The sequence below is a fragment of the Salvelinus fontinalis genome, chromosome 1 (assembly GCF_029448725.1).
Source record: "Salvelinus fontinalis isolate EN_2023a chromosome 1, ASM2944872v1, whole genome shotgun sequence".
Taxonomy (NCBI): Eukaryota; Metazoa; Chordata; class Actinopteri; order Salmoniformes; family Salmonidae; genus Salvelinus; species Salvelinus fontinalis.
Genome location: NC_074665.1, coordinates 90,839,608 through 90,968,446, shown reverse-complemented (window position 1 = coordinate 90,968,446; position 128,839 = coordinate 90,839,608). Strand labels below are relative to the sequence as shown.

Here is a 128,839-nt window from a genome sequence, read left to right as displayed (position 1 = left end):
GCGCTACAGAGGGTAGTGCGTATGACACAGTACATCACTGGGTCCGAGCTCCCTGCCGTCCAGGACCTGTCAGAGGAAGGCCCAAAAATTGTCATAGACTCCAGCCACCCAAGTCATAGACTGTTCTTTCTGCTACCGCATGGCAAGTCTGGGACAAAAAGGAACCTTAACAACTTCTACCCCCAAGCCATAAGACTGCTGAACAGTTCATCAAATGGCTACCGAGACTATTTCATTGACCCCGCTTATTTTATTATTATCTATAAAAAATTGCACTGACTTTGTTGCATAGGCTCAATGTACACTCGGTGGACTATAACCACACACCATTTACATTTACATTTAAGTCATTTAGCAGACGCTCTTATCCAGAGCGACTTACAAATTGGTGCATTCACCTTATGACATCCAGTGGAACAGCCACTTTACAATAGTGCATCAGATCTTTTAAGGGAGGGGGGGGGGGGGGGGGGCAGAAGGATTGCTTTATCCTAGGTATTCCTTGAAGAGGTGGGGTTTCAGGTGTCTCCGGAAGGTGGTGATTGACTCCGCTGTCCTGGCGTCGTGAGGGAGTTTGTTCCACCATTGGGGGGCCAGAGCAGCGAACAGTTTTGACTGGGCTGAGCGGGAACTGTACTTCCTCAGTGGTAGGGAGGCGAGCAGGCCAGAGGTGGATGAACGCAGTGCCCTTGTTTGGGTGTAGGGCCTGATCAGAGCCTGAAGGTACTGAGGTGCCGTTCCCCTCACAGCTCCGTAGGCAAGCACCATGGTCTTGTAGCGGATGCGAGCTTCAACTGGAAGCCAGTGGAGAGAGCGGAGGAGCGGGGTGACGTGAGAGAACTTGGGAAGGTTGAACACCAGACGGGCTGCGGCGTTCTGGATGAGTTGTAGGGGTTTAATGGCACAGGCAGGGAGCCCAGCCAGCAGCGAGTTGCAGTAATCCAGACGGGAGATGACAAGTGCCTGGATTAGGACCTGCGCCGCTTCCTGTGTGAGGCAGGGTCGTACTCTGCGGATGTTGTAGAGCATGAACCTACAGGAACGGGCCACCGCCTTGATGTTGGTGGAGAACGACAGGGTGTTGTCCAGGATCACGCCAAGGTTCTTAGCGCTCTGGGAGGAGGACACAATGGAGTTGTCAACCGTGATGGCGAGATCATGGAACGGACAGTCCTTCCCCGGGAGGAAGAGCAGCTCCGTCTTGCCGAGGTTCAGCTTGAGGTGGTGATCCGTCATCCACACTGATATGTCTGCCAGACATGCAGAGATGCGATTCGCCACCTGGTCATCAGAAGGGGGAAAGGAGAAGATTAATTGTGTGTCGTCTGCATAGCAATGATAGGAGAGACCATGTGAGGTTATGACAGAGCCAAGTGACTTGGTGTATAGCGAGAATAGGAGAGGGCCTAGAACAGAGCCCTGGGGGACACCAGTGGTGAGAGCGCGTGGTGAGGAGACAGATTCTCGCCACGCCACCTGGTAGGAGCGACCTGTCAGGTAGGACGCAATCCAAGCGTGGGCCGTGCCGGAGATGCCCAACTCGGAGAGGGTGGAGAGGAGGATCTGATGGTTCACAGTATCGAAGGCAGCCGATAGGTCTAGAAGGATGAGAGCAGAGGAGAGAGAGTTAGCTTTAGCAGTGCGGAGCGCCTCCGTGATACAGAGAAGAGCAGTCTCAGTTGAGTGACTAGTCTTGAAACCTGACTGATTTGGATCAAGAAGGTCATTCTGAGAGAGATAGCAGGAGAGCTGGCCAAGGACGGCACGTTCAAGAGTTTTGGAGAGAAAAGAAAGAAGGGATACTGGTCTGTAGTTGTTGACATCGGAGGGATCGAGTGTAGGTTTTTTCAGAAGGGGTGCAACTCTCGCTCTCTTGAAGACGGAAGGGACGTAGCCAGCGGTCAAGGATGAGTTGATGAGCGAGGTGAGGTAAGGTAGAAGGTCTCCGGAAATGGTCTGGAGAAGAGAGGAGGGGATAGGGTCAAGCGGGCAGGTTGTTGGGCGGCCGGCCGTCACAAGACGCGAGATTTCATCTGGAGAGAGAGGGGAGAAAGAGGTCAAAGCACAGGGTTGGGCAGTGTGAGCAGAACCAGCGGTGTCGTTTGACTTAGCGAACGAGGATCGGATGTCGTCGACCTTCTTTTCAAAATGGTTGACGAAGTCGTCTGCAGAGAGGGAGGAGGGGGGGGGAGGGGGAGGAGGATTCAGGAGGGAGGAGAAGGTGGCAAAGAGCTTCCTAGGGTTAGAGGCAGATGCTTGGAATTTAGAGTGGTAGAAAGTGGCTTTAGCAGCAGAGACAGAAGAGGAAAATGTAGAGAGGAGGGAGTGAAAGGATGCCAGGTCCGCAGGGAGGCGAGTTTTCCTCCATTTCCGCTCGGCTGCCCGGAGCCCTGTTCTGTGAGCTCGCAATGAGTCGTCGAGCCACGGAGCGGGAGGGGAGGACCGAGCCGGCCTGGAGGATAGGGGACATAGAGAGTCAAAGGATGCAGAAAGGGAGGAGAGGAGGGTTGAGGAGGCAGAATCAGGAGATAGGTTGGAGAAGGTTTGGGCAGAGGGAAGAGATGATAGGATGGAAGAGGAGAGAGTAGCGGGGGAGAGAGAGCGGAGGTTGGGACGGCGCGATACCATCCGAGTAGGGGCAGTGTGGGAAGTGTTGGATGAGAGCGAGAGGGAGAAGGATACAAGGTAGTGGTCGGAGACTTGGAGGGGAGTTGCAATGAGGTTAGTGGAAGAACAGCATCTAGTAAAGATGAGGTCAAGCGTATTGCCTGCCTTGTGAGTAGGGGGGGAAGGTGAGAGGGTGAGGTCAAAAGAGGAGAGGAGTGGAAAGAAGGAGGCAGAGAGGAATGAGTCAAAGGTAGACATGGGGAGGTTAAAGTCACCCAGAACTGTGAGAGGTGAGCCGTCCTCAGGAAAGGAGCTTATCAAGGCATCAAGCTCATTGATGAACTCTCCAAGGGAACCTGGAGGGCGATAAATGATAAGGATGTTAAGCTTGAAAGGGCTGGTAACTGTGACAGCATGGAATTCAAAGGAGGCGATAGACAGATGGGTAAGGGGAGAAAGAGAGAATGACCACTTGGGAGAGATGAGGATCCCGGTGCCACCACCCCGCTGGCCAGAAGGTCTCGGGGTGTGCGAGAACACGTGGGCAGACGAAGAGAGAGCAGTAGGAGTAGCAGTGTTATCTGTGGTGAGCCATGTTTCCGTCAGTGCCAGGAAGTCGAGGGACTGGAGGGACGCATAGGCTGAGATGAGCTCTGCCTTGTTGGCCGCAGATCGGCAGTTCCAGAGGCTACCGGAGACCTGGAACTCCACGTGGGTCGTGCGGGCTGGGACCACCAGGTTAGGGTGGGCGCGGCCACGCGGTGCGAAGCGTTTGTATGGTCTGTGCAGAGAGGAGAGAACAGGGATAGACAGACACATGGTTGACAGGCTACAGAAGAGGCTACGCTAATGCAAAGGAGATTAGAATGACAAGTGGGCTACACGTCTCGAATGTTCAGAAAGTTAAGCTTACGTTGCAAAACATAAGAATAAAATACAAGATCTTATTGACTAAAATGATATAGTACTGCTGGCTGGTGAAGTAGCCTGGCTAGCAGTGGCTACGTTGTTGAAAGTGAAGCTGGCTAGGTAACCTCGACAATTTCACTAAATTTCTCTAAACTACACAATTATCATGGATACAAGGACAGGAAAGACAACTAGCTAACACTACGCTAATCAAGTCGTTCCTATTGTAATGTAAGTTTCTACAGTGCTGCTATTCGGTAGAAGTTGGCTAGCTAGCAGTGTTGGCTAGGTAGGAGGACGGCAGCGCGGGAGGCGAAAAATAGCTGGCTAGCTAACCGATAATTACTCAAAGCTACACAATTATCTTAGATAGAAAGATAGCAAAGAAAACTAAGTAGCTAGCTAACACTACACAAGTCAAGTCGTTCCGTTGTAATGTAATCGTTTCTACAGTGCTGCTAATCGGTGGCTAGCTGGCTAGCTAGCAGGGTTGACTACGTTACGTTAGGGCGAGAATACCTGGCTAGCGAACCTCAGCGAACCTTGATAACTACACAATTATCACCGATACAAAGACGGCTATGTAGCCAGCTAAGTAGCTAGCTAAGATCGAACAAATACAAATCAAAGATAGCAAAGACAACTGTGTAGTCAGCCAACACTACACTGATCAAGTCGTTCCGTTGTAATGCACTCGTTTCTACAATGCTGCTATTCGGTGGCAAGCTGGCTAGCTAGCAGTGTTTGGCTACGTTGCGTTATGTTAGGGCGAAAATAGCTGGCTGGCGAACCTCAATAACTACACAATTATGTTTGATGCAAAGACGGCTATGTAGCTAGCTAAGATCAAACAAATCAAACCGTTGTACTGTAGTGAAAATGAAAATCAGACCGTTGTACTATAATGAAAAGTTTATACTACTATTCGGTAGACGGTGGACGTTTGCTAGCTACTGGGCAGATAGCAGTGTGGACTACGATAGACGACGGAATACGATAATTACGCAATTATCTTTTATACACAGACGGCTAAGTAGCTAGCTAAGAAGAAATTGCTAAGGTTAGACAAATTAAACCGTTGTACTATAATGAAATGTAATGAAAATGAAATGAAAATTTATACTACCTGCAGAGCGAATGCAAATGCGACCGCTCGCTCCAAACCGGATGACACTCCAACACACACACAAACATGAACAAACACACAAAACACATACACACATACATTCACATTCCTTCACACTCTTCTCACAACCAGATTGGTCAGACGGAAGGCACTCCTCAGTAGAAGGCACATGACAGCCCTCTTGGAGTTTGCCAAAAGTCACCTAAAGACTCTCAGACCATGAGAAGCAAGATTATCTTGTCTAATGAAACCAAGATTGAACTATTTGTCCTGAATGGCAAGCGTCACGTCTGGAGGAAACCTGGCTCCATCACTACGGTGAAGCATGGTGGTGGCAGTATCATGTTGTGGGGATGTTTTTCAGCAGCAGGGACTGGGAGACTAGTCAGGATCGAGGGAAAAGATGAACGGAGCAAAGTACAGAGAGATCCTTGATGAAAACCTGTTCCAGAGCGCTCAGGACCTCAGACTGGGGTGAAGGTTCACCTTCCAACAGGACAACAACCCTAAGCACACAGCCAAGACAATGCAGGAGTGGCTTCGGGACAAGTCTCTGAATGTCTTTGAGTAGCCCAGCCAGAGCACGGACTTGAACCCAATCGAACATCTCTGGAGAGACCTGAAAATAGCTGTTTAGCAACGCTCCCCATCCAGCCTGACAGAGCTTGAGAGAATCTGCAGAGAAGATTGGGAGAAACTCCCCAAATACAAGTGTGTCAAACTTGTAGCGTCATACCCAAGAAGACTTGAGGTTGTAATGGCTTCAAAAGGTGCTTCAACAAAGTTCCGAGTAAAGGGTCTGAATACTTATGTAAATGTGATATTTCCTTTTTGTGTAGATTGATCAGGGGAAAAAACTATTCATTACATTTTAAAATAAGGCTGTAAAGTAACAAAAATGTGAAAAAGTCAAGGAGTCTGAATACTTTCCAATTGCACTGTATCTTCGTTATTGTTATTTTCCTTTAGTTTCTATAGCAAATATTTCTTACTTACCTTTTTATAACTCTGCATTGTTGGTTAAGGTGTCGTAAGTAAGCATTTCACGAAAAGGTCTACAACTGTTGTATTCGGCGCATGTGACAAATAACATTTGAATTGATTATCTTTCTCTCTCTCATTGCATTCCTCCATCCTGATGGTAACGATGTGATTTGACCCACGGGCATCCGCGGGGCGGCATGGGGGCCGGGAAGGACCCTCCTATTGCCTCTCCTTTTTTAGGAAGGTAAAAAAGGCAGGGGGCACCCCCTGTATTGTGGTTGCATCTGGCATTAGTAATACAGCCCTGTGTAATGGTCTCTGTGGTATCTGGCCTCTTTCTCGACCAGTGAGCTGTGCAGCCTTGAAGCACTGCCCAGGCATTCTCATGCTAATACACAAATGGCTGACAGCAGATGGGAAACATTTGGTTCTTGTTCACTTGTAAAGTAATAATGTGCCTGTTATCATTATTTTACTTTCTGCTGTTCCGCTCTGTATTATAAAACAGAGAGACAGAAAGTTTGCAATGGAGGCCATCTTCCTAGGTGGCCTGACACAGAGAGAGGGATGAGTTTACGTGTGACTGTTGGGAAATGGAAAATCTAAGGAGAGTGATGGAGAGACAGTCCCAAATTTTTCTCAGGTTGACTCAGTGAAAAAAAAACACATTTTAGCTCCAGAACAAGGGTAAACCACAGTCATTTAATTATACTATAAGGAAAATGTTAACAATGACTTAATAAAACTGTGTGTGCGTGTGTGTGTCTGTGTGTGTTTTTGTTGAACTATCCTTGTGGGTACTAAAAATCCTCACAAGGATAGTTCAACATGTAACATTCGGATAAGTGGGGTAATTTTGTCGGTCCCCACAAGGTAAAATGCTATTTTAGGCTTAGGGGTTAGGTTTAGGGTTACAATTAGGGTTAAGGTTAGGTATAGGGTTAGGAGTTAGGGTTAGGTATCATTTTAGGGTTAGAGATGTGGGGTTAATGTTAGGCTTAGGGTTAAGGTCAGGGTTAGGTTAAGTGTTAAGGTTAGGGAAAACATGATTTTGGATGGGAATCAATTATTTGGTCCCCATGAGCATAGCAATATGCGTGGGTGCCCAATACGTGTGTGAAAGCCCATGAGATAAGGGAAATTGTACCCTCCCTACTGCGATTTTATTGGTTCCTGACATCACATAGGCTACCTTTGCTAAAAGTTTACGCAGACTAATTGGCTGAAGACATGACATTCTTCCTCTCTGATGTTTTGCAGAAGTTTGATACAACAACCACAATGTGGAGTAGACAGAGGTGCTGAAGTTGCCATTGCCTCGTCTTTTTGACCTGGCATTACGCATGGACATTTCATTTAAACAATAAACAAACATAGCCTGCATGTCACCTTTTAGTCGTGGCTAGGCTACTTATAATGCTGTTTTGTTAATAAAGGATTCGTTTTATGCGGGATTGCCAGCCTATATAAACAGCATTTGACCTGCCTATTCGACAGTTTTTGTTTTATGTTGACATAGATTTACACTATTATTTATTATAAGGAGAATAACAGCTCGAGCTCTGGGACACATGTGAGTGTTATTTTGGTGTGATGCGTGTGCGAGGTCTAATCCACTGCTGGATAAGGAGCGAGCTCCGGTAGCCTAAGAGCTGTCCTCTCTATTTCTTAATGGCAAGACCCAAGAATGTCTGGTTAGCATGGCTGTGGCTCCTGAACCGGCTACCCAAGGACCGTTATGGCTTTTAGAACAGTCTATTCGGACCCCCTGTCCGGAAGCATTTTCAAGAAATTCGTGGTCATGCTGTGTTCTCTCCTCACCTCCATGTACCTCCTCCACTGCCTCACGGATCACTGTAGCAGCATGCCCACTCCGGTGAAAGCCTCCAGCCAAGTCGTGGGCTTTTTCGCATCGGAACTACAAGACTTGAAGTCGCTGAGGAGGACAAGGCTGTTAAAGAAATGGACCACGGAGTCCAAGGCGCGCTTGAGCTACGAGAGCGCTGACGACACTAAACGGATCTCTGAGGACTCCCGGTTTGACGATACTGATAAGGGACAGGTTTTGTACGAACCGGGACCTCAGGTGGACAGCGATAGCGAGAACCGGGAATTGTCGCGTGATATACAGCTTTCTTTGGGTGACATCGTTTCTTCGAAGAGATTGTCACATCGGTTTAAAGTGAAGACGGGAAGTACTGGTAAACTCAGTCCGCTTGGGGAAGGGAGAAAGGAGCTGCCCCAGGCGCTGATCATCGGGGTGAAGAAAGGAGGGACGCGCGCGATACTCGAGTTCCTCCGCGTACACCCAGACATCAGAGCGGTGGGAGCCGAGCCGCACTTCTTCGACCGTAACTACGAGAAAGGACTGGAGTGGTACAGGTAAATGTAAAAAACAACAACATTAAATATAGGTGGAATAATAATACTTTTTATTATTATTATTATTATGAGTAGTAGTAGTATTATTAGTATTAGTAGTAATATTAAAAAGATTATGTGCAGCCTATGCCTTATGTATACTTTTCCCAAACTAACTGCTGAGTTAAATAGTGTTTGCTGAAAAGTTTACAAAGTTGTGCTTTTAAGCGCAACACCAGTGCCTCTCACTGGCAACACTTATTCACCATTGGAATAATTCAAATGGGCTAGGTTTTATAGCACGCTTCTTTGCTATTACTTTGTTGCATTTTCTATTTGAATTGCCTTTTATTCAAGTTTATAGTCATCTTTTGATTACTATATATATATATATATATATATATATATATATATATATATATATATATATGTGTAAATAAAGATATTTACTTATAAATCATGGACAACCTGGTGCTCTATAGTTCTACTTTATTCAGCTGTACAACCATTGTCAACGTTGTGGGAAAGCTCTAATCACACCAAAATATATCTTATAATTCACTACGGATTCATTCGATATTTTCTGTATCCTAAAATGGACACTGCATAATTATGACCTATAGACTAACGAGATGGTTGTCCTAGCCACTTATATATTGTTTACATGTTCATTTGTAACAGTAGTTTACATGCCTAAGTAGCCAATCTAAGCAATAAGTAAATATTTTATTAATTTATCAAAACTTATCTTGGTGAATTTCGTTAAACGAATCTACTGTCTGCTTAATGCCAGAGCTCTGCTATAATATCACCTTATAAAATGTATCAGAAAAAAAAATCCTAAAGAAATATATGACTATTAACATAAATTAGGACACTTTCCATATGAAATAAAGTAAATACATCCAATGTAAAATGTTTTACCTAATTGCTGTCTTGTAAAGAATATAATATAAAAAATATATATAAAAAAAATACAATAGAACATCTGTTTTTCATAGGCCTATTCAACATCACCAACAGTTGAATTGGGAGCTAAAAGTAAACATTTTCAATTTCAAGGATTATATGGAAAAGGCCCAGATTTAAGTAACAAGCAAAGTACCGCTTCCAAAGTGAGTAGCACTTTATTAAAGTGCTGATGGAGTCGGGTCAATGTCTGACCTGAAATAAATATTCTGAACAAACTCTAGATACACATAATTACACACAGACACTCGCTCCCCCCAATCCCCTCTCTTCTTTAAGATTTACCGTATTTTATCTCACTTCTCTCTCTATGTGTTAAATGGATTTGTGATCGATTTTTATCAGTAGCTTCATGTTCGTGTGTGTGTGTGTGTGTGTGTGTGTGTGTTCTCTCTCCAGGGGATAATGTCTCTCCCCTCTCACTGTGTGTGTGTGTGTAACGGGGCATTGCCGACACTGCAGCTCTGTTAGTAAGAAGGAGTAGGGTTGTGAGAAGGATTAGGGTTATAATGAAGAGTTACCTGAGTGTCTCCAGAGTTAAAAATCACCTTTTGATTGAGTTAACACCAAGCAGCTCACTTTAAAAGCCTGGAGAAACTTCTGCTCTCACCCGGGCCCTTCCCTCAAACTCCCCTTCCAGCCTTCGACCCCCTCTCATACATTAGCACTCCTACCCTCTCCCCACACACAGATACATCCCTCTTTGTGCCTCTCTGAGAGTGAATACTCTATCTTTTGGCCGTCACTCTTTCACACCCTTCTGTTTACCTATTCATTCATTGTGGGAGTGTATATACATGGAGTTTCCATCTTTTACGAGGAGGTGCCAAGATGCTATTGCATGGAATTGGGTCCATGGGCTCCAAGGAGAAACTGAAAAAACTCAACGTCAGGGCTGGTTACGCTTAATGCCTTCCATTAAAATGGGGAACGGGCCCTTATATTGAAATGGCCGGAGCAGAAGAAATAAAGAAGAGCTCCAACAACGTGACTGTCTAGTCAACCTGAGGGAGTGGATCTGCTGTGTGGAGGAACACTCCTGTCAACTCTGTTTCAAGGAGTCTGCGAGAGAGACCCTTTATTCATGGTCTTTGTGTGTGGACGCTTTTGATAGGAAGTACCAAAAAGCTATGGAAATGTTTTCCTTCTCTTTTTTTGTCTTTTGAACTGCTGAATGCAATGGCAACAAAAAAAAATCCACAGATTATATAACAGACAACCATTTGATGAATGTGTGCAAATGAATAAGAAATAAGGAAACAAATGGTCCAGCGCTATAAATTCATCCTACTTGTCAAGACACTTTTAATTCAACCTACTTGTCAAGACACTTTTAATTCATCCTACTTGTCAAGACACTGTTAGTTCATTCTACTTGTCAAGACACTGTTAGTTCATTCTACTTGTCAAGACACTGTTAATCCATGCTACTTGTCAAGACACTGTTAGTTCATTCTACTTGTCAAGACAATGTTAGTTTATGCTACTTGTTAATTCATTCTACTTGTTCAGACATTGTTAATTCCTGAAACTTGTCAAGCCATTGTTAATAAACAGACAACCATTTGATGAATGTGTGCAAATGAATAAGAAATAAGGAAACAAACGGTCCAGCGCTATTAATTCAACCTACTTGTCAAGAAACTGTTAATTCATCCTACTTGTCAAGAAACTGTTAATTCATCCTACTTGTCAAGAAACTGTTAATTCATCCTACTTGTCAAGAAACTGTTAATTCATCCTACTTGTCAAGAAACTGTTAATTCATCCTACTTGTCAAGAACCTGTTAATTCATCCTACTTGTCAAGACACTTTTAATTCATCCTACTTGTCAAGAAACTGTTAATTCATTCCACTTGTCAAGACACAGTAAATTAATTATACTTGTCAAGACAATGTCAATCATGTTACTCGTCAATACACTGTTAATTCAATCTACTTGTCAAGACACTGTTAATTCAATCTACTTGTCAGACACTGTTAATTCATACTACTTGTCAAGACAGAGACAATTAATTACACTTGTCAAGACACTGTTAATTCATGTTACTTATCAAGACATTGTTAATTCATAAGACTTATCAAGACACAGTGAATTAATTATACTTGTCAAGACACTGTTAATTCAATCTACTTGTCAAGACGCTGTTAATTCATACTACTTGTCAAGACAGAGTCAATTAATTACACTTGTCAAGGCACTGTTAATTCATGTTACTTATCAAGACACTGTTAAATAGTTCTACTTGTCAATACACTGTTAGTTCAATCTACTTGTCAAGACACTGTTAATTCAATCTACTTGTCAAGACACTGTTAATTCATACTACTTGTCAAGACAGAGTCAATTAATTACACTTGTCAAGGCACTGTTAATTCATGTTACTTATCAAGACACTGTTAAATAGTTCTACTTGTCAATACACTGTTAGTTCAAGCTACTTGTCAAGGCACTGTTAATTCAGTCTACTTGCCAATACACTATTAATTTATGCTACTTGTCAAGTTGGCCTCCCGGGTGGCGCAGTGGTCTAGGGCACTGCATCGCAGTGCTAGCTGCACCACCAGAGTCTCTGGGTTCGCGCCCAGGCTCGGTCGCAGCCGGCCGCAACCGGGAGGTCCGTGGGGCGACGCACAATTGGCATAGCGTCGTCCGGGTTAGGGAGGGTTTGGCCGGTAGGGATATCCTTGTCTCAGTATGTAAAATGTAATAAAATGTATGCACTCTACTGTAAGTCGCTCTGGATAAGAGCGTCTGCTAAATGACTAAAATGTAAAATGTAAGACACTTATTTCATTCTACTTGTCAAGGCACTGTTAATTCAGTCTACTTGCCAATACACTGTTATTTCATACTACTTGTCAAGACACTATTATTTCATTCTACTTGTCAAGACACTGCTAATTCATTATACTTGTCAAGACACTGTTAAATAATTATACTTGTCAAGGCACTGTTAATTCAGTTTACTTGCCAATACTTGTAATTCAATCTACTTGTACTGACACTGTTAATTCATGCTACTTGTCAAGACACTATTAATTTATGCTACTTGTCAAGACACTGTTATTTCATTCTACTTTTCAAGGCACTGTTAATTCAGTCTACTTGCCAATACTTGTAATTCAATCTACTTGTACTGACACTGTTAATTCATGCTACTTGTCAAGACACTATTAATTTATGCTACTTGTCAAGACACTGTTATTTCATTCTACTTTTCAAGGCACTGTTAATTCAGTCTACTTGCCAATACACTGTTAATTCATTCTACTTGTCAAGACACTGCTAATTCATTATACTTGTCAAGACACTGTTAAATTGGTCTACTTGGCAAGGTACTGTTAATTCAGTTTACTTGCTAATACTTTTAATTCAACCTACTTGTATTGACACTGTTAATTCATTCTACTTGTCAAGACACTATTCAGTTGTGCTACTTGTCAAGACACTGTTATTTAATTATACTTGTCAAGACACTGTTATTTCATCCTACTTGTCAAGACACTGTTATTTCATGCTACTTGTCAAGACACTGTTATTTCATCCTACTTGTCAAGACACTGTTATTTCATCCTACTTGTCAAGACACTGTTATTTCATTATACTTGTCAAGACACTGTTATTTCATCCTACTTGTCAAGACACTGTTATTTAATTATACTTGTCAAGACACTGTTATTTCATCCTACTTGTCAAGACACTGTTATTTCATCCTACTTGTCAAGACACTGTTATTTCATTCTACTTGTCAAGACACTATTACAGTTTTTTACAATCCCTTTGGCACTAATTTCAGAACCTTGTGATCATGTTTCAAAACTTTAGACACAAAACTCAAAACGGTCATCACTTGTAACACAGGCTGTCCAATGTTCAAAACATTGCATTGTGCATTCATATCTTTAAAGAAACGTTGCACTTGCAGAATCATAGGTTCAAATAACTCACTTATCATGAAATACCATAGGAACATTAATTTAGATCACCCACACACAAGATACCGATAGTTTCACTGTCTAGTTGTTCGTTCAATCTTTAAATAATGTAGGTCAAAATATGTGATATATGTTTCATTATGGCACTACACGTAAATACATCACTGTAAAAGGACTAGTAAAGAGAATACTACAGACACAGTGGAATCTTCGAACAAAATATGAAATGTATTGATGAAATACAATAACATCACTTAGGTTTCTTTGAATCAAAGCCAAAATAATATCCTCACAAAAATAAAAAAAATACAGTAAAACATCAACTGCAGTGTTCCTCACCTGGCTTACTGTAATAAGCAAAACAAAGGATTGATTACTGTACTTCTATATTTCCCTCAACCCTGTCTTGTGGATTTGGCCACAGGTTCTCATCCACATCACAATGGATGTTTTCATTAGCCAAACCTCTTGGGAAGAATCTTTGGGCATGGTGAATCCAGGCCTGACACTGGTTTGCCGTGATGTCATTGCATGCGTCATCCATGGCCTGGAGAACGGTGGCTTGTTTGTGTGGGCGCCTATCATATACCTTCCACTTCCATGGGGAGAAAAATTCCTCAATCGGGTTTTAGGAAAGGAGAGTATGGGGGTAAGTACAGGGTGGTAAGTTGTGGATGGGCCTGAAACTATGCTTGCACCATTTGAGCATGCTGGAACCTGACATTATCCCACACAATGACATAGGTCATGCCATCAGCTCTACAGACCTGATTTAGTCCATCAAGGAAGGTTACATTGGAACAGCGAATCATGTGGCTGCCTGCAACTCAATATATAGGGTATATAGAGTAGAGAGCTTTAGTTGTTGTTTGACCAAACATCAGAACGGGCAAGATGCGTAATCTAAGCAACTTTGACCATGGTATGATGGTTGATGCCACACATGGGGATTCCAGCATCTCAGAAACAGCTGCCTTCCTGGGATTTTAACACACTACAGTCTCTAGAGTTTACAGAGAATGGTGCGATAAACAAAACACATTCAGTGAGCGGCAGTTCTGTCGGCAAAAACACCTTGTTAATGAGAGAGGTCAGAGGAGAATGTCTGGACTCATTCAAGATAACAGAAAGGCCACAAATGCTCAAATAACAGCTGTGTAAAACAGTGGTGTGCAGAAGGGCATCTCTTAACGTACAACACCGTGAATAATTCAGGCTGTTGTGGAGGAAAAAGGGGGTCCTACCCAGTACTAGATAGGAGTACCTAATAATGTGGCCGGTGAGTGTACATGTAACAGTTGTAACTTTACGTCGTCCCCTCGCCCCGACACGGGCGCGAACCAGGGACCTTCTGCACACATCAACAACGGTTGCCCACGAAGCATCGTTACCCATCGCTCCACAAAGGCCGCGGCTCTTGCAGAGCAAGGGGCAACACTACTTAAGTCTCAGAGCAAGTGACGTAACTGATTGAAATGCTACTAGCGCGTACCCGCTAACTAGCTAGCCATTTCACATCCGTTACATACAGTAATGTCAAATCTGGAAACATGGTCTGGAAAGTGGTACATGGGACCATAGAAACAGTGTCTGATAAAGAATGATGATGAAATATTACATCCATAGATAATGTAGTCCAATTGGTTCATGTCCCACGGTAATTGGTGTCAATGGATCTCGTTATCCTGAAACTTTCATGATCTAAACATGGAATATTGTTTGTCAGTTTCCATAAAACTATGCATTAAGAGTAATTCAACAGGTACTTATCATTTTGAGCAGTTGTATTAATTGATAGTTAGATCCTTGTAATGAAATGAATAGACAGTCATCTCAGATGTAATGTCTGAATTGTATTTTGAAATGGTAATACTTTGATGTTAAGTTGTGTCATTTTGAACTGGTGATTTTAGTTCAATGAATAAATGATTTTAGCTTTATGTGTAATGTATCCAAGCAATTGGTAAAAGTGTTAGAGTTTAGAAAAATTAGCATTTTGATCATTGCTTGTGAATTTTTTGTCTAGAGTTTGGAAAATGACATCAAGGTTCTGAAATGAGTGCCAAAATGATTGTAAAAAACTGTAATTCACACTACTCGTCAATACACTCTTAATAATCCTACATCGTTTGTGTATTGTTTCACAATTCTAGACCATCTTTCTGTAACTGTTTTTGTTATAGAAAGATGGTCTCGGTGGTAGTGGGAACAAGGCCATGGTTTTCTATAGATAATCACTGTGGCCAATTTGCTGGATTTATGTGATTATTTTCATTACTGTGTGTGTGTGTGTGTGTGTGTGTGTGTGTGTGTGTGTGTGTGTGTGTGTGTGTGTGTGTGTGTGTGTGTGTGTGTGTGTGTGTGTGTGTTCAGTCACAGCAGCAGCAGGTATTGGGTTGATGGGATGAGGGACTTATGAGGGGCTGTGGTAGAGGAACACCTGGGGTAGGCTACAGGGGAGAGATACAGGGTTGGAGATAACAGTGGCTAGTCACATCTAGGAGGAGGGAAACATTTCCAAGCTGAACTATGTGTTCTATAACTAGTGTGCTCTAAGTCATTTGTAGCCAATGACTTCAGTGACTTGGAGTGACCTCGAGAGGCTAGACCCGTGTCACACAGAAAGAGAGAAACAGTGTGTGTGTGTGTGTGTGTGTGTGTGTGTGTGTGTGTGTGTGTGTGTGTGTGTGTGTGTGTGTGTGTGTGTGTGTGTGTGTGTGTGTGTGTGTGTGTGTGTGTGTGTGTGTGTGTGTGTGTGTGGCATCATCAACAACTAGCTGTCTGTATTCATCCTGCTTCCCCAGTGGAAACATAGACAGACGTATTGAAGCCCCCAAGTCCACAAGTAACGTTGTCATTGTTTGTGTAGGAGTTCCCAAGATATATTGTCATTATTTGCATCATATTTAACAGAAAATACATAGTATACTCCACCCCATAGTATACTCCATCCCATACATAGTATACTCCATCCCATAGTATACTCCATCCCATACACAGTATACTCCGTCCCATGGTATACTCCACCCCATACACAGTATACTCCATCCCATACACGGTATACTCCATCCCAGAATATACTCCATCCCATAGTATTCTCCATCCCATACATTGTAAACATCCCACAGTATACTCCATCCCATGCATACTATACTCCAGCATATAGTATACTCCATCACATAGTATAATACATTTCATATATAGTATACTCCATTTCATATATAGTATACTCCATCCCATAGTATACTCCATCCCTTAAACATTATACCCATCCTATAGTTTACTCCATCACATGATATACTCCATCTCATATATAGTATACTCCATTCCATAGTATACTCCATCCCATACATAGTATACTATATCCCATAATATACTCCATCACATGGTATACTCTATCCCATAGTTTACGCCATCAAAAAGTATACTTTATCCTGTTGTATACTCTATCCCGTATTAAACTATATTCCAGTGTATACAACTTCCCATACTTTGTATACTCCATCCCAATCTTAGTAAACTCCATCCATTCCTTAGTATTCTATATCCCATAGTATACTCCATGCCATAGTATACTCTATCCCATATAATTCTCTATTTCATATACAGTGGGGCAAAAAAGTATTTAGTCTGCCACCAATTGTGCAAGTTCCCCCAATTATAAAGACGAGAGGCCTGTAATTTTCATCATAGGTACACTTCAACTATGACAGACAAAATGAGAAAAAAAATCCAGAAAATCACATTGTAGGATTTTTAATGAATTTATTTGCAAATTATGGTGGAAAATAAGTATTTGGTCACCTACAAACAAGCAATATTTCTGGCTCTCACAGACCTGTAACATCTTCTTTAAGAGGCTCTTCTGTCCTCTACTCGTTACCTGTATTAATGGCACCTGTTTGTACTTGTTATCAGTATAAAAGACACCTGTCCACAACCTCAAACAGTCACACTCCAAACTCCACTATGGCCAAGACCAAAGAGCTGTCAAAGGACACCAGAAACAAAATTGTAGACCTGCACCAGGCTGGGAAGACTGAATCTGTAATAGGTAAGCAGCTTGGTTTGAAGAAATCAACTGTGGGAGCAATTATTAGGAAATGGAAGACATACAAGACCACTGATAATCTCCCTCGATCCGGGGCTCCACGCAAGATCTCACCCCGTGGAGTCAAAATGATCACAAGAACGGTGAGCAAAAAGCCCAGAACCACACGTGGGGACCTAGTGAATGACCTGCAGAGAGCTGGGACCAAGTAACAAAGCCTACCATCAGTAACACACTACGCCGCCAGGGACTCAAATCCTGCAGTGCCAGACGTGTCCCCCTGCTTAAGCCAATACATGTCCAGGCCCGTCTGAAGTTTGCTAGAGAGCATTTGGATGACCCAGAAGAAGATTGGGAGAATGTCATATGGTCAGATGAAATCAAAATATAACTTTTTGGTAAAAACTCAACTCGTCGTGTTTGGAGGACAAAGAATGCTGAGTTGCATCCAAAGAACACCATACCTACTGTGAAGCATGGGGGTGGAAACATCATGCTTTGGGGCTGTTTTTCTGCAAAGGGACCAGGACGACTGATCCGTGTAAAGGAAAGAATGAATGGGGCCATGTATCGTGAGATTTTGAGTGAAAACCTTCTTCCATCAGCAAGGGCATTGAAGATGAAACGTGGCTGGGTCTTTCAGCATGACAATGATCCCAAACACACCACCCGGGCAACGAAGGAGTGGCTTCGTAAGAAGCATTTCAAGGTCCTGGAGTGGCCTATCCAGTCTCCAGATCACAACCCCATAGAAAATCTTTGGAGGGAGTTGAAAGTGCGTGTTGCCCAGCAACAGCCCCAAAACATCACTGCTCTAGAGGACATCTGCATGGAGGAATGGGCCAAAATACCAGCAACAGTGTGTGAAAACCTTTTGAAGACTTACAGAAAACTTTCGACCTCCGTCATTGCCAACAAAGGGTATATAACAAAGTATTGAGATAAAGTTTTGTTATTGACCAAATACATATTTTCCACCATAATTTGCAAATAAATTCATTAAAAATCCTACAATGTGATTTTCTGGATTTTTTTTCCTCATTTTGTCTGTCATAGTTGAAGTGTACCTATGATGAAAATTACAGGCCTCTCTCATCTTTTCAAGTGGGAGAACTTGCACAATTGGCGGCTGACTAAATACTTTTTTGCCCCACTGTATATTATTTCTCCACGGCATACTTACTATACTCCATCCATACATAGAGTACTATATCCCATAAAATACTCTCATGTGGTATACTCTATCAAATAGTATACTCTATCCCATAGTATAATCCATCTCATACATTGTGCTCAATCCCATACTTAGTATACTGTATCCCATTGTATACTCTATCCCATAGTATACTCCATCTCATAGTATGCTCCATTCCATAGTTTACTCTATCCCATAGTATACTTCATCTCATACACAGTATACTCCATTTCATACTTAGTATACTCAATCCCATACATAGTATACTATATCCCATAATATACTCCATCACATGGTATACTCTATCCCATAGTATAATCCATCTCAAACAAAGCATACTCCATCCCATACTTAGTATACACCATCCAATACATAGTATACTCAAACCCATATTATACTCTATCCGATAGTATACTATATCCCATAGTATAATCCATTCCATTGTATACTCTCTCATACTTAGTATACTCAATCCCATACAAAGTATACTATATCCAATAATATACTCCATCCCACATGTAGTATACACCATCCCATAAATTGTATTCTCCATCCCATAGTATTGTCTTTCCCATAGTATACTCCATTCCATAGTATACTATATCACATAGTATACTCTATCTCATATTCTACTATATCCAATAGTATACTCAATCTCATGCATAGTATACTCCATCACATTCTTAGTGTACTCCATCCCATAAATAATATACTATATCTCATAAAATACTCCATCACATGGTATACTCTATAAAAATAGTATACTCTATCCCATAGTATACTCCATCCAATACTTAGTATACTCCATCCCATACATAGTAAACTATATCCCATAATATACTCCATCACATAGTATACTCTATCCCATATTATACTCCATCACATAGTATACTCCATCACATAGTATACTCTTTCCCATAATATACTCCTTCACATAGTACACTCTATCAAAAAAGTATTCTCCATCCCAAGGTACACTATATCCAATAGTAGAATCTACCACATACTATACGCTATCCGTAGTATACTCCATCAGCCAGTATACTCTATCACAAACTGCACTATATCACATAGTTTACTCTTTCCCATAGTTTACTCTATCACATTGTATACTCTATCCCATATTTAATCTATCCCATATTATATTCCATCAAAAATTATTCTATATCCCGTATTATACTCTATCCCATAGTATACGCTATCTTCTAAATAGTATACTCCAGCCCATACTAAGTATACTCCATCCTATACATAGTATACTCCATCATATGGTATACTCTTTCCCATAGTATACTCTGTCTCATAGTATTCTCAATTCCATAGTATACTCTATCCCACATTATTGTCCATCTAATACATAGTATACTTCATCTCATACTTGGCATCCTCCATCCGATAGTATACTCCATTCCATAGTATACTATATCCCATAGTATACTCTATCACATAGTATACTCCATTCCATAGTATAGTATATCCCATAGTATACTCCATTCCATAGTATAATCCATTCCACACTATACTCTATCCCATAGTATACTATATCCCATGGTAAACACCATCTCATACATAGTGTACTCCATCCCATACTTAGTATACTCTTTCCCAATAATAGTACACTATATCCCATAATATACTCCATCACATGGTATACTCTATCAAATAGTATACTCCATCCCATAGTATACTCCATCCCATAGTGTACTCCATCCCATAGTATACTCCACCCCGTAGTGTACTCCATCACATAGTATACTATATCACATTGTACACTCCGTCCCATACATATCAAACTCCATCCCATACATATTATACTACATCCCATACATAGTACACTCCATCCCATGTTATACTCCATCCCATATTATACTCCATCTCATACATAGAATACTCCGTTACATAGTATGCTCCATTAACATTTACGTCATTTAGCAGACGCTCTTATCCAGAGCGACTTACAAATTGGAAAGTTCATACATATTCATCCTGGTCCCCCCGTGGGGAATGAACCCACAACCCTGGCGTTGCAAGCGCCATGCTCTACCAACTGAGCCACACGGGACCATTAACACATTGTATACTCCATCCCATAGTATGCTGAGTATGGGATGTAGTGTATTATGTATGGGATGGAGTATACAATGTATGGGATGGAGTATACCATGGGGTAGAGTATACTATTAAGGTTTTGGAGTATATTATGTATATGATGTAGTGTACTATTTACAGTATGTAGTATACTATTTGTGGGATGAAATAAACTATGTGTGTGATGGAGTATAGTATGTATGGGAAGGAGTATACAACGTATGGGATGGAGTATACCTAGGGATGGAGTATACTATGTACGGGATAGAGTATACCATGGGGATATATTAAAGTAGTATACTCCATCCTATAAATAGTGTTCTCCATCCAATACTTAGTATACGCCATCCAATATATAGTGTGCTTCATCACATACATATTATAGTCCATCCCATAGTGTTCTCCATTCCATATATAATATACTCCATCCCATAGTACACGTCATCCCATACATTGTATTTTCCATCCCGAAATATGCTCTATTTAATACATAGTATACTCCAGCCCTTACTTAGTTTACTCCATCCCATATGTAGTATGCTCCATCCCATAGCATACTTCATCACATACATTGTATACTCCAACTCATACATAGTGTTCTCCATCCCATAGTTTACTCCATCCCACAGTATGCTACATCCAATAGTTTACTTCATCCCATAGAATAATCCATCCCATTTTATACTCCATCACATACATAGTATACTTCATCCGATAGAATACTCCATCACATATATAGTTTACTCCACCACATACATGGTATACTCCACCTCAAACTTAGTGTACTCCATCCCATAGTCCACTTCATCCCATACATTGTATACTCCATCCCGCAATATACTATATTTAATACATTAAATACTCCAGCCCTTACTTAGTATACTCCATCCCATATGTAGTATGCTCCATTCCATAGAATACTCCATCACATACATAGTATACTCCAACTCATACATAGTGTTCTACATCCAATAGTTTACTTCATCCCATAGAATAAGCCATCCCATTGTATACTCTGTCCCATATATAGTATACTCCATCCCATAGTATACTCCATCACATACATAGTATACTCCATCCCATAGTATACTCCATCACATACATAGCATACTCCAACTCAAACTTAGTGTACTCTGTCCTATCGTATACCCCATCCCATGGTTTAATCCATCCCATAGTATTCTCCATTCAATATTATACTCCATCACAAATTATACTCCATGCCATAGTATACTATATCCCATGAATAGTTTACTCTATCCCATATTGCACTCCATCCCATACATGAACTCAGCAAAAAATGAAATGTCCCTTTTTCAAGATAGCTCGAAAAAATCCAAATAACTTCACAGATCTTCATTTTAAAGGGTATAAACACTGTTTCCCATGCTTGTTCAATGAACCATAAACAATTAATGAACATGCACCTGTGGAACGGTCGTTAAGACACTAACAGTTTACTGACGGTAGGCAATTAAGGTCACATTTATGAAAACTTAGGACACTAAAGAGGCCTTTCTTCTGACTGAAAAACATCAAAAGAAAGATGCCCAGGGTCCATGCTCATCTGTGTGAACGTGTCTTAGGCATGCTGCAAGAAGGCATGAGGACTGTAGATGTGGCCAAGGCAATAAATTGCAAAGTCTGTACTGTGAGACGTCTAAGACAGCGCTACAGGGAGAAAGGACAGACAGCTGATCGTCCTCGCAGTGGCAGACCACGTGCAACAACACCTGCACAGAATCGGTACATCCGAACATCACACCTGCGGGACAGGTACAGGATGGCAACAACAACTGCCGAGTTACACCAGGAACGCACAATCCCTCCATCAGTGCTCAGACTGTCCGCAATAGGCTGAGAGAGGCTGGACTGAGGACTTGTAAGGCCTGTTGTAAGGCAGGTCCTCACCAGACATCACCGGCAATAACGTTGCCTTTGGTCACAAACCCACCGTCGCTAGACCAGACACACCAGACAGGACTTTGCAAAAAGTGCTCTTCACCGACGAGTCGCGGTTTTGTCTCACCGGGTGTGATGGTCGGATTCGCGTTTATCGTCGAAGGAATGAGCGTTACACCGAGGCTTGTACTCTGGAGCGGAATCGATTTGGAGATGAAGGGTTCGTCATGGTCTGGGGCGGTGTGTCACAGCATCATCGGACTGAGCTTGTTGACATTGCAGGCAATCTCAACGCTGTGCGTTACAGGGAAGACATCCTCCTTCCTCATGTGGTACCCTTCCTGCAGGCTCATCATTTCTTTTTTTGTTTAGTTTAGTATACTCCATCCAATATTTTACTCCATCCCAGAGTGTTCTCCATCCAATACACAGTATACTCCATCCCATAGTATACTCCATCCAATATTTTACTCCATCCCAGAGTGTTCTCGATCCAATACATAGCATACTCCATCCCATAATATACATCCCATAGTATACTCCATCCCATACATAGCATATTACATCCCATGCATAGTATACTTCCAGAAACCCATGTTTTTGTCTTTCCAAGTTTTATTAGTATTATTTTGGATTCAGTTGTTTGGATGAAAAGTTTGTTGTACCAAAAACAAGAAATTTATTTTTTGTAGTGCTACTCTGTTCTTCTGGCTGGCCCTGTCTCTGTAGTGGCCTGTGGTGAGAGGCCGTCAGATGTGGAGGTAGATGGAGCGAGTATCAAAGTATGTAATGCTGGTTTGGACTCCAAATGCCAGGCATACATTACAAGATCCAGATGTAAATATGTGGAATATTACTTTGTCTCCTCCCATGTATGAATTTTTTAAACATACATTTTTATAACTCTTTTGTGATTATCATACTTTCCTAGATCAGTCTAGTCATCAAGCCAAATAGCTTCACTGATGCTGTTCCATGTATGAAAAGTTGCACCAAGGAAATACATTTACTCAGTCGTCAGAGCTGTTGGTGAAAAGTGGTTTAAATTCCCAGCATTTTCTTTGAGCTCATATTTTGTCAAGGTTAGGTGTCAATTAAGTGGGTGGCAGAGTTGATAGTGTAGCCTTGTTTGTTGCTGTCAGACATCTCACTCGTCATTGGGCCTGTGAAGAGGTGGAATAGATTTGCGTACACTAGTCAGGCAGAAACCTGTTTGTCCCTTTCTGAACTTTAGATCACTTCAGTTAAACAGCTGTTGTTCTTGTTTTATAGGGTATGAGTTACAGTTCTTAGCATTATCTGTGCTAGGACTCAGATTACAAAATTAACAATTTGGTTTAGGCCTACAAACGTACAAGACCTGCAACTCTAAGCTGACTGTTTGAAATGTTATAGAGCTGAAGCAGTTTACTGAAGCAATATCCCAACATTAGACCTCTCTAGTCTTCGCTTACAAGTCTGCAACACTGTTCCACTGTAAGGCAATATGTGTAACTCCTAAATAGAACTATAGTGATTTACCGGTTCCCTTTCAGTCAATCAATCAATCAATCAATCACTCAATCAAATGTATTTGTAAAGCCCTTTTTACATCAGCAGATGTCACGAAGTGCTATACAGAAACCCAGCCTAAAACCCCAAACAGCAAGCAATGCAAATCTAGAAGCACGGTGGCTAGGAAAAACTCCCTAGCAAGGCAGGAACATAGGAAGAAACCTAGAGAGTAACTATGCTCTGAGGGGTGACCAGTCCTCTTCTGGCGGTGCCGGGTAGAGATTATAAGAGTACCTGGCCATTAAGGACATATCATTCTTCAAGATGTTCAAACGTTCATAGATGACCAGCAGGGTCAAATATTAATCACAGTGGTAGTGTAGAGATTGTCCATAGTCCATAGAGAGTGTCCATAGTCCATAGAGAGTGTCCATAGTCCATAGAGAGTGTCCATAGTCCATAGAGAGTGTCCATAGTCCATAGAGAGTGCCCATAGTCCACACTCTCACAGTGTAGAGAGTACAACAGGTCAGCACCTCAGGAGTAAATGTCTGTTGGCTTTTCATAGTTGAGTGTTCAGAGGTAGAGACAGCATGTGTGGTAGAGAGAGAGAGAGATGGAGGGGGACAGAGAGAGAGGGAGCGGGAGAGGGAGAGAGAAGGTTGAAAACATCAGGTCCGGGACATGGTAGCACATACATTGAACAGGTCAGGGTTCCATAGCCACAGGCAAAACAGCAGAAACTGGATCAGCAGCATGACCAGGTGGTCTGGGGACGGGGACAGCCAGGAGTCATCTGGCCAGGTAGTCCTGAGGCATGGTCCCAGGGCCTCCAGGGGGAGGAGGGGGAAGAGAGAGAGAGAGAGATGGGAGAACTAGAGGGAGCACACTTACGTTCACACAGGACACTAGATAAGGCAGGAGAATTTCACCAGATAGGACAGACTGACCTTATCCCACTACACACAGACTAAGTGTATGCTGAGATGGGGGGCGACACTGTGGCCCTGTCCGACAATACCACCAGACAGGGCCTTCCAGGCAGGGTATAACCCCACCCACTTTGCCAAAGCACAGCACCCACACCACTAAATGGATATAAGCAGACCAACAATTTACTACTCTGAGACAAGGCTGAGTATAGACCATGGAGTTCTCCTCCATCGCACGAGACCGAAGGGTGCTAAACCGGACAGGAAGATCATGTCAGTGACTCAACCCACTCAAGTTGAGTATAGCGAAGAAACCTGGCACCACATGATGCATCCATCCTAGGGAAGGCATGGAAGAGCACTAGTAAGCCAATGACTCAGCCTCCGTAATAAGGTCAGAGGCAGAGAATCCCAGTGGAGAGAGGAGAGCCGGCAAGGCAGAGACAGCAAGGGCAGTTTGTCACTCCAGGGCCTTGACATTCACCTACGCAGCCCTGGGCCAGACTGCACTCAATCATAGGACCTACTCATCATGACACAAGGCGAGACCCAAATGCAGACACAGGAGGCAGATGTTTGGAGTTTAAGATGTTTAATAAATCCAAAGGGAATAGGCAAGTGAATGGTCGTGGACAGGCAAAAGGTCATAAACAGATCAGAGTCCAGGAGCTACAGAGTGGCAGGCAGGCTCGAGGTCAGGGCAAACAGAATGGTCAGACAGGCGGGTACAGAGTCCAGAAACAGGCAAGGGTCAAAACCGGGAGGACTAGAAAAAGGAGAAAAGGCAAAGAAGGAAAACGGGAAAAAACGCTGGTAGGCTTAGACATACTAGACGAACTGGCACAGAGAGACAGGCAACACAGGGATAAATACACCTGGAGAGGGTGGAAACAATAACGAGGACAGGTGAAACAGATCAGGGTGTGACACTACTGAAGAGATGAGTCTTCAGTAAAGACTTAAAACCTCTTCTGGCTGCAGGGTGAATATTGAAAAAACTGGAAAATATGCGCACATTTTCAAACGGCCTCTTAAGAAATTTTTGATCTTACAATATGCATATATTTACTGCTATTGGATAGAAAACAGTCTATAGTTTCTAAAAACGTTTGAATTATTTCTCTAAGTTGAACAGAACTATTTTTACAGCCCATTTCCTATCCAGAATTGAGATTTCCAAATGCGATGTCTCTCTTTAAGACCTTGTCTATAAAAGGTCATGTCACTTAGGACCGTAGAAACACGTCACACGCCTTCATCTGGGTGTAATGCGGAAGTGAGAGAAAAAAGCAGTTGAATATCTCTTCCAGGGGCTGAACACAACATCTTGTAGTGAGACCTGCGCATTTTAATTTTTTTTCTGGGCGCGAGGTAGAACCTGGACTCGGCTCCTGGAACACACTCGTTAAAGGTGAATATGACCTCTGGCTGCGATATTATTTGATACATGTCACAAAATCATCCTAAAGTATGTTTTTTCAATATACTTTAATTATATTATTGCAATTTATTCTGGACTTTAGACGTGATGCTTTGGAAGAATTTTTTGAAGAAAGAGAGATTAGCGCCGCACGGCCATTGTGCTTGCTAACCCAAGAGGGAAATAGTTCGTTCTGGAACCCAACTAAAGACTGTACTGGACAATGAACCCCTTTACAACATTCTGATGGAATATCAACAAAGATAAGGACCCAATTTGGGATGCTTTTTCATATATCTGTCGAACTGTGCTATGCTAGCGTTTGACTAGAATTTACATTTACATTTAAGTCATTTAGCAGACGCTCTTATCCAGAGCGACTTACAAATTGGTGCGTTCACCTTATGACATCCAGTGGAACAGCCACTTTACAAACAGTGCATCTAAATCTTTTAAGGGGGGGGGTCAGAAGGATTACTTTATCCTATCCTAGGTATTCCTTAAAGAGGTGGGGTTTCAGGTGTCTCCGGAAGGTGGTGATTGACTCCGCTGTCCTGGCGTCGTGAGGGAGTTTGTTCCACCATTGGGGGGCCAGAGCAGCGAACAGTTTTGACTGGGCTGAGCGGGAACTGTACTTCCTCAGTGGTAGGGAGGCGAGCAGGCCAGAGGTGGATGAACGCAGTGCCCTTGTTTGGGTGTAGGGCCTGATCAGAGCCTGGAGGTACTGAAGTGCCGTTCCCCTCACAGCTCCGTAGGCAAGCACCATGGTCTTGTAGCGGATGCGAGCTTCAACTGGAAGCCAGTGGAGAGAGCGGAGGAGCGGGGTGACGTGAGAGAACTTGGGAAGGTTGAACACCAGACGGGCTGCGGCGTTCTGGATGAGTTGTAGGGGTTTAATGGCACAGGCAGGGAGCCCAGCCAACAGCGAGTTGCAGTAATCCAGACGGGAGATGACAAGTGCCTGGATTAGGACCTGCGCCGCTTCCTGTGTGAGGCAGGGTCGTACTCTGCGGATGTTGTAGAGCATGAACCTACAGGAACGGGCCACCGCCTTGATGTTAGTTGAGAATGACAGGGTGTTGTCCAGGATCACGCCAAGGTTCTTAGCGCTCTGGGAGGAGGACACAATGGAGTTGTCAACCGTGATGGCGAGATCATGGAACGGGCAGTCCTTCCCCGGGAGGAAGAGCAGCTCCGTCTTGCCGAGGTTCAGCTTGAGGTGGTGATCCGTCATCCACACTAATATGTCTGCCAGACATGCAGAGATGCGATTCGCCACCTGGTCATCAGAAGGGGGAAAGGAGAAGATTAATTGTGTGTCGTCTGCATAGCAATGATAGGAGAGACCATGTGAGGTTATGACAGAGCCAAGTGACTTGGTGTATAGCGAGAATAGGAGAGGGCCTAGAACAGAGCCCTGGGGGACACCAGTGGTGAGAGCGCGTGGTGAGGAGACAGATTCTCGCCACGCCACCTGGTAGGAGCGACCTGTCAGGTAGGACGCAATCCAAGCGTGGGCCGCGCCGGAGATGCCCAACTCGGAGAGGGTGGAGAGGAGGATCTGATGGTTCACAGTGTCGAAGGCAGCCGATAGGTCTAGAAGGATGAGAGCAGAGGAGAGAGAGTTAGCTTTAGCATTGCGGAGCGCCTCCGTGATACAGAGAAGAGCAGTCTCAGTTGAATGACTAGTCTTGAAACCTGACTGATTTGGATCAAGAAGGTCATTCTGAGAGAGATAGCAGGAGAGCTGGCCAAGGACGGCACGTTCAAGAGTTTTGGAGAGAAAAGAAAGAAGGGATACTGGTCTGTAGTTGTTGACATCGGAGGGATCGAGTGTAGGTTTTTTCAGAAGGGGTGCAACTCTCGCTCTCTTGAAGACGGGAGGGACGTAGCCAGCGGTCAGGGATGAGTTGATGAGCGAGGTGAGGTAAGGGAGAAGGTCTCCGGAAATGGTCTGGAGAAGAGAGGAGGGGATAGGGTCAAGCGGGCAGGTTGTTGGGCGGCCGGCCGTCACAAGACGCGAGATTTCATCTGGAGAGAGAGGGGAGAAAGAGGTCAGAGCACAGGGTAGGGCAGTGTGAGCAGAACCAGCGATGTCGTTTGACTTAGCAAACGGGGATCGGATGTCGTCGACCTTCTTTTCAAAATGATTGACGAAGTCATCTGCAGAGAGGGAGGAGGGGGGGGGAGGGGGAGGAGGATTCAGGAGGGAGGAGAAGGTGGCAAAGAGCTTCCTAGGGTTAGAGGCAGATACTTGGAATTTAGAGTGGTAGAAAGTGGCTTTAGCAGCAGAGACAGAAGAGGAAAATGTAGAGAGGAGGGAGTGAAAGGATGCCAGGTCCGCAGGGAGGCGAGTTTTCCTCCATTTCCGCTCGGCTGCCCGGAGCCCTGTTCTGTGAGCTCGCAATGAGTCGTCGAGCCACGGAGCGGGAGGGGAGGACCGAGCCGGCCTGGAGGATAGGGGACATAGAGAGTCAAAGGATGCAGAAAGGGAGGAGAGGAGGGTTGAGGAGGCAGAATCAGGAGATAGGTTGGAGAAGGTTTGAGCAGAGGGGAGAGATGATAGGATGGAAGAGGAGAGAGTAGCGGGGGAGAGAGAGCGAAGGTTGGGACGGCGCGATACCATCCGAGTAGGGGCAGTGTGGGAAGTGTTGGATGAGAGCGAGAGGGAAAAGGATACAAGGTAGTGGTCGGAGACTTGGAGGGGAGTTGCAATGTGGTTAGTGGAAGAACAGCATCTAGTAAAGATGAGGTCAAGCGTATTGCCTGCCTTGTGAGTAGGGGGGGAAGGTGAGAGGGTGAGGTCAAAAGAGGAGAGGAGTGGAAAAAAGGAGGCAGAGAGGAATGAGTCAAAGGTAGACGTGGGGAGGTTAAAGTCGCCCAGAACTGTGAGAGGTGAACCGTCCTCAGGAAAGGAGCTTATCAAGGCATCAAGCTCATTGATGAATCAATGCTGCCGTATGCTAGCTAATGTTGTAAGCTAATATAACGATATATTGTGTTTTCGCTGTAAAACACTTCAAAAATCGGAAATATTGGCTCTATTCACACGATCTTTGTCTTTCATTAGCTATCCACCATATGTTTTTCTGAAATGTTTTATGAGGTGTAATTAGTAGTTGACGTTGGTGTCTGTATTTTCTCTGGCTACTCCCGTGCGATTTCAGACTGTAGCTATGATGTAGCTATGATGGGAGCAGTAATGTAAAACTGATTTATAGCTAAAATATGCACATTTTATGAACAAAACATAGATTTATTGTGTAACATGTTATAGGACTGTCATCTGAGGTAGTTTTTTCTAGGTTGTTTAGGTTGGTTCTAGGTTAGTTAGGTTGGCTTGTGCATGCTACTTGAATCATACTTGTGCTGCTGCTACATGTCTGTCCACTTTTTTATTTGGTGGTGAGCTAACATAAATATATGTGGTGTTTTCTCTGTAAAACATTTAAAAAATCGGACATGTTGGCTGGATTGACAAGATGTTTATCTTTCAAATGCTGTATTGGACTTGTTAATAATGTGTGAAAGTTAAATATTTAAAAAAAAATGATTTTGAATTTCGCGCCCTGCAATAGAGCTGGATGTTGTCATAAGTGTACCGATATCGGGACAGCCCGCCTAACAGTTTAATGGTCGAGACAGAGTCTCCATCTCTCACATTGAATAGGTAGACCATTCCATAAAAAATGTTGCTCTACAGGAGGAAGCCCTGCCTCCAGCTGTTTGCTTAGAAATTCTAAGGACAATAAGGAGGCCTGCGTCTTGTGACCGTAGCACATGTGTAGGTATGTACGGCAGGACCGAATCAGAGAGATAAGAGTAGAAGACAGTCCATGTATTGCTTTGTAGGTTAGCAGGTAACCTTGAGATCATCCCCAGCCTTAACAGGAAGCCAGTGCAGAGCAGCTAGCACTGGAGTAATATGATCAAACGTTTTGGTTCTACTCAAGATTCTAGCAGCTGTATTCAGCTATAACTTAAGTTTATTTAGCGTAGACCATTGCAGTAGTATAATCTAAAAGTGGCAAGCATGGATTAGATTTTCTGCATAATGTTTTGACAAAAATATTCAAACTTTTGCAATGTTACGAAGAAGGAAAAAAGCTGCCCTTGAAATATTCTTGATTCGTTCATTTACATTTTACATGTTAGTCATTTAGCAGACACTCTTATCCAGAGCGACTTACAGTAGAGTGCATACATTTTATTACATTTTACATACTGAGACAAGGATATCCCTACCGGCCAAACCCTCCCTAACCCGGACGACGCTATGCCAATTGTGCGTCGCACCACGGACCTCCCGGTTGTGGCCGGCTGCGACAGAGCCTGGGCGCGATCCCAGCCCAGCCTGGGCACGAACCCAGAGACTCTGGTGGCGCAGCTAGCACTGCGATGCAGTGCCCTAGACCACTGCGCCACCCGGGAGACAGTTCATCAAAAGAGAGATCAGGGACCAGAGTAACGGTGCAACACAGTTTTATTTGAGACGACTGTATAAGCTACAAGATTAATTGTCAGATCAAACAGCAGATCCCTTTGTTTTTTGGGACCTAGAACTAGCATCTCCGTTTTGTCCGAGTTTAAAATTAGAACCTTGCCACCATCCACTTCCTTATGTCTGAAACACAGGCTTCCAGTGTAGGCAATTTTGGAGCTTCACCATGTTTCATCAACATTTCTGTCAACTTCGGTACAACATACTATGGGAAGTCACACTCTCGGTTGAAGGCCCTGTTGAAGGCCCTACAATCATGCCTGATTGGAAGCCCAGCTTTCCACAGGTGATAAGAGTGAGGCTCGGATTCATTTCTTCAATTATTCTGCTCTTAACCTCGTTGTGAACAGGAAAAAAATCTAGCTACTAAAACAAACAACTGGAACACGAGACTGTCTTATGTTGTTTCAACTAAAGTGGTTGAGTGTGCTCACTCCTTGGATGTTGTGTGCTGAAGTTTGTATAATTCTCATAAGTTTCCTAATCATGAAGAAATAGTTTTCTTTGGAATTGCTTGGCCTGGCTATATCGGAAAGTAAGATGGCTATAATGCGACCAAAACGACGAAGGGTAACAAGCCGGGTTCGGGTTCGTGACCATGCCACAATGATAGTCATGTTGTTGTCTTGTATGTCTCGGAGGTGGGGCCCTCTTCCCCAGGAGTGGAGACTTCACCCCTGGGTGTTTGTCCAGATATGGGAGAGGTGCGACAGGGCCGACGCAGATATTTCCGCAACACAAGAAAATGCAGAACATCGTCTATTTTTCTCGAATGAGGGACCAGAGTTCCCCGTTGGGAATGGACGCTCTGATGCACCAGTGTACTCAAACCTTCCTTTATGTGTTTCTGCCAGTGATTCTGATTCAGCACACGTTGGAGAGGGTGCACCCGGAGGACTTACCATTGATTATTGTGGCTCCCTGTTGTCCCAGGGAGCCTTTGTTCATGGAGATCATTCGCCTTTTAGGTGGGGATCCATGGCAACTTCAACTCCTAGGTGTAGGTTTGGCATGTGATGCCGGTGTTACCTAGAGGTGTTTGCGCCCATTCCATCAGGGGTCTGGCAGCATCTTGGGCTTTAAAGGGTTAACTGGAGGATATATTTGTGCCATTGCAAGTTGAGCATCACCACACAATTGTGTGAAACTTTATCACTTGGATGTCACTTCTCCCAGAATAGCACACAGTGTGCCTACGACTGGGAAAGGGGAAAGTCACTAGGCAGTGCCGTTTCCCGCAATACCCATTCTGCCATATCTGGCAGGGTCAGATAGCCCTTTCATTTAGTATCCGTTAGGGTTGGCTTGAGGCGTGATTATTTTTCCCCGTAGAATGTTTTACCAAAGTTGACTGACTGAAAGGGAACGTAATGTTAGGACTACAACTACTGTTCCCTGAAGGAGGGAAGAGTAGTTGTAGACCTGTTTGGCCCTGCGTCGTCTGTTCCTGGGTTCGGTGGAGAACATTATTAAATTGAAGGAATGAATCCGTGCCTCACGCTTATTACCCATGGAAGGCTGGGCTTCCAGCAAGGCGTGGATTTCATTGGCCTTGTCAGGCGTGATTATAGGTCCTTCAACCGAAGTTGCGAGAGTGTGACTCCCCATAGTATGTTGTACCTTGTTTCCCTCCTTCAGAGAACATCAGTTATAGTCATAGCGTTACTTTTTCAGGGCATGTCCGTAAATGTCAAAGTTATTTATTCTTCTTGAGCTCCCTCTGTGGCACTTCTCTTATAAATCAGTGTATCCACTTGATATGAGTCTGAATGAAAAGGACCCATGTCAGTCATTTCCCTCACTGCAATTAATACTTCCCTGCTCTGGTATTTCAGTTTTTCTGGCAACCCGAGGAGGATGGGAGTAAAGTGAAATCTTAGACCTATGATTTGGCATGGGAGAATAGTTGTGTTCAAGTCTCTGGCTGTGGTCCAAACACTTAAAAGACACACCCTCGTCCACTTACCCTAACCTTGTGCCCTTGGGGGAATCCCCATCACCATCTTGGAGGGTGGTCCAAATGATTAGTCAAGCAAGGGAAGTTTGCAACGTAAGCCCCTCGTCACTCGTTTTTAGTCGGCTTTGCGAGTGTACAATTATGTTCACGCCGAGACCTGAAACTCCCCATAATTCAATTTACGACTACTGTACATCCGCGAAGAACAGTCAGCGAAAACTTAAAAACAACATCAATGGAGAGGTCAACATACAAGTGTAAGTAAAAACAAATGCAAATAAGTTTGACATTTTGCTACTACGGAACAAGTAAATCTGTTTTTGTTAATATTAATCATTAATAATTATATATTTAATATAAGTAGACATGCACTCATAATTGAATGTAGCGCATATAAAGCAAGCCACCGGTGGCTGGAAACACAATCATTGTGGCATAAACAAGTTACACATTTCCGGCCAAGGGTGGTCCATTTAAAAATCATTCCTTCCTCCCTTTACCCTTACCCTGCAAGTGTTTACTTGTCAGCCGTCATGATACGTCATCAGAAGTGTCCATTTAATTTAAGGGCTGAGGGGATAGGGTGTGTCTTTTAAGTGTTTGGACCACAGTCTCTGAGAGCACTTGAGGCTACATGCAGGGTCTCTATGGTCTCTCCACTAAACAAACCGCTAAAGTAACGAAAACATTTATGCAAATGGAGATTTTCTTTAGCCAGAAAGCTGCAATATTTTTGCACATAGAGTTGAGCCAAAACCGTGTTATTTAGTCAGAGAGAAGGCCAGGTAAATGATGCGTGATACATACGTGTTATGGAATAAACTCTCCGCCTCGGTTTGATGGATCTCTCTCTCCCATCACACAGGCAACAGCTTTATCACAGGACAGGGAGCCATCCACCGTGTTTTCCATGAAATAGAAAAAAAGAGGTGGTGGGGAGAAGAGAGAGAGAGAAAGAGAGAGAGAGAGAGAAAGAGAGAGAGAGAGAGAAAGAGAGAAAGAGAGAGAGAGAGAGAACCCAGAGCTTTGGAAAGCCTGGCAACTAATAAAAAGAAGGAAGCCCTCAACTCTTGAGTGTTCTGTTTTCAGGTTTTACCATAATGACTTTGCCACTCTTCCAATGTGTCCAGCTATTTGGCACAGTTTTTGGAGTGCCTGTAAAAATTAACAGCAGATTTGGTCAGATGAATAATTACTTCTCAGGAGTAATTTCCTTACCTTTGATGAACTTCATCAGAATGCAGTCCTAGGAATCCCAGGTCCAGAATAAATGCTTAATTTGTTCGATAATGTCCGTTATTTATGTCCAATTAGCTACTTTGGTTAGGGCGTTTGGGAAACAATTCCAAAGTCACAAAGCGTGTCCACTATAATGTGACGAAATGTCCAAAAGTTCCGTAACAGTCAGTAGAAACATGTCAAACGATGTATTGAATCAATCTTAAGAATGTTGTTAACATACATCTTGAATAACGTTCCAACTGGAGAATTACATTGACTTCAGTTGAGAGATGGAACGGAGCTGCCTATCACGTGAACTCGCGTGGTCAAAGCATGGTCAGCTTGTGGCAGTGGTGACTAATTCCTGTCTCCTTTGGCCCCCCTTCACATTAGAGTCATCAGACTAGTTCTATTGACTGTTGACATCTAGTGGAAGCCGTAGGAAGTGAAAACTCATCTATATCTCGCTCTAATTTCAATGAGAGCTTGGTTGAAAATCTGCCACCCTCAGAAGAAATTCAAACAGGAAGTGGAACTTCTCAGGTTTTTGCCTGCCATATGAGTTCTGTTATACTCACAGACATAATTCAAACAGTTTTAGAAACTTCAGAGTGTTTTCTATCTAATACTACTAATAATATGCAAATATTAGCAACTATGACTGAGGAGCAGGTAGTTTACTCTGGGCACCTCTGTGCACCTTTCATCCAAGCTACTCAATACTGCCACTGCAGCCATAAGAAGTTAATAAGTTTGAACACTGGAATGTGAGATAATCTACACATTGATTAAGCTGATACAAATCCTAATTTTCTTGTCTCGTGAGCAGCTCCTCGCTGATTTGACGGATCTAAAGCAGTTACACCTCCAACACAAAAATAAGCTATGCAGGTGCTGGCTTTCGCCGGTTAACGATTGATCTGATTGAATCTAGGCCTTACTCAAAGACAGTCTGACTGTATTGTACATCCCTAGTGTGCTCGTACAGTAGATAGAGGTTATGCAGTGGGTGTCTGTCTGAGGAATAGAGGGTTTTCTCTCCATGCTCTAGCAGAGCGCCTGGCTGGCTCTCCACATGCCCCTCTGGAGCAGTAGAGGAAAAGGAAGTATGGTTTGGAGGTTTGGAGGCATTCTATTGCAACACGGACGGCTGCAGATAACACACACATGGCAAATGGGTCAGCATCCAGGCCTCTGAGCGAGCAAGGAGCCAGGGAGGCGGCAAGCACTAAAAGGAGAGTGTGTTGTTTTCATGTTTGAACAGATGAATAGGACCAGTGGAAGAGAAGAGAGCTACAACTTCACTGTAGAGGTAATTAAGGAGCTGTGGACTTCTTTTGATTTTCCCATGATGTCAAGCACAGAGGCACTGCATTTGAAGGTAGGCCTTGAAATACATCCACAGGTCACCTCCAATTGACTCAAATTATGTAATTTAGCCTATCAGAAGCTTCTAAAGCCATGACATCATTTTCTGGAATTTTCAGAGCTGTTTAAAGGCACAGTCAACTTAGTGTATGTAAACTTCTGACCCACTGGAATTGTGATACAGTGAATTATATGTGAAATAATCTGTCTATAAACAATTGTTGGAAAAATGACTTGTGTCATGCACAAAGTAGAAGTCCTAACCGACTTGCCAAAACTATAGTTTGTTAAAAAGACATTTGTGGAGTGGTTGAAAAACAAGTTTTAATGACTCCAACCTAAGTGTATGTAAACTTCCAACTTCAACTGTATATATACAGTATATACAAGTACCAATCAAAAGTTTGGACACACCTACTTATTCAAGGGTTTTTCTTTATGTTTACTATTTTCTACATTGTAGAATAATAGGGAAGACATCAAAACTATGAATTAACACATATGGAATCATGTGACCCAAAACACACCTACAGGCTGTGTAAGGGCTATATGACCAAGCAGGAGAGTGATGGAGTCAGATGACCTGGCCTCCACAATCATCCGACCTCAACCCAATTAAGATGGGCAAAGGGTGGCTACTTTGAACAATCACAAATATAAAATATATAAATAAAAAACACTTTTTGGTTGCTACATGATTCCATATGTCCATATGTGGTTTTGATGTCTTCGCTATTATTCTACAATGTAAAAGAGTAAAAATAAAGAAAAACCCTTCAATGAGTAGGTGTCTCCAAAATGTTAAATGTATTTTATATATATACATATACACTGCTCAAAAAAATAAAGGGAACACTTAAACAACACAATGTAACTCCAAGTCAATCACACTTCTGTGAAATCAAACTGTCCACTTTGGAAGCAACACTGATTGACAATAAATTTCACATGCTGGTGTGCAAATGGAATAGACAAAAGGTGGAAATTATAGGCAATTAGCAAGACACCCCCAATAAAGTAATGGTTCTGCAGGTGGTGACCACAGACCACTTCTCAGTTCCTATGCTTCCTGGCTGATGTTTTGATCACTTTTGAATGCTGGCGGTGCTCTCACTCTAGTGGTAGCATGAGACAGAGTCTACAACCCACACAAGTGGCTCAGGTAGTGCAGTTCATCCAGGATGGCACATCAATGCGAGCTGTGGCAAAAAGGTTTGCTGTGTCTGTCAGCATAGTGTCCAGAGCATGGAGGCGCTACCAGGAGACATGCCAGTACATCAGGAGACGTGGAGGAGGCCGTAGGAGGGCAACAACCCAGCAGCAGGACCGCTACCTCCGCCTTTGTGCAAGGAGGAGCACTACCAGAGCCCTGCAAAATGACCTCCAGCAGGCCACAAACGTGCATGTGTCTGCTCAAACGGTCAGAAACAGACTCCATGAGGGTGGTATGAGGGCCCGACGTCCACAGGTGGGGGTTGTGCTTACAGCCCAACACCGTGCAGGACGTTTGGCATTTGCCAGAGAACACCAAGATTGGCAAATTCGCCACTGGCGCCCTGTGCTCTTCACAGATGAAAGCAGGTTCACACTGAGCACATGAGCACATGTGACAGACATGACAGAGTCTGGAGATGCCGTGGAGAACGTTCTGCTGCCTGCAACATCCTCCAGCATGACCGGTTTGGCGGTGGGTCAGTCATGGTGTGGGGTGGCATTTCTTTGTGGGGCCGCACAGCCCTCCATGTGCTCGCCAGAGGTAGCCTGACTGCCATTAGGTACCGAGATGAAATCCTCAGACCCCTTGTGAGACCATATGCTGACACATGCACGTATATATATATATATATATATATATATATATATATATATATACGTATATATTATAATTGTTTTTATTTTTGGGGGGACCCCGCACCCCCTGCCGACCCACAGTTTGGGAACGACTGATAAGGGATTGATTAAAGTTTGGAATTGAAACAACACGTTTAGCTAATAGTTGAGTTGCTGTAGCTACATATACAATTCTAGCTAATGGTGGTATCTCTGAAATTCAGTTAACCCTGCACTACTATTAGAACCAGGTGTGCTTTTGATCCTCCTTGTTTTACTGAGTGATGTCTCGTTCACAATCGTCCAATGTGCAGAAGCCAAGTAAATAGAGTGGACTGTTGGTTAAGAAAGAGAACATGCAGGAGATTAGGGGTTGGCAGTGCTATCATAGCTGTCTGTTTGGCCAGAAAGCCAGCATATTTTCTAATATGGTGTGTGTCCCAAATTGCACCCGAATCCATATATAGTGCACTACTTTAGGCCAGGGCTCTTGTCAAAAGTAATGCCCTATGTTGGGAATATGGTGTAATGGAGCGAGAGAACGAGAAGAGGAAGGCGTTTTTATCTGGCCTGAAAGCCATTTCATAGAACAGAAGCACCATAGATTCATTACATTTGTGGTTTCTGAAAGACATACCTGGGTTTCTGTCAAGTAGAAACCCAGCTGTTCACAATATGTATTGTATTGGACTGAAATAAAATACATCTACATGTTTTAAGAGACAGTCAGTCATATTATAGCCTCCATAGGCAGACTTGTTGCCTCCCACACTGTATCAATGCTACGCCACTTTGCCTGGGGTCGGGTTTACGAGATGAGCTATGGAAAGCGTATTAGTACATTGGTAAACTGAGCTGTGTCAGTGAATGTTAGAGGTTCGTGTACAGGCCTATGTTTACTCTTGATCTCTCATACATTCATACACAGAATCACAACTGCTCGTTGCCTTATTTTAATCATTTGGAAGAAAATGATTCCCCAACAACTACCTAATACACACAAATGTATAAGGGGTGAATGAGAAAATGTACATATAAATATATGGATGAGCGATGGCCAACCTGCATAGGCAAGGTGCAATATATGTATAAAATACAGTATATACATTTCATATCAGAAACAGAAGATATGTAAACATTATTAAAGTGCCATTATTTAAAGTGGCATTGTTAAAGTGACTAGTGATCCATTTGTTAAAATGGCCAGTGATTGGGTCTCCATGTAGGCAGTTAGTCAGGATTTTGGGTGATAAGCCAAATTTCTTCAGCCTTCTGAGGTTGAAGAGGCGCTGTTGCGTGTGTGTGTGTGTGTGTGTGTGTGTGTGTGTGTGTGTGTGTGTGTGTGTGTGTGTGTGTGTGTGTGTGTGTGTGTGTGTGTGTGTGTGTGTGTGTGTGTGTGTGTGTGTGTGTGTGTGTGTGTGTGTGAGTGTGAGTGTGTTGTGTGTGACTGCATATGCACATGCGTGTGTGTGTGGTGATTCAGTGTCTCTCTGACTCCCAGGATGTGATTGATATGGCCACAGTGGGGCACGGGGAAGCCACCCAGTAATTCAATTAATTTTAACCTGAACACTTGTAATTGCTAATGTAACTAGCCTTGACTTTACATGAGGCTGATGCAAGGGGTGATTGCTGCTGCCACAAAGCATGTAGCTGTACCAGGACGGTGATAGAGACAAGGAACATCTTCAATGTTCCAGATATCCAGTTCCTGAACAAAATAGGTTCTTTCTGCAATGTAACAATAATTATTATTATTATTATACATTGAATTCGCATAGAGCTTTTCATTAGAGTTATCTCAGAGCTCTACTGAGAAAAAAGAAAGAACATACATTTAAAGTGTGATGTTGTCTGACTGCTTGGTCCTCGTGTCATAGGGCTCTGTCTCTCCTTTCTCCTAAAGATGAGCTATTGCATACTAATGAATGAAGCTGGGATCAGAGCAAGAGGCTTGGATAGGCTGTGATACTGCAGAGAAATGGAGAGAAGAAAATATGAGGGATAATTATAAAAATGGGGTATCTATACTCCGTCAGACACCATAAAAGGTATTTCATTTTTCCAATGATTGTCCAACTACTGTTTAAAGGCCTTGATTGTTTAATTATAACATTTGATTATTTAAATAGTATCACGTTTCAAGAGAAGAACCAGATGCAGACAGTGTCGAAGTACCAAAGTTTATTACAAGAACAGGGGGCAAGCAAAATGACATGTCAAGGACAGGCAGAGGTCAGTAATCCAGATCAGAGTCCATAAGGTACAGAACGGCAGGCAGCCTCGGGGTCAGGGCAGGCAGAGGTCAATAATCCAGGTTGGTGTGACAAGGTATAGAACGGCAGACAGGCTGAGGGTCAGGGCAGACAGAATTGAAACAGGAAACAGGAGACAAAGGGCTGTGAGACATGGGTTTGATCCTAGACACATGAAAAGTGGTTTGTGTACGGAGGGTACGAGGTAACAGAAGACAAACAGCAGAGGGGTTAATGATCTTGGAGATGGGGAAAGGGAAGAAAAACCGGCGGGAAAGTTTGCAGGACTCCACCCGGAGGGGCAGATCTTGGGTGGACAGCCATACCCTCTGCCCGAGACAATACCGGGGTTCGGTGGCGATCCGCTTGTCATCGATACCAGGATGTGTTCTTGAGAAGAGCTGACCAAGCTCTCTTCCAGGTACGACGACAGTGGCAGACAAATATCCGGGCCGGCTGTATGGGAGTCCATGGAGAGTCTTTGGCAGAAGGTAGCTTGGGGAGATTGGGCGGCTTCAGATAACCGGTCCACTACTGTCAGGATAGTGGTGTCGCCATCAGACGGGAGGAGACCCGTGACGAAGTCCAGGGATATGTGAGACAAGAGACAGTGAGGAACATCCAGAGGTTGAAGGAGACCAGCCGAAGCTTGCCGGGGAGTCTTGTTCTGCACACAGATTGTGCATGTGGCAACAAACGCGGAGCCCCGGTAGTCGATGCACGAGCACAGGGCTTTGTCCTTCTTCTCCACAAAGAAGTACCATACGCTGACAGGGAGGCAGAAGGACGGATGAACCCTGCAGCTAGGGATTCCTCAATGTATGTCTCCATAGCCTTTGTCTCCGGAGCCGTCAGAGAGTACAGTCGTCCCCGGGGCAGAGTGGTGCCTAGGAGAAGGTTGATCCCGCAGTCATATGGTTGGTGCGGCGGAAATGAAGTGGCCCTTACTGAACACCTCCCGAAGGTCCTGGTACTCTGCGGGAATGGTGGAGAGGTCCGGGGCAATTTCCGAGGACCCAGGAAGATCGTTCCCGGGGCAGGCTGCGCTGACTTCAGGCAATGAGCGTGGCAGATAGGGCTCCAGCCCATGATGGCACCGGCAGACCAGTCAAAAAGGGTATTGTGTCGCTGGAGCCAAGATAATCTCAATACCACGGGAACCTGAGGAGACTTAATAAGCAGGAATTTGATCATCTCGCTATGGTTCCCTGACACACGTAGGTTGATGGGGGTGGCATTGTGGGTGACTCGTGATTTATTGTGATTGTGATTTATTTCACCTTTATTTAACCAGGTAGGCAAATTGAGAACACGTTCTCATTTACAATTGCGACCTGGCCAAGATAAAGCAAAGCAGTTCGACACATACAACAACACATAGTTACACATGGAGTAAAACAAACATACAGTCAATAATACAGTGAAAAATAAGTCTATATACAATGTGAGCAAATGAGGTGAGATAAGGGAGGTGAAGGCAAACAAAATATATATATAAATAAATAAAAATATAAAAAAGGCCATGGTGGCGAAGTAAATACAATATAGCAAGGAAAAAAACACTGGAATGGTTGGTTTGCAGTGGAAGAAAGTGCAAAGTAGAGATAGAAATAATGGGGTGCAAAGGAGCAAATAAATAAATAAATACAGTAGGTAAAGAGGTATTTGTTTGGGCTAAATTATAGATGGGCTATGTACAGGTGCAGTAATCTATGAGCTGCTCTGACAGCTGGTGCTTAAAGCTAGTGAGGGAGATAAGTGTTTCCAGTTTCAGAGATTTTTGTAGTTCGTTCCAGTCATTGGTAGCAGAGAACTGGAAGGAGAGGCGGCCAAAGGAAGAATTGGTTTTGGGGGTGACCAGAGAGATATACCTGCTGGAGCGCGTGCTACAGGTAGGTGCTGCTATGGTGACCAGCGAGCTGAGATAAGGGGGGACTTTACCTAGCAGGGTCTTGTAGATGACCTGGAGCCAGTGGGTTTGGCGACGAGTATGAAGCGAGGGCCAGCCAACGAAAGTGTACAGGTCGCAGTGGTGGGTAGTATATGGGGCTTTGGTGACAAAACGGATGGCACTGTGATAGACTGCATCCAATTTATTGAGTAGGGTTTTGGAGGCTATTTTGTAAATGACATCACCGAAGTCGAGGATTTGTAGGATGGTCAGTTTTACATGGGTAAGTTTGGCAGCATGAGTGCGGAATAGGAAGCCAATTCTAGATTTAACTTTGGATTGGAGATGTTTGATGTAAGTCTGGTAGGAGAGTTTACAGTCTAACCAGACACCTAGGTATTTGTAGTTGTCCACATATTCTAAATCAGAGCCGTCCAGAGTAGTGATGTTGGACAGGCGGGCAGGTGCAGGCAGCGATCGGTTGAAAAGCATGCATTTAGTTTTACTTGTATTTAAGAGCGCCTGTCCAGTGCTCTAACAACCATGGGAATGGAGAGGGGCTGAGTCGGGATGCCCAGCTCGGACGCCAGGGTAGCATTGATAAAGCTCTCATCGGTCCCAGAGTCGATGAGTACCCGGAGAGATTTTGACTGGTTCCCCCACAGCAAGATGGCTTGAAAATGGGTGCGAGTAAGGGGAGAGGAAAAGTTCTCCATATGGCCCACCAGAGTACTGTCTCCTACTGGTGAGCCTGGTCTTTTAGTGGACAGGTGGCCACACAATTATCAGGAGCCTCGCAATACAGGTAACTCTTTGTGTGAAGTATAACCATTTGTCTGGGGACAAGGACAGGCAGAGATCAGATCAGAGTCCATAAGGTACAGAACAGCAGGGGTGAGGGCAGGCAGAATGGTCAAAACCGGGAAAACTAGAAAACAGGAACTAGAAAAAGACAGGAGCAAGGGGAAAAACGCTGGTAGGCTTGGTATAGCTGACCATGCTCATTCCTGATACATTTTAGACAAATATTACAGATTTGACCAAAATCTCTAGACACTTCTTTTAGGAATCACAGATTTGAGATAAATATTTTTTTTCAATCACAGAGGGCTATTCCAAGAAACTATATTAGATAATTTCTGTTAATATCCATTATTGTTTTTAGAATTTTGTCATTTAGAACACATGCCAACTTATGAAATGTTTTATTATTCTTTTGTTGTTCTTTTGTGTTCAACATCCATCATTTCCTGTCCCCTTGTGTCTTGACAACAAATGCTTTAACCTCTCTGGGATAGCGGGACGCTTGCGTCCCACCTGGCCAATAGCCAGGGAAAATGTAGAGCGCCAGATGCAAAAAAATTATATAAAATCAAACTTTCATTAAATCACACATATAAGATACCAAATTAAAGCTACACTCGTTGTGAATCCAGCCAACATGTCAGATTTCAAAAAGGCTTTTCGGCGAAAGCATAAGATGCTATTATCTGATGATAGCACAATGTCAACAAAGAGAGTGTAGCCTATTTCAACCATGCCGGCTCTACTCAAAACGCAGATATAAAATATAAAACATGCATTACCTTTGATGAGATTCTTTTGATGGCACTCCAATATGTTCCATAAACATCACAAATGGTCCTTTTGTTCGATTAATTCCGTCCATATATATCCAAATTGTCCATTTATTTGGCGCCGTTGTACCAAAAAAAAAACAGCTTCCAATAAGCGCAAAGTCACTACAAAATATATAAAAAATTACCTCTAAACTTTGCCAAAACATTTCAAAGTACTTTCAAAGTACGGGTCAATCTGTTTTCAATACAGGAGATCAACAAACTAACGCTACTTTTCTAGTCTTGCGCAACTCTCAAACAGTACACAAGTCGTTACTCTACTTCCTGGTGGCCTTCTTCTTCATTTTTTAAAATGAATAACCTCAACCTATTTCCCAAGACTGGTGACATCCAGTGGAAGCAGTAGGAACTGAGAATAGAGTGATTATAAATCTGGCCTGCCCATAAAAACTCATTGAAAAGACAGTGACTTAAAAAAAAAAGGTTAGTCCTCAGGGTTTTGCCTGCTACATAAATTCTGTTATACTTACAGATATGATTCAAACAGTTTTAGAAACTTCAGAGTGTTTTCTATCCATTCTACTAATAATATGCATATCTTATACTCTGGGGATGAGTAGAACGAAGTTGAAATTGGGCACGCTATTTATCCCTAAGTGAAAACTCTGCCCCCTATCCTAGAGAAGTTTTAAACCACCCCTGAAAATCCTTTGAATAATGTTGATCCTATTGTTTTGTGTAACGATGTACGTTGAGAGTCGGGAAGCAAGTTCAGGGAGTGAATACATTTAATAAATAAACAAACACAACAAAAAACACAAACAGCGCACCAACTTGACACAGATACAGAAACAATGACCACTGGGGAAGAAACCAAAGGGAGTGACACAAAGGGCAGGTAATCAAGGAGGTGATGGTGTCCAGGTGAGTGTCATTCTGCGCAGATGCGCGTAACGATGGTGATAGGTAAGCGCCATAACGAGCAGACTGGTGACCTAGAGGCTGGAGAGGGAGCACACATGACATTTTCAATGGAGGGTAAAACAATGGATCTAAGGTGCTGACTCCTAGAGACAGGAAGAGAGGGCGTTTTTATTAGCTGGTTTTTATGCATCGTCTTGACAATGGACACCTTGAGAACGGCAATTCATTCACGTTTGCAGTAAAATCATTGTTTTCTTACCCTCTTGTGTCCCATTCATTCCTTCGTCACACCTATCAACTCCGCCTATCAACTCCGCCTATCAACTCCAGTTGTCTCCTACGACCTTGAACAAGTTCAGCAGCAGTGGTAGTTCCTCTTTCTGAACTATGTTTCACCACCACCTCCTCCCCAAACACACCGCCATACATTATTCATTCAGCCAATTAGGTGACCTGCATTATTGGCAGCATTCCAGAGCTTAGAAGTTGCTGATGTTACAACGCCTGGATAGGTATTTTAAGTATCAGCTTAACACGTCATATGTTATAACAATCTGTCAGTCAATAATACAGTCGATGACGTGGCACTCAACCATTGGTTGTTGCATTGCCTCGCCTTAACTGTGGAGCGCGGCCCAATCACCAGATGCTGTAATCATCTCCACCACCCACTTCTACAGATCCTAGAAGTCCCCACTCAGGGGATACACTACGGTGAAGTTACCCCTAGACACTGATCTTGGGTGAGTTTGGCATTTTGCCCACTAATGGTTAAGGTTACAGTTGGGAGAGGGAAAGCTGATCCTGTCCTCTTGGTCTCTACTAGGATAAACCGTTTGACTGTGACAATCTGTGTCCCCACACATTTTCATTTACATCCACAGACTATTACTTCACTCATTATCATAATTGTATTATGTAAACTCATGTATGGTGTCATGGCCTCAAGGATCAAGTCATTTTAAGAGACAGACACAGTATGACCACACTGTTGATCTCTGATGAGTAAGTAGTAAAAGCAGTCCTCCCTTTGTCCTGAAGAGAGGGCTGACTATAGACCGACTAGTATCTAGGGCTGCTGCTCGATGTCTTAAAGATTTATGATCCCTCAAATCGCTCAGCAAAATTACTTCCTGCTTCCTGTTTCCTCCCTGTTGTTTACTGGACGTGCAGTCGGCACAGCGACCAGCCAGCAAGTCACCATCAGAAGGGATTTATTTTAATTTCCTTATCTGCTTAATTGATGTCCCCCAGGCCCCCCTGGCCCTGACAACGTTCATTTCATTGCACAAACAATTTACAGAAGTTTTTTAACACAAATGAGAGTGCAAGGCTCCCCACTGCTTATCCCATGTTGTTCCCACACATTGACGGCCTTGGTTGATCCTCACGGTTTCTCACGTCGACACATTCTTCACTGTTTCTTACATTATCTCTGTCTGAGCCAAGCAAGGCCTTGGCCTAGGGTCATTAATAACCAACTCCCTATCACAGAGGGCAGAATGTAAGGAGGGAAGGAATCTCATTATCTGTCTGTCTATTTATCTCTTAGATAAATATTTGTCTCTGACAGTAAACATAACGTATCCCTTTCTGGGGGATTTCAATGAATGAGGGAGGAAATGGTAAAAGAGTGCTACAAAAGATTTCCGTGTGCCACACAGCATAGCGTTACACTGTGTAAAAACACAATATGATGTTTCGTTCCAAATCTATGAATGTCTAATATGTTGGGAACTAAGTCAAATGAAAATTGAGTAACTGAATAAAAGCCAAGAAATCACTTGGCCGAGGTCAGAGATATTTATCTCACTTTGGTAACTGAGGAAACATTTTCTTACAGTGAAAAAAGTTTCTAAATCCAATTATTTAGCAATAACAAAATGGAAGACCAACGGAATCCATTTAATCAAATTGTTTTTTCACATTATTATCTTAAGTCATGAAGCAGAATTTTTCATAGCTGGTTATTACATTTACATTACAGTGTTTGGAGAGAGAGAAAGGTTATTATCTCCAGTGGGGGTCTTGGAAATGTAATTTTTTATATTTCTATATAAAAATGTGCTTCTAGTTGGACCTCCTTAAAGCAAAAATTCTTAGTTGCTATTCTTAGTTGCTATAATTTTAGCTGAAACTAAATCCAGGTAGTTTAACTGTTGTACCCCATCAGAACCCCAAATAGAAGCTTGTTTTGCTCCAATGTTTGTAAACAATGTACATTTAAACAAACAATTTATAGCCTCAAAACATGGTTAAAAATATAATGTTGATATCATGGATGGTCAGTCCTTGCATCCATAGCTCTGTTTATGATTTTGATAGTTGTTACATTTCTCCAGACCCATCATTCAGCTTTTTGCCCAAACAGAGGCTTGGTGACGGCTGCTTTGTTATTGTAGCAGTTACTCTGGGTGTATGCTTGATAGTGTGTTTGTATCGTGTCACACCTTATTGAGTTGTAAGTCAGCTTTGATGAACCAATCAGTGGGTGATTGAGAACTTTCACCATGAACTACAATCTCATTATGGGCGGTCCTCCTTGAGAAGCTCAGTATTGATTAGGTTGTAGAGATCCATCCCAACCATTGATTAGTTTGCCTGCTGAGATAGAGACAGTTGAATTTTGCGTTATTTTAGATGGTGACTGTGATGTCTCAGGAGTAGTGTCCCCCAAAGCATGATGCCTGCCATTGGGTTTTCACTTCCCCCTCCTCCCTGCCAGCGGTAATTTGCGGGCTAATGTGGGGGAACCCCCTCTCACACACACATTCACAAGCACGGACACACCACCCTACACCCCCTGCTTCATTGTGCATTGGGCTTGGCAGTTTATTTTTTTACCTTTTTCCTCCCCAATTTCATGGTATCCAATTGGTAGTTACAGTCTTGTCTCATCTCTGCAACTCCCGTACGGACTCGGCAGAGGCGAAGGTCAAGAGCCCTGCGTCCTCCAAAACACAACCCAACCGCACTGCTTCTTGACACAATGCCCACATAACCTGGGAGCCAGCCACACCAATGCGTGGGAGGAAACACCGTACACCTGGCGACCGTGTCAGCGTGCATGCGCCCGGCCCGCCACAGGAGTTGCTAGAGTACGATGGGACAAGGACATCCCTGCCGGCCAAACCCTCCCCTAACCCGGATGACGCTGGGCCAATTGTGTGCCGCCCCGTTGGTCTCCCGGTTGCGGCAGGCTGCGACAGAGCCTGGACTCAAACCAGGATCTCTAGTGGCACAGCTAGCACTGCGATACAGTGCCTTAGACCCCTGCGCCACTCAGGAGGCCATGGGCCAGGCTGTTTCTGACATACCATTCATTACATCATATTATTTTCCACTTAGCCAGCACTAGTGAATCATTCATTTTACTGCCCTGTTTATCTCTTATGTTTCTCCTCTCTTTCTCTTTCTCCTTTACTCTTCTGTCCAACTGGCTTCTACTTTAACCGAGGTCTGCTCTGCTCTGCCAAGGCTTAAACCCACCAGACTTTCCCTTTTGGATCTGCCATGTGGTAGTCCTGTTCATGTCTAACTCTCCTAGTGATCACCTCCTTGCACATTAGAGCAGAAAGTACCTTTAAACCATGCATTGAGACACTTACGGAAACGTCCCTAATGGAAAAACAACCTGCTTTCACATGACATTTCAACACGTATAGCCTCTAGCCCCAAGGTACTATCCTGAAGCACAAATTCCTTCTTCCAATAATGAATGTTTAGTATTTACTGTTTACATGTTGGAACACTAATGTAAATGCCAATGTGATTAATTTATCATGAATATTAATGGTACTATGCATTATGTTCTTGTACTCGTATTATTTTTGTACCATAGCCCATTATTATTTTCTTAAAACATTTTCTAATCACAGTTTTGATGGAGCATATTTATTAATGGGGGTATACTGTGTGGTATCGAATACGTCATTCAAGGCTGGCAGAGTATGACTAAATAACACTTCAAATATTCACACATTATCCCTCTCCAGAATCCTCCCTCAATGTTAATATGTTTTAGGACCATTACATCAATGTGAAAAAATAAATAAATGACACCGAATAAATGACACTGATTGATAATATGAATCATCAAGACATCGTTCCGATGCATCTTGAACACCTCATCTAGCATCGTGCTGGCAACATATAGGGAGCAGTGTGTGTATGTGTGTGTGTGCATCCATGCCTGTGCATGTGTGTTTGTGCGTGTGTGTTTGTGTGTGTGTGTGTGTGTGTGTGTGTGTGTGTGTGTGTGTGTGTGTGTGTGTGTGTGTGTGTGTGTGTGTGTGTGTGTGTGTGTGTGTGTGTGTGTGCACATATGATCACCTTCTCACCAGAGATCAGGGTGTATGTGGGCTGGGTTGGTCAGAATTAGGACATTGGTTACTAGCCAGATAATACAGGCAGACAGTTACAAGGGACTGAATATTATAAGGCCAAACATAAATACAGAGACCTGCTGGTAAATGACATGCAGATAACTGTTCATCTATAGCCTAGTAGTTCATGTTAAAGGACCTTGTCAATTTTCCTTACCATTTCTCTCTCTCTCTCTCTCTCTCTCTCTCTCTCTCTCTCTCTCTCTCTCTCTCTCTCTCTCTCTCTCTCTCTCTCTCTCTCTCTCTCTCTCTCTCTCTCTCTCTCTCTCTCTCTCTCTCTCTCTCTCTCTCTCTCTCTCTCTCTCTCTCTCTCTCTCTCTCTCTCTCTCTCTCTCTCTCTCTCTCTCTCTCTCTCTCTCTCTCTCTCTCTCTCTCTCTCTCTCTCTCTCTCTCTCTCTCTCTCTCTCTCTCTCTCTGGATCCAGTAAAGAGCCTCTCTGTTCATCTCCTTCCTTCTATCCCTCTTTCTCTCTCTCTGTCTCTCTCTCCGTCTCTCTCTGTCCACCTCTCCATACATCTGTCTCCATCCATCGATGTCTGTCTGTCTCTCTCTGTCCGTCCCTTTCCATCCGTCTCTCTCTCGGTCCCTCTATCGCTCCGCTCTGCCTCAGCCGCTCTCTCTCTCCTAGAGAGAGGATAAAAGCCTGGCGTGGGTGTAATGAGAAGCCGGGCGTGGGTGTAATGAGAAGCCTGGCGTGGGTGTAATGAGAAGTTTGGCGTGGGTGTAATGAGAAGCCTGGCGTGGGTGTAATGAGAAGCCCGGCGTGGGTGTAATGTCGAGAGAAGTGATAAGAAGCCGGTTTTAGACATGCTAATCTGAACTTCTCTCCAGAGCTGCTTCCAGAGGGAGTGATGCCAGGATGGTGGGGAAGGTGGGGGGATGGCGGATGAGGTGTGGGGATGGAGGGTGAGGAATGGGCCTCCCGGGTGGCGCAGTGGTCTAGGGCACTGCATCGCAGGGCTAGCTGCTCCACCAGAGTCTCTGGGGTTCGCGCCCAGGCTCTGTCGCAGCCGGCCGCAACCGGGAGGTCCGTGGGGCGACGCACAATTGGCATAGTGTAGTCCGGGTTAGGGAGGGTTTGGCCGGTAGGGATATCCTTGTCTCAGTATGTAAAAATGTAATAAAAATGTATGCACTCTACTGTAAGTCGCTCTGGATAAGAGCGTCTGCTAAATGACTAAAATGTAAATGTAATGTAAAATGAATGGGGGGGGTGGAGGGTAAGAAGTGGGGGAATGGATGATGAAGAGTGGGGGAGGGAGGGTGAGGAGTGAGGGATGGAGGGTGAGGAGTGGGGGATGGAGGATGAGGATTGGGGTGTGTGGAATGGGGGGATGGAGGATGAGGAGTGGGGGATAGAGGATGAGGAGTGGGGGTGAGGAGTGGGGGGATGGGGGATGAGGAGTGGGGGAGGGAGGGGGAAGAGTGGGGGGATGGAGGGCCTTTTTTGGTATTTGCTATTATATTAGGATCTCCATTAGCTGTTGCGAAAGCAGCAGCTACTCTTCCTGGGGTCCACACAAAGCAGGAAACATGACATAATACAGGACATTAATAGACAAGGACAGAACTACATCAATTTAAAAAAGACACATGTAGCCTACATTTCAATACATACACCCAAACTGTCTATGTCAAATAGGGGAGGCTTTGTTCTGTGAGGTGTTGCTTTGTCTGTTTTTTTTAATCCAGGTTGGCTGTTAATTTGCGCAATATGAGATGGAACGGAGTTCCATGCAACAGTGGCTCTATATAATACTGTACGCTTTCTTGAAATTGTTCTGGATTTGATTTGGGGACTGTGAAAAGACCCCTGGTGGCATATCTGGTGGGGTAAGTGTGTGTTTCAGTGCTGTGTGTAAGTTGACTATGCAAACAATTTGGGATTTTCAACACATTAATGTTTCTTATAAAAAGAAGAAGTCATGTAGTCAGTTTCTCTTCAACTCTTAGACAGGAGATACTGGCATAGATAGTATTTATATTAGCACTCCGATTACAATGAAGAGCAAGAAGTACCGCTCTGTTCTGGGCCAGCTGCAGCTTAAGTAGGTATTTGCTTGCAGCACTCGACCTCACAACTGGACAATAATCAAGATAAGACGAAACTAGAGCCTGCAGGACTTGCTTTTTAGAGTGTAGTGTCAAAAAAGCAGAGCATCTCTTTTTTACAGACATACCTCTCCCCATCTTTACAACCATTGAATTTCTATGTTTCGACCATGACAGTTTACAATTTAAGGCCAGCCACACCATTCATTACCAGATTCAGCTGAGGTCTAGAACTTAGGGAATGATTTGTACCAAATACATTGCTCTTAGTTTTAGAGATGTTCAGGACCAGTTTATTACTGGCCACCCATTCTAAAAGAGACAGCAACTCTTTGTTGAGAGTTTCAGTGACTTCATTAGCTTTGGTTGCTGATGCAAATGTGACCAACCGGCTCAAAACTGTCTTATGTTGCAAGATTTGAAATGGTATTTTTTACATTGGATAAAAGGAGAGACTCAGAGATACAAAATGGTATATCATACAGTACAGTTGAGGAACACTGGGGAAGTAATTTTGCTTTGAAAGTTGATAAACTTGTAAACTCACTTTTGAGAAAATGACCTTTGAATTTTCTGGTCCTATTACTGGAGAGCCCTTCTTTGTCTACACCCATTCAGCATCGTTCACACCCTCACAAGCTTTGGCCCCACCCATCTCTTAAGGGTTGATCTGAGAGTTCTGTACTAACAACAGCAGTCAAGCACTCCTGTAAAGATCTTTATTATACACAGATTCAAAATAGCTATTGATAACAAACGTATATTTTTGTGGGAGACTCTTGACCATTTATTTTTTGGACTGTTCTTATGTCAGAAGATTTTGGAGTGAGTTAAAATATTTTATTTTAAAATAAACTATTGTTAATGTTAATTTGAAAGACTGATATTATGTTTTATTTTGATCCAAATTATATAGACTTTGATTTAACTTTCGTTGTTCATTTGTTTATTTTTCATGGTAAGATTCTTTATCCATAAAATGATGTGGGTGGATAACAAACCCCTCTTCACATTGTTTAAGATCAAATATAAATATTATTTTGAAATTATCAGTAAGCTTACAAACAAAAAAGCAACACGTACCTTTTTTACAAATTGAAAAAGCATCTTGATATGTAATACCCCTGTCTGTTAGGTTGATGTACTCTTGTTTGTATATTTCTGTTTTGTATTTGTTTTGTTTATAATAATAATTATATATTTTTTTATAAAAGCAGTCAGGCACCCAAGCTAACTTGCTTGCTACTTCCAGAAACAAATGAGATCTTCATTGTAAAGGGTTTAAACACTGTTTCCCATGCTTGTTCATTGAACCATAAACAATTAATGAACATGAAACTGTGGAACAGTTGTTAAGACAAACAGCTTACAGACGGTAGGCAATTAAGGTTAAAGTTATAAAAACTTAGGACACTAAAGAGGCCTGTCTACTGACTCTGAAAATCAGCAAAAGAAAAATGCCCAGGGTCCCTGCTCATCTGCGTGAACTTGCCTTAGGCATGCTGCTAGGAGGCATGAGGACTGCAGATGTGGCCAGGGAAATACGTTTCAATGTCTGTTCTGTGAGACGCCTAAGACAGCGCTACAGGGAGACAGGACAGACAGCTGATCATCCTCGCAGTGGCAGACCACGTGTAACAACACCTGCACAAGATCGGTACATCCGAACATCACACCTGCGGGACAGGTACAGGATGGCAACAATAACTGCCTAAGTCACACCAGGAACGCACAACCCCTTCATCAGTGCTCAGACTGTCTGCAATAGGCTGAGAGAGGCTGGACTGAGGGCTTGTAAGGCCTGTTGTAAGGCATATCCTTAACAGACATCACCGGCAACAGCGTTGCCTATTTGCACAAACCCACCGTCGCTGGACCAGACAGGACTGGCAAAAAGTGCTCTTCAGTGATGAGGCGCGGCGTTGTCTGACCAGGGGTGATGGTCGGACTCAGTTTATTGTCGAAGGAATGAGTGTTACACCGAGGCTTCTACTTTGGAGCAGGATTGATTTGGAGGTAGAGGGTCTCTCATGGTCTGGGGCGGTGTGTCACTGCATCATCGGACTGAGCTTGTTGTCATTGCAGGCAAGCTCAACGCTGTGCATTGCAGGGAAGACATCCTCCTCCCTCATGTGGTACCCTTCCTGCTGGCTCATCTTGACATGACCCTCCAGCATGACAATGCCTCCAGCCATTCCGCTCGTTCTGTGCATGATTTCCTGCAAGACAGGAATGTCAGTGTTCTGCCATGGCCAGCGAAGAGCCCAGATCTCAATCCCATTGAGCACATCTGGGACCTGTTGGATCTGAGGGTTAGGGCTAGGGCCAATTCCCCCCAGAAATGTCTGAGAACTTGCAGGTGCCTTGGTGGAAGAGTGGGGTAACATCTCACAGCAAGAACTGGCAATCTGATGTAGTCCATGAGGAGGAGATGCACTGCGGTACTTAATGCAGCTGGTGGCCACACCAGATACTGACAGTTACTTTTGATTTTGACCCCCCCCCCCCTTTGTTCAGGGACACGTTTTCAATTTCTGTTAGTCACATGTCTGTGGAAGTTGTTCAGTTTATGTCTCAGATGTTGAATCTTGTTATGTTCATACAAATCTTTACACATGTTAAATTTTCTGAAAATAAATGCAGTTTACAGTGAGAGGACATTTCTTTTTTTGCTGACAGGCTTTGTTTAATGCCAGTGGCAGATCATTGTTAAAAATTGAAAAGAGTAGAGGGCCTAGAGACCTGCCCTGTGGTACACCACACTTTACATGTTTGTCATTAGAGAAGCTTCCATTGAAGAGAACCAGTTGAGTTTTATTAGATAGACAGTGCTGAATCAACGATATGGCAGAGGTTGAAAAGCCGGTGAAAGCCAGTGAAAGTGCAGGGGGCCAAATTCAAACAACAGATATCTCAGAGTTAAAATTCCTCAAACATACATGTGTTTTATACCATTTTAAAGGTAATCGTATTGTTAATCCCACCAAAGTGTCCGATTTAAAATAGGATTTTCAGCGAAAGCACCACAAACGATTATGTTAGGTCACCGCCAAATCACAGACAAACACAATCATTTTTCCAGCCAAAGATAGGAGTCACAAAAAGCACAAATAGAGATAGAATTTATCACTAACCTTTGATGATCTTCATCAGATGCCACTCATAGGACTTCATGTTACACAATACATTAACTTTATCAAACAAAACATACATATTTATATAAAAAAATCTGAGTTGACATTGGCGTGTTACGTTCACTAGTTCCAAAAACATCCAGTGATAGTGCATAGCTACATCGTTTCAACAGAAATTCTCATCATAAATGTAGATGATATACACATGGAATTATAGATATACCTCTCCTTAAACTTCATATGGCTGCAATCCCGCTAATGGGATCGATATGACAACAGCCAGTGAAAGTGCAGGGCGCCAAATTCAAAAAGCAGAAATCTCATAATTAAAATTCCTCAAACATACATGTGTCTTATATCATTTTAAAGATAATCGTGTTGTTAATCCCACCAAAGTGTCCGATTTCAAATATGCTTTTCAGCGACAGCACTACAAACGATTATGTTAGGTTTTGTTTGATAAAGTTCATATTTCTATAAAAAAATCTGAGTTTACATTGGCGCGTTACATTCACTAGTTCCAAAAACATCAAGTGATTTTGCATAGCCACATCGTTTCAACAGAAATACTCATCATAAATGTAGATGATAATACAAGCTATATACATGGAATTATAGATATACCTCTCCTTAATGCAACCGTTGTGTCAGATTTAAAAAAAAACTTTACGGAAAAAGCAAACCATGCAATAATCTGAGACGGCGCTCAGAACAATAGTCAAATTAGCCGCCATGTTGGAGTCAACAGAAACCAGAAAATACATGATAAATGTTTCCTTACCTTTGATGATCTTCATCAGAATGCACTCCCAGGAATCCCAGGTCCACAATAAATGCTTGATTTGTTCGATAATGTCCGTTATTTATGTCCAATTAGCTACTTTTGTTAGCGCGTTTGGGAAACAATTCCAAAGTCACGAAGCGCGTTCCCTAAAAGCTGACGAAATGTCCAAAAGTTCAGTAACAGTCGGTAGAAACATGTCAAACAATGTATTGAATCAATCTTTAGAATGTTGTTAACATAAATCTTGAATAACGTTCCAACTGGAGAATTACATTGACTTCAAATGAGCGAAGCTCCCTCTCATGGAACAGAGCTCCCTCTCATGTGAACGCGCATGGTCAAAGAATAGTCAGGTCATGGCAGACCTGACTAATTCCCCTCTCATGCGGCCCCCCTTCACAGTAGAGGCATCAGACAATGTTTTACAGACTGTTGACATCTAGTGGAAGCTGTAGGAAGTGCAAACTCATTCATATCTCGCTGTGATTTCAATGGGATCTCGGTTGAAAATTGACCAGCCTCAGACTTTCCACTTACTGTTTGGATTTTTTCTCAGGTTTATACCTGCCATATGAGTTCTGTTATACTCACAGACATAATTTAAACAGTTTACTCAGTTTACTCATTTACTCTGGGCACCTCTGTGCACCTTTCATCCAAGCTACTCAATACTGCCCCAGCAGAGTGCAAATTACACCATGACAATCTTGGGGGGGGTTTCTGTATTGAGAGCACACGCAAATTCTTTTTTTATGGGCCTAATAATAAACACGTCATTTAAACGATAAAAACACAACCAGTCATGATATTTTAATTTGATTGTCAAACGAATCACTTAAAAAAGTAGGCATGTTCTTCCACTCCAATATAATTCCAGCAACCAAACTGCATGTAGCCCTATACTCACGCCATTGATGAATGGAAATAGGCATCTGTTTAAAAAACACCAAAAGGTATGCCTAATGACATTCAGCGATTGCCATTCATTAGTCCTTCATTAAATGAATTGTTGCGTCTTGATGACAAACTGAAATGTTTTGTGTCCTGAAAAGTCGGTACACCTGTAATGGAGCAGAAACTGTCCCGGGAAAAAAGAGTGATGTAGTGTTAAAAAAATAGGTGTTTAAAGTCTGATTGCCGGTCACAGTGAAATAATAATGCCACTTATGCGTTCAGCGTTTACTTGTGTTTACCCTCCACCACTGCCAGTAGCCTACCTTCTCAGCCAAGGCAAATTTTAACACATGAACACACACAGAATAGATAGCCTTCATTCAATATAATCAAATATTCAATATTGAATCAAAACATGTTTATAACCTACAGTGCCTTGCAAAAGTATTCATCCCCCTTGGCGTTTTTCCTATTTTGTTAAATTACAACCTGTAATTTAAATTGATTTCTATTGGTATTTCATGTTATAGACTGTTAGGAGTGTGTATTGGAGGCAAAGTCAGGTGCAGGAGAGCAGAGTGTAGTGAACAGGCATACTTTTTATTCCGGTCCAAAATAACGGCACAAAGTAACATAAAATGTGCCCAAAAACAGAACATAGACAAAAAGTAATGCAATATCCAATATCCACAAATCCAAAATACACGTAACACAAACAATCTTACACAAAGACATGATGGGGAACAGAGGAATGAATACATATGTATTGATTGGGGAATGAAAGCCAGGTGTGCAGGGAACAAGACAAAACAAATGGATGCATGAAAAATTGAGCGGCGATGGCTAGAAAGCCGGTGACGTCGACCGCCGAACGCCTCCCGAACAAGGAGAGTTCTGCGTAAGTCGTGACATAGACATACACAAAATAGTCAAAATTGGTGAAGTGAAATTAAAAAAATTACTAAGAAACTGAAAAGTTGTGCATGCATATGTATTTCCCCCCTTTGCTATGAAGCCCCTAAATAAGATGTGGTACAACCAATGACCTTCATAAGTCACATAATTTGTTAAATAAAGTCCACCTGTGTGCAATCTAAGTGCCACATAATCTGTCACATGATCTCAGTATATATACACCTGTTCTGAAAGGCCCCAGAGTCTGCAACACCACTAAGCAAGGGGCACCACCAAGCAAGCTGCACCATGAAGACCAAGGAGCTCACCAAACAGGTCAGGGACAAAGTTGTGGAGAAGTACAGATCAGGGTTGGGTTATAAACAAATATCTGGAACTTTGAACATCCCACGGAGCACCATTAAATCCATTATTAAAAAATGAAAAGAATATACCACCACAACAAACCTGCCAAGAAAGGGCCACCCAGCAAAACTCACAGACCAGGCAAGGAGGGCATTAATCAGAGAGGCAACAAATACACCAAAGATAACCCTGAAGGAGCTGCAAAGCTCCACAGCGGAGATTGGAGTATCTGTCCATAGGACCACTTTAAGCCGTACACGCTACTCAGCTGGAATTTACGGAAGAGTGGCCAGAAAAAATCCATTGCTTAAAGACAAAAATAAGTATACACGTTTGGTGTTCACCAAAAGGCATGTGGGAGACTCCCCAAACATTTGGAAGAATGTACTCTGGTCAGATGAGACTAAAATTGAGTTTTTTGGCCATCAAGGAAAATGCTATGTCTGGAGAAAACCCAACACCTCTTATCTCCCTGAGAACTCCATCCCCATAGTGAAGTATGGTGGCGGCAGCATCATGCTGTGGGGATGTTTTTAATCGACAGGGACTGGGAAACTGGTCGGAATTGAAGGAATGATGAATGGTTCTAAATACAGGGAGATTCTTGAGGGAAACCAGTTTCAGTCTTCCAGAGATTTGAGACTGGGATGGAGGTTCAACTTCCAGCAGGACAATGGCCCTAAGCTTACTGCTAAAGCAGCACTAGAGTGGTTTAAGGGGAAACATTTAAATGTCTTGGAATGGCCTAGTCAAAGCCCAGACCTCAATCCAATTGAGAATCTGTGGTATGACTTAAAGATTGCTGTACACCAGCGGAACCCATCCAACTTGAAGGAGCTGGGGCAGTTTTGCCTTGAAGAATGGGCAAAAATCCCAGTGGCTAGATGTGCCAAGCTTATAGAGACATACCCCAAGAGACTTGCAGCTGGATTTGCTGCAAAAGCTGGCTCTACAAACTATTGACTTTGTGGGGTGAATTGTTATCCACGTTCAAGTTTTCTGTTATTTTGTCTTATTTCTTTCTTGTTTCACAATATAAAATATTTTGCATCTTCAAAGATTTAGGCATGTTGTGTAAATCAAATGATACAAACCCCCCAAAAATGTATTTTAATTCCAGGTTGTAAGACAACAAAATAGGAAAAATGCCAAGGGGGTGATTACATATCATGTGACATAAAACACTACCTTTCTTTCCTTACATGAATTGTATTTATAACAGTGTTGTCATTATTAAGCATTTAAAAATGTTATTACAATATTGAACTTTAACCCTGTAGGAATCATGGCTCTTGGAGATCTTGGAAAGTGCACTGTAAGTGTAACTATGCCAAAGTAACTTTTCATGACATCAGCTGATCCAGAAAAGGAAACAAATATTTATAGAAAATAATGAAGGTAAATAAATGGTCTAGTACTTCTGGCCACAGATGGCACAGAGAACACCAGTACCTGTGCACACCTTAAAAACAAAGCAATGACAGCTCTAAACAGCTGGCTGACAAAAATAAACAATGATAAATCAGCCTATGAACTTAAAGCATTGGCAAAAAAGCTTTTTTCAAGACACATGGCAAACAACTGGCAAAAATGAGGAAGTATAAAGGAAAATCCAGTTTCTAACAGATAAAAGTGAAGTCCTAAAGCTTTCTGTAATGTAACTAACAGATAAGAGTCAGGTCCTAAAGCTTTCTGTAATGCAACTAACAGATAAGAGTCAGGTCCTAAAGCTTTCTGTAATGTAACTAACAGATAAGAGTCAGGTCCTAAAGCTTTATGTAATGTAACTAACAGATACGACTCAGGTCCTAAAGCTTTCTGTAATGTAACTAACAGATACGACTCAGGTCCTAAAGCTTTCTGTAATGTAACTAACAGATACGACTCAGGTCCTAAAGCATTCTGTAATGTAACTAACAGATAAGAGTCAGGTCCTAAAGCTTTCTGTAATGTAACTAACAGATAAGAGTCAGGTCCTAAATCTTTCTGTAATGTAACTAACAGATACGACTCGGGTCCTAAAGCTTTCTGTAATGTAACTAATACGACTCAGGTCCTAAAGCTTTCTCTAAAGCTTTCTGTAATGTAACTAACAGATACGACTCAGGTCCTATAGCTTTCTGTAATGTAACTAACAGATAAGAGTCAGGTCCTAAAGCTTTCTGTAATGTAACTAACAGATAAGAGTCAGGTCCTAAATCTTTCTGTAATGTAACTAACAGATACGACTCAGGTCCTAAAGCTTTCTGTAATGTAACTAACAGATAAGAGTCAGGTCCTAAAGCTTTCTGTAATGTAACTAACAGATAAGAGTCAGGTCCTAAAGCTTTATGTAATGTAACTAACAGATACGACTCAGGTCCTAAAGCTTTCTGTAATGTAACTAACAGATACGACTCAGGTCCTAAAGCTTTCTGTAATGTAACTAACAGATACGACTCAGGTCCTAAAGCATTCTGTAATGTAACTAACAGATAAGAGTCAGGTCCTAAAGCTTTCTGTAATGTAACTAACAGATAAGAGTCAGGTCCTAAATCTTTCTGTAATGTAACTAACAGATACGACTCGGGTCCTAAAGCTTTCTGTAATGTAACTAATACGACTCAGGTCCTAAAGCTTTCTCTAAAGCTTTCTGTAATGTAACTAACAGATACGACTCAGGTCCTATAGCTTTCTGTAATGTAACTAACAGATAAGAGTCAGGTCCTAAAGCTTTCTGTAATGTAACTAACAGATAAGAGTCAGGTCCTAAATCTTTCTGTAATGTAACTAACAGATACGACTCAGGTCCTAAAGCTTTCTGTAATGTAACTAACAGATAAGAGTCAGGTCCTAAAGCTTTCTGTAATGTAACTAACAGATAAGAGTCAGGTCCTAAAGCTTTCTGTAATGGAACTAACAGATAAGAGTCAGGTCCTAAAGCTTTCTGTAATGTAAGTAACAGATAAGAGTCAGGTCCTAAAGCTTTCTGTAATGGAACTAACAGATAAGAGTCAGGTCCTAAAGCTTTCTGTAATGGAACTAACAGATAAGAGTCAGGTCCTAAAGCTTTCTGTAATGTAAATAACAGATAAATGTCAGGTCCCTAAATCTTTCTGTAACAAACAGATAAGTATCAGGTCCTAAAGCCTTCTGTAATTGACAGATAAAGTTTAATCTAAAGCACAATGTCATCGTATAACCTGCAGCTGCATACGCACACGCCAACACACGCTCTCTTTCTTTCTCTCTCTCTGTCTGTATCTCTTTCTCTCTCTCATTCTCAATAGAACGAAGGTTGAATATATCCCCCATGGTTTCCAACTCTCCTCAGTTTTCTATTTTCTGTGAGAGAAAACCTTAGGATTTATTCACTTTGTTGATGTGAATCGGCAATGAGAGAAAAAACGTCTCACATGTTTTTCTTTAGGAAACTGTAACAGTAATTCCTTCATATTTACTGGAGCTCCACCTTCATGTCATATAACTCCAGCGACAGTAATTCCTTCATAATTACTAAAGCTGCACCTTCATGCCATATAACTCCAGTGTGATAAAGACATAAACTCAGCAAAAAAAGAAACGTCCTCTCACTGTCGACTGCGTTTATTTTCAGCAAACTGAAAATGTGTAAATATTTGTATGAACATAACAAGATTCAACAACTGAGACATAAACTGAACAAGTTCCACAGACATGTGACTAATATAAATGGAATAATCTGTCCCTGAACAAAATCAAAAGTAACAGTAAGTATCTGGTGTGGCCACCAGCTGCATTAAGTACTGCAGTGCAACTCCTCTTCATGGACTGCACCAGATTAGCCAGTTCTTGCTGTGAGATGTTACCCCACTCTTCCACCAAGGCACCTGCAAGTTCCCGGACATTTCTGGAGGGAATGGCCCTAGCCCTCACCCTCCGATCCAACAGGTCCCATACGTGCTCAATGGAAGATCCGGGCTCTTCGCTAGCCATGGCAGAACACTGACATTTCTGTCTTGCGGTAAATTACGCACAGAATGAGCAGTATGGCTGGAGGCATTGCCATGCTGGAGGGTCATGTCAGGATGAGCCTGCAGGAAGGGTACCACATGAGGGAGGAGGATGTCTACCCTGTAACGCACAGCGTTGAGATTGTCTGCAATGACAACAAGCTCAGTCCGATGATGCTGTAACACACCGCCCAAACCATGACGGACCCTCCACCTCCAAATTGATCCCGCTCCAGAGTACAGGCCTCGGTGTAACGGTCATTCCTTCGACGATAAACGTGAATCCGACCATCACCCCTGGAGAGACAAAACCGCTACTCATCAGTGAAGAGCACTTTTTGCCAGTCCTGTCTGGTCCAGCGATAGTGGGTTTGTGCCCATAGGTGACGTTGTTGCCGGTGATGTCTGGTGAGGACCTGCCTTACAACAGGCCTACAAGCCCTCAGTCCAGCCTCTCTCAGCCTATTGTGGAAATTCTGAGCACTGATGGAGGGATTGTGCGTTCCTGGAGTAACTCGGGCAATTGTTGTTACTATCCTGTACCTGTCCCAGAGGTTTGCTGTTCAGATGTACCGATCCTGTACAGGTGTTGTTACACGTGGTCTGCCACTGCGAGGATGATCGGCTATCCGTCCTGTCTCCCTGTAGCACTCTCTTAGGCATCTCACAGTGCGGACATTGCAATTGATTGCCCTGGTCACATCTGCAGTCCTTGTGCATCCTTGCAGCATGCCTAAGGCACGTTCACGAAGATGAGCAGGGACCCTGGGCATCTTTCTTTTGGTGTTTTTTAGAGTCAGTAGAAAGGCCTCTTTAGTGTCCTAAGTTTTCATTACAGTGACCTTAACTGCCTGCTGTGTGTAAGCTGTTTGTGTCTTAACGACCGTTCCACAGGTGCATGTTCATTAATTGTTCATGGTTCATTGAACAAGCATGGGAAACAGTGTTTAAACCCTTTACAAAGAAGATCTGTGAAGTTATTTTGATTTTTACGAATTATTTTTGAAAGACAGGGTCCTGATAAAGGGACATTAGGCTATTAGCTGTATTATGAAAGTCATATTGAATTCTGTTTTGTTGACAACACAACCATATATCAACATTTGAAGGATATGTTAATAGTGTTTGGATAGTTTCATCTGAGCCACTTACTTAGTTTGGTTTTAATTCCAGTTTGTTTACAATTTAATAATTGATATGCTGGATTCACGTCTCCATCTCAACCAAAAAACAAAGTTACAGCATAGGACTAAATCAAACGTTAAATGCACTTTAAATAAAGTTTGATTTAGTCCTATTCTTTTTAAGGAGGGGGGGTCTCTACTATCCGTATCCATTGTAGTTTTATGTGGGGGGTCGCTGCTGTCCGTCTCTGTAGTTTTAGGGGGGCTTTTCTACTGGCCATCTCCAGTGTAGTTTTAGGTGGGGTCTCTATTGTACAGCTCCAGTTTAGTTGTAGTGTGGGGTCTGTACTGTACATCTATTTCGTTTTAGGTGGGGTCTCTACTGCCCATCTCTAGTGTAGTTTTGGGTGGTGTCTCTTCTGTCCACCTACAGTGTAGTTTTAGGTGGGGTCTCTACTGCCCATCTCTAGTGTAGTTTTGGGTGGTGTCTCTTCTGTCCACCTACAGTGTAGTTTTAGGTGGGGTCTCTACTGTCCATCTCTAGTGTAGTTTTGGGTGGTGTCTCTTCTGTCCACCTACAGTGTAGTTTTAGGTGGGGTCTCTACTGTCCATCTCTAGTGTAGTTTTGGGTGTTGTCTCTTCTGTCCACCTACAGTGTAGTTTTAGGGGGGTCTCTGCTGTCCATTTCCTGTGTAGTATTTTGGTGGAGGGGAGTCTTAAGGGGAGTCTCTACTGTCCATCTTTACTGTAGAGGGGGTGGAGTCTCGAGAGTCCACCTCCAGTGTAGTTTAGGGTTGTTTCTACTGTCCATATCCACTGATGTTTTTTATGTTGGGGGGGTCTCTAATGTCCATCTCCAGTGTAGTTTTAGGGGGGGTCGTTACTGTCCATCTCTGTAGTTTAACCTGTCTAGCCCCGGGGTTCCGCTAGCGGAACTCCTCCCACATTCCACTGAAAAGGCAGAGCGCGAAATTCAAAAAATATTTTTTGGAAATATTTAACTTTCACACATTAACAAGTCCAATACAGCTAATGAAAGATACACATCGTGTGAATCCAGCCAACATGTCCGATTTTTTAAATGTTTTACAGCGAAAACAGCACGTATATTTATGTTAGCTCACCACCAAATACAAAGAAGGAGAGACATTTTTCACAGCACAGGTAGCATGCACAAAGCCAACCTACCTAACCAAGAACCAACCAAACTAACCAAGAAACAACTTAATCAGATGACAGTATTATAACATGTTACACAATAAATCTATGTTTCGTTCGAAAAATGTGCATATTTGAGGTATAAATCAGTTTTACATTGCAGCTACCATCAGAGCTAACGTCAAAAATAGCACCGAAGCAGCCAGAGCAATTATAGAGACCAACAAGTATTACCTAATTACTCATCATAAAACATTTGTGGGGAATAAATCATCTTCTCAATAGGGGGTGCTATTTGCACTTTGTAATAATTTCGTTCCCAAATTAAACTGCCTCGTACTCAATTCTTGCTCGTACAATATGCATATTATTATTTCTATTGGATAGAAAACACTCTCTAGTTTCTAAAACCGTTTGAATTATATCTGTGAGTGAAACAGAACTCGAGTTAGAGCATTTTTCCTATGAGGATGTGAGAATGCATAAATCTTCTTGCTGTTCTGAGATCTGTTTATAAATCTGCCTGTCTTCTATTGGTTGAGATGCACTGCATACGTCTTCCCCTGGGTATCAGCGAAAAGTGAGAGTTGAAATGGGGTTGCTAGGCAGAACTGAAAGCTTATTATAGACCTCGGAACAAAGTGTCCGGCCATTTTTCACTTCGCTCTGGCGCAGGGAGGACATCTGGCTGTGGCTCTAGAATGCTCCGGTTATAGGCCTTTAGATATATCATGTTTTTATTCGTTATAGGTGTTAAAGACATCATAAGGTAGTTAATTTAAACCGACATATAGCAGTTTATATCAGTTTATTGCGATTTTCTGGAATTTCTTAGTCACACGCTTTCACGAGTTGGACACCTCTCCTGCACATAGCTATAGCTAGCATTAGCTGCTATTTCTACAGGAGAAGAGGACATCTTTCAACCAAAAGACGATTGTTCTGGAGATAGGACACCTTGCCCAAGATTCTGATGGAAGCTCGTCAAATAGTAAGAAGTCTTTATGCTGTTAATTCGTATTTATGTTGACAAATGTTAAACAATAATTAGCTTACAGCTAATACATACAGCTTTAGCGCACGCTGTATGCGCAGTAACGTTAATTTTAAAAATCTAACACAGCGGTTGCATTAAGAACTAATGTATCTTTCATTTGCTGTCCAACCTGTATTTTTTAGTCAAGTTTATGAATAGTTTTCGATTAGATTAGGTGCCTCTCCAAGATGGCGCCGGACAGATTGCTTGAAGTTTGGCCACTACTCACATTTTATAACCACGATTTGTGCTGCTACATCTGCACATTTTCGAACAAACCCTATATGCATTGTGTAATATGATGTTAAAGGACTGTCATCTGAAGGAGTTTATGAAGGTTAGTCAAATTATATATCTTTTGCTTGCTTGTAAATGGTGTTGTGTTTCTGGCTATTGTGGTAAGCTAATATAATGCTATATTGTGTTTTCGCTGTAAAACACTTAAATAATCTGAAATATTGGCTGGATTCACAAGATGTTTGTCTTTCATTTGCTGTACGCTGTGTATTTTTCAGAAATGTTTTATGATGAGTTTTTAGGTAATTCACGTTGCTCTCTGTAGTTATTCTAGTCGCTTTGGTGAGAGTTGTGATGGTGGCTGCTATGGTAAACTATGATTTATACCTGAAATATGCAAATTTTTCTAACAAAACATATGCTATACAATAAATATGTTATCAGACTGTCATCTGATGAAGTTGTATCTTGGTTAGTGGCTATTTATATCTTTATTTGGTCGAATTTGTGATAGCTACTGATGCAGTAAAAAAATGATGGAGTAAAAAAAGTGGTGTCTTTTGCTAACGTGGTTAGCTAATAGATTTACATATTGTGTCTTCCCTGTAAAACATTTTAAAAATCAGAAATGATGGCTGGATTCACAAGATGTGTATCTTTCATCTGGTGTCTTGGACTTGTGATTTAATGACATTTAGATGCTAGTATTTACTTGTGACGCTATGCTAGGCTATGCTAGTCAGCTTTTTTACTGATGGGGGTGCTCCCGGATCCGGGATTGGGAGGAATTAGAGGATAAGCTGCCATTTGGGACACCGAAAAGCTATTTGTGTTCTATTGTTATGTCCCTGTTCGAATGTCAAACAGATGCAGGTGAAAACTGAAACCAATGACGGTTAGAAAGTAGAACGTACTGTTGAATGTAGGTAAGCCAGGGTTTGAATGTTACGCAGTGTATTATTTTACGTTATGTTTGCTGTTTACTAGGGGATGGGGAGAGTGCACAAGGTTTGATAGCAACCACAGTAGGCTAATATAATGGTTGGTTAATAATGTTGTGAATAAATAAAGTAATGTAGTGGAAATAGCATACACATATATGATTAAACTAACAAAATGTTGTGTTTATTTAACCAGGAAAGTAAATTAAGATATATTTACTTGGGTTCTGTCTAACAGAGAGTGTCTAACAGAGAGTGTCTAACAGAGAGTGTCTAGCAGCTAGTGTCTTACAGAGGGTGTCTAGCAGAGAGTGTCTAACAGAGAGTGTCTAGCAGAGAGTGTCTAACAGAGAGTGTCTAACAGAGAGTGTCTAACAGAGAGTGTCTAGCAGAGAGTGTCTAACAAATAGTGTCTAGCAGAGAGTGTCTAACAGAGAGTGTCTAACAGTGTCTAGCAGAGAGTGTCTAACAGAGAATGTCTAGCAGCTAGTGTCTTACAGAGGGTGTCTATCAGAGAGTGTCTAACAGAGAGTGTCTAGCAGAGAGTGTCTAGCAGAGAGTGTCTAACAGAGAGTGTCTAACAGAGAGTGTCTAACAGAGAGTGTCTAACAAATAGTGTCTAGCAGAGAGTGTCTAACAGAGAGTGTCTAACAGTGTCTAGCAGAGAGTGTCTAACAGAGAGTGTCTAACAGAGAGTGTCTAACAGAGAGTGTCTAACACAGGGTGTCTAGCAGAGAGTGTCTAACAGTGTCTAGCAGAGAGTGTCTAACATAGTTTCTAACAGAGAGTGTCTAACAGAGAGTGTCTAGCAGAGAGTGTCTAGCAGCTAGTGTCTTACAGAGGGTGTCTAGCAGAGAGTGTCTAACAGAGAGTGTCTAACAGAGAGTGTCTAACAGAGAGTGTCTAACAGAGAGTGTCTAACAGAGAGTGTCTAACAGTGTCTAGCAGAGAGTGTCTAACAGAGAGTGTCTAACAGAGAATGTCTAACAGAGAGTGTCTAACAGAGAGTGTCTAACAGAGTTCAGCGATTTCTTTTTTTTCCAACTTCAGCGATTTTTGCAATTCGTTCCAGTCGCTGGCAGCAGAGAACTGGAAGGAAAGGCTGCCAAATGAGGTGTTGGCTTTGGGAATGATCAGTAAGATATACCTGCTGGAACGTGTGCTACGGGTGGGTGTTGTTATCGTGACCAGTGAACTGAGATAAGGCGGAGCTTTACCTAGCATAGACTTATAGATGACCTGGACCCAGTGATTCTGGCGATGAGTATGTAGCGAGTGCCAGCCAACTAGAGCATACAGGTCGCAGTGGTGGGTGGTATAAGGGGATTTGTTAACAAAATGGATGGCACTGTAATTGAATGCATCCAGTTTGCTGAGTAGAGTATTGGAAGCTATTTTGTAGATGACATCGCCGAAGTCGAGGATCGGTAGGATAGTCAGTTTTACTAGGGTAAGTTTATGATCACTCAGCTGGGAGGAGGTGCTCTTGTTCTCCATGGACTTTACAGTGTCCCAAAAATGTTGGAGTTAGTGCTACAGGTTGCAAATTTCTGTTTGAATAAGCTAGCCTTTGCTTTCCTGATTGACTGCGTGTATTGGTTCCTGACTTCCCTGAACAGTTGCATATCGCGGGGACTATTCGATGCTATTGCAGTCCGCCACAGGATGTTTTGGTGCTGATCAAGGGCAGTCAGGTCTGGAGTGAACCAAGGGCTATATCTGTTTTTAGTTCTACATTTTTTGAACGGGGCATGCTTATTTATGATTGTGAGGAAATTACTTTTAAAGAATGACCAGGCATCCTCGACTGACGGGATGAGGGCAATATCCTTCCAGGATACCCGGGCCAGGTCGATTAGAAAGGCCTGCTCGCAGAAGTGTTTTAGGGAGCGTTTGACAGTGATGAGGGGTGGTCGCTTGACCGCGTACCCATAGCGGATACAGGCAATGAGGCAGTGATCGCTGAGATCCTGATTGAAAACAGTGGAGGTGTATTTGGAGGGCAAGTTGGTCAGGATGATATCTATTGAGGGTGCCCATGTTTACAGATTTAGGGTTGTACCTAGTGGGTTCCTTGATGATTTGTGTGAGATTGAAAGCATCTAGCTTAGATTGTAGGCCTGCCGGGATGTTAAGCATATCTTAGTTTAGGTCACCAAACAGAACGAACTCTGAAGCTAGATGGGGGGCGATCAATTCACAAATGGTGTCCAGGGAACAGCTGGGAGCGGAGGGGGGTTGATAGCAGGCGGCAACAGTGAGAGACTTATTTCTGGAAGATTCATTTTTAAAATTAGAAGTTCGAACTGTTTGGGTATAGACCTGGAAAATATGACAGAACTTTGCAGGCTATCTCTGCAGTAGATTGCAACTCCTCCCCCTTTGGCAGTTATATCTTGATGGAAAATGTTGTAGTTAGGTATGAAAATCTCAGAATTTTTGGTGGCCTTCCTAAGCCAGGATTCAGACACGGCAAAGACATCAGGGTTGGCAGAATGTGCTAAAGCAATGAATAAAACAAACTTAGGGAGGAGGCTTCTGATGTTGACATGCATGAAACCAAGGCTTTTCCAATCACAGAAGTCAACAAATGAGGGTGCCTGGGCACAGGCAGGGCCTGGGTTTACCTCCACATCACCCGAGGAACAGAGGAGGAGTAGCATGAGGGTACGGCTAAAGGCTATCAAAACTGGTAGCCTAGAGAGTTGGGGACAAAGAATAAAATGAGCAGATTTCTGGGCGTGGTAGAATAGATTCAGGGCATAATGTGCAGACAGGGGTATGGTGGGGTGCGGGTACAGCGGAGTAAGCTCAGGCACTGAGTGACGATAAGAGAGTTTTTATCTCTGGACATGCTGGTTATAATTGGTGAGGTCACTGCATGTGTGGGAGGTGGGACAAAGGAGGTATCAGAGGTATGATGAGTGGGACTAGGGGCTCCATTGTAAACTAAAACAATGATAACTAACCTAAACAACAGTATACAAGGCATATTTACATTTGAGAGAGACATACAGCGAGGCATAAAGTAATCACAGGTGTTGATTGGGAGAGCAAGCTAACAGCTAATCAACTAAAACAACAACAACAGGTAAAATGGCGATGAATGGGCAGAGAGGGTCAGTTAACTACACACAGAGCCTGAGTTCGCGGCTGGGGCCGACAGATAAACAAAAAATAAACAGAATGGAGTACCGTGATTAATGGACAGTCCAGCAGGCATCAGCTATGTAGCCAAGTGATTATAGGGTCCAGGGGACAGCAATAGGTGGAACAGGGAAGCCGCGGAGTAGTCACTACTACGCTAGCACGCGGGCGACACAGCATTTAAAGTTAGTGGCCCGGGGCTAGTAGAAGCGTCTGCTGCGACATCCGACGGAGGCCGGTTGAAGGCACAGCAGATGGAGTATTCGTCGGCAGACCAGTCGTGGTGGTGCGGCGGGGCGCCGTGTCGACAAAGGATCCAAGCCAGATGGCGAAAGAGGTATTGTAGTTGTAGTAATTTAGTTTGCTAGCCGGGAGATGCGCCTGGCTCACAGCTAACTGGTACTAGCTTCGGGGCAGGGGTGTTAGCCACCATAGCCACTCGGTAGCAGCAGTGATCCGGTGTCAAGGTCCAGACCTTACGGCAAGGATCCGGTGGAGTAGTGGGTTCTAGCTGTGTTTGGGTGGAGTCCGGGTGAAAAACTGAGTAGGCCGGGAGGTGGGCCTCAGGAATAGCTTCGGTACTGGGTAACTCGGTGGGTGCTAGCTAGCTGTGAAGATCAGGAGTAATGGTCTAGGGATTACGGCGTTGTAGTGGAGAGACAGTCCGATACTGGTAGACTGGCGAGTATTATCCAGGCAAAAAAAAAAGGCTGGTATCTGTGCAGAAGGTAAAGGCTGCTAGCAGTGGCTAACAGTGTCTAAATAGCTTGTAGCTAATTAGCTGTTTTGCTTCGGATGGCTAGGTGGTTCTTGCTGTAAGGTCTAAAAATTAAAAAATAATAGCGGTTCCGTATCACATTGGGTGAGGCAGGTTACCGGAAGGTATAATTGAACTAAAATGGAAAAGAGATTGAAAATAAAATTGAAATATATACAAAAAAAGACAAAAAATACAGAAGTACATGAGAGAACAAACAAAACACGTTTGCACTGCTACGCCATCTGTGTGTGTGTGTACGTGCGGGCGGGCGGGCGTGTATATGTTGCGCCTCTAAGTCTGGTGACAAACTGAGCAAAAATACTTGCTAATTGTTTCTTTTAAGTGAATTTTATAATCAGACAGCCCACCCCAAAGGGACACTGTTATTTAATGTTCTACGACCCAATTTGTTCAGCTTTAGTTTTTAAGTGATGGCAGTAAAGTTCCATTGACTGTGCTCAGACAATTTTTTCTTACATCCTACAGATTACTTGACCTATATTGTCACAACAAAATAATCCTGCAGCAACAGGACTTGAATGATTAGTCGAGTTGTCACCAACCTTCAAGATCACTTTCAAAATGCAAGCCGAGATCTACCACTCAGATTTGTACTTTAACATGACTGAAAAACAGTAAACCTCTGCAACATTAACCAATTAAAACATTGCTGTAGCAATGAGGTTTGTGCAGAAAGCTATATGCCCAATATATTCAAATCAAATTAAATTGTATTTGTCACATGCGCCGAATACAACAGGTATAGTAGACCTTACAGAGAAATGCTTACTTACAAGCCCTTAAGCCCTTAACCAACAATGCAGTTTTAAGACAAATAAGTGTTTAGTAAAAAGTAGATAAGTAAAAAAAAATCAAATAAAAGTAACAAATAATTAAAGAGCAGCAGTAAAATAACAATAACGAGGTTATATACAGGGGGTACTGGTACAGAGTCAATGTGCGGTGGCACCGGTTAGTCGAGGTAATTCAGGTAACATGTACAGTACATATAGCTAGAGATAAAGTTACTATGCATAGATAATAAACAGTGAATAGCAGCAGTCTAAAAAAGGGGGGTGGGGGGCAATGCAAATAGTCTGGGTAGCCATTTGATTAGCTGTTCAGAAGTCTTATGGCTTGGGGGTAAAAGCTGTTTGGATTGAACCCTTTTGCATCTAGACTTGGGGCTCTTGTACCGCTTGCCGTGCGGTAGCAGAGAGGACAGTCTATGTCTAGGCTGGCTGGAGTCTTTGACAATTTTAAGGGCCTTCCTCTGACACCGCCTGGTATAGAGGTCCTGGATGGCAGGAAGCTTGGCCCCAGTGATGTACTGGGCCATACGCACTACCCTCTGTAGTGCCTTGCAGTCAGAGGCCGAGCAGTTGCCACACCAGGCAGTGATGCAACCAGTCAGGATGCTCTCGATGGTGCAGCTGTAGGATCTGAGGAACCATGCCAAATCTTTTCAGTCTCCTGAGGGGGAATAGGCTTTGTCGTGCCCTCTTCTGGACTGTCTTAGTGTGTTTGGACCATGATGTTGGTGATGTTGACACCAAGGAACTTGAAGCTCTCAACCTGGTCCACTACAGCACCGTCCATGAAATGGGTGTGTGCTCATTTTACCACCGCATATTGGCTTTGCTTGAATTGCCCTGCCAATGCATTATTGTTCGGGCCATTTTTTATTGTATTTCAATATTTGAGGTCGGCTTGTTAACCTTTTACGGGGGCAGCCCGACACCGGTACACTTATGACAACATCCAGCTCAAAGTGCAGGGCGCGAAATTCAAAATCTATTCATTTTAAAATATTTAACTTTCACACATTAACAAGTCCAAGACACCAGATGAAAGGTGCACATCTTGTGAATCAAGCCAACATGTCCGATTTTTAAAATGTTTTACAGGGAAGACAAAATATGTAAATCTATTAGCTAACCACGTTAGCAAAAGAGACAACTTTTTCTAACTCCATCAGTTTCTTACTCCATCAGGTGCTATCACAAATTCGACCAAATAAAGATATAAATAGCCACTAACCAAGAAACAAATTCATCAGATGACAGTCTGATAACATATTTATTGTATAGCATATGTTTTGTTCGAAAAATTTGCATATTTCATGTATAAACCATAGTTTACATTTCAGCTACAATCCGAAATTGCACCAAAAGCAGCCATAATATTTACAGACACCAACGTCAAATAGCTAATTACTCATCATAAAACATTTCTGAAAAATACATAGTCTGCAGCAATTGAAAGACAGGCATCTTGTGATTCCAAACAATATTTCCGATTTATTAAATGTTTTACAGCGCAAACAAAATGTATCGCTATATTAGCGTAGCTACAATAGACAGAAATAATTGGGCGCCCACGGCCAATTCACATGCACGACAGATATATGAAATAACATCATAAAATGGGTCTTACTTTTGCTGATCTTTCATCAGAATGTTGAAGAACGTGTCCTCTGTCCAGATGAGTCGTTGTTTCGATTCAGAATGGCAAATGTCCCTCTTCAATTAGCATTGGCACTTGCCGAGTGGCATAAATTTCTCCAACGTAAACACAGTCAGAGGACGGAACACGGCAAAACTCCCGAATAAAGTTTAAATAATCTGATTAAACTATATTGAAAAAACATACATTGCGATGATATGGTCACATGTATCAAAAAAAATTCGAGCCGGAGACGTTAGCCGTTCGTTACCAAGGCAAAACAGAAATCCATCGCACTTCCTCCAGAGTACCGGAAGTGGACGGTCAGGTCAAAGAAATAGGTTTTTTTCCACCACAGAACAAGATGAGCAGAAAAATGTCTTCTCTGACATCCTCTTTACACCAATAGGAAGGCGTATAGAGTGTCAGCAGACTCCTAAGTGTTAACATTTAACATTTACATTTAAGTCATTTAGCAGACGCTCTTATCCAGAGCGACTTACAAATTGGTGCATTCATTATGACATCCAGTGGAACAGCCACTTTACAATAGTGCATCTAGATCTTTTAAGGGGGGGGGGGGGCAGAAGGATTGCTTTATCCTAGGTATTCCTTGAAGAGGTGGGGTTTCAGGTTTCAGGTTAAGACCATGTATAGGCATCAAATTGAAAAGAGCATCGATTTCTGACATTTTACTTCCTGGTCAGGAAAAGTGCTGCAGAAGGACTTCTGTTTCACTCAGAGAAATAATTCCAACTCTTTTAGAAACTAGAAAGTGTTTTCTATCCAAAAAGAATAATAATATTCATATTGTACGAGCAAGATTTGAGTAGGAGGCCGTTTGAAATGGGCACGATTTCACTGGCTACTCAACACTTTGCCTTGCAGCCATATTAAGGCTGTGTAAGGGAGGCAAAGTCAGGTGCAGGAGAGCAGAGTAGAGTAAACAGGCACACTTTTATTCCGTTCAACAATAGGCACAAAAAATGACATAAGTGCCCAAAAACACAGAACATAAATTATAAAAGTATCGCACGTGAACATACACAGTTAACAATGAACAATTACACACAAAGACATGATGGGGAACAGAGGACTAAATACATATAGATTGATTGGGGAATGAAAACCAGGTGTGATTGGAACAAGACAAAACAAATCGACATATGAAAAATGGAGCGGCGATGGCTAGAAAGCCGGTGACGTAGATCGCTGAACTCCGCCCGAACAATGAGAGGAGCCGACTTCGGCGGAAGTCGTGACACGGCTATATGGTCACACCTATAATAGATTAGATGTTGTATTACTTGTGAGGCACAGCTGAATGAGCATACATTTAAATAATTGTATTTTTTATTTTTTTATTTTTTTATTTTACTGGGCTGATGGTGCCTGCCTCTGATGTACAGTCTCAGCGGAGGGAGAGAGCAGCAGACTGAGGGTCCGCTCAGATAGTGAATTGTGAGTCGCACCGCATTATTTCTGCTTCATGCACAAATTCATGTTGAGAAAGTGAAATATTCCTTGATAATAAAAAAGACCCAAGCCACTAAAAATAATAACAGAAGCCTATACAGAGATACACGATGTCATAAGGTGAATGCACCAATTTGTAAGTCGCTCTGGATAAGAGCGTCTGCTAAATGACTTAAATGTAAATGTAAATGTAATACACTTCCCTACTCATTCATTACAGCTGCAGTGCTGTTTGTAGTGTGAGTGGAAGTAGAGTGTGTGTTTTATGGTTCGTAAAAGTGTGGACAGTGCTGAGTAAAAACTTAAACACTCTTTGTTGTATTTTTTGACAATGTAACATATACGCTGAGAGTCAGGAAGGAGGTGAGGAAGGAGAGTTTAATGAATAAGGCAGATTAACAAACAGGAGAAGCGTACTGAATGTGACCAAAACCAAGACTTGCCTGATCACTGAAGCTACTGAGGGCTAAATAAATGGAGAGTAATCAAGGTAATGATGAGGTTCAGGTGTGTGTAAAGATGGGGAGTAGGTGGCGGTAATGATGGTTGCCAGGACCGGTGGTAAATAGACCGGTGACATCGAGCGCTGGAGCGGGAGTAGGCATGACAGACAGTCTCTCTAGTCATGGTTTAAAAAAAATTGAAATCTCACAGTATCAACTTTGCTTTAGCTTTTTGTTATGCTGTTCAAAATGGGAACACTTTGCCTACCCGGCACGCAGAGCAGCTGAATCAAAATGGGAATACTTTGCCTACCCATCACGCAGAGCAGCTGAATCAAAATGGGAACACTTTGCCTACCTGTCACGCAGGGCAGCTGAATCAAAATGGGAACACTTTGCCTACCCGTCACGCAGGGCAGCTGAATCAAAATGGGTACACTTTACGCAGGGCAGCTGAATCAAAATGGGAACACTTTGCCTACCCGGCACGCAGGGCAGCTGAATGAAAATGGGAACACTTTGCCTACCCGGCATGCAGGGCAGCTGAATCAAAATGGGAACACTTTGCCTACCTGGCACGTAGGGCAGCTGAATCAAAATGGGAACACTTTGCCTACCCGGCACGCAGGGCAGCTGAATCAAGTGCACCTACCGCCAATAGCGCGAAATGAATCAAAAAATAGGAACGCAAGGCTTTATCTTTGGGTTTCTTCAGAAATGTTTGGTGATCGACTACGAATGCCTTGGAGATCGATTAGTGGATCGTAATCCATCAGTTGATGACCACTGGTTTAGTCCATAATGTTGCTTGATCGGTGGTTAGGCTATTAGCTGGTCAAAAGTAGGCTACATGAAAAGTGCAACACTGTTAATATAACCGTGTGTTCGTGTGGGTTTTCTGTGAATTTATATCAATCATGAATCTGCATTTCCTGGAAAATTCTAAGCAACAAAAGAGTGATCAAATTAAGATCTACATCTACATTTCTCAGCCGTTATTGCTGTCCAATATGGTGATATTTTATCTCCATCCCACGAGTCTTTCTGGTATCTCTTCATGGCCCCACTTTATCAAACCCCTGTTGTTGTTGTTTCCCAGAGGAATGACTCACAGAGGTCCTGTCCTTCCTTTTTTCCCATGAAGAGATGAGACTCTTATCTAGTAATTGTGTCGCTCTCGAAAATGACTTCCTACAACTTACAATTCCCATGCATCACTCCAATCCCCCCACAATTCCCATGTGAGTGATTCCATGGGGTCACATCACAGCCAGAGTCAGCCGTTATCAATAAGGCACATCGACAGATCTTTCACCTTGTCAGCCCCGTGGTTCAAACTAGCTACCTTTCAGTTATTGGCCCAATGCTCTAACCACTGTACTATGATTTCCCATTGTAGCCAATTCTGTTACCAATTCTTAGGACATTCTCTAACCGGTTTGGTAACATATTTTTGAGTTTTACCCTCTTAATAATTCATAAACAAAATGTATATCAGTAAAATCACTACAACTAATCGATAGGTCTAACTTCACTCATTACTCTGTGAACTTTCAGTATCCTCCCTGATGAGGGAGAGAAATGTGATAAAATAATCTTAAAATATGTGGGTTTTTCCTAACGGAATTCCAAAGAACAAAGTAATGTTTCTTAAACTTACGGAAGGCAGAGAAAATGATTGAACCAAACAAGTGTTGATATTAGTTGCCGAGGGTCTTTACTTCAACAGTGTGTTTTCATGTATTTCTAATACCTTTTAAGACTTTTCTGGTGGATGTTTTCTAAGAGCCCTTTTCCATCTATTTGACCATAAATCAAAGCCTTTGCTTATTCCTAATGTTTAAGATGGACAATGTGACCCACCGCTTCGATTCGGGTCTTATGTAGCAACATTTTAATTATTATTATTTTATTACATTGGATAAAAGTAGAGAATCAGAGCTAAAAAATGGTATATCATACACCGCAGTTGAGGAACAATGGCAAAGTAAGTATGCTTTGAAGGTGTAAACAGTACAGTGAAATGGTTACTTGCATAGTAGTATTTTGTTTAGACATGTAGCTAGCTAGCTAGCTAAACCATTAACCATAATCCCAACCCATAATACTAGCAATGCAAACTCATTTTCATAGCTAGCCACCATACATGAGTACGTAGGTAGCTAAAGCTAACCAACTAAGTTTAATGTTAGCTAGCTAGCTAATGTTAGCTAATGTTAGCTAGCTAGCTAACAGTACGCTTTACCTTGCAATGATATAAACGTTCTGACAAAATTAGAAAGGTATAATATCTGAAAATGTAGCTAGACTCTTACCCGCATATTTGTGGATGCCATGGTTGCCCTTAGTTTGAAGATGTAATCCGGAGACAGGTGTTTTATACAATAGCCTTCTGTGTTCTCTTTTCAACTCCTTCCACATCTGAAATCATATTCTGTATCCACCAGGCATTCCGCATTTTGATTTAAAAAAATGTTTACTTTCAAATGCCTCTCCTGTGAAGTAGTGGCGTGCAACATACGCCTAGCTTCCTGAAACAGGTCACAAATGGTTTAAAATCTATATATGCTTTCAATTCTCAAAAATATACACTCTTAGCTTTCATTTGATACCAAATTTGACATGCTCCAAGGAACTTCACATGTTGGTGCTCATGGGTCCTTTTTACATGGAAATTATTTTATTTTGTTGTGACGATATAGGTCAAGTGATCTGTAGGATGTATGAACAATTTGTCTCCTATGAAGCTTTACTGCTTGCTCTGTTATATGAGAGGTATTTAGATTTAAATCACCCAAAATTACAATAATTTATTGATATGGAAAAATATAAACATGAATATTTAAAACAACTCAATTTGAGATTTGACACATTTTTGGCAATGTAACCGTTTATCTAAGCCTACTTCCCCAGAGTCAGATGAATTCATGGATGCCATTTGTATCGCTCTGCGTGCAGTTTGAAAGGGGCTTCATTGCCAAAATCCCAAAGTATCCCTTTAATATATTGTTGAACATAATATACTCTACGGGTATATCGAAGTTCCAGAGTGGGATCTCTGCTACTTTTAGAGTTATGATCCAATGTCTAAGGATTACTAACAGAGTGAATGTGAAAATGGATTCAAAATGGTCGCCCTGGTGATTTGCAGGATGTGCAATGCTAGAACTAAAAGGAGGGCTGTGATTGGTTACATTGCCTACTGTGCCAAATTCTATGTATAAAACTTTACAACTAGCGGAGCTTTGATATGTCTGAGGATAATATTACTGTTTATATTTTTCAATATTCATCCATCAAAAGAAAATAGTTTTATTGAACTCAAAATACTACTCAAATTACAGAGCCATTGGTAAAGCTTCATATTACACCACCTACAGGTGAAATACTATGGAGTATTAAAGTAGCTACAGATGAAACACTATGGAGTATTAAAGTAGCTACAGATGAAACAATATGGAGAATTAAAGTAGCTACATATGAAACACTACGGAGTATTAAAGTAGCTACAGATGAAACACTACAGAGTATTAAAGTAGCTACAGATGAAACACTATGGAGTATTAAAGTAGCTACAGATGAAACACTATGGAGTATTAAAGTAGCTACAGATGAAACACTATGGAGTATTAAAGTAGCTACAGATGAAACACTACAGAGTATTAAAGTAGCTACATATGAAACACTACAGAGTATTAAAGTAGCTACAGATGAAACACTACGGAGTATTAAAGTAGCTACAGATGAAACACTATGGAGTATTAAAGTAGCTACAGATGAAACACTACGGAGTATTAAAGTAGCTACAGATGAAACACTATGGAGTATTAAAGTAGCTACAGATGAAACACTATGGAGTATTAAAGTAGCTACAGATGAAACACTACGGAGTATTAAAGTAGCTACAGATGAAACACTATGGAGTATTAAAGTAGCTACAGATGAAACACTATGGAGTATTAAAGTAGCTACAGATGAAACACTATGGAGTATTAAAGTAGCTACAGATGAAACACTATGGAGTATTAAAGTAGCTACAGATGAAACACTATGGAGTATTAAAGTAGCTACAGATGAAACACTATGGAGTATTAAAGTAGCTACAGATGAAACACTATGGAGTATTAAAGTAGCTACAGATGAAACACTATGGAGTATTAAAGTAGCTACAGATGAAACACTACGGAGTATTAAAGTAGCTACAGATGCAACACTATGGCGCATTAAAGTAGCTACAGATGCAACACTATGGAGAATTAAAGTAGGCCTGGGTAAGGCCAAAATGTCACAAATATGCCAACTTTGGTACATTATTTCTCAATTATGCTTTTATGCTTTTAGATATACAGTATGCCATTTACTATGTCAATCTAAAGGACCAACTTATGGATTTCTTCCCCCATACTAGTTAGAAATGGACACTCATGTGTTTGTAGGTAATTATTTTGTAAAATGTTGTTTTCTTCAAAGTGCCAGTCAATTAGACTCAGTCTAGGGGTGGCAGGTAGCCTAGCGGTTCGAGTGTTGGGCCAGTAACTGAAAGGTTGCTAGATTGAATCCCCGAGCTGACAAGGTAAAAATCTGTCATTCTGCCCCTGAATAAGGCAGTTAACCCACTGTTCCTAGGCTGTCATTGTAAATAACAATTTGTTCTTAACTGACTTGCCTAGTTAAATAAAAGTTAAATAAATAAAAAAAATTGAATAAAAATTGCATGAGAAAGACATTTCAAATTAGCAATATAAGGATTGTATCTGGTATACCTGAGCAAACCATAATCTTTAGACATTGGATCATAACTGTAAAAGTAGCAGAGATCCCACTCTGGAACGTTGATATACCCGTAGAGTATATTATGTTCAACAATGCATTAAAGGGATACTTTGGGATTTTGGAAATGAAGCCCCTTCAAGGTGTGTCACAGCTGACAGGGGCACAAGGAGCGACAATAAACCCAAATGGAGAGCAGAATTTGGGTTTAGGCTCACACCTGTAATCCCCTGACCCCTACCACCGTGATAAACAGAGGGATCTCTCACCACCGGAGCTGTTGGACTACCATTGCCCAGTATCATAGCTTATACACCAACTACTAGCGCAGCTATATCTAAATAACCATGGGCTGGAATGAAAAGAAGATACATTTAATTTTATAGCTAGCTCACCTGTGCTTTTATTTTGTCACTTGTTGAATTTTACAGTTGGAATCCCTGATGTTTTGTAGAATACATAAGAGGTTGTAGAAAACAGGTGTTTCTCCCACCATAGCGTACTACTGTACTCCCCTCTCACATCACATCTCCTATGCCAGCCCGGCCCAGTTCCAGTGCCTGGGGCATTTGCTGCCCCCAGGGTCAGAGAGGTTGACAGAGCGGTAAAGCAGCAGATCCAGTAGAACAGGCACAGGCAAACATACCACCACACACAGCAGTCATTACTCTAAATCACTGACCCACCCTCCTCTCCCCAGCTCCATCCTCCTCATGACTTCAGCTAGAAACCAGTCACCTGGAAAATGTCTGCTGAGCAGAGCTATTCTCTCCCTCCCCTTCCCTCCCTTGCAAACAGCAGAAATATTGAGACACTTACCAGATGATTATCTGGTCACAACACCGGCCGTGTGGAAAACACTCTGGGAGTGGATGAGTGGATGTACAGTATGCTTCACACTGGAATAAAAGAAGGAATCAAAGGCTTCTACATGGGGACAAGTGGACCGGGATGGCTCTTAGTGCCCGTTCCACTAGCCTTCTGGCCTCTATATCTCCAATGACAGACATGTACAGATGGATGATCTTAATATGACCTGTATTGTTACAGCGAAAATAATCCTACAAGATTTGAACATTTAGTCCAAAATGTTGCGGGATTGGTGGTTAGGCCATTAGCTGGGCAAAATGAGGCTAAATGAAAAGTGGAGTACTGTTAATTTAACCGTGTGTTAGTGCAGTGTCACGCCCTGACCTTAGTTATCTTTGTTTTCTTTATTATTTTAGTTAGGTCAGGGTTTGACATGGGGGATGTTTGTGTGTTTTTTGTCTAGTCTAGGGTGTGTGTAATGTCTAGGGGGTTCAGTGGAGGTGTTTATGTAAGTCTATGGTTGCCTGGATTGGTTCTCAATTAGAGACAGCTGTCTATCGTTGTCTCTGATTGAGAGCCATATTTAGGCAGCCATAGGCATTAGGTAGGTTGTGGGTAATTGTCTATGTCTTGACGTTAGTTGCTTGTGTCTGCACTTTCGTTTGATAGCTTCACGGTCGTTTGTTGTTTTGTCTAGTTTGTATTACAATCCAAGATGGCGTAGCAGTCAGATGTCCTTTGTCCTCGTCTTGTCCCGTGTATATATATTTTCTATATTTTTCTTCGCATATCTTTTTATATATATATTTTTTTCTTCTTAAAAACTCAACTTCAAAACACTCTCCTGCAACCCACCTCACCAAATGTGGTGCGGATCTGTTTTTTTTTCCTCAAAAGTATTATTCACCTCGTATCCGAAATCTACAACAGAAGCTAGCCAGAAGTTAGCCAGCTCACAAGCTAACGTTAGTAGTTCAGCTAAGCACAGCTAGCGCTCATCAGCTATCCTTTAGCTCGGAAAACTATTGCCAGTTTTGTACAACGCGACTCAGACCAGAGGATACCAGACCTATTTTCTCTACATATCCCCGGATTTTTACCGCAAGCTCTGGACATCTACACCTGGATCTTGCAGCTAACTAGCTGCTATCCGAGTGACTATTGGCTAACATCAATTCCGGAGCAAACACCAATTATCCCGGAGCTAGCCAGCTGAAGAGTTCCATCAGCCACTCCTGGGCTACAATCACCTATCCGGACCCGTTTTACTGCCGATGCGGAGCCCCACCGGGCCTTCACGACTGGGATACCGACGTTATCTGCCCGAGGGAGTATTTCAACTGGCCCCTCCATCGCGACGTAACCTGAACGTCCATATGCTAACTGCGGCCCGCTAATCGTTAGCTGTCTTGAGCATATCGGCTGCTTTCTGAACAGGTCTATCGAACAATCTTCTTAGGCCACTATAACTATTTTGACAATTGGATTGGTCCCCTCTACCACACGGAACCCCACTAATCTACCGACGGAATTGCACGGCGTGGCTAAAAACAGACCTCCATCTTCTGCTAGCTTGCTACCCATGACTAGCTGTCTGAATCACGAAGCTAGCACCAGTTAGCAAACACAATTCCACAATTCACAACCTCTCTTTCGCCACCGCCATCCGGCTTGGATTCTCTGTCGACACGACCACGTCTGGTCTGCAGACCAATACCCCATCCGCTGTGCCCTCAACCAGCCTCCGTCTGAGCAGACCCCCACCGTCTGAGCAGACCCCCACCGTCTGAGCAGACCACCCCCCGGGCTACTAACTTTAAACGCCACGGGCTAGCTTATTGGAGGCCTCACTGCTCCATCTACGGCTGCCCCCTGGACACTATGATCACTCGGCTACATAGCTGATGCCTGCTTGACTGTCCATTAATTCACGGTACTCCATTCCGTTTATTTGTGTTTTATCTGTCGGCTCTGTGCTTTAACTCAGGATCTGTGTGTAGTTAATCCGACCCTCTCTGCCTGGTCGTCGCAATTTTTACCTGCTGTTGCTGTGTTAGCTGACTAGCTGCTGTTATCTCACCTGTTGTTTTAGCTAGCTCTCCCAATCAAGACCTGCAATCACTTTATGCCTTATTGTATGTCTCTCTCAAATATCAATATGCCTTGCATACTGTTGTTCAGGCTAGTTATCATTGTTTTGGTTTGCAATGGACCCCGTAGTTCCACTCTCCGTACCTCTGATACCTCCTTTGTCCCACCCACCACTCATGCGGTGACCTCACCCATTGAGACCAGCATGTCCAGAGATACAACCTCTCTTATCATCACCCAGTGCCTGGGCTTGCCTCCGCTGTACCCGTGCCCCACCATACCCTGGTCTGCACTTTATGCCCAGAATCTATTCTACCACGCCCATAAATCTGCTCCTTTTATTCCTTGTCCCCAACGCTCTAGGCGACCAGTTATGATAGCCTTTAGCCGCACCCTCATCCTACTACTCCTCTGTTCCTCGGGTGATGTGGAGGTAAACCCAGGCCCTGCATGTCCCCAGTCACCCTCATTTGTTGACTTCTGTGATCGAAAAAGCCTTGGCCTTATGCATGTCAACATCAGAAGCCTCCTCCCTAAGTTTGCCTTACTCACCGCTTTAGCACACTCTGCCAACCCTGATGTCCTTGCCGTTTCCGAATCATGGCTTAGGAAGGCCACCAAAAATTCTGAGATTTCCATACCCAACTATAACACTTTCCGTCAAGATAGAACTGCCAAAGGGGGAGGAGTTGCAATCTACTGCAGAGATAGCCTGCAAAGTTCTGTCATACTTTCCAGGTCTATGCCCAAACAGTTCGAACTTCTAATTTTAAAAATGAATCTCTCCAGAAATAAGTCTCTCACTGTTGCCGCCTGCTACCGACCCCCCTCAGCTCCCAGCTGTGCCCTGGACACCATCTGTGAATTGATCGCTCCCCATCTAGCTTCAGAGTTTGTTCTGTTAGGTGACCTAAACTGGGATATGCTTAACATCCCGGCAGTCCTACAATCTAAGCTTGATGCCCTCAATCTCACTCAAATCATCAAGGAACCCACCAGGTACAACCCTAAATCCGTAAACATGGGCACCCTAATAGACATTATCCTGACCAACTTGCCCTCCAAATACACCTCTGCTGTCTTCAATCAAAATCTCAGCGATCACTGCCTCATTGCCTGTATCCGCCACGGGTCCGCGGCCAAACGACCACCCCTCATCACTGTCAAACGCTCCCTAAAACACTTCTGCGAGCAGGCCTTTCTAATCGACCTGGCCCGGGTTCCCTGGAAGGATATTGACCTAATCCCGTCAGTTGAGGATGCCTGGTCATTCTTTAAAAGTTACTTCCTCACCATATTAGACAAGCATGCTCCGTTCAAAAAATGCAGAACCAAGAACAGATATAGCCCTTGGTTCACTCCAGACCTTACTGCCCTCGACCAGCACAAAAACATCCTGTGGCGAACTGCAATAGCATCGAAGAGCCCCCGGGATATGCAACTGTTCAGGGAAGTCAGGAACCAATACACGCAGTCAGTCAGGAAAGCAAAGGCCAGCTTTTTCAAGCAGAAATTTGCATCCTGTAGCTCTAACTCCAAAAAGTTCTGGGATACTGTAAAGTCCATGGAGAACAAGAGCACCTCCTCCCATCTGCCCACTTCACTGAGGCTAGGTAATACGGTCACCACTGATAAGTCCGTGATAATCGAAAACTTCAACAAACATTTCTCAATGGCTGGCCATGCCTTCCTCCTGGCGACTCCAACCTTGGCCAACAACCTCCAAACGAGCTTCAATGCCATACAACACTCCTTCCGTGGCCTCCAACTGCTCTTAAACGCTAGTAAAACCAAATGCATGCTTTTCAACCGTTCGCTGCCTGCACCCGCACGCCCGACTAGCATCACCACCCTGGACGGTTCCGACCTAGAATATGTGGACATCTATAAGTACCTAGGTGTCTGGCTAGACTGCAAACTCTCCTTCCAGACTCATATCAAACATCTCCAATCCTAAATCAAATCTAGAGTCGGCTTTCTATTCCGCAACAAAGCCTCCTTCACTCACGCCGCCAAACTTACCCTAGTAAAACTGACTATCCTACCGATCCTCGACTTCGGCGATGTCATCTACAAAATAGCTTCCAATACTCTACTCAGCAAACTGGATGCAGTTTATCACAGTGCCATCCGTTTTGTTACTAAAGCACCTTATACGACCCACCACTGCGACCTGTATGCCCTAGTCGGCTGGCCCTCGCTACATGTTCGTCGTCAGACCCACTGGCTCCAGGTCATCTACAAGGCTATGCTAGGCTATGCCGCCTTATCTCAGTTCACTGGTCACGATGGCTACACCCACCCGTAGCACGCGCTCCAGCAGGTGTATCTCACTGATCATCCCTAAAGCCAAAACCTCATTTGGACGCCTTTCCTTCCAGTTCTCTGCTGCCTGCGACTGGAACGAATTGCAAAAATCTCTGAAGTTGGAGACTTTTATCTCCCTCAACAACTTTAAAAATCTGCTATCCGAGGAGCTAACCGATCGCTGCAGCTGTACATAGTCCATCTGTAAACTACCCACCCAATTTACCTACCTCACCCCCCATAAGGCTTTTATTTATTTACTTTTCTGCTCTTTTGCACACCAGTATCTCTTTTTGCACATGATCATCTGATGATTTATCACTCCAGTGTAAATCTGCTAAATTGTAATTACTCGATTTATTGCCTACCTCATGCCTTTTGCACACATTGTATATAGATTCTCTTTTTTTTCTACCATGTTATTGACTTGTTTATTGTTTACTCCATGTGTAACTCTGTTGTTGTCTGTTCACACTGCTATGCTTTATCTTGGCCAGGTCGCAGTTGCAAATGAGAACTTGTTCTCAACTAGCCTACCTGGTTAAATAAAGGTGAAAAAAAAAAAAAAAAAAAAAAAAAAAAAAAATAGTGTTCGTGTTCGTTTCTTCTTCTATTAAAAAGAAGATGTATTTATATCACGCTGCGCCTTGGTCCTCTCTTTCACCTAATGACGATCGTGACAGTGCAGTTTTTCATTTAATGATCAAATTAAGATCCTACATCTGCAGGTCACCAGACACTCATTAATTGGGCCAGACATTAGACCCAGTCCAGACCCAGCCCAAGACCCAGACCCAGACGCAGCCACCATCCAAACCCGCCCCAGTCCAAACCCGCCCCAGTCCAACCCCAGACCCAGTCCAACCCCAGACCCAGTCCAACCCCAGACCCAATCCAACTCCAGACCCAATACAACCCCAGCCCCAGCCCCAATCCAACCCCAGCCCCAGTCCAACTCCAGCCCCAGTCCAACTCCAGATCCAGCCCCAGTCCAACTCCAGCCCCAGTCCAACTCCAGATCCAGCCCCAGTCCAACTCCAGACCCAGTCCAACTCCAGACCCAGTCCAACCCCAGACACAGTCCAACCCCAGACACAGTCCAACCGCAGACCCAGTCCAAACCCACCCCCAATCCAACCCCGGACCCAGTCCAACTGCAGACCCAGCCCCCGTCCAAACCCATCCCCTGTCCAACCCCATCCCCAGTCCAACCGCAGACCCAGTCCAACCCCAGACCCAGTCCAACCACAGACCCAGCCCCAGTCCAACAAGAGACCCAGTCCAACCCCAGCCCCAGTCAAACCCCAGACCCTTTCTGATTGATCTGTGAGTAAAGCAGGAGGGATTTGCTTACTTGCTAGTTTTGTTTTCTTTGTTATATATTTGTTTCTGATCATAATTTGTGCTATAACTCAATATGTACTCTACGTAGCCTGAAAAATGGTATGTAGTGGGAGAGAGGGAGGGAGGGAGGGAGAATGAAGAGGAAGATGAGGAGTAGGAGGAGGGGGAATGGGTATTGGTACTGTATATATTTGTATTTATTAGGGATCCCCCATCATACAGTACCACTACCCACTCTTCCTCCTCCTTTTTACCACTACATATATACAGTATAGGCTGCATGGGTTTTGTAAGCGAAGTAACATGGATGGAGGGAGGGAGGGGAAAGCTGTGATGCATCAGACCACTTGTGCCGAAGTACTATTTTTATAGACAACCTTACAAAGGACTCATTGACTGATCTCCTCTAGCATTACCTTGTCCTTCAGAATGTGTTCAAACAGGGAATAGAGTAACCCCCAATGAGTTTTGGCAGGATACATTGCCTAGTTAGTAGAACCATATGAGGGTATTCTCTCAGAGTACAATTTATGCCGTGTTCTGTCGCACATACTTTCTCCTTAAAAATGATATTGGTTATTTGTTTGTGCTCTCATAACTTTCCCACTCAACCTGTCATTTTCATTTTCTAATGAAAATGTGACACCATAAATCGTCATTTCACTTTCCACTTTCCGCCATATCTTTAAGTTAGTTTCAGCATCAAAATGTTAATATAAAAACGGCTTAGACTTACATACTGTATATCCTTACTCCATTCTGCTCTGTAGTCACGTTGTTTCATGAGTTGACGCCTGCTGTCTGTATTTCATGCATCAGTGTGTATGGGGTGTCGTATTTTAGCAGTGCAAAGAAGACATCAAAGCAGCTCTGTGGAGATGCAGTAAATCTTAGGCACTTGGAAGGTACCTCGTTCGTTACATCACCTACGCTGCCAATAAAGTTTAATTAGACTGCATGCGGTTCCTGTTGGAATTGAAATAAATGCTCTTGTGTAGCCTACATGAACAAAAGCCACTCTCTATTTTCTTCCCTGTATAGTCATCCCAGACCTGTGAATGAATCTATCATGGATCAACTTCAAACTCTCTCCCCACTCAATCCCCAGTCTTTATTCATTGGAAAGACATTTAGAGATTATTTTATTTCTTTAGCATTGCAGAGTTTATTCAAACTACAAATCCTCCATATATGCACGGGAGCCAAATCATCCAAATATGCATGGGAGCCAAACATCTGGAAAGTTCTGCTTTGTAGAAGAAGACCATGGTTATGGTTATTCATATATTACTATAATGGTTATGGTTATTATTATATTATTATAATGTCTATGGTTATAATGATGTTTATTATTATACACTGCTCAAAAAAATTAAGGGAACACTAAAATAACACATCCCAGATCTGAATGAATGACATATTCTTATTAAATACTTTTTTCTTTACATAGTTGAATGTGTTGACAACAAAATCACACAAAAATGATCAATGGAAATAAAATGTATCAACCCATGGAGGTCTGGATTTGGAGTCACGCTCAAAATTAAAGTGGAAAACCACACTACAGGCTTATCCAACTTTGATGTAATGTCCTTAAAACAAGTCAAAATGAGGCTCAATAGTGTGTGTGGCCTCCACGTGCCTGTATGATCTCCCTACAACGCCTGGGCATGCTCTTGATGAGGTGGCGGATGGTCTCCTGAGGCATCTCCTCCCAGACCTGGACTAAAGCATCCGCCAACTCCTGGACAGTCTGTGGTGCAACGTGGCGTTGGTGGATGGAGCGAGACATGATGTCCCAGATGTGCTCAATTGGATTCAGGTCTGGGGAACGGGCGGGCCAGTCCATAGCATCAATGCCTTCCTCTTGCAGGAACTGCTGACACACTCCAGCCACATGAGGTCTAGCATTGTCTTGCATTAGGGAACCCAGGGCCAACCGCACCAGCATATGGTCTCACAAGGGGTCTGAGGATCTCAACTCGGTACCTAATGGCAGTCAGGCTACCTCTGGCGAGCACATGGAGGGCTGTGCGGCCCCCCAAAGAAATGCCACCCCACACCATGACTGACCCACCACCAAACCGGTCATGCTGGAGGATGTTGCAGGCAGCAGAACGTTCTCCACAGCGTCGCCAGACTCTGTCACGTCTGTCACGTGCTCAGTGTGAACCTGCTGTTTCTGACCGTTTGAGCAGACACATGCACATTTGTGGCCTTCTGGAAGTAATTTTACAGAGCTCTGGCAGTGCTACTCCTTGCACAAAGGCGGAGATAGCGGTCCTGCTGCTGGGTTGTTGCCCTCCTACGGCCTCCTCCACGTCTCCTGATGTACTGGCCTGTCTCCTGGTAGCGCCTCCATGCTCTGGACACTACGCTGACAGACACAGCAAACCTTCTTGCCACAGCTTGCATTGATGTGCCATCCTGGATGAGCTGCACTACCTGAGCCACTTGTGTGGGTTGTAGACTCCGTCTCATGCTACCACTAGAGTGAAAGCACCGCCAGCATTCAAAAGTGACCAAAACATCAGCCAGGAAGCATACGAACTGAGAAGTGGTCTGTGGTCACCACCTGCAGAACCACTCCTTTATTGGGGTGTCTTGCTAATTGCCTATAATTTCCACCTGTTGTCTATTCCATTTGCACAACAGCATGTGAAATTTATTGTCAATCAGTGTTGCTTCCTAAGTGGACAGTTTGATTTCACAGAAGTGTGATTGACTTGGAGTTACATTGTGTTGTTTAAGTGTTCCCTTTATTTTTTTGAGCAGTGTATTACTATAATGGTTCTGGTTATTATTATATTACTATAATGGCTATTGTTATAATGATGGTTATTATTATATTAATATAATGGTTATGGTTATAATGATAGTTATTATTATATTACTATAATGGCTATGGTTATAATTCTGTGTATTATTATATTACTATAACGGTTATGGTTATAATTGTGTGTATTATTATATTACTATAATGGTTATTGTTAATATTATGTGTATTATTATATTACTATAATGGTTATGGTTATAATTATGTGTATTATTATATTACTATAATGGCTATGGTTATAATTATGTGTATTATTATATTACTATAACGGTTATGGTTATAATTATGTGTATTATTATATTACTATAATGGCTATGGTTATAATTCTGTGTATTATTATATTACTATAACGGTTATGGTTATAATTGTGTGTATTATTATATTACTATAATGGTTATTGTTAATATTATGTGTATTATTATATTACTATAATGGTTATGGTTATAATTATGTGTATTATTATATTACTATAACGGCTATGGTTAATATTATGGTTATTAATATATTAATTTGTTGGATATTGTTATTATTATGTTTATTATATTACTGTAATGGTTACGGTTATTATTATGTTCTATTTTTTTATTACTTTAATGGTTATGAATAGTATTATGTTTATTAATATATTACTATTATGGTTATGGCTAACAGGTGGTCTGATCACATTACCATATTTCTGAGGGGACCTGATACTATCCTCATACAATCCTGATACTATTCTGATACTATCCTGATACTTCCTAACACTATTGTGATTCTGTTCTGATACTGTCTTGATACTATCCTGATAATATCCTGATACTATCATGATACTATCCTCATACTGTTCTGATACTATCCTGATACTTCCTAACACTATTGTGATTCTGTTCTAATACTGTCTTGATACTAACCTGATAATATCCTGATAATATCCTGATACTATCATGATACTATCCTCATACTGTTCTGATACTAACCCGATACTATCCTGATACTCTTCTGATGCTGTCCTGATACAATCTTGATACTATCCTGAGAGTACCCTGATACTATCATGATACTATCATGATACTATTCTGATACTATCATGATACTATCCTCATACTATTCTGATACAATCCTGATACACTTCTGACACTATCCTGATACTATCTTGATACTATCCTAAAACTATTTTGATTGTATCCTGATACTATTCTGAAACTATCTTCATACTTTTCTGATACTATCCTTATACTATCCCATTACTTTCATGTTTCTATTCTGATACTAACCTGATACTATCTTGAAACTATCTTGATACTATCTTGATAGTATTCTGATACTATTCTCATACTATCCTGATACTATTCTCATACTATCCTGATACTATCCTGATACTATCATGATACTATCCTAACACTATCCTGATACTGTTCTGATTCTGTCCTGGTACTCTCCTGATAGTATCAAATAATATCATGATACTATACTCATACAATTCTGATACTAACTCGATACTATCCTGATACTCTTCTGATTTTATCCTGATACTATCTTGATACTATCCTACACTATCCTGATACTGTTCTGATTCTATTATGATACTCTCCTGATAGTATCATGATACTATCATCATACCATTCTGATACTAACCCAATACTATCCTGATACTATTCTCATACTATCCTGATACTATCATGATTGTTTCCTAATACTATCCTGACACTGTTCTGATTCTGTCCTGATACTCTCCTGATAGTATCATGATACTATCCTCATACAATTCTGATACTAACCCGGTACTATCCTGATACTCTTCTGATTTTATCCGGATACTATTCTCATACTATCCTGATAATATTCTCATACTATCCTGATAATATCCTGATACTATCATGATACTATCCGAATACTATCCTGATACTGTTCTGATTCTATTATGATACTCTCCTGATTTGTATCATGATACTATCCTCATACCATTCTGATACTAACCCAATACTATCCTGATACTATTCTCATACTATCCTAATACTATCATGATAGTTTCCTAATACTATCCTGACACTGTTCTGATTCTGTCCTGATACTCTCCTGATAGTATCATGATACTATCTTGGTACTGTTCTGATAGTATTCTGATAGTATCCTGATACTATCCTGATACTATGCTCATACTATCTTGATATTATTCTGATAGTATCATGATAGTATCATGATACTATCCTGATACTAACCCGATACTATCCTTATACTCTTCTGATTCTATCCTGATACTGTTCTGATACTGTCCTGATACTATCCTTATACTATACTGATAATATCCCGATTCTATCATGATTTTATCCTCATACTTTTCTGATACTATCCTGATACTATCTTTATACTATTCTGACACTATCCTGATACTTTTCTCATACTATTCTCATACTTTCCTGATACTTTCATGAAACTATCCTAATTCTATCCTGATGCTGCTCTGATTCTGTCCTGATACAGTCCTGATACTCTCATTTCACTTTTGAAATACTATCATGATACTATACTTATACTATTCTGATACTAACCCAATACTATCCTGATACTATCCTGCTACTGTTCTGATACTGTTCTGATACTATCCTTATACTATCTTGATACTATCTTGATACTATCTTGATACTATCCTGATAATTTCCTGATAATTTCCTGATACAATCCTGATACTGTCCTGATACTGTCCTGATTCTATCCTGATTCTATCCTGATACTATCCTGATACTATACTGATTATTTTCGGATTCTGTTCTTACTGTAATCAGGTTGCATTAACCTCAGTGGTTGAATTCCAAACTGCACCCTATTTCCTTTATTGTGCACTGTGCACTACTTTTGACCAGGGCCCATAGGGCTCAGTGAGCCATTTGCAACACAACGTAAATATGATGCTTATGTTGAGGGGCTGGTGGATAACCTCAAAGAAACACATTCCCATTCCTGTACTCTGCACCTCCTTCAGTACCCCCCTTTCCCAAACCTCCCAGTTTTTCCAGAGATCCTGATTGGAATATTCTTGGAATCAGGAGGGAATAAGCAGGAAATCTGAATTCATCCAAACAGGATATCTGGAAAACCGTGGAATTTTGAGAAAGTTACCAGAATGTTGTAACTCTGCACTGCACATAGGAGAGCAGACCACAAACCAGGGTGATAGCCAGGCCACGGAGGTGATGGGGCAAAGAATTCCAGGCAGAAACATAGATATTGAAACAAACTATTCCAAAAATCTGTCTGCAATACAGCATGCAATAGAGCATGCTGGGAATTATGATAATGATGGGTGTGATGATGGGTATGGTTTTGATTCAAAGTGATGTGTATTAGTTTTAGGCCCCAGTATTAATGTAAAACTAGGCCCTCAAAATAAGTCCTTACGAAATATGTATGGTATTATGTTAAATACTGTAAATATATTTTTTACAATAACATATTCGCTTAGGATCTCACTTGGTGAAGATCATAAGACTGAAAATGAGTGCAACAACCATGTCTCTGTGTCACGACTTCCACCGAAGTTGGTTCCTCTCCTTGTCCAGGCGGTGTTCGGCGGTCGATGTCACCGGTCTTCTAGCCATCGCCGATCCACCTTTCATTTTCCATTTGTTTTGTCTTGTCTTCCTGTACACCTGGTTTTCATCTCCTACTAATTAACATGTGTATTTAGCCCTCTGTTCCCTCCATGTCTGTGTGGGGTATTGTTTATTGTCAGGGTTGGTACGCTTCCGGCTGGTTTGCGCCGGGTTTTGTTTTATACCCGTGCTTTGTGGCAGCCGGTACTTTGTACTTGGGTTTTATTCTTTGGGCTACCTTACTTGTTCTTTGGGCATTTGTTTTGTGACGCGGTTGCGTTCTGTATGATGATTGCCTGTGTGTCGCTTTATAAAGGCCCTGAGATTGAAAAGATGAGTAGGCCTCACCCTACTCCTCTCCTCTCATCCTTTCTTCCTCCCCATTTTGACCAGCCAGGGGACCTGACAGAGGCTGAGCCCGCCTCCTTCCCCTAGCACAGCTCAGTAGTTCCGTCACAGACAGTAAAATGCATCTGCCATGGGAGCCGCGCAGGCAGGCCACTTTGTCAGCACACACATACACACACCCTGGGCTTTAAGCAGAGCAACACCAGCAGAGAGAGAGAGAGCTAGGATGAATCATTGAAGTGTGCATTCTGCAGAGGCTCTAAATGGCTGGGAGAAGGAGACGTTAATGATTCATGGGCTACTTTCATCTGCTTTGGTTCAGGTCACTGTCCTGAAGGCACTCGGGGCAGCGGAGAGGCGAGGGTGGAGAGGGAAGAGGAGAAAGGGGAGAGAAGCTGGAAAGGTGGGGTGTCATTGGCGAATAGATTGTGTGAAAAATGGGCCAGCACAGATTAAGAAATATTGCCAAAGAAAACGTTAAAGCAAATATTAATGCTAAACGGCCTTCCCAGTTTAACTTTTTTGCTATAAATATTTGAGGTGGGATTTATGGGTATTCTTTCATCACCAGGATTTAATTTCCCTGGCTTTGTCCCAAAAGGCACCTTATTCCCTACATAGTACACTGGTTTTGACCAGAGGTCTAAAGTAGTGCACTATATAGGGATTAGGATGCCATTGTGGAAACAGCCCTTGAGTCCAACAGGACCACTTTTGCTGTGACTACTGTCTCTGCTATGGTCTGTTCACTCATCTGCAGCTGTTTAGAAGGCGCCCCCAAACATAGGGTTTCTCTTTTCCAAATCAAGTGTCCAATAAATGTGATATTAAAACTGAAGAAAAAAAAAATCTCTAATCACAATATCATGCGGCCTGATACGAACACTTTTCATTTTTAATATCTACTGGATAACAAACAGAGAATATGTCCATGAATTAAATTGTGGTTCTAAAAGAGTCTATTTGATGACGTTCCAGATCCAGATAAGCTTAGAAACATGTTGTTCCACTGCTGCGTGTCACGAACGAAGGATGAGTTTTTTTCTGCTGAGGAAAGGTTGTTACTGCTGTAGTTTTTTTCTAGTGGTACAGGGCATTCAGGGCCGGCTCCAAGCATAAGAGACAACACTTTTGGGGAACTCAGTCGGGGTCTCAACTTACTGTTGAGAGTAAAAATAGTAGAATACATCAGATGCAATTTAGAAATGTGTTTGTACATCATTCGGCAGGTTTTCCCTTGTTATGTCAGTCACAGACAGTCACTCACTGACTACCTATAATTTGTTAGATGACAAATTGTATTATTAAACATGTCAGCTAACAATGGTAGTTAGTCTAGGCAGGTATCTAAACTTGTAGTAATCATGACCAAATACTGACCAGGCACATCCCCTGGTGTCACGGCCGTTGAAAGAACTGGACCAAAGCGCAGCGTGATGAGCGTACATATTCCTTTTATTAAGAAAATGACGCCAACAAAAACAATAAACAATACAAAACAGCCGTGAAGCTTAAGGGCTATGTGCCACAAACAAAATTAACTTCCCACACTGAAAGGAGGGAAAAGGGCTGCCTAATTATGGTTCCCAATCAGAGACAACGATAGACAGCTGTCCCTGATTGAGAACCATACCCGGCCAAAACATAGAAATACAAAATCATAGAAAAGAAAAACATAGAATGCCCACCCCAAATCACACCCTGACCAAACCAAATAGAGACATAAAAAGGCTCTCTAAGGCTCTCCAGTGGGCCCCCATTGATTTTGTTAGTCATTCTCACTCAGATATCAGATTAACATGGCATAAATCATGCCTAAATGTGTAGAACTGCAGAAAATTTGCTGAAAACTGCAATATTTTACTTGTGATGCACCCTGGTCAAAAGTAGTGCACTATATAATCAGGGAATAGGCTGCATTAGGAAACACTACCGTAGAACAGACATCGCTCCCACACACTACACAACTATCAATACTCTGATACGATACACAACTATCAATACGCTGAGGCACTACACAGCTATCAATACTCTGACGCACTGCACAACTATAAATATTCTGACACACTACACAACTATCAATACTCTGATGCACTACACAACTATCAATACTCTGATTTTATTTATTTGTTATTTACCAAGTAGGCTAGTTGAGAGCAAGTTCTCATTTGCAACTGCGAATTGGCCAAGATAAAGCAAAGCAGTTCGACACATACAACAACAAAGAGTTACACATGGAATAAACAAACATAGAATCAATAATACAGTAGAAAAATCTAAATACAGCACATGTGCAAAGGAGGTAGGATAAGAGATGTAAGGCAATAAATAGGCCATGGTGGTGAAGTAATTACAATATAGCAATTAAACACTGGAATGGTAGAATGTGCAGAAGATGAATGTGCAAGTAGAGATACTGGGGTGCAAAGGAGCAAGATAAATAAATAAATACAGTATGGGGATGAGGTAGATTGGATGGGCTATTTACGGATGAGCTATGTACAGGTTCAGTGATCTGTGAGCTGCTCTGACAGCTACTGCTTAACTAGTGAGGGAGTTAAGAGTCTCCAGCTTTAGTGATTTTTGCAGTTCGTTCCAGTCATTGGCAGCAGAGAACTGGATGGAGAGGCGGCCAAAGGAAGAATTGGCTTTGGGGGTGACAATTGAGATATTTCTGCTGGAGCGGGTGCAACGGGTGGGTGCTGCTATGGTGACCAGTGAGCTGAGATAAGGCGGGGCTTTAATTAGCAGAGATTTGTAGATGACCTGGAGCCAGTGGATTTGGCGACGAGTATGAAGCGAGGGCCTGCCAACGAGAGCGTACAGGTCACAGTGGTGGGTAGTATATGGAGCTTTGGTCACAAAACGGATGGCACTGTGAGAAACTGCATCCAATTTGTTGAGTAGAGTGTTGGACCCTATTTTGTAAATGGCTCTCCAAAGTCGAGCATCTGTAGGATGGTCAGTTTTACGAGGGTATGTTTGGCAGCATGAGTGAAGGATGCTTTGTTGTGAAGTAGGAAGCTGATTCTGGATTTAATTTTGGATTGGAGATGTTTAATGTGACTCTCGAAGGAGAGTTTTAAAGTTTAACCAGACACCTAGGTATTTGTAGATGTCCACATATTTTAGGTAAGAACCGTCCAGAGTAGTGATGCTGGACGGGCGGGCAGGTGCGGACAACAATCGGTTGAAGAGCATGCATTTAATTTTACTTGCATTTAAAAGCATTTGGAGGCAACGGAAGGAGAGTTGTATGGCATTGAAGCTCATCTGGAGGTTAGTTAACACAGTGTCCAAAGAAGGGTTACAGGGATACAGAATGGTGTCGTCTGCGTAGAGGTGGATCAAAGAATCTCCAGCAGCAAGAGCAACATCATTGATGTATACAGAGAAGAGAGTTGGCCCGAGATTTGAACCCTGTGGCATCCCCATAGAGACTTCCAGAGGTCCGGACAACAGTCCCTCCGATTTGACACACTGAACTCTATCAGAGAATTAGTTGGTGAACCAGGCGAGGCAGTCATTTGAGAAACCAAGGCTGTTGAGTCTGCCAATAAGAATGTGGTGATTGACAGAGTCGAAAGCCTTAGCCAGGTCGATGAATACGGCTGCACTGTATTGTCTCATATCGATTGCGGTTATGATATCGTTTAGGACCTTGAGCATGGCTGAGGTGCACCAATGACCAGCTCTGAAACCAGATTGCATAGCGGAGAAGGTACAGTTGGATTCAAAATGGTCGGTAATCTGTTTCTTAACTTGGCTTTCGAAAACCTTAGAAATGCATGGTAGAATAGATATTGGTCTGTAGCTTTTTGGGTCTAGAGTGTCTCCCCCTTTGAAGAGGGGGATGACCGCGGCAGCTTTCCAATCTATGGGAATCTCAGACGATACGGAAGAGAGGTTGAACAGGCTAGTAATAGGGGTTGCAACAATTTCGGCATATACTTTTAGAAAGAGAGGGTCCAGATTGTCTACCACGGCTAATTTGAAGGGGTCCAGATGTTGCAGCTCTTTCAGAACAGCTATCTGGATTTGGGTGAAGGAGAAGTGGGGGAGGTTTGTGCGAGTTGATGTGGGGAGCGAAGGGCTGTTGACCGGGGTAGGGGTAGCCAGGTGGAAAGCATGGCCAGCCGTAGAAAAATGCTTATTGAAATACTCAATTATAGTGGATTTATCAGGGGTGACAGTGTTTCCTAACCTCAGTGCAGTGGGCAGATGGGAGGAGGTGCTCTTATTCTTCATGGACTTTACTGTGTCCCAGAACTTTTGTGACTTTGCGCTACAGGATGCAAATTTCTGTTTGAAAAAGCTAGCCTTAGCTTTCCTAACTGCCTGTGTATATTTGTTCCTAACTTCAATGAAAAGTAGCATATCACGGGGGCTGTTCGATGCTAATGCAGAACGCCACAGGATGTTTTTGTGCTGGTCAAGGGCAGTCAGGTCTGGAGAGAACCAAGGGCAACATCTGTTCCTGGTTCTACATTTTTTGAATGGGGCATGCTTATTTAAGATTGTCATGATGTTGCCTGCTTGGGTACTGCAAATCCCATCCCCCTCTCCCTGCCTCTCCCTTTCCTACCACAACCCATGCGGTGATCACAGAGAGATGTCGTAAATTCCTGAGAATCTCCTCATGGCCAAACACTATTAAGAGAGAGTGTAAACTTTCAGGACAAAGGATTTCTCTTCCACCTCACAGAACTTGAGGACCCACCCCTGAGCCAGTTGGGTCAGAGACCATGGGACAGCCCCTCTCTGCTATCTGAATAAAAGCCAACTCTAAGAAATTACCATCAGACCATGTTTATCCTCAATGGGGAGAACGAAGGTTAATGTAACCTTGCTGAATCTTTAACCATACCACGTGGTTAAAACTCTTATACAAATAATAACATGTTTTGATATTGACTACTAGTCTGCAGCTAGGAATTCGGTATCATTGAACGCGAAGAAAGACAACTGCCGAAACAAGCATTCTACAACGAATGTCACTCTGAACAATCCACAATAACTACGACAGAGGGAACTCCAACAAAACGAACTTCTCTCCAACGATCAAGACGACACACAATGAGCGTAAATATATATATATTGATTGCAATTGTTCCCGAATGAGTGAGCGCCCATTGGTAAAGGATTAGCATGTCAATTGTTATAATTATGAACTCTGTAGTGACTTCTTGGTCGAACGCCAATGTTTCCTTAGTCTAACAAGCTGCCATGCCGGTTTAGCCCCCTAGGGCCTATTTCTCCCATAATTTCATGTAACCCTTTTAGAGTTTGTTTGTTTGTTTATGCATTTCTGTGAATTAATTAGCTAGTAATAAATAAATGATTTAAGACAATTGATGTATGGATGACTCATAGTGAAGACTGGGTTCATGCAGATAATCAACAATTTACGACGTTTGGAATGAGACTAACGTGAGGTAAAGTAAATAAATCATTAATTAGAAGACTATTGATCAGATATGAAAATATCTGAAAGGTTATATTGGGAAATTATAACTTTGTAATCTAATAACTTTCCCTGGTGCCCTCGAATTCATAGTTAATTAGTTACGTTATTACTCAACCTGAGCCCTAGGACCATACGTCAGGACTACCGGGCATGACGACTCCCTGCTGCCCCCAGTCCGCCTGGCCTTGCTGCTATTCCAGTTTCAACGGTTCTGCCTGCGGTTAAGGAACCCCTACCTGTCCCAGACCTGCTGTTTTCAACTCTAAATGATCGGCTATGAAAAGCCAACAGATTTATTCCTGATTATTATTTGACCATGCTTGTCATTTATGAACATTTTGAAAATCTTGGCTCTCTCTAATTTTCTCCTTCTCTCTTTCTTTCTCTCGGAGGACCTGAGCCCTGGGACCATACGTCGGGACTGCCGGGCGTGGTGGCTCCTTGCTGTCCCCAGTCCACCTGGCCTTGCTGCTGTTCCGGTTTCAGCTGTTCTGCCTGCGGTTATGGAACCGCCACCTGTCCCAGACCTGTTGTTTTTCAACTCTTAATGATCGGCTATGAAAAGTCAACTGAATATTATTCATGATTATTATTTGACCATGCTTGTCACTTATGAACATTTTTGAACATCTTGGCATAGTTCTGTTATAATCTCCACCCGGCACAGCCAGAAGAGGACTGGCCACCCCTCATAGCCTGGTTCCTCTCTAGGTTTCTTCCTAGGTTTTGGCCTTTCTAGGGAGTTTTTCCTAGCCACCGTGCTTCTACACCTGCATTCTAGCTGTTTGGGGTTTTAGGCTGGGTCTCTGTACAGCACTTCGAGATATTAGCTGATGTACGAAGGGCTATATAAAAATAAACTTGATTGATTTATTGATTGAAGTGATAGCGTAATCCCTAATTACATGAATCTTTGATAAAAACTATAAGTCTTCAATTTAACGATAGCAAAGACACGACAAGATGGTGAGGAAGGCACTTTTAAAGAATTTCCAGGCATCCTCTACTGACGGGATGAGGTCAATATCCTTCCAGGATACCCGGGCCAGGTCGATTAGAAAGGCCTGCACGCTGAAGTGTTTTAGGGAGCGTTTGACAGTGATGAGGGGTGGTCGTTTGACCGCAGACCCATTACGAATGCAGGCAATGAGGCAGTGATCGCTGTGATCTTGGTTGAAAACAGCAGAGGTGTATTTGGAGGGCAAGTTGGTTAGGATGATATCTATGAGGGTGCCCGTGTTTATGGATTTAGAGTTGTACCTGGTGGGTTCATTGATAATTTGTGTGAGATTGAGGGCATCAACCTTAGATTGTGGGATGGCCGGGATGTTAAGCATGTCACAGTTTAGGTCACCTAGCAGCACGAGCTCTGAAGATAGATGTGGGGCAATCAATTCACATATGGTGTCTAGGTCACAGCTGGGGGCAGAGGGTGGTCTATAGCAAGCGGCACCAGTAAAAGACTTCTTTCTGGAAAGATGGATTTTTAAAAGTAGAAGTTCGAATTGTTTGGGTACAGACCTGGATAGTAAGACGGAACATTTTATAGTTAGAGATTGACATTTCAGGGGTTTTCGTGGACTACCTAAGCCAGGACATCCAGGTTGGCAAAGTGTGCTAAAGCAGTGAATAAAACCAATTTAGGGAGGAGGCTTCTAATGTTAACATGCATGAAACCAAGGCTTTTGGCAGTTACAGAAGTCAACAAATGAGAGAACCTGGGGAGTTGGAGTGGAGCTAGGCACTGCAGGGCTTTGATTAACCTCTACATCACCAGAGGAACAGAGGAGTAGGATGAGGGTACGGCTAAAGGCTATCAGGAATGGTCGTTTAGTGCATTCAGAGCAGAGAGTAAAAGGAGCAGGTTTCTGGGCGTGAGAGAATAGATTCAAGGCATAATGTACAGACAGAGGTATGGTAAGATGTGAGTACATTGGAGGTAACCCTAGGCATTGAGTAATGATGAGTGAGATATTGTCTCTAGAGACGTTTAAACCAGGTGATGTCACTGCATATGTGGGAGGTGGAACTAAATGGTTGTTTAAGGCATATTGAGCAGGGCTAGAGGCTCTACAGTGAAATAAGACAATAATCACTAACCAGGACAGTAATGGACAAGGCATATTGATATTAGGGGGAGGCATGTGTAGTTGGGTGATCAATAGGGGTCCAGTGAGTGGTTGGGCTGGCAGGAGACATGGCGATTCAGACAGCTAGCAGGCTGCTGCTAGCAGACAGGGGCTAGCAAGCTAGCAGACCGGCGCTAGCAAGCTAGCAGAAGGGCCTTAAAGGGACGGTGCGATGTAGAGGCCAGTTGAGTACCCCCTCGAGCAGATTACACCGTAGTCCAGTCGTGGTCGTCGTAGTCCAGTCGCAATGCACTACACATCTATCAATGCTCTCAGACGCACTACACAACTATCATTAATCTGATGCAATTCACAACTGTCAATTCTCTGATGCACTACACAACGATCAATACTCTGATGAACTACACAAATATCAATACTCTGATGGACTACACAACTATCAATACTCTCAGACGCACTACACAACTATCAACAAGTGTAGATGTGATACTGTACATTTGGCCCCGTTTTTCTGGCTGGTTTTAAAGCTTGCAGACTGTAGCTGCATGATAAAGAAAATTCAAGTCAAATCCAATGAAAATAAGGTGTTAGATGTGTTTGTTTTGTGTTCTCAGTCTCACATGTTTGTTGCACTTAGAGTTGTTCTTGTCAACGTTTATACGTAGGTCTGACAGTCAGTGAATCATTGTCTTCTCAACGTATCTCTCTCCTCTCTTCAGGGAGCTGATGCCCAAGACCCTGGAGGGCCAGATCACCATGGAGAAGACCCCAAGCTACTTTGTGACCAGAGAGGCCCCAGCCCGGATCGCCGTAATGTCCCGGGACACCAAGCTGATCGTGGTTGTGAGGGACCCCATAACCAGGGCCATCTCTGACTACACACAGACGCTGTCCAAGAACCCAGACATTCCCACCTTCGAGAGCCTGACCTTCAAAAACAGGACTACGGGGCTCATCGACACGTCCTGGAGCGCCATCCAGATCGGCATCTATGCCAAGCACCTGGACAACTGGCTAAAGTACTTCCCCATGGGCCAGATCCTGTTTGTGAGTGGGGAGCGTCTGATCAGCAACCCGGCCAGAGAGCTGGGACGGGTGCAGGACTTCCTGGGACTCAAGAGGATCATTACAGACAAACACTTCTACTTCAACCAGACCAAGGGCTTCCCCTGCCTCAAGAAGGCTGAGGGCAGCAGCAAGCCCCACTGCCTGGGCAAAACCAAAGGGCGGACCCACCCCAACATCCACCCAGAGGTGGTGCAGAGGCTACGGGAATTCTATAGGCCTTTCAACATGAAGTTCTACCAGATGACGGGACGTATGTTTGGTTGGGATGACTGATTTTGCCTTGGTGGATTTACATTTGAGTCATTTAGCAGATACTCATATTGAGTGACTTACAGGAGCAATTTTAGTTAGGTGCCTTGCTCAACAGATTGTCCACCTAGTTGTCCACCTCAGGGATTCATACCAGCGATCTTTCAGTTACTGGTCCAACACTCTTAACCGCTAAGCTACCTGTCGCCCCAGAATACAGATGACCAGGGAACACAGATGACTGTTGACACTACAGTATAACTGTGGGACAGCAACAACATTGCCTAGAGGCAATATGTGTCTGTGATAGCGGAGAAAAAGCCTTATCTGCTCTTACTGGCAATTCAGATATTTAACGTGTTCACTGTGTTACTGTGTCTCAGAACCAATATCAGCTGAGGCTGGTTGAAGGAAATGGAGCCGGATTATCCCTTATAGAGCACGTGGTGGTTCTAATACAGAGAGATACTGCATCTCTACCTCTCCCTGTAGTTCCTGCCAGAGGGTTTTCTGTTTTGGAACCTTTCAGTGACGCAAAGGACAAATATGTTGTTACTGTATAGGAGGTTGTATAAAATCACACAGAGAGACTTTGGATAAAAAGCCTTGTCTGAGTGATTCTATCCCATATTTTAAAGCAAACCCAGCTGCTTTGCAAAGAAAAATTGCATTTTTCTAGAAACATTTTGAAAAGTTAAAACTACATTTAATTTATTTAAGATGGTGTACTCATGCAGAATATAATATACGTGTTGATATGTTTTATGTTTTCTGTGATTTTTGCATCTTGTTTTATACTGTACACATTTTTTTTCTTTATCATGTTTATTAAGGTTATTCATTTGAATCTATATATGCGATTCCCGCACTCTTTTCCTGCTGAGCTTGTAATTATAATCCTGTGGGGTTTGATATTCTGAGAGCAGTTTCCCCACCGTGAGTTAATGGAGATGATTGAATTACAGTGTAGAGAGCGAGACAGAGTAAAGATAGCACTCAATGGAAGTGTCCAGTGGCACCCTATTCTCTATATAGTGCACTACTTTTTACCAGAGCCCATAGGGAATAGGGTGCCATTTGACCAGCATCCATAGGGAATAGGGTGCCATTTGACCAGCATCCATAGGGAATAGGGTGCCATTTGACCAGCATCCATAGGGAATAGGGTGCCATTTGACCAGGGCCCATAAGGAATAGGGTGCTATTTGGGATGCATAGTGAGTCAACTGTTGTATCAGTACTGTAACCTCGTAGGAACACATCGTAGGAATACAGCAACTCCTCAACTAATGTTATAATGAGACCTCTAGTGGGCCTAACCAAATGATTTCTCAGATTTCCTCTTTAACATGTCTCCTTGTGAACTGAAAACAGTTGCTGTCATCCAGCCTTTCCTTGCCTCGGAGGCATCCGTGGATGGAGGTGTCTCTCTGTGTCTTTTTAAAGGAGCCAGAGAACAATTGTGAAGTTGTGTTTTTGATTTATATCTCCCTGGTTGTGAGCTTCCAAAGAGTCTCTCCCCTTTCAAATGTTCCTCAAAGGGAAACTTCATCATGCTCATTTTTTTCAATATGAGTTCAGGGGGAAACATATCAATTTATCAATTTGTCAATTTGTCACAGCGGGTGCAACATCTCCTAAACACTTCCTTGTAAACTCACTCACCGAGTCAGCGTATAAATAAATGTTATTGCCTGAGGCTACCCGGAACATATCCCAGTCCACGTGATTGAAGCAATCTTTAGGCGTGGAATCCGATTGGTCAGATAAACGTTGGATAGACCTAAGCACAAGCTTCCTGTTTTAGTTTCTGCCTATAGGAGTGGAGCAACAAGATGGAGTTATGGTCAGATTTGCCAAAAAGGAGTACGAGGGAGGGCCTTGTATGCATCGCGGAAGTTAGAGTAGCTGTGGTCGAGTGTGTTACTCACTCGTGTACTGCAATCCATATGCTGATAGAATTTAGGTAGCCTTGTTTTCAGATTAGCTTTGTTAAAATCACCAGCTCCAATAAATGCAGCCTCAGGATATATGGTTTCCAGTTTGCATAAAGTCCAGTGGAGTTCCTTGATGGCCGTCTTGGTATGCGCTTGCGGGAGGATATACACGGCTGTGACGATAACCTAGGAGAGTGCTCTTTGGAGATAATACGGTCGGCATTTGATTGTGGGGAGTTCTGTGTCAGGTGAACAAAAGGACTTGAGTTCTTGTATGTTGTTACAATTACACCATGAGTCGTTAATCATGAAACATACACCCCTGCCCTTCTTCTTACCAGAGAGATGTTTGTTCCTGTCGGCACGAAGCACTGAAAATCCCATTGGCTGTACGGACTCTGACAGCATGTCCTTAGCTAGCCATGTCTCCGTGAAATAGATTATGTTACAATCCCGGATATATCTTTGGAAAGCAACTCTGGCCCTAATTTCGTCGACTTTGTTAACTAGTGACTGTACATTATCGAGTAATATACTATGAAGCGGTAGGTGGTGTGCGCGCATCCGAAGCCTCACTAGAAGACCGCTCCGGCACCCTCTCCTCCGACGGCGTTGTTTTGGGTCGGCCTCTGGAATCAGTTAAAGTGCCCTGGGAGGAGCAGATAAAGGATCCGCTTTGGGAAAGTTGTACTCCTGATCGTAGTCCTGGTTGTGCTGTTAAGGTAACGTCTCTCTGATATCCAATTGCTCTTCCCGGCTATATGTCCTAACACTTAAGGTTTTCTGGGTTAACAATGTAAGCAATAATAATACATTACAAAAACGCAATACTGCACAGTTTCCTAAGGACTTGAAGCGAAGCTGCCATCTCTATCGGCGCCATCTTGTAAAGGATATAGGACACAAAGGACACAGCTTTTACTGTGAATGCAGTCTCCGTGAACCCAGGAACGTTGCCTTTACATTTCAATCACGCTATACAGTGTGAGGATTGAATCTATCTCTCGCTCTCTCAATTTTGTTTTCATATGCATAAGGAATCTCAGCATCATATCATTTCTACCTCTTCTTCTGCCCTAAATTTAGAAGATGTTACATTAATTACACCCTTAACATCTGCACTTTCAAATCACTTATGGTTGAGTTGAATACATAATGAGAGCCTGTCACTGTCTGACACTGTGGGAAGCCCTTAGTAGACAGAAGGAAGTCTGATGAACATCGAAGCGTATGAATACAGCTGTGAAGCTAAACCGTGTTGATCGTCATGGAGATGGAGACTACACGAGCCAGACCTAAAGGCGTATGTTAATTTGTTGACTTAGATCATTAGCATTCTGGATGCTGTTTCTTATTCCTCTCTGACTGGGACAGCGAGCTTCTTCAGAGAAATCTGTCAGGGACATAAACAGAGTCTGAATCCCAAATAGCACCCGATTCCCTACATAGTGCACTATGTAGTGAATAGGGTGCCATTTGGGATGCACACTTCATGTTTTTGTCTAACTCTCTGAAGGAGAGAGAGGTTAATGAAGCAAGAAGGAGGAGATGAAAGCGTAACATCTACTGTGTGTTATGGGCTTGTGTCCTTAACCTTATTCCCTCCATAGTGCACTTATTTTGACCAAAGACCTATGGGCCCTGCTCTAAAGTAGTGCACTATGTAGGGAATAGGATGCTATTTGGGATGTAACCATGTTCTGTACAGACAGACAGAGACAGACCACCACTGTCAGAGAATATTCAGCTCAATATCAATAGCAGCACGAACAGAGAGAAAACAAGATCACTGTTTGTTCAATGAGCATGACTGCATGTGGTTGATTTTTATAACAGACAGAAAGAAAGGCATATATATTTTGCTATCCTTCTCCCCTGCTGAAAAAAACAGCACATACCAGCCCAGGCTGGTGACCAGCCTTCGTTGTGCTTTCACTGGTGACCAGCCTTTGTGAACAGCCTTTGTTGTGCTTTCGAAGGCTGGTCACTAGCAAAAATACAATAAAGGCTGGTCTGCCAGCATAACCAGCTGGACCATTCATTTCACATGTTCCACTGTAAACTGTCATAATCAAATCTCACAAGTATCAGACACAGCAAGCTCACAGCTACTATCTAATCAAGGTAACATTGTCCCACCCCTGGCTAGCCACCATTGGATTAAAAAGCCAAACGTAACGCAATATCTGCCAATTCATTTACAGCAATATTGCCCCTGTATGTCTCTGTGGTGTTCACGTTTGTCCATCACTCCGTGTGTAGCCACTTGATGTGATAAGATTCTTGTGAGCTGACAGAAATATCTTCCCCAAAACCTACTCAATTAAATGTTACCTTTAAAGTAGGCTTACCTGGCAAAAGTATATCATGAGTGAGTATATCATGTGTATCTATTATTTGTTATTTGCTAATTTTAACTTGAAATGAGTAGCAGCAGTACAGAACCATCACTAGACCGACACATTAGGCAGCACATTAGGTGGCACGTTCCTCGCTCACTAGATGCGCAATTAAAGGGTCGGATGTGCAATTAAAGGGGAATTACACAAAAAAATGTACAATTGTTTTCTTCAAGGCTTTAAAAAAAAGTTATTCTAATGTGATTTATGCCTTGACATGGACTCAGAATATCACATTTCTTTGTTTGTCTATGAACAATTGAGAGTGAAAAACAAAAGGCAATAGGGTGACATCTGACCAGCATCTGGTGTGCTGAAGCACCTGCACAGAGTCACCTGTGCACAATTAACCCTCCCTTCTTCCCCAGAGCCCTGAGTAAGCCACTCTTAGCCTCTCTGATCACCCAGACCCTCCACTCTCCACACGCACACTGCCTCTCGTTTTCCACACAGCAGAGCAGAAACAGTCCAGGCGGCTCCCCAGAAAACTGGTTCCTGCGTGTGGCGCTCCATTGAAGTGCCTGACGGGGGCTCCAGATATGTCACTCCGCCACCAGTAATCTGATGAGACGGGCGGATCAGAGAACAGCCCTTTGAAGGATGGAGGAGAGTCTGTTGTGGTGGTCTGAGTCGGAGAGGGACGCACACAGAAATGTACGCACACACACATAAACACATAGATGCACACACACACTCGCACACAGACACACACGCATTCACGCATGCACACACACACACACACACAGAGCGCCAAACTCACCACCACACAGCTTGGTCCTGCCCCGCGGAGGGACATGGTGGAGATCAGCCTTCTGTTTTCTCTGGATGTCAGGAAAGAGCTCTTTAACTCTCACAAGCACAATCGTGTTCTCTGTTTTTCTCTACAACCCCCACAAATGTCTTGGGACTTGTCTGAAGTCGGTACAGCCGATCTGCCAACTTCTGTCTGTAGCGTCCAAACAGTGTGGGCTGCACACTAATATGTGACTCTCACAAACATGTACATGTCTGTTGTTTTGCTCTAGGACGCCCACAGGCCTCACAAGACTCACCTTAAGAGGTTAATTAAATACATGTAGAAAGAAATAACAAACGTTTCCTAATCTTGTATCTCTCAGATGTAGGATAGACACTTCAGAGCAAACTTCCTTTAGATTTTTCTTTGGAGGACTTTCTGTTGTTCGATGTAGTGAATCTGTTATTCAATGCAATTGTATGGGCTAATAGCAGTAAGCCCAAATAAAATGCTTAATTAAATGTATATACACATTTTCTTTTTTACTTCGATTGTACTGAAAATTCTGAATCAAATTGAAAAATGATCTTTGGTATGACCTTAGACAGGGCTTAGACTCTTAAGGGTTAATCCTTTTAATCGTCTGAGCAAATATCTGTGTGAGGCACGCTCCAGACCCTGCATTAATAAAACAGGAAGAGACTGAGGGCCCTACAATACCTACAGGGTTCTGTTTTCTCTGTTCTGTTCTCCTTGGTGTTTCTCCTGTCCCGAATAGCAGCATATTACCTATATAGCGCACTGCCTTGGTCAAAAGTAGTTCACTATAAAGGGAACAGGCTGCCATTTGGGACGCAGACAATGTCTGAAGGACCCGAGCAGCAAACACCACCACATGCATATGTTCCCTATCGTAACAGAAGAGAAGAAGGACAGTGGGCTGCTGTGAAATACATTGGAAATATGTGTCTCTCTCCCTGTCAAAATAATTGTTGGTTTAGCATTTAAAGATGCATTGGTTGTTCTCATGAAATGCCCAATTGTTTGTGTATGATCAAAAGAACATTTCACTAATGGTTTGCATGCTACTCGGGGAAAAAAGGTCTCTGGTCTCCTTTTCAACGGGCACTTCTGTGCCTACTAGACAGCACACCAAAACATTGGGCAATTAACTTAATCTGGAGAGCAGGACACTTTCCAAACATATGTGTTTCGACTTCTGCAGTAGTTTTCACGCATCCTTCCAAAGGACAAGAAACAACTCCTCTTCAGAAGAGGCTTCATTTGTCCTGACACTTGATGAAAGCTGTATTCATGTTAATCTGACATGTTCCTTCCCTGGGATGAAAACCAGGGGGACAGTAGTCTAAACAGGTAGGCTGGAATGGCCTGGGGTAGAGTGGAAGGCTCCCCAGAGGCAGAGGGGCCCTGCTCAGTCAGCTGAAGGCTCTGTCAGGCCTGCCACTCTCTCCCTGAAGCCTCTGTGACCCTGACTGACATGACATCCCACTGGCCCTGGTGACAGCACAGTAACGGGCTGCTAATGTTATTCTTTCTCCTTTTCTCATGAGTTACCTTTGACTAGACAGCTTTTCAAATTATTGACTGTCATCTTAGTTGATTTCTTGTGTATTTCTATTAGAGTGAAAATACAATACAATACCATAGCTCAGGGCTACCATAGACTGAAAATGTATGTTATTTGACTGTATACTATTTTTGTATGATATATTGAAAGTATGACAACAGAGAACAACGAGGTGATTGAGATCCACAGATAGAAACATTACAGTTGTATTATTTCTCTGGAAAAAGTCATCCTTGGTGGTGTGAAACTAATAGCTGTAAAGAAATCAACAACACTTTTTCCTTTTCAGTGAGCAGTTTATATTTGCCCATCCCCCTCATTGCAGACTGTGTAATGAGGTACACACACCGACACACACACACACACCGACACACACCGACACACCGACACACACACACACACACACACACCGACACACACACACACACACACACACACACACACACACACACACACACACACACACACACACACACACACACACACACACACACTATTTCACCAACCACAGTGCCTTATATGCAGCCCTTCTCTTACCCACTCTCTCTATCTCAAACACTCATTCACAGCTGTCCTCACATATACATCTACACTCACAGCTGTACTCCCACTCTGTACACAGCTAGACTCCAAACAAGCCGCTGACTTCCACTCTGTACACAGCTAGACTCCAAACAAACCCCAGACTTCCACTCTGTACACAGCTAGACTCCAAACAAACCCCAGACTTCCACTCTGTATACAGCTAGACTCCAAACAAACCCCAGACTTCCACTCTGTACACAGCTAGACTCCAAACAAACCCCAGACTTCCACTCTGTACACAGCTAGACTCCAAACAAACCCCAGACTTCCACTCTGTACACAGCTAGACTACAAACAAACCCCCGACTTCCAATCTGTACACAGCTAGACTCCAAACAAACCCCTGACTTCCACTCTGTACACAGCTAGAGTCCAAACAAACCCCTGACTTCCACTCTGTACACAGCTAGAGTCCAAACAAACCCCAGACTTCCACTCTGTACACAGCTAGACTCCAAACAAACCCCTGACTTCCACTCTGTACACAGCTAGACTCCAAACAAACCCCAGACTTCCACTCTGTACACAGCTAGAGTCCAAACAAACCCCAGACTTCCACTCTGTACACAGCTAGACTCCAAACAAACCCCAGACTTCCACTCTGTATACAGCTAGACTCCAAACAAACCCCAGACTTCCACTCTGTACACAGCTAGACTCCAAATAAACCCCAGACTTCCACTCTGTACACAGCTGGACTCCAAACAAACCCCAGACTTCCACTCTGTACACAGCTAGACTCCAAACAGACTTCCACTCTGTACACAGCTAGAGTCCAAACAAACCCCCGACTTCCACTCTGTACACAGCTAGACTCCAAACAAACCCCAGACTCCCACTCTGTACACAGCTAGACTCCAAACAAACCCCAGACTCCCACTCTGTGCACAGCTAGACTCCAAACAAACCCCCGACTTCCACTCTGTACACAGCTAGACTCCAAACAAACCCCAGACTCCCACTCTGTACACAGCTAGACTCCAAACAAACCCCAGACTTCCACTCTGTACACAGCTAGACTCCAAATAAACCCCAGACTTCCACTCTGTACACAGCTGGACTCCAAACAAACCCCAGACTTCCACTCTGTACACAGCTAGACTCCAAACAGACTTCCACTCTGTACACAGCTAGAGTCCAAACAAACCCCCGACTTCCACTCTGTACACAGCTAGACTCCAAACAAACCCCAGACTCCCACTCTGTGCACAGCTAGACTCCAAACAAACCCCCGACTTCCACTCTGTACACAGCTAGACTCCAAACAAACCCCAGACTCCCACTCTGTACACAGCTAAACTCTAAACACACAGAAAGTTCCCCAAGGCATTGGAGGTTATCAATATTTAGTGCCTTCAGAAAGCCAAAGTGCTGCACAAAGGGGCAACATACAAACAGGCCAGAAGAAAAGTCAGTGCCTCAATTAGTCATTATTCATTAGCTGAGCTGGCTGTGGGGTCAGGTGGGCCTTGGGGGCAGGTGGCTCGGGGTAATGTGTTAGTTTAGAAGTGTGGCAGGTGGGTCGAGGTAATATGTCACGGAGTCGACATGGCAGAGTAGGGTTTGTGGGAATACTATAAGTTGTTTACTGTAAGGTGGCCTCAATATATGACTCCAGACATGTACACTGGACATTGGTGGAGTTGGAGCATAAATGAAACTAATCAATATGAAATGAATCAATATATTTGATAAACAGAAATACTTATAAAGCGGCTCCAGAAGGAAGCAACATTACATAACCCCACATACCATATGGAATGATGAATGCATGTTTCAAAACGACATGGGACAATACGATGATGCCTTCGGAAAGTATTCAGACCCCTTGACTTTTTCCACATTTTGTTAGGTTACAGCCTTATTCCAAAATGTATTAAATTGTTTTTTCCTCTCATCTATCTACACACAATACCCTTTTTTGTGCTAATTTATTAAAAAGAAAATATTACATTTACATAAGTTTTCAGACCCTTTACTCAATACTTTGTTGAAGCACCTTTGGCAGTTTTTACAGACGAGTCTTCTTGGGTATGACACTACAAGCTTGGCACACCTGTATTTTGGGAGTTTCTCAGTCTTCTCTACAGATTCCCTCAAGTTCTATCAGGTTGGATGAGGAGTGTCGCTGCACAGCTATTTTCAGGTTTCTCCAGAGATGTTCGATCAGGTTCAAGTCTGGGCTTTGGCTGGGCCACTCAAAGAAATTCAGAAACTTGTCCCGAAGCCACTCCTGCATTGTCTTGGCTGTGTTCTTAGGGCCGTTGTCCTGTTGGAAGGTGAACCTTCGCCCCTGCACTTTACTTTTCTCCGTTCATCTTTGCCTCGATCCTGACTAGTCTCCCAGTCTCTGCCGCTGAAAAACATCCCCGCAGCTTGATTCTGCCTCCACCATGCTTCACCATAGGGATGATGCCAGGTTTCCTCCAGACGTGACACTTGACATTCAGGCCAAAGAATTCAGATTTGGCTTCATCAGACCAGAGAATCTTGTTTCTCATGGTCTGAGAGTCTTTAGGTGCCTTTTGGCAAACTCCAAGTAGGCTGTCATGTGCCTTTTACTGAGGAGTGGCTTCCCCCTGGCCACTCTACCATAAAGGCCTGATTGGTAGAGTACTGCTGAGATGGTTGTCCTTATGGAAGATTCTCCCATCTCTACAGAGGAACTTTAGAGCTCTGTCAGAGTAACCATCGGGTTCTTGGTCACCTCCCTGACCAAGTCCCTTCTCCCACGATTGCTCATTTTGGCCGGGTGGCCAACTCTAGGAAGAGTCTTGGTGATTCCAAACGTCTTCCATATAAAAATGATAGAGGCCACTGTGGTCTTGGGGATATTCAATATTTTTTTTATATATTTTTGGTACCTTTCCCCAGATCTGTGCCTCGGCACAATCCTGTCTTGGACCTCTACGGACAATTCCTTCGACCTCATGGCTTGGTTTTTGCTCTGACATGCACTGTCAACTGTGGGATCTTATATAGAAAGGCGTGTGCCTTTCCAAATCATGTACAATCAATTGAAATTACCACAGTTGGATTCCAATCAAGTTGTAGAAACATCTCAAGGGTGATTAATGGAAACAGGATGCAACGCCGCTCAATTTATCATAGCGAAGGGTCTGAATACTTATGTAAATAAGGTATTTCTGTTGTTTATTTGTAGTACATTTCCTAAAATATTCTACCAACCTGTTTTCGCTTTGTCACTATTATGTATTGTGTTTAGATTGTAGAAGATCATTTTTTGTTATCCATTTTAGAATAAGGCTGTAAACTATCAAAATGTGGAAAAAGTCAATGGGTCTGAATACTTTCTGAAAGCACTGTATGTATGGCTGGAGTCAAAGCCATGATAAATCTGAACTGAGGCCAATGGGGGGAAAGCAGGTGTGGTTGAAGCTAGCTAGAAGCTAGGCACTGTGGTTGGTGAAATAGTGTGTGTGTGTGTGTGTGTGTGTGTGTGTGTGTGTGTGTGTGTGTGTGTGTGTGTGTGTGTGTGTGTGTGTGTGTGTGTGTGTGTGTGTGTGTGTGTGTGTGTGTGTGTGTGTGTGTGTGTGTGTCAACCTGTTGGGGTTTAATACTGAACATGTCAGGCAACCTGATACAGCCTTAACATGTAGCTTTGTGTGTGTTTATCCAACGACGTACACACACACACACACACACACACACACACACACACACACACACACACACACACACACACACACACACACACTGTAACATATGACATTGTATTTGTTTATCCAACATCACTTTCAGATCACCCACTACACTCACCCTATGGGGGTTCTCCACTCTTTCATTCTTTCGTTCCCCCACTCCGCTGTTCTATGTTAAGCTAGGGCTTGTTATAATGACAGATGAAGGTCCCGAGGGGTCTTTCTGGGAAGCATGTACTAGTTGTGACTGTTTAAAACTCAGGCCACAGACTCAGAAATAACACAGGTAAGGCACTTTTTTATTTCTTTCCAAATGAGTGTGTTTCTTTAGCTCTTAGTATGTGACCAGTGATTAGTATTTTTCTGAAAGTGACTGAAGTAGTAATCAGTAAGAGTGTAGTGCTAGTCTATGTTGCTATGCAGTATGAGAATGTGAATCCAATACATTTATTGCATTCTTTAACTAAAACATTTTTTAAGACAGTGTAAAATGTCTGTTTAGGACATGAACTTTGTAGTCAGGAGGGGCGGTGCTGTGTATGTGTGCAGGTGAGTCCAGATGATCCAGGTAGATCGCAAGGGTTTCTGGTTTCAGAAAACAGGTGTTGAGCATAGAAAATTAACTAGATAACATGACAGAGGAACATGAGACAGAACATGACAGGGAATTGATGAAGGGGGTTCACAGTAGGACAGACCGGGAGTGTTATGTACTTCACACAGATTCCATTCCATCTATTTGGGTTGTCAAGATCCTTCAATCTGGGCTCACCCTCCCTAAACCAGAGTGAGAGGTTCAGTAGGGATAACATGGGACAAATGAGAAGAACTTCATGACCTGGGTTTTAAAATGGGGTCTCTCCAGTGCACCAAGGAAATTGAGTTTGCGTCCGAAAAAATGCATTTTCCCTCATGACCAAGCCTTTCACAGACACACTTTTTTGTATTTCATTTACATGTTTTATTTCACCTTTATTTAACCAGGTAGGCTAGTTGAGAACAAGTTCTCAATTACAACTGCGACCTGGCCAACATAAAGCAAAGCAGTTCGACACATACAACAGCACAGCGTTACACGTGGAATATACAAACATACAGTAAATAATAAAGTAGAAAAAGTCTATATACAGTGTGTGCAAATGTAACAGTATAACTTTACGTCGTCCCCTCGCCCCGACACGGGCGCGAACCAGGGACCCTCTGCACACATCAACAACAGTCGCCCACGAAGCATCGTTACCCATCGCTCCACAAAAGCCACGGCCCTTGCAAAGCAAGGGGCAACACTACTTAAGTCTCAGAGCAAGTGACGTAACTGATTGAAATGCTACTAGCGCGTACCCGCTAACTAGCTAGCCAGTTCACATCCGTTACACTCACCCCCCTTTCAACCTCCTCCTTTTCCGCAGCAACCAGTGATCCGGGTCAACAGCATCAATGTAACAGTATAACTTTAAACCGTCCCCTCGCCCCGACACGGGCGCGAACCAGGGACCCTCTGCACACATCAACAACGGTCGCCCACGGAGCATCGTTACCCATCGCTCCACAAAGGCCACGGCTCTTGCAAAGCAAGGGGCAACACTACTTAAGTCTCAGAGCAAGTGACGTAACTGATTGAAATGCTACTAGCGCGTACCCGCTAACTAGCTAGCCATTTCACATCCGTTACACAAATTAGGTAAGATAAGGGAGGTAAGGCAATAAATAGGCCATGGTGGCGAAGTAATTACAATACAGCAATTGAACACTGGAACGGTAGATGTGCAGAAGATGAATGTGCAAGTAGAGATATTGGGGTGCAATGGAGCAAGATAAATAAATAAATGAATACAGTATGGGGATGAGGTAGTTGGATGGGCTATTTACAGATAGGCTATGTACAGGTGCAGTAATCTGTGAGCTGCTCTGACAGCTGGTGCTTAAAGCTAGTAAGGTAGATATGTGTCTCCAGCTTCAGTGATTTTTACAGTTCGTTCCAGTCATTGGCAGCAGAGAACTGGAAGGAAAGGTGGCTGAATGAGGAGCTGGTTTTGGGGGTGACCAGTAAGATATACCTGCTAGAGTGCGTGCTACGGGTGGGTGCTGCTACGGTGACCAGTGAGCTGAGATAAGGCGGGACTTTACCTAGCAAAGACTTGTAGATGACCTGGAGCCAGTGGGTTTGGCGACGAGTATGAAGTGAGGGCCATTCAACGGGAACGTACAGGTCGCAGTGGTGGGTAGTATAAAGGGCTTTGGTGCCAAACGGATGGCACTGTAATAGACTGCATCCAATTTGTTGAGTAGAGTGTTGGAGGCTATTTTGTAAATGACATCACCGAAGTCGAAGATTGGTAGCATGGTCAGTTTTACTAGGCTATGGTTGGCAGCATGAGTAAAAGATGCTTTGTTTGCGAAATAGGAAGCCGATTCTAGATTTAACTTTGGATTGGAGATGCTTAATGTAATTCTGGAAGGAGAGTTCACAGTCGAACCAGACACCTAGGTATTTGTAATTGTCCACATATTCTAAGTCAGAACCGTCCAGAGTAGTGTTGCTGTTTTACTTGCATTTAAGAGCAGTTGGAGGCCACGGAAGGAGAGTTGTATGGCATTGAAGCTCGTCTGGAGGTTAGTTAACACAGTGTCCAAAGAAGGGCCAGAAGTATACAGAATGGTGTCATCTGCATAGAGGTGGATCAGAGAATCACCAGCAGCAAGAGTGACGTCATTGATCTATACAGACAATAGAGTTGGCCCGAGAATTGAACCCTGTGGCACCCCCATAGAGACTGCCAGAGGTCCGGACAACAGGCCATCCAATTTGACACACTGAACTCTGTCAGAGAAGTAATTGGTGAACCAGGCAAGGCAGTCATTGGAGAAACCAAGGCTGTTGAGTCTGCCGATAAGAATGTGGTGATTGACAGAGTCGAAAGCCTTGGCCAGGTCGATGCATATGTCTGCACAGTATTGTTTCTTATCGATGGCGGTTATGATATCGTTTATGACCTTGAGCGTGGCTGAGGTGCACCGATGACCAGCTCTGAAACCAGATTGCATAGCGGAGAAGGTACGATGCGATTCGAAATGGTCGGCAATCTGTTTGTTAACTTGGCTCTCGAAGACCTTAGAAAGGCAGGGTAGGATAGATATAGTTCTGTAGCAGTTTGGGTCTAGAGTGTCTCCCCTTTGAAGAGGGGGATGCCCGCGGCTGCTTTCCAATCTTTGGGAATCCCAGACGATACGAAACAGAAGTTCACCAGGCTAGTTGGTTAGGATGATATCTATGAGGGTTCCCGTGTTTACGAATTTGGGGTTGTACCTTGTGGGTTCATTGATAATTTGTGTGAGATTGAGTGCATCAATCTTAGATTGTGGGATGGCCGGTTTGTTAAGCATGTCGCAGTTTAGGTCACCTAGCAGCATGAGCTCTGAAGATAGATGGGGGGCAATCAGTTCACATATGGTGTCCAGAGCACAGCTGGGGGCAGAGGGTGGAGTTGTTCCTAGCCACCGTGCTTCTACACCTGCATTGCTTGCTGTTTGGGGTTTTAGGCTGGGTTTCTGTACAGAACCTTGAGATATCAGCTGATGTAAGAAGGGCTATATAAATAAATTTGATTTGAAATGTGATTTTACTTGGTCTAAAGCAAGCAGCAACAGTGAGAGACTTGTTTCTGGAAAGGTGGATCTTTTAAGTAGAAGCTCGAATTGTGTAGGTACAGACCTGGATAGTAAGACGTAACTCTGCAGGCTATCTCTGCAGAAGATTGCAACACCGCCCCCTTTGGCAGTTCTATCTTGTTGGAAAATGTTATAGATAGGGATGTAATTTTCAGGATTTTTGGTGGTCTTCCTAAGCCAGTATTCAGACACTGCTATGACATCCGGGAAGGCAGAGTGTGCTAAAGCAGTGAATAAAACAAACTTAGGGAGGAGGCTTCTAATGTTAACATGCATGAAACCAAGGCATTTTCTGTTACAGAAGTCAACAAATGAAAGCACCTGGGGAATAGGAGTGGAGCTAGGCACTGCAGTGCCTGGATTAATCTCTACATCACCAGAGGAACAGAGGAGGAGTAGGATAAGTGTACGGCTAAAGGCTATAAGAACTGGTCGTCTCGTACGTCCGGAACAGAGAGTAAAAGGTATACATTTCTGGGCGCGATATAATAGATTCATGGCATAATGTACAGATAAAGGTTTGGTAGGATGTGAATACCGTGGAGGTAGGCCTAGGCATTGAGTGGTGATGAGAGAGATATTGTCTCTAGAGACATCATTTAAACCAGGTGATGTCATTGCATGTGTGGGAAGTGGAACTAAAGGGTTGGCTAAGGTACATTGAGCAGGGCTAGAGGCTCTACAGTGAAATAAGACAATTATCACTAACCAGAACAGCAATGGACAAGGCATATTGACATGAAGGAGAGGCATGCTTAGCCGAGTGATCATAAGGGTCCAGTGAGTAGTGAGGCTGGTTGGAGACACGGCGATTCAGACAGCTAGCAGGCCGGGGCAAGCAAGCTAGCAGAAGGGCCTCAGAGGGACGTTGCAATGGGGGAAGTCTGTTTATAGCCTCCTCGTGCATTTACGTCGGTAGACCAGTTGTGATGGATTAGTAGGGTTACGTGTAGTAAAGGGGACCAGTCCAATTGGCAAAATAGGTATAGTGGCCAAAGAAATTGTCCGATGGACCTATTCAGCTAACAGTCGATATGCTCTAGACAGCTAGCGGACCGCGGCTAGCAGGCTAGCAGATGGGCATTCAGGGACGTCACAACGGAGGGGCCAGTTGAATAACACTCTTGGGCAGATTACGTCGGTAGTCCAGTCGTGAAGGACCGGCGGTGCTCCGCACCGGCAGTAAAATGGGTCCAGGCCAATTGGAAAAATAGGTATTGTAGCCCAGGAGTGGCTGATGGAACTCTTCAGCTAGCCACGAGATCGGCCTAGCATGGGCTAGCTCCAGGCTAGTTGGTGCTTGCGACGGGACAGAGACGTTAGCCAGGAGTAGACACTCAGATTGCAGCTAGCCAGCTGCGATGATCCAGGTGAAAAGTTTCAGAGCTTGCGGTTGGAGTCCGGGGATATGGAGGTCCGGTATGCTCTGGTTTGAAGCGCGTTGTGCAAACTGGCGAGTTTTCCGAGCTAAAGGTTAGCTGATGACCGCTAGCAGTGGTTAGCTGACTACTAGCTAGTAGCTAGTCAGCTGGCTAGCTACTGTTGGGGTTCCGATTCAGGAGTAAAGAAAATACTTTAGAAAAAAGCAGATCCACACCACATTGGGTGAGGCGGGTTGCGGTATAGTATTTTGAAGTTGAGGTTTAGAAAAAAATATGAAAAAGATATGCGAAGAAAAAAGATATAAAAGATATATACATGGGACACTACAAAGACGAGGACATAAACGTCTGACTGCTACGCCATCTTGGCTTTCGTTTTGAAGGCTGAACAGGCAGAAACGAGGGAGGAATTGCTCTTCACCAGATTTATGAAAGCCCTGATCCTATTAAGCAAGATGTATCTGTGGGCCTCAGCAGCTTTTAACCTTTCCCTTGTCCACTCTTTGATTCATGGGGAAGGGGCGGCGGCGCTTCCGTGTGAATGTTGCTTTATGCCAATTTATAGGGTGCTCTGGAAAGCATCAGCCATTTCAGTGTGTGTGTGCACTCGCTCATTTGACAGTATCACTGCAACTGAATTTTACAAGCAAACAATCGAGGGCTAGTCCTTTGACAGTAGTGGAAATATATTGTACATAAGTTATGCTATTTTGGCCTAAATATGTCAACAGTAGGAAATAAAAAGCATGGGTTTGCACTGATATGTATCGACGGTTTAGAAGAAGCCACGTCAAAACAAAGGGAGAGAAGGAGACGGCATTCTGAGGCACATTAAACTGACAACATGGGAGGCCTGAGGTATATTACAGGTTGTATCTGGTTACAAGATTTGCGACCACTTTCCTTTGCAAACAAGCATGCATGTCAATCACAGTCAATCATTGGCGTTTGGTGTTTATTTTTAAACATTTTATTTCACCTTTATTTAACCAGGTAAGCTAGTTGAGAACAAGTTCTCATTTACAACTGCGACCTGGCCAAGATAAAGCAAAGCTGTGCGACACAAACAACAACACATAGTTACACATGGAATAAACAAGCGTACAGTTAATAACACAATAGAACAAAAGAAAGTCTATATACAGTGTGTGCAAATGGCGTGAGGAGTTAAGGCAATAAATAAATTTAGCTAATTAACACTGGAGTGATGGATGAGCAGATGGTGATGTGGAAGTAGAAATACTTGTGTAAAAGAGCAGAAAAGTAAATAAAAACAATATGGAGATGAGGTAGGTAGATTGGGTGGGCTATTTACAGATGGGCTATGTACAGCTGCAGCGATCGGTTAGCTGCTCAGATAGCTGATGTTTAAAGTTAGTGAGGGAAATATAGGTCTCCAGCGTCAGCGATTTTTGCAATTCGTTCCAGTCATTCGCAGCAGAGAACTGGAAGGAAAGGCGACCAAAGCAGGTGTTGGCTTTGGGAACGACCAGTGAGATATACCTGCTGGAGCGCGTGCTATGGGTGGGTGTTGCTATGGTGACCAGTGAGCTGAGATAAGGCGGAGCTTTACCTAGCAAAGACTTATAGATGACCTGGATCCAGTTGGTCTGGCGAAGAATGTGTGTTGGTGTGTTGACACGTTGGAGGAAAGACAAACAGAGAGAGAGACAGAGAGCGAGAGTGAGAGCAAGAGAGAGAGACAGAGAGAGTGAGAGAGAGAGAGACAGAGTGAGAGCGAACAAGAGTGCGAGAGAGAGACAGAGAGAGAGAGCGAGAGAGAGCGAGGGAGAGCGAGAGAGAGAGAGAGCGACAGAGAGAGACAGAGAGTGAGAGTGAGAGAGAGAGAGAGACAGAGAGCGAGAGTGAGAGCGAGAGAGAGAGTGAGAGAGATAGAGAGACAGAGAGCGAGAGTGAGAGAGAGACAGAGAGAGAGAGTGAGAGAGAGTGAGAGCGAGAGCGAGAGTGAGAGCGAGAGAGAGAGAGAATCCACCTGCCTGGCTGTAAGTGTTTACCACTACACCACAGGGTAGGGTGGGTGGTGGGACGGGTCTGAACAAAACAACAGGTCCCAGTGCAGAAGCTTTAAATGAGATGGAGGAGTCGCTCAGAAACAACACACACACATGCAAGCATTGCACACACACACACACACACACACACACACACACACACACACACACACACACACACACACACACACACACACACACACACACACACACACACACACACACACACACACACGCATTCACACAGACGTACACACAATGTCTCAAAACCTCAGAACATGAGAGCACAGGCACACATGCACACACGTGCGCAAACGCACACACACAGACACGTGTGCAGACACCCTGTCCGTATGATTTTTTTATGGAATTAGTCAACAGTTCATTTCACTCACAACATCATGGGACTTGGAAACATGTTCATAAACAAACTAAAGTGTTTAGTCAGGTAGTGTAAAGGCACACAAAAGGGCCAAGGCTAGCTAGCAGATGTACATGTTTGCCACCAGCGGCCCATCGTCCCTTCTATTTACTTTCCATCTCATCAGACATGTAAACAGCACCAGCTTCTTTGAAAAATACTCCACATCAGTCCTCGAAAACATATGTGTGTGTTGTGAGCGCTAAGCAACAAAGACTGCTGGGGAAAAACGAAAAAAAGAAGGGAACATTTGAAAGACAGATGGAAGAGGAGACTTAATAAAGTCTTCAAACAGGCTTTGAATAATTCACATCTGTCTACTTCTTTAAAGTGTTTTCATGTTAGATAGTCTGGTCTGGCATAGTCTAGTCTAGTTTGGCGGTTCTGTTCCGTTCTGGTCTAGTCTAGTCTGGTCTGGTCTAGTCTAGTCTGGTCAAGTGTGGTCTGGTCTAGTGTGGTCTGGTCTGGTCTAGTCTAGCCTAGTGTGGTCTGATCTAGTCTGTTCTAGTCTGGTCTGGTCTGGTCTAGTCTGTTCTAGTATAGTCTAGTCTGGTCTGGTCTAGTGTGGTCTAGTCTGGACTATTCTAGTGTGGTCTAGTCTTGTCTAGTCTTGTCTAGTCTGGTCTAATGTCATCTAGTCTGGTCTAATCTGGTCTGGTCTGGTCAAGTGTGGTCTGGTCTAGTGTGGTCTGGTCTGGTCTAGTCGAGCCTAGTGTGGTCTGATCTAGTCTGTTCTAGTCTGGTCTGGTCTGGTCTAGTCTGTTCTAGTCTAGTCTAGTCTGGTCTGGTCTAGTGTGGTCTAGTCTAGACTAGTGTAGTGTGGTCTAGTCTTGTCTAGTCTGGTCTAATGTCATCTAGTCTAGTCTAGTCTGGTCTAATCTGGTCTGGTCTGGTCTAGTCTGTAAACATGGGCAGGGTGGTGAGGGTAGTCTTTAAAGATGGACAGGGTGGTGGGGGTAGTCCTTAAACATGGACAGGTTGGTGTTGTTAAGTCTTTAAACATGGGCAGGGTGGTGTTGTTAAGTCTTTAAACATGGACAGGGTGGTGTTGTTAAGTCTTTAAACATGGACAGGGTGGTGTTGTTAAGTCTTTAAACATGGGCAGGGTGGTGTTGTTAAGTCTTTAAACATGGACAGGGTGGTGTTGTTAAGTCTTTAAACATGGACAGGGTGGTGTTGTTAAGTCTTTAAACATGGGCAGGGTGGTGTTGTTAAGTCTTTAAACATGGACAGGGTGGTGTTGTTAAGTCTTTAAACATGGGCAGGGTGGTGAGGGTAGTCTTTAAACATGGGCAGGGTGGTGGGTGTAGTCTTTAAACATGGACAGGGTGGTGTTGTTAAGTCTTTAAACATGGACAGGGTGGTGTTGTTAAGTCTTTAAACATGGACAGGGTGGTGTTGTTAAGTCTTTAAACATGGACAGGGTGGTGTTATTAAGTCTTTACACATGGGCAGGGTGGTGTTGTTAAGTCTTTACACATGGGCAGGGTGGTGGGTGTAGTCTTTAAACATGGACAGGGTGGTGTTATTAAGTCTTTAAACATGGACAGGGTGGTGTTGTTAAGTCTTTACACATGGGCAGGGTGGTGTTGTTAAGTCTTTAAACATGGGCAGGGTGGTGGTGTAGTCTTTAAACATGGGCAGGGTGGTGGGTGTAGTCTTTAAACATGGGCAGGGTGGTGTTGTTAAGTCTTTAAACATGGACAGGGTGGTGTTGTTAAGTCTTTAAACATGGACAGGGTGGTGGGTGTAGTCTTTAAACATGGACAGGGTGGTGTTATTAAGTCTTTAAACATGGACAGGGTGGTGTTGTTAAGTCTTTACACATGGACAGGGTGGTGGGTGTAGTCTTTAAACATGGGCAGGGTGGTGGGTGTAGTCTTTAAACATGGGCAGGGTGGTGTTGTTAAGTCTTTAAACATGGACAGGGTGGTGTTGTTAAGTCTTTAAACATGGACAGGGTGGTGTTGTTAAGTCTTTAAACATGGGCAGGGTGGTGTTGTTAAGTCTTTAAACATGGACAGGGTGGTGTTGTTAAGTCTTTAAACATGGACAGGGTGGTGTTGTTAAGTCTTTAAACATGGACAGGGTGGTGTTGTTAAGTCTTTAAACATGGGCAGGGTGGTGGGTGTAGTCTTTAAACATGGGCAGGGTGGTGTTGTTAAGTCTTTAAACATGGGCAGGGTGGTGTTATTAAGTCTTTAAACATGGGCAGGGTGGTGTTGTTAAGTCTTTAAACATGGACAGGGTGGTGGGTGTAGTCTTTAAACATGGACAGGGTGGTGGGTGTAGTCTTTAAACATGGACAGGGTGGTGTTATTAAGTCTTTAAACATGGACAGGGTGGTGGGTGTAGTCTTTAAACATGGACAGGGTGGTGGGTGTAGTCTTTAAACATGGGCAGGGTGGTGTTGTTAAGTCTTTAAACATGGGCAGGGTGGTGTTATTAAGTCTTTAAACAGGACAGGGTGGTGGGTGTAGTCTTTAAACATGGGCAGGGTGGTGGGTGTAGTCTTTAAACATGGGCAGGGTGGTGGGTGTAGTCTTTAAACATGGGCAGGGTGGTGGGTGTAGTCTTTAAACATGGGCAGGGTGGTGGGTGTAGTCTTTAAACATGGGCAGGGTGGTGGGTGTAGTCTTTAAACATGGGCAGGGTGGTGGGTGTAGTCTTTAAACATGGGCAGGGTGGTGGGTGTAGTCTTTAAACATGGGCAGGGTGGTGTTGTTAAGTCTTTAAACATGGACAGGGTGGTGGGTGTAGTCTTTAAACATGGACAGGGTGGTGGGTGTAGTCTTTAAACATGGACAGGGTGGTGGGTGTAGTCTTTAAACATGGGCAGGGTGGTGGGTGTAGTCTTTAAACATGGGCAGGGTGGTGTTGTTAAGTCTTTAAACATGGGCAGGGTGGTGTTGTTAAGTCTTTAAACATGGACAGGGTGGTGTTGTTAAGTCTTTAAACATGGGCAGGGTGGTGTTGTTAAGTCTTTAAACATGGACAGGGTGGTGTTGTTAAGTCTTTAAACATGGACAGGGTGGTGTTGTTAAGTCTTTAAACATGGACAGGGTGGTGTTGTTAAGTCTTTAAACATGGGCAGGGTGGTGGGTGTAGTCTTTAAACATGGGCAGGGTGGTGTTGTTAAGTCTTTAAACATGGGCAGGGTGGTGTTATTAAGTCTTTAAACATGGGCAGGGTGGTGTTGTTAAGTCTTTAAACATGGACAGGGTGGTGGGTGTAGTCTTTAAACATGGACAGGGTGGTGGGTGTAGTCTTTAAACATGGACAGGGTGGTGTTATTAAGTCTTTAAACATGGACAGGGTGGTGGGTGTAGTCTTTAAACATGGACAGGGTGGTGGGTGTAGTCTTTAAACATGGGCAGGGTGGTGTTGTTAAGTCTTTAAACATGGGCAGGGTGGTGTTATTAAGTCTTTAAACAGGACAGGGTGGTGGGTGTAGTCTTTAAACATGGGCAGGGTGGTGGGTGTAGTCTTTAAACATGGGCAGGGTGGTGGGTGTAGTCTTTAAACATGGGCAGGGTGGTGGGTGTAGTCTTTAAACATGGGCAGGGTCGTGGGTGTAGTCTATAAACATGGGCAGGGTGGTGGGTGTAGTCTTTAAACATGGGCAGGGTGGTGGGTGTAGTCTTTAAACATGGGCAGGGTGGTGTTGTTAAGTCTTTAAACATGGACAGGGTGGTGGGTGTAGTCTTTAAACATGGACAGGGTGGTGGGTGTAGTCTTTAAACATGGGCAGGGTGGTGGGTGTAGTCTTTAAACATGGGCAGGGTGGTGTTGTTAAGTCTTTAAACATGGGCAGGGTGGTGTTGTTAAGTCTTTAAACATGGACAGGGTGGTGTTGTTAAGTCTTTAAACATGGGCAGGGTGGTGTTGTTAAGTCTTTAAACATGGGCAGGGTGGTGGGTGTAGTCTTTAAACATGGGCAGGGTGGTGTTGTTAAGTCTTTAAACATGGACAGGGTGGTGTTGTTAAGTCTTTAAACATGGGCAGGGTGGTGTTGTTAAGTCTTTAAACATGGGCAGGGTGGTGTTGTTAAGTCTTTAAACATGGACAGGGTGGTGTTGTTAAGTCTTTAAACATGGACAGGGTGGTGTTGTTAAGTCTTTACACATGGGCAGGGTGGTGTTATTAAGTCTTTAAACATGGACAGGGTGGTGTTGTTAAGTCTTTAAACATGGGCAGGGTGGTGTTGTTAAGTCTTTAAACATGGGCAGGGTGGTGTTGTTAAGTCTTTAAACATGGACAGGGTGGTGTTGTTAAGTCTTTACACATGGGCAGGGTGGTGTTGTTAAGTCTTTAAACATGGGCAGGGTGGTGTTGTTAAGTCTTTAAACATGGGCAGGGTGGTGGGTGTAGTCTTTAAACATGGGTAGGGTGGTGTTGTTAAGTCTTTAAACATGGACAGGGTGGTGTTGTTAAGTCTTTACACATGGGCAGGGTGGTGGGTGTAGTCTTTAAACATGGGCAGGGTGGTGTTGTTAAGTCTTTACACATGGGCAGGGTGGTGTTGTTAAGTCTTTAAACATGGGCAGGGTGGTGTTGTTAAGTCTTTAAACATGGGCAGGGTGGTGGGTGTAGTCTTTAAACATGGACAGGGTGGTGGGTGTAGTCTTTAAACATGGACAGGGTGGTGGGTGTAGTCTTTAAACATGGACAGGGTGGTGGGTGTAGTATTTAAACATGGACAGGGTGGTGGGTGTAGTCTTTAAACATGGACAGGGTGGTGTTGTTAAGTCTTTAAACATGGACAGGGTGGTGTTGTTAAGTCTTTACACATGGGCAGGGTGGTGTTGTTAAGTCTTTACACATGGGCAGGGTGGTGGGGGTTGTATTTAAACATGGACAGGGTGGTGTTGTTAAGTCTTTAAACATGGACAGGGTGGTGTTAAGTCTTTACACATGGGCAGGGTGGTGTTGTTAAGTCTTTACACATGGGCAGGGTGGTGTTAAGTCCAACATGTTAACTAAGGCAATGTTGAGCTATATTGATCTGTCCATGTTTAAAGACTACACCCACCACCCTGTCCATGTTTAAATACAACACCCACCACCCTGCCCATGTGTAAAGACTTAACAACACCACCCTGTCCATGTTTAAAGACTTAACAACACCACCCTGCCCATGTGTAAAGACTTAAACCCCAGCAAGGAGCTCTGAAACCCGACATTAAAGAAGCCTAAATCCCTAAAGAAGTATGTGATTAGCATGCTCTCTGAAAGGTATCCAAGCGTTAATGTGAAACCTAAGCACTAGTTGATTAAAGGGCTGTTCTAGAGACTGGGAATGAAAGGCCTTTTCGGACTCAACACTGCTTGACTGTCACGCCCTGGCTATTTTGGTTTAGGCCAGGGTGTGACTAGGGTGGGCATTCTAGATTCTTTACTTCTATGTTTTCTATTTCTTTGCTTTTGGCTGGGTTTGGTTCCCAATCAGAGGCAGCTGTCTATCGTTATCTCTGATTGGGAATCATACTTAGGAAATCCTTTTTCCCTCTTTCATTTGTGGGTTCTTATTTTGCATTGGTTGTTATTTTGCCCTGCAGAACGTCACGTTTGTATTTTGTTTTGTTGTTGTCGGTGTTCATTTAATAAATAAATAGAATGAACACGTACCACGCTGCGCTTTGGTCCACTTCTTCCCATGACGATTGTGACATTGACGACATTCACAAGGTTTTTTCCTCTACTCAATGTAAGAGTGTAGGTGTGGGTTTTGTTTCTCTCACCAGGGAGGAGGGATTAACACATCAAATCCTCCCCGATCAATGAGAGGGTAATGGAGGGTGGAAATAACTTGGTCCTTTGTCTGTCGGTCAGCGACAGACTGGCAAGCTAGGCCCTACACAGTAGAAAAACCTCAGTCCTCTTTCTGTCAGTGTAGTGATAGACTGGCTAGCTAGGCCCTACACAGTTTAAATATCTTAGTCCTCTGTCTGTCAGCCTAGTGATAGACTGGCTAGCTACTGTAGTCCTCACACAGTATAAATACCTCAGTCCTCTGTCTGTCAGCCAAGACTGGCTAGCTAGGCCCCACACAGTAGAAAAACCCCAGTCCTCTTTCTGTCAGCCTAGTGATAGACTGGCTAGCTACTGTAGTCCCCACACAGTATAAATACCTCAGTCCTCTGTCTGTCAGCCAAGACTGGCTAGCTAGGCCCCACACAGTAGAAAAACCTCAGTCCTCTGTCTGTCAGCCTGGACTGGTTAGCTAGGCCCCACACAGTAAAAATACCTCAGTCGTCTGTCTGTCTGCCTAGAATGGCTAGCTAGACTACAGACTATAGGCCCCCAGTGGATTAGGGAATTTAACAGGCCTCTGCTAAATATATTTTGTCAATAATGTTGCAGCTTCATTTGTTTTTTTTTCCTTATTCCGTTTTGGAAAGGCAAATGAAATAAACTGAAGCTGACCTCTGACCCCTTTCTCTCCTGTGAATATGATGTGGATGATGATGATGCTAAGGATGATGATGACGATGCTAAGGATGATGATAAATATTACTACGGTAATGATGATGTTGACGAAGATGAAGTCTAAGAAAGTTTCTGACTGTGACTGACGTACGTGTGTGGAGCCTGTGTCACTGTGTCTGCAGAACCCGGATCCTGATCCTTCTTCCTGTATGATTATTGCGGGAGTTCTTCCAACCCAGACTTTGTTAGGTACTCTGGAAGGGACAATCAAGTAGAGAGACAAGATAACCAGTCCTATAGTTGACTTAGCTACAATATTGTTCTCTTCATAATTGCTGAACATGCTTGATATGATTCTATGTTGGGGTCCTACAGGTTTTTATTTATTTTATTTATTTAACCTTTATTTAACCAGGTAGGCAAATTGAGAACACGTTCTCATTTACAATTGCGACCTGGCCAAGATAAAGCAAAGCAGTTCGACACATACAACAACACATAGTTACACATGGAGTAAAAACAAACATATAGTCAATAATACAGTGAAAAAAATAAAAAAATAAGTCTATATACAATGTGAGCAAGTGAGGTGAGATAAGGGAGGTGAAGGCAAACAGATATATGTATAAATAAATAAAAATATAAAAAGGCCATGGAGGCGAAGTGAGTACAACACAGCAAGTAAAATAAAAACTAAAAAAAAACACTGGAATGGTTGGTTTGCATTGGAAGAAAGTGCAAAGTAGAGACAGAAATAATGGGGTGCAAAGGAGCAAAATAAATTAATAAATAAATACAGTAGGTAAAGAGGTAGTTGTTTGGGCTAAATTGTAGATGGGTTATGTACAGGTGCAGTAATCTATGAGCTGCTCTGACAGCTGGTGCTTAAAGCTAGTGAGGGAGATAGGTGTTTCCAGTTTCAGAGATTTTTGTAGTTCGTTCCAGTCATTGGCAGCAGAGAACTGGAAGGAGAGGCGTCCAAAGGAAGAATTGGTTTTGGGGGTGACTAGAGAGATATACCTGCTGGAGCGCGTGCTACGGGTAGGTGCTGCTATGGTGACCAGCGAGCTGAGATAAGGGGGGACTTTACCTAGCAGGGTCTTGTAGATGACCTGGAACCAATGGGTTTGGCGATGATGTACAGATGTTGATATGAGTTTATGTTGAGGTCCTACAGGTACAGATGTTGATATGAGTTTATGTTGGGGTCCTACAGGTACAGATGTTGATGTGAGTTTATGTTGGTGTCCTACAGGTACAGATGTTGATATGAGTTTATGTTGAGGTCCTACAGGTACAGATGTTGATATGAGTTTATGTTGAGGTCCTACAGGTACAGATGTTGATATGAGTTTATGTTGAGGTCCTACAGGTACATATGTTGATATGAGTTTATGTTGAGGTCCTACAGGTACAGATGTTGATATGATTCTATGTTGGGGTCCTACAGGTACAGATGTTGATATGAGTTTATGTTGAGGTCCTACAGGTACATATGTTGATATGAGTTCATGTTGAGGTCCTACAGGTACAGATGTTGATATGAGTTCATGTTGAGGTCCTACAGGTGCAGATGTTGATATGAGTTTATGTTGAGGTCCTACAGGTACAGATGTTGATATGAGTTTATGTTGAGGTCCTACAGGTACAGATGTTGATATGAGTTTATGTTGAGGTCCTACAGGTACAGATGTTGATATGAGTTCATGTTGGCGTCCTACAGGTGCAGATGTTGATATGAGTTTATGTTGAGGTCCTACAGGTACAGATGTTGATATGAGTTCATGTTGGCGTCCTACAGGTACAGGTGTTGATATGAGTTTATGTTGGGGTCCTACAGGTACAGATGTTGATATGAGTTTATGTTGAGGTCCTACAGGTACAGATGTTGATATGAGTTTATGTTGAGGTCCTACAGGTGATATCCCATGAATGACCTGTTGAGTGTCAGAATGACTTTCTATGTCTAAAATGGCAGAAATATTTGTTTCTCTTATGAGTCTGTGACACGCATGATGGGAGAGAATAAAATTCATATTGTTATGTTAGGGAATTGATGAGCTGCAGGATGGAGTCAGTGTTTTTCAGGGTGATCTCTCTCTCTCTCTCTCTCTCTCTCTCTCTCTCTCTCTCTCTCTCTCTCCTCCTCTCTCTCTCTCTCTCTCTCTCTCTCTCTCTCTCTCTCTCTCTCTCTCTCTCTCTCTCTCTCTCTCTCTCTCTCTCTCTCTCTCTCTCTCTCTCTCTCTCTCTCTCTCTCTCTCTCTCTCTCTCTCTCTCTCTCTCTCTATGAATCAACTGTTAATGCTATCATAAATAAATCTTTCATGTTGATCTAGATGCTTTAGTTACATGTAACACATGTAGGTGAGGACAGATGAGGAAGAAGTGATGATGTTCAACCACTCATTCACTTTATTCATCCATACACATGTTCAACCACTCATTCACTTTATTCATCCATACGCACACGTAGGCACACACACACTCACACATGCAGGAACAAAGGCATGCACGCACACACAAGCACACATGCGCACGCAGGCACAAAGACATGCATGCACGTACACACACACACACACACACACACACACACACACACACACACACACACACACACACACACACACACACACACACACACACACACACACACACACACACACACACACACACACACACCTTGGCACAGCGCAGTCTCCACAGCTTACTGCCTGCGTTACCACTCTGATGTTTAATATTCTCTGAGGCCTAGTTCCCCTCATCCTCTCTTTTCACAGACTCAGAACAAAGGCACCATTTCCAAATTGTCAGAGGGAGTGGCTGTGTGACAAAACAAAACACACCAGGTATCCTGGGTGGAGCTGTTGATGACTCTATCGGAGCACTGAGTGATGCCTGAACTATGTGAAGAGATGACGTTATGGATGTTGAAAGGACGATAAAGGAATAGTTGAAAGGTGAAAGAGAGCGTGGAGGGGTTGAGAGGAGCTTAATTAAGTGGATGCCGCATTATGTATAGAGAGAGGGTCCAGGTTGTGGTGAATGGTGGATCACACAGTCAGTCAGGTGGGCAAGTTGCAGAGCTGGTGGTGGGGCAGAGCCTTGGCACTGAGATGTCAACATTTTGTTCGCTACACACACAGGCGTTATTGTAATGGCAGCACTGCTTCAAGCCAAAACACAGAAGGGAACATTTTAATCAAAACATGCATGCATTACCTCAGGAATCCAGGCTATGGTTCTGTGCTAGCCTGGACTGAAGGGTGGAGGGGCAGGGAAGCGTGTTGGAAGTAGAGGGAAGCCGGTGGGCATTTATGGGTAAGGGGAAGGTGGGTAGGAGTGTGTAAAAGCAACCCTGGTCCCCTGTGCGTAGAGTTGTGGACCACATAATGGACAGGGGAGGTGAGGAGCGTGTGGAGGGGGCGTCAGAGCTGTGACAGTGGCAGGCAATCGTGTGTGTGTGTGTGTGTGTGTCTGTGTCTGTGTCTGTGTCTGTGTCTGTGTCTGTGTCTGTGTCTGTGTCTGTGTCTGTGTCTGTGTCTGTGTCTGTGTCTGTGTCTGTGTCTGTGTCTGTGTCTGTGTGTGTGTCTGTGTGTGTGTGTCTGTGTGTGTGTGTGTGTGTGTGTGTGTGTGTGTGTGTGTGTGTGTGTGTGTGTGTGTGTGTGTGTGTGCGTGCGTGTGTGTGTGTGTGTGTGCGTGCGTGCGTGCGTGTGCGTGTGCGTGTGCGTGTGCGTGTGCGTGTGCGTGTGCGTGTGCGTGTGCGTGTGTGTGTGTGCGTATGAGAGAGCGAGCAGGACTGAGCGAGCGGGGCTGAACACGCAGGATGGATTAAGGCAGAGTTAAGCCAGTCAATAGACCACAGTGCTGCTGATCCCATTAGTCCTGTTGGGGTTACAGACCAGGAAATCAGGAAACCAGCCTCACGACACGGACACTACACACTGAGGTGGACACACTAACCGGCTATGCTGTGGGCTACTAGCTGTTTCATCATATGTGGGTTTCATAATGTATTTTCATGGAAGATAATCTTGTTTTCTAATTGATACGACACACATTTTGATCGACAAGATACAATTATGATCGGATAGACCTGTATTAATTCCAAGAGTTTATGAAGAGAAAGCTGTTAACTTGTAATAAGTGAGTGAGAAAGAGAAGGGGTGACAGGTAGCCTAGCGATTAGATATAAGGTGTGACAGGTAGCCTAGCGGTTAGATATAAGAGGTGGCAGGTAGCCTAGCGGTTAGATATAAGGGGTGGCAGGTAGCCTAGCGGTTAGATATAAGAGGTGGCAGGTAGCATAGCGGTTAGA

At 43.1% G+C, this 128,839-nt stretch overlaps 1 protein-coding gene across 1 annotated transcript; it reads left to right on the top strand.

The window, feature by feature from the left end:
• Window positions 1–7,211: 7,211 nt before the first annotated feature.
• Window positions 7,212–105,301, top strand: LOC129863648 (heparan sulfate glucosamine 3-O-sulfotransferase 3A1-like). The gene is made up of 2 exons (XM_055935776.1): window positions 7,212–8,008; window positions 99,107–105,301. The coding sequence occupies exons 1-2, from the start codon at window positions 7,365–7,367 to the stop codon at window positions 99,726–99,728; spliced, it is 1,266 nt and encodes a 421-aa protein (XP_055791751.1). The 5' UTR covers window positions 7,212–7,364; the 3' UTR covers window positions 99,729–105,301.
• Window positions 105,302–128,839: the final 23,538 nt, after the last annotated feature.

Bases quoted from the DNA above. Each gene is read 5' to 3' on its own strand.
- LOC129863648 (XM_055935776.1), top strand. From the start codon at position 7,365: ATGGCTTTTAGAACAGTCTATTCGGACCCCCTGTCCGGAAGCATTTTC. The intron at 8,009-99,106 runs GTAAATGTAAAA...TCCTCTCTTCAG, and splicing joins AAAGGACTGGAGTGGTACAG to GGAGCTGATGCCCAAGACCC.